The sequence below is a fragment of the Mauremys mutica genome, chromosome 3 (genome assembly GCF_020497125.1).
Source record: "Mauremys mutica isolate MM-2020 ecotype Southern chromosome 3, ASM2049712v1, whole genome shotgun sequence".
Classification (NCBI taxonomy): domain Eukaryota; kingdom Metazoa; phylum Chordata; order Testudines; family Geoemydidae; genus Mauremys; species Mauremys mutica.
The window spans coordinates 119,988,696-120,132,874 of record NC_059074.1 but is presented as its reverse complement, the minus strand read 5'-3'; the positions used below and the strand labels follow the sequence as shown (position 1 = coordinate 120,132,874).

At 43.0% G+C, this 144,179-nt stretch overlaps 1 protein-coding gene across 1 annotated transcript; it reads right to left on the bottom strand.

Annotated features, from left to right (window-relative positions):
• Positions 1-24,944: 24,944 nt before the first annotated feature.
• Positions 24,945-131,298, bottom strand: FNDC1 (fibronectin type III domain containing 1). The gene is made up of 20 exons (XM_045010310.1): positions 131,196-131,298; positions 100,779-100,985; positions 97,608-97,706; positions 94,147-94,264; positions 91,921-92,108; positions 91,599-91,706; positions 88,712-88,900; positions 83,657-86,932; positions 80,896-81,014; positions 78,277-78,388; positions 73,688-74,035; positions 63,383-63,448; positions 59,538-59,711; positions 54,949-55,179; positions 50,968-51,076; positions 36,807-36,886; positions 34,277-34,306; positions 31,214-31,375; positions 28,305-28,427; positions 24,945-26,852 (listed from the first exon to the last, which is right to left on the bottom strand). The coding sequence occupies exons 1-20, from the start codon at positions 131,296-131,298 to the stop codon at positions 26,737-26,739; spliced, it is 5,958 nt and encodes a 1,985-aa protein (XP_044866245.1). The 3' UTR covers positions 24,945-26,736.
• Positions 131,299-144,179: the final 12,881 nt, after the last annotated feature.

The window sequence follows — 144,179 nt, the reverse complement described above, 5'->3', positions numbered from 1 at the left end:
TGCACTTGGTTTGAAAGCACTTCATTTTCTCATCCTCTATAATATTTAAGGCCCAAGACTGCTCCCAGTGAAATCAGTGGGGGATATTGTCATGACATAAGTAGAAACAGGAGAAAGTCCTTGGATCCTGATCATGTAAACTGCTCCCTGTGAGCACAGAGGTCTGTCCATACCGTGTTACCAATTCTCACAATATTATCACAAGCCTTGCTATGTTTGGTGTTTTCCTTAGAGCCCCGACTCCTGGGATCAGCTGTTACCTGAAAATCCCAGCTTTCATTGAAGAAAAAATGAAGTTACTATCCCCTATAGTTGTGGAAAATATGAAAAGATGATCCCTAAATGCTCCAACCTCAGAAGAACCCCAGGTATATTCATTTTAAAACATCTCATGGTTTTTAAGCCAAGCTCGTGAGTTTTGAATACTTGGGGGGTGGCACTTGTTGTGCAGAGCAGGCTGTGGGACAGGAACCTTTGTTAGTAAACGTCCCTCATTGGAGCTGACTGCACAAGCTCTTGTATGAGTCCCTTACTTATGCAGGTCAATATCACTCTTCTGCTGGCTTCTTTTACAGGGATGAATTTTACTCCCAAGAGAGTTTATAAAATTCACCTGTAGTGAAAAATAAAACTGCTGCTGGGTCCTTATCCCTAGAGGCACAAGACCTGCCCCTACATGTGAGACAAGTTAACTTGAAAACAAATATTTCACGACCTGATCCTGCAAATGCTTATGTATATGAGTAACTTTACTCTGGTGAGTAATCCCATTAGTTACTCATGGTCATAAGTAATTGCAGGATTGGGTCTCTAGAACGGCCTCTTCAATAGTGATGGACCAATCTGATAAGGTTCACTTAACAGTGTGGAGGTTTGGATGCTTATTGGAACTTATACAACCCTATTGGAGCTGCAAAACAGGGCTTCAAATAACTCAGCAAATAGAAGTATTTTGGCACTTCCATGACTAGTCAGAACCCAGAAACGTAGAGTAGCTTGGAAATGAAAAACTCTGGGGCGGGATGGGGAATTAACTCACTTTTTCAAACTTCAATAAAGGTTTGCTTAGGGTGAAAGTTCAAGGCTCTTCTGATTTTATCTGAACTGATCTGCCCCTTCACATCCTTTCCTGCCACTTCTAGATCTCTTTCCTGAATCTTCTACTGACTGCTGGGTCTTAATCTAGGCTGAATGGCTGTATGACACGGCCCCTGGTCACAGAACACCACTGTTTAACTCTTGCTTTCTAAGTGTGGTAGTCCCACGGGCCTGCTCTTTAAGAAGTTATCAGGCTTGGATCTCATGCAAACCTTATACACAGTATGTTCTTACATGAGTGCAAGTTATGGAAACAGTGACTTTCAGTTTCTGGTCAGGAGGCCTGTGACTACATGTTATTCTTATGGTTGCATATGAACTACTATGGGTGAAACCCTGGCTTCATTGAAGTCAATGGCAAAATTCCCATTGACTTCAACGGGGGCCAGGATTTCACTGCCTGTCTTTGTATTTTTGTGTCTCTTTAGCATCATACACAGTCAGCATGGGTGCAGGAAGGTGGGGAAGGGGTTAAAGATTTAGGCCCAGAGCGCCATGGGCTTCAGTGGAGCGCTGCATGGGCCTGCCCCTGGGGCTCTCAGTGCAGGACTGGGGACTAAGAGGCTCTTCTTGGTTGAGTGGTTCAGATAAAACCAAGAATATCCTTCCACCATCACCTCCAAGCTTCGTCTATGCTGAATCCGTTGACAAAATAATTCGTCATTTATGGTTCAATTACTTTTGATCATTTTTTTTGTTTTCATTTTTTCAGATGTTCTTTTATATCTCGGTGCATGTCGGGCAAGAAAGCAGAAGTAGCAAAATCCTGTGAGAAAAGCTATTCTAACTGGGTCAAGTTCACTCTCAGCTATGTCGGGTAAATCCCCTGGAATCATTTAACTTGAAAGCAGAGTTTGGGCCATTGTATGTGTCATCTGTGCCAAAAGGAAGCATGAATTCCCAGAACAGTTGTGACATCTCAGCTTCATTTTGCCAATTGGAGAGGATTGATAGTGCAAGCAACAATCCAAGCCAAATCTGAGCTCTGAATCTCTTGTGGTTCATCCATCACTAGGTCCTTCCAAAACTGGGCAACATTTTTGTGGCGTTTTCTGACCACCAAAGGCACCTGACAGAGCGTATGATGGAGGAGGAGGAGACAGAGGGAGAGTACCAGGCATAGCAGACTTACATGGGAGTGCTACTCAGTACACTTGGCATAGCAGCTGATGCCACCTACACAGACCGGTGCTTCTGGTGCAGGGTCACAAGCACAGACTTGTGGGATCACATCATCATATGGCCCTGAAATGACCAGCAGTGGGGCCAGAATGTTCACATGAAGAAAGCTACATTTCTGGAGCTTTGTGAGCAGCTTATCTCAACCCTCCAGCACAGAGACACATGCATGAACCTCTGCCCATCCAAAAGCGGGTTGCTATAACAGTCTGGAAGCTGGCCTAGGAAAGGCAACTTGGGGTGGTGGTTTCTGAGGCAATCAGGTGTGTAGTTTGACCCAAGGCGGCAGGCAGGAAAGCTATTCCTGGGGCAACTGCTGGAATTGAGAGAAGGGGTTTCTAAACTGTGCCAGGGGCATTGATGGGACTCGTGTGCCCACAGATTGCCAGCCTCATGGAGCACATGAGTACAAAACCCAAAAAGGGTGCTACTTCATTGTTATGCAGGTCCGTGTGGACCATTCGCTTTATGAATGGCAACGTGGGCTGCACTGCTAAAGTGCATGACGTCAGGATTTTTCACCAGCTGTGAACATTGGTGCTGGAACTCCGGGTGCTAGGGGTGCTGCAGCACCCCCTGGCTTGAAGTGGTTTCCATCAGATACAGGGTTTACAGTTTGGTCAATGGCTCTCAGCACCACCACTATACAAATTGTCCCAGCACACTTGATCTTAATCTGCATTCACAGACAGGCTGGGACACTATTCCCACCAAATGACATGGTCATAAATGGAGTTTCTGTCCCCACCATTATTCTGGGGGACCCCATGTCCCTCTTTTTGCTTTGGCTTATGAAACCAGACCCTGATTTCAGAGGCCCTGTCGAGAGCTGGCTTAATTACACTCTAAGCTGGTGCAGAATGGTTGTTGAATGTGCTTTTGGCAGATTGAAATCCCCTTGGAGATGACTACAGACCCGTGTGGATGCCAGTGTCATCAATGCTGTTGGCATTACCATGGCTTGCGGTGCTCTTTGTGAAGCTATTTCCCCTGCATGGGCCTGTGACAGCGAGGGGCGGCTGAATCAATACGCTCAGCCTGCAAGTGCACCTACCACAGCTGGAGCTGGACGCACCCAAGCAACAGAAGTCAGGGGCTCTTTGTGCTCCCACATTGTGGCCTTGCATGGCCCAGTGGAAGAAAGGGAATAGTACTTCTATGAATGTGCTTGTGGGGGACATGGGGTAACTGATTTGGGGGGAGGTTTAGTGCTTGGGGAAGGTGGGGGCCTGATTGCCACATACTTGTGAATGACATGATGACATGACTGTGTGGTGGGGGGGGTGGAGGGGGGAGATGACTCACAGTACGGGTTCATATAAGGAAGTGACTGAAGTGTGGATTGCTGTACCTCGTTCCTGATCATGTGTTTACTGTTACTGTTTCAAATACAGATTGTATGATGAGATTCAGTGATAGCAATAAACTTTCTTGATGACATAAAAAGCTTTATTTATAAACGTGTATTACAGCAGTACAATGTTCACCTGCTGCCATTCCCACACCCAAACACCAGTTACAACAGAACCTTTCCAAAATAAAAAAAGTACATGAACAAGTGCAAACAGCGGAACCATACAACAGAAACTCCCACCAGGTCATGTCCCCTGGTCCCCCATTCTCCTTTCCCTATTTTCTGCACCCTTGGGATGGGTGGGGGGGGGCATGGGTGAGGCATCCATAGGAGAGGGGAGCAAGATGGAAGACTGAATGGGGATAAGTTGCCCTGCCCAGCTGCTCAATCATGGGGTCTGATTGCATGGGCCACTCAGCCATGGAACATTCAAGCTGTTTCTGGACTGAAAGTACATCGCAGGGGACTCAGGCCATGGTGTTGCAGAGGCAGCAGGAGCCAGTAATTTTGGAGCCATAATGAATATGAGCCACTCAAACAGATCTGCCTGCTGAGCTCTGTCCTTTTCCCTTAGTCACCATTCCTGTTCTAGGAACTGTGAAGCAAGTGCCTGTTCTCACACTGAAACCCTGTCGTCAAGCTGTGCAGCCAGCTCAGCCTTTTCTCTAGCCATAAGTCACTCCATTTCTGGTATTGGATCTGCTCGTTGGCTCTGTCCAGAACATCAACCATTAGTTCATCACGGAAACACTTCTGCTTGGAATGGTCCATGAAGGTACATTGGACTGGGCTTGTATCACACTGTGAGCGAGCTGTAAAGGTACTGCAGCCAGTAGAGGTCAAGGGGCCTGAAATAAGACAAGGGACAGATGGTTATAGTCTCAAATAGCTCAGTGCAGGAGCACAGGAATAATTCTGGTGGAATTTCAAGGGCATAAAATGTTACTTTACAAAAGTATTCAAATGTATAGAGACTGAACAGCACATCTATGACTGGAGTGGGTTGGTCAGTGACCAGGGGAGCCAGTAGAAAAATAAACTCTTCCCCACAATCTGACTACCCAGCTGGAGTTCCTGCCTCAGGAAAAGTGTGCAGTCATCAGCACTCAGGATTGGGTCAGAATTCATGAGGGAATCAACAGGCTGCCACGTTAGCTTCCACGTGACTTAGCCTGTTATGGCAGCCTTCCTCCTCCCCACCCCCAGCACATTTCTGGACAAAATTTCAAACCACAGTCATATTTGGGACAAATGATTTTGTCACCTATGGACTGCATGGACTACCTCTGACTGAAATGGACGAGATTTATGAAAGGAACACATTTTGACGTTCCTCCGCAGAGTTCACTGTTTCAAGGTGGCTCGATACACTGTTGAGTGGCTACAGAGCGGCAAACATAAAGGCGTGGCAATGTAAGGCTATCATTTTTAAGAAACAGGAATGGCCCTAGCAAAAATCTGCACTTTTCCAGTAAAAAGAGACTTTAAAAGTGCTCTTTACTATTTGCATTTCCCCGTCACCACTTTGAACTCCACCTGGTGGGGATGGGGAGGGAAAGGGGAAGGGTGGAGAGCCAAGGTGCTGGGACACAATCTGCCATTAGCAGATACGTGCTGCTAGTCAGGAACCCCTCCCATTGTTGTATTAACAAACTTGATAATAGATCCAGAAACTTACCAGCCTCAGGGGTGGCTTCTGTCCCTTTTGTGTCTGAGGCAGGCTCTGCAGCAGACTGTTCCTCAGGAGTGCATCAAACAGCTCCTCCAAGCATGGAGCCATAATCCGCTGCTGCTCCTATTCCAAAGCCAGCTGGGGGACCAGTTTCAGCAACAGAAGGACTTCATTGTCCTCACTCACTATCTGTTGCTGGCTTCCATCAGTCCCCATGATGGATTCTGGGCCAGAAGGGTACCAGCCTGGCTGACCAAGTCATCATGCACCATAGCTGGCTCTGTGCTAGGTGCAGCGCCCAGCACCAGGTCAAACTCCTCATAAAACAGGCACAATGTCAGCAAGTTGCCCAAAGGGCAGTGCTGGTCCCTGGTTTTCTGGTACTTGCTCTTGAGCCACTTAATCTGCTCCCTGATCTGTCACCAGTCCAGTAAATTTGCAAACCTGCCCATGGTATGCGTGGCGATTCCTGGTATTCTTAATAAAGTATACAGTTTTACTGGCCTCGCACCAGAGAGTCTCCAAAATCTGGCTGTGCTCCCATGGCCATGAAGCAGCAGGTTTTGCAAAAGGATTCTTCTGTTCAGGCACCATTTCAAACGCAGGAGGCTCTCTGCTGGTGTGTTTGCAGCTCAGTGGTCAGAAGATTCTGGAAGAGTCAGTGAGCCACTGCTGTACGCCAGGGAAGGTTGCTTCTGTTTTCACTTGAGTTGACTGGAAATTCTTGGGATAGAGAGGACAAAGGAAGTTGGCCTATGGGATTGTGGGATACTTTTGGCAGAATCCCAGGATCTGGAGTCAAGTGAGGCTGCATCCACACTGCTAAGAAATAGGGCTTGAACCCTGGGTCCCACTTTGACTTGGGCTTGGATCCTCCACCCCAGAAGGGTCCTCGGACTGTGGGTACAAGACCTAGATTAGCGCAATTTGTGTCTAGGCAGAAGAGGAGTTAGGCTTAAATCGGAGTCTGAGCCTGGGCTTTACTCTGCAATGTAGACACACCCAGAGGGACCAATGAACACATTACTTCAGACTGTAAGCTCTTTAGGGCTGGGACCATAGTTTTGCTTTGTCTTTGTACAGCCCCTAGCGCAATGGAGCTCCATTCCATTTCTGCCTCAGGCACTATTTCAACACAAATAATAATAATTCTAGGAATCCTTAGTTAACATTTCTGAAGATATACTTCAAATGAACATTTTGTTTTGAAAGGCATTAGAGAATCAGAGATGTTCTAGATGAAAAGAGACGTGTCGGTGGTCCAGCACTTGTTAATATTACAAATACAACATTAAATGTTTTTAACCCAGACAAATTCATTTGTTAGACTCCATGTGATTAATATAGCAACTCTGGTCTATTTTTGACACTCCTTGGTGCAGTGAATTAGATATGTTGGCAGAGTTTATGTACTGGAAGAAAAGGAAAACACTAATAGCACTTGATTATGCCTCTTTAATCTGGCTACTTTCCCTCTAGTTGAAATACTCTAAGTATCTCCTTTGATCATTTTCAAAAATTCTAATAATCCCTATCAGGCACATTGGGCTAACCTCCCAGTACTGCTGGCATGGCAAGGGAAGTAGGTACAACAATTAAGTGGAGTAAGATATAGAAATATGACAAAGAGCAATGGAATTGCACATATATTAAGAACAATTACAGTGGAGATTAACAGCTGGCAGAGATTTGATGGGAATCTTAAATTGTGGTTAGACACAGGGGTTTAAGACTGACATTTTTCAGCCAATTACAGGGAGCCAGCTCTTTTCTTGGGACAATTTTTGCCATGTGGATTATCATTCCAATGTATGCAAGAACATGCGGGCTGCTATTCTGTTAGCAATAGTGTGCCGTTTCCAGGATCTCGGGCACTTGAGACACAAAGTTGGAAACGCCACACAACAGAAGTCCAAAAAAAAAAAAAAAAAGCGTGCTCTCTGCCACAATGAGAGATCATACGCGGGGGACAAACCAAAAGAACAGCCTTCATTTCTGTGTAGGGAAAAAAAACAACACTAGATGCAGAAGTTTCCTACACAGTCCCTGTGCAATGCCAGTTGGTTGCGTCTTGCTGTATAAAGCATTTTAGGGTTGCCTTGGGTATGAACTGTGCTGTAGCTGAGCAAGTTGTGTTCTGTTCTGACCAGTGGAACCTATGGTTCATGGCAGTAGATACACTGCATTACTATGCTGGCAATCTGAGCTCAGTTCTCAGGCTCATTCCTTGATAGCTGTCGGGCGTGGTGCTACTATCACTTGGGAGAAGGAATGCCTCATTGGGGCTGGGTCAGAAGGGATCACTGCACAATTGGCTGAAAATCATGAGTCAGGCCTTAAAAAATCATGATGTCTAAAAAAATACAACTGGATTATTTTTATTTGCCTTCTGTTTTTTGAGTCTTTTTTTCAAGCTTTTCGCTGCAACCAGGAGGGCTAGAAACGTGCTAGGTTGTTTTTTTTTAACAAAAGCTGAGCTTTTCATGTAATGACATAGCTCGAAGAGCTGAGGCTTTAAGAGAAACAGCACTCGTCACAAGCATAGGTAACTGTGCTGATGTGCCCTGGAGGGAACCAGGTGCATCTATTTGGGCAGCCCGCCATACGATCTCATATGGAAGGCCAGGGGCATTCCAGAGAATTTCTCCCTACAGAAAATGAATGGCTCAAATGAGTCTTTTAAGACTTGTGCACACACAATCCATTCTATTGATATTGTTTTCCTGCTATTCCAGATGCAGCCTCTTCTGTGACCCCCTCCAGTATACATAGCTCCTCTTCCCCAAGGATTAGTGCAGTGTAATGGGAGCTTTGAGACTGACAACCTCTACAGAGCAGAGAAAACATTTGTCTTCCTCTGACCCCCCCCAAAAAAAGTTGTGACGAAGTGGGACTGTTCTTAATGTTTCCTCTGAATACTATGTGGGTGCCTCAGTTTCCCTTATGCATTTCTTAAGTCTCCAGCGTGCATAAATGGACGACACTTGGTCTCCTGGCAACAAATTGCTGAGGCCCTTCCCCCCTGCAAGGGGATGGCTAAAGGTGAACAAAGAGATCAGTGACTTCCTGGCCCAGGAAAGAGACAAAGACCAGAAAGGAGGGGCTGGAAGGGGTTTCAGTTGGGAGCTGGCTGGGGATGGGAAGTGAGGGCAGACAGGGTTGTCTGGCTTCCTGGGCCCCAGAATGGACCCAGCTGAGGGGTCCCATTCGCTGTACCTACAAGCTCTGTTTTAGACCGTGTTCCTGTCATCTAATAAACCTCTGTTTTACTGGCTGGCTGAGAGTCACGTCTGACTGTGAAGTGGGGGTGCAGGACCCTCTGGCTTCCCCAGGACTCCACCTAGGCAGACTCGCTGTGGGAAGTGCATGGAGGGGCAAAGGATGCTGAATGCTCCAAGGTCAGACCCAGGAAGGTGAAGCCATGTGAGCTTCTTGCCCTGAAGACAGTCTGCTCCAAGGGAGAGGAGGCTCCCCACAGTCCTGACTGGCTTTGTGGGGAGCAGTTCCAGAGCATCGCCCGGGGACTCCGTGACAGAAGTTTTAAAATGTTAGTATAATTCGGTATTGGAAACTAGTTTATAAAAAAGGTTTCAACAATACATCATAGAAAGAAGCAAAACTGCCACGAAACCACTAGGAGCATAATGTTATCTTATGATGCTTCTGGTGTCACACTACTACCGAAGAGACCTATATAAACACTTCAAAGGAAACATGTCGCTATTTAAATATATACCCGTATCCTGAGAGTTCAACACCTTCTAATGGAAAGAAACCATTTTAAAATGACTTCTTCTTTCAGATGACGAGTTCTGAGATAAGCTTTCCAGTAGATGCGGGTTCTCAACTCTGAGACTGAGCACTCACATGTAAAACTCAAAAGTACTTGGAATATACCACCTAGGTCATTTTAACCAGTGCGGTTTTATAATGGATTCTTTTTCTGATACTAAACGAGTTACTTTATCACACCTACTAAACAATAAGATGTTCCATATCAGCATCATCGTCTTCCAGAAAGATACTCCTGATTTACAGTATTGTGAGATCAAGCTCACAGGATCTAATCTGCAAAGGAAAGTGATTGCTCTCAAAAAGTACAGGAGGGCTAAATTCAGCAGGTATGCTCCAGCTTCTCTATGCCACTCTGCCAGTGCAAAGCAACTGTAAACCCATCCTAACTAGCCACCATCTGGATCACGTATCAGAGGGGTAGCCGTGTTAGTCTGGATCTGTAAAAGCAGCAAATCATGCATCCGACGAAGTGGGTATTCACCCACGAAAGCTCATGCTCCAAAACGTCTGTTAGTCTATAAGGTGCCACAGGACTCTTTGCTGCTTTAATCTGGATCACTGCGCCGGATGCAGGTGTGAAGGTTTTACTGGAAAATCCCCTCCACAGTCAAGTTACAGTCTAACCGTGTAGGGGTGCCCTGGGAAAACACTAGCATTTGATCCCTCTGAGGTCCTGGAGTGCTAATACTCAGATTCTATGCATCTTTTAGGCTTTGCATTCCTTTGCCCTACCATCTATTTTAATTTTATATTCTTAAGACCCTTTTTATAAAATATAGGAAAATGAATGGCATTTACTATTAGAGTTACTTAAAGTTGCGTGCTTAATTCCAAAATCATTGAAACATTGAACCAAGCACAGGACTTTTAATTTCCTGGGGGAACCCTGCCACTAGACTCTGCTGGCCTCAAATCCAGGTGAATTTGGAGGGTTCAGGAATTTAAATAAAAAATAAAACCATTTGAAATTCTGGAGACATGGCATTTTTCAATTTCTTTGCAGGAATAACGTGCCATTTACAACAGGAGTAAGTAGAAGTCTGATGAAATATTTTTACTCGTCTCCAGTTCCCTATAGTTTTGTTTTCCATCTAGCCCTGGAGGACTGTAGCCAGCTTAGCTAATTCCTGGGAGACCTATAAAAGGTGCTCTGCCTGGGGCACACGCCATAAAATAAGTAAAACCTCCCACTGAGAGGTTCCTCCCCGCCCCCAACAATTAACCCTTCTGCATTCCACTCCCATACACATACCAACCAGCTTCCCCCACACCAGAAGCCAGATTCTGATATTCCTTTCTTGCAGCAGGCTCAGGAAAAAGAAAGGGGATAGGGCAAAGGTTATTCCTGCCTCCAGAATCCTGGGGCCTGGCCACCCCTAAGGCTGTTCCAGGGCTGCTTTCTGCAGGCTGCTACAGCCTCCTATGGGTTGCTCTGTCACTGAAAATAACTGGAGTGCAACATGTTTGGGCCACACCCCCTCCTGCCCTCTCTGGCTCTCCCCGTCCCTAGCGCACCTTCTGTATCACTGAGGAGATCCCATTTGTGCTTGGGATATTTCCTGGGGATGGCGAAGAGAAAGAGATCCAGCCAGTTTGCAGCCCTTTTACATTCCTCCAGCGGAACCAAGAATCTGACCCCTAATATTTGCCCCTGGCATCCCCCCATGTGTCTCTCTGGCCTATCCTCTCTCCACCACAGGCCCTATGCTTGTCTCTCACTCTCAGTGAGCTGTAGCCCACGAAAGCTCATGCTCAAATAAATTTGTTAGTCTCTAAGGTGCCACAAGTACTCCTGTTCTATTTACTGTTTCAAGAATTCCCCTGGAATGCCCCCCGGGCATGACATTTTGCCTGGTGAGCACTCACATCACATAAGGGGACAGGCTGGGGAACACTTCCCTTGGACCGGGTAGGGGCTATTAAGTGCAAAATTCAGTGAGCAGAATAGGGTCCACAGAAAACATAGCCCAAGGCTGCATGTGGCCTATGGGCCCTGTAATGAACAGTGAAGTCATCTGCAACTTTTCACTGACTTCCTGCAAATGTCATACAGTCTGTCACTTTTCAGCAATAGAGCCATCAGCCGCAGAAGGCTCGGTGATCAAATGCCTATTCAAACCTAAACCCATCAGCTCAAATATAGCAGTGAGAGGTCGTAATTTGAGAGATGCGTCTTCCTGGGTTATGCAGCCCTTTTGCATGTCCAAGGAGCTACTCGTGGGAGTAAATGCTCACCAACATGCCTCAGGGCTGTACAATCTGGCTCTTTGTGAACACCCTGCAAAGGAATATGGGCAATGCATTATCACACTTGTGAGCCATTTCTGCTCACTCCCATGCTAGATACTGCTTTGATGAAGAGATTGGAGAAGAGACTGAGACAAAAACACATTCCTTCCCAGTTACATCATGGACCTAGATCCCCCAGATCCACCTTAAGCAAACCAATTGGCATAATTTAGCATGTTATATTGTTTACTATAAAGGAGGCGCAAAAATGCAGACATCTTCTGTGACCAAGGAGGACACATTTTTGAAGCATTCAGATATGCAACATTTGGAAAATACATAATAGTACGACCTAGGCCTGATGCAGTGTATTTCATCTGTTGTAAAGTGCTTTGAGATCTACTTTTTTTTAAACTTCTCACTCTTTTCTTCCATCATGAGACGCTAGCCTTCCCTGTAATTGCTCCCGTCACTGGAATCTGCATTCCTGAGCTCTGGCTCATTAGTTTTCCCTGATATAGCTGAGTTTCAGAGAAATATTATGACCTTTCACCTGATTTCTCTCAGAGTTTCACAGACATATTAATTAGATCTTTCACCCACTAAAACAGTCATTGCAAACCTAATAATTCACTTGTGAAGAGCTTGGTGGATGAATTCTTACAGTTAACCATGATTATCTACAAGCACAAAAGTGGTGCTCAAAAGCAGCAGGTCCATGAAAAAGAAGATCAGAGAAGTGTGAATGGTCTACAGAGCCTTTTAAAATGTGCAAAGTTCTACCATGGTCCTGGTCAACAATCTGTGGACAGTTCTGCTTCTTGTAATTCGGAGCCTTCCTGAGCTGGTGAGGATGTTGATTTGGGTGTATCAGTTTGTTGGGTGCTGGAGTCTCTGATTCCAGAACAAAAGGCTGCCTGTTGGTTGCTAGTGCAACTGTCATGGACACAGATGCTGAAAGTGGTTTGATTATTGAAAGTGTGAGGCCGAATTTTGTCTTTGACAAGGTAGTTCTGGCAACTTGGCCACTAGTGATGGATTCTGTTCACCATTTTTTGGTAGAAAATGGTCCCATTGGCTATTTAGAACAAGACTTTTTGCCTAGCAAACACAAAGGAAGGCAAGTATTAAAATTGTGGGAAGTTTTTTTTGCCAAAACTCCTAATGGGGTTATGCCGGCAATCTTGGTTGATGTAGAGTTTGACTCTTGCCTCTTTATTCTGTTTCACTTGTTTGCTCTTGCAGCTAAATTCCTCATCTTCCTTTGCGAACTGTAAAACTGGGTTCATGAACTTTTTCCACTTTAGGGAGCCAACATGAACGTTCAAGGAAACACGTGGAGGCAATCGCTGACTGGATAGAACTTGCAGAATGGTTGGAAAAGGGTTGTACAATTGATAAATAATAGTATTCAAACCTGTCATCAAATGCAGAAATTTGAGGCACAATATTTTCTGTTGTCTCTTTGCTGTACCTAGATGAGATGAGAGATGTTTAGCTTTAAGAGGTTCAGATGGAAAGTTAGCCAGTCCTCATAATGATCATTTTGGGGGTTTACTTGAATTGCTTGCAAGGTATGATAGTATGTTAGAAGATTATATGGAAGCTATTAAGGCAGGAACCACAACGAGGACATACTTATCAAACCAAATTCAAAATGAATTTATCATTAGCATCGCACGAAAAGTGCAGCCAACTATTTTTGATAAGCTTAGAAAAGTTAGATTCTTCTCTATTATGTTTGCACTCCAGACCTCTCCCAAATGGAACAAATGTCTGAGGTATGCTCAGGTTTCGAAAGATAGAATAAAGGTTGTGGAAAGCTTTGTAGACTTCACTGATATCCTCAGCAAAACAGGGGAGGGTATTATGGAGGTTATTTTAGAGAAGCTGAAAAAAGATGGTTTAGATATGGCTGACTGCAGGGGACAATGATAAAGAGCTATGATAATAGAGATAATAGAGCTAACATGGCTGCAGCCAATAAAGGTGTAAAAATGAAATTCAACAGCTAAAGCGGTTTGCTTTTTTCATCGCATGTGCGATCCACTCCCTGAATCCTGTGGGAGAAGCTGCTGCAATGATTGTTCCTCACGTTGTTCTATTTTCTGGAATTGTTCAAAATTGTATACCCTGTTTTCTGCTTCAACTAGTCATTGGGATGTGTTGAAAAAGTATATTAGCATTACATTAAAATGCCAAACCACAACAAGTTGGTCAGAAAGGGTAGAAGCAATCCATCCACCATTAAATCAGGGTCAGGATGCTCTTGCATTTCAGACAAGATCAAGGCTTCACACAATCTTTCACCCAAACTTACGTTGAAAGTGGATAGCTTTCAAACAAACATTTCAGAGTTTTCATTTCTTGTTTTGGCCAAGATATGGTATACTTGCTTATTAAAAATGAATGTTGTGAGCAAAAATTTGTGGAGTCCAGATCTTGATATTGAAATGGCTTGCAGTTTACACAGTGGCCTTTGAGATATTTTCTCACAATTAAGATTGTCTAGGTTGCTTGCATGTAAGGAAGCTGCTGTTTCACAGGCTGAAACATTAGGAATATGCACACAGTTCAAAGAGAAACAATCTCAGAGAAGGAAAGTAATGCCAGGTGAACTTGCAAAGGACCAAAGGTCATCAGATCCCGAAAATGTTTTTGAATGCAAGGTTTTCGATCCTATTTTACACACAATATTAACTCAATTGAACAATAGGATGCATAAATATGATGAGTCACAGGAAGGTTTTCTTTTCTGACAGTCAAGAAACTGAAAAACCTTAACACCGAGGACCTAAAGAGACACCCTCAAAACTTAGCAAATAGCTACCCTGACATTTAAACTCTGAGATTTTGAGGATGAGAATGAGTTCTTCACCAGTTTTTGCAAGTGAATCTTTAAGGATGACTTGGAAACAAAGGCACCCATTGATCTTCCTAGCTACGTTCACAAAAGGTCTTTAGATACAAGTTTTCCTAACACAGTAACAGCACTGCATGTTTTTCTGCTGTCTTCCTGTAACTGGGCTGATAATGAAAGGAGTTTCAGCAAGCTGAAATTAATCAAGAGTTGCCTAAGAATGTCCCTGGGGCAGGAAAGGGTAAGTGGTGTGGCCATTATTTCTATTGAGAACTCGGAAGCAAGGTGGGTAGACTGGGACGAGCTAAGAAATGAGATTGTTTCAGAGAACGCTAGGAAGGTCCTTTTGTAAAGTATTTTGTGGTGATGGAGGGTGGGGCTTGCAGCAGGGGGAAAGGAGACCCAGATTTGAGTCTTTGAACCGGGCCCAGAATACCATTGGTTGGCACTGTTTAAAAAGAAAACAATAGTAATGTATAGTTTGGTCAAACTACAAAGTGTGGTAATGATAAACAGCTACAAGTACCCAAAGTGTGTGGACTTATTGAGATCAGTGCAAACAGCTATAACCAAGAAAAATGGAATGAGACTGAGCAAAATGGTATTAGCTTGACTCAGTGTGAGCTGTATTAGGCTGTAGCATGGACATCCAAGGGAACTGGTGGCGGCCTCATCACCAATCTCGCTTTGACCTTTTTTATTTGGAAGATGCTTGTCACCACTGTTGAACGAGACTGGACAAAGCACTAGACAATATGCTTGGAGGAAGCATCCTACCCTAACAGGAGGAGGGACTAGATGAGGCAATAGTGGAGCTGCCTGAAAAATGAATGACTAAATAAACAAATGATGAACATAGTCAAACATTTCAAAAGCTTTGCATGTGAAGTTTTAGAAAAAGCTCATTATGAAAATGATCACAATTTTTTTTAACCATACTATTCAATTTTTGATGTTCCCTCTTTTTCCTCATTTCTCCCCTTTTATCACTAATAAAAGGGGGAAAAATGAAACTGAAAAATGTAAACCAAAAATTGTTTTTTGGTTTTCAATTTTAAAAAAAGAAAATTTTGAAAAATGAACTCCGTGAAGGCTAAGTTTTTCTAAAAATGGCCATTTTTTGACTAAATATGTTTTGCATTCAAAAAATTTTGATCATTTCTACCCAACAGATTGTTTCTTTTTCTTTCCTCCATGATTCTATGACATAATTCCATATTGACCTAATGTGTTTTGTCTAAATCCTTACAGCCATAAAGTACCCATCTTTAAAGGCAATTTGCATAGACAAAATACCAAAAGTTGGTAACTGTGGCAATATCTACTATACTGAATGACCATCTGTTTGAATTGCAACAGGGCTATTAGACAGTGCATGGCACTACTAAAGCAGGACTAGCTCCTTGGAAGTATTTGCCACTTGCTTTTTGATAGATCTTTTTCTGCACTCCTTTCTTCTCTCTTGGGACTAATTATGGGCAGAAAGCAAAATCTTTTGTTCTTGGAATTATCTGTCAGTTTGGGATCCAGGAGAACTGAAGTACCACTTGTTCTTGTGTACTGTCTTTGAAGGAATTGCCAGTATATTTGCAAACTGCAGCATTTCACAGGTGAGGCCAGCTAAGGTGTATCTGTGTCCAGCAGATATGTTTTACAATCATAGTGAGATGAGTGAGAAACTTAGGGAAAACCTGTGCATCATTTTAACTTTTGTTTTTCATTTGGAAAACACAATATCCATGCCTGACATACAGTCATTGCCACGAAAAATATCACATTTACAACAGAGAGGGTTCACACTCACAATAATAGAACTAAGGGAAAGGACAGTCTTGCTCACCCATAAAACCCCCAGCACCCTAGGATTGTCTGTGAGCAGGTGACCCAAATGAAGAGCCAGGATTAATTTACACTGCAATCATTTTTCTGGGCATGATCAAATGAGATTTTTAAAATATCATGTTATTTTCATCAGAGACAGACTCCAGCCAAATCTTTATATGGGCATTTCAGGAAAACACTTTGCACAAGACAGCATCTCCAGTGATGATGCTGTCATGGCCACTCTGGCTTTATGTTTGTGGATGACCCCTCAGATGTGCAGGTTTCTTCCAAAGATACAACAAAAACTGGATAATAATAGCAGAAAAAAAGGACTCTGCTTAGACACGGGAAATATCGGAACCCCACTCAACTTAGGGAAAGTTGAGATCTGGCTCTGGACTTTCCTGCCAATGCTAATCCAGCGAAGACCCCTTGGCCAAACATCCTTAAACATTTGTGTCCATCCTTCATTTTTCAGGAAAAGGACGGTGTCTCATGGGGACTGAGGTGATGTGAGGCAGGGGAGTGGGGGAAATCTCAATAGTCTGGATAAATTAAAGGAGTGTTGGAGAAAGATGTCACATTTTGGTTGGTTATCTGAACTGAACCCAAATTTCCAAGCTGTTCAGGATCACCTACAAGGGATATTGAATAACCTCTTGAGATTGCTGAGTCACATGAGTGAGTGAAAGATTTCCAAATGTTTTCAGATTTTCCAAGTGCTTGAAATTTGTGGATTGGTTTCTCAAAAGCAGCAGGTGTCTCTGTATGTGTAGTAACTCATTCTCTTATTGTTGGCACGTAGCACATCTTTCCATTGTCTAAACAGGTTTTTTTTTTCTGCTGTTGTCTTTTATAAGCTGTTCCAGTTTTTTGTAATGTCTTCAGAAACATTCTGTATACCCGAGAGGTCTTTCAGAAAACAGAAATCCAGAACAGCCATGGCAGCATTATCTCCTATGATACAACCATAGTCTTGTGCAAGATGCCCATGCAACATGATATCCCCAAAACATACGCTTAAAATCCACTACCTGTGATAAATATCACCAATATACCTCCTGTTTATTAAGACCGACTATAAATCCTTTATATAATGACATCTAGTATGCTTCTATAAAGGATTTTAAATGCATGCAGTTTACTCCCCAATTCTAGTTGTCTTTTCATAGCTATGAGTGGCATATCTTTTTCTCTAAACTAATACCCAAGATCTTTTCCATTATGAAGCTGACCGTCCAGACCTCAAGAGTCTAAAAATTATAGTCCAAGTCCTCAGCTGGTGTAAATTGGCTGAACTCTATAGGTTTTTAGTGGATTTGACCCTGTCACTTCTGATCCGACTATAATGACAGTGTGGTCAGTAGTAGTAAAGGCTAAAAATAATTGAATAAAATATTTTAAAACAACTTTTTAGGTTTAATCTCCCTTTGAAGATCAGTACATTATTCTTTCCTGTTGTAACTGCAGCCAGGATTGATGGGTCCGGGAGCCATGGATTCCTGGAAGTCCATTGTCATTCTAGGCCCTGTCCCTCAGACAGTTCACAGGCACCAGTCCCACAAAGCAGGGGTTAAGGATGCTAAGGTTGTGCTTTCAGGGGAGCCACAGAATTCTTGTGTTAATTTCTTCCTCTTTTTACTCAGCAAGGTAATACAGGGCAATGTATGGATGGGATGCACTGACAGGGTCTAATGGATTCTTTTCCTTTGATGCTGAAAAGGGGAGACCCCACCCATAATCTGTTTGAATGTCCCACTCAAACAGTTTCGGAGCAAATAGGAACATACATTCAGGAAACATTCTTTCACTGAGCCGCAAAAAGGAATTTCAGAGTGCAGATGGAAGAAGCTCAAGGGAAAAAAAAATTAGAGGGTGTGGTTTAATAACCCTGCCTTGAAGTTAATTATGAATAATCAGAGAAAGCTTTCTCAGATTTCGTTACCAGCTTGGATAAAAATGATCTGTGTTGTTGCCAGAGATGAAAACATTGCAGCTCTAAAAAAGGACCAAGAACTCAAAGAGGAGGAAACGTGGGAATCAATTAGACACACACAAACACCATTGCCAATGAGATTATGTTACTCCGTGGGTGAAATTACAGCTCTCATCGTGAATAGATTATCTAATATTGCTTTACAGCCAACTTCATTATAGGGTGAGTCTTGCAGTCCCTAGTGCTTAGTCAAGAAAAACTCACAATGACCCTGCACTAATAAGAAAAGTTTTGCCTGAGAAAGGACTGCAGGATTTTAGTCCTATATTTGCAATTTCTCATTTGTCTATTTTACTCATTACTCTCCTATGTCATATACACCAGCAAAGTTCAGTTTTACGTCGTGTTGAGATGCAACATATTTCCCAGAGTTTATTTGTAAGTTCTAAGAACAGATTCATTGATAAATGATGGAGCTGCTCTCATTAAAAGCAAACACTTTTAGGCATGCATCTGCACCACTGAACGCATATTCACTGCACTAGCATAACACATCTCTTGCTGTAGACTCTCTACAAGATTTGGCCAACTAGAACATCCTGCCATCTAGAGGCTAAATATATAAAAACTTGAGGTCATCTTCAGTGTTAATGCGTGATCCAGAATTGAGAGGCAGTAGAGAGTTTGCATAGTCCACATTTGGGAAGCATGTGTAGACACCATTCACAGCAAAGGCAAAGATCAGAAATTTGGGGAGGAGACTAGGAGCCCATCTCCTTTGCTTCCCTCTCCTCTCATCCACCCCCATACCCTCAAAAATGTTTTCTTTTTCATCTGTGAACCATGTTGCACCAAATTTCATTGAAAAAATTGCAACCAGCTCCTTTTTAATAATAGTTCTGGATTCAGAAATTGAATGCAGCGTAGAGAAGAGCCTCTGGAAGCTTAAAAGGTGCTGTCTATCTGAGTGCCAGTGAATGGTTTTCTACAAACATCTCAGAATGTTGTTATTCATCATTTGCCGTGATTGTGCTAAAAAAACTTGTCAAGTAGTAGTATTTTACATTCATTTTGCATAGGTGTAAATTGCACAAGGTGCAAGGAAGTGGAGAATCAGGAATAGTAAGGGGCCTCTGATGTAAAGGATCCCATTTTTTTTTATATCCAGGAATGTTCTCTCCAAATCTTTGACAGTTTTCAGTACAATTATCTGACACCTAATCACAGCTTGTCTAGAGATTAAGATCTACCGAATGCCAAGGGTAGAGCTGTGTGAGAAACATCAAATCAAGCAGGGTTATAGAGTTAAGAATGGTCAGCGTATTCCATCTGCTGCCAGGAGTTTCATAAATGTTTTTAAATGAAAATGTCCTGATCAGCCCAAATGGCAGCTCTGCTGTTAGGAGCTGGCACTGCTTCCTGCTGTCTCTAGGCATGTGACCTGTGTTCCCAGGCAGGATGCGCTTTCCTGAGATGAGAAGGGAAGAGGAGAAGTACAGTTCACCCTAATCCCATTGAGGCCGGAGAATAGAAAGAGAAGAATGGCTGACTCAAGAGAGGAAACAGTGATTAGCATTAGCCACAAGGATGTTGACTGCCATCCTAAGCAGGCCACTCCAAGAGACTGTGGCACTCAGCACTTTATTTGTGAAATCATTAGAGCTCAGGGAAGCCACACGAGGTCTCCCAGATGCAGCCTCAGCTAAATAGCAAGTTATACTTTATTTAAATGAGACTATAAAAAGTATATAGGGGCAGGGAGGCTATATTTCCTGGCTAGGGAGTTATGGAACATTTCAACCCAGGAAACAGATCGCTGAGAAAGTGGGAGAGGTGCAAAGTGATGAGGATTTCCCTGGATTCCTAATACAAATAAATCACCGGTGGCAACTAATTGGTATTTTTGCTTTGTCTGAGTGATATTTCCATTACGCTCTCTGTCATGGCTCATAGCTGTTCTTGTTCTGTTTTATGCTATGATACGTGGGCTGTTTGGGGAGGGCGGCAGCACCAATGGAACTGGAGGGGTTACGCTGGGAACTCAGAGCTGGAACGGAGGGCTTGGAGAGCAGACGCATACATCTTTGCATTGAGGGGGTATGACCTGCCTCTGCAGTGGAACAATGTAAGGAACACTCTGTGAGAAGGATAGCAGAGAGAGAAGGATGGTCCAACAGCTTAGGGCACTAACTTAGGACACAGTAGACCTGGGTCCAACTTGCTGCTCTACCACAGACATCTTGTAGGAGCTTGGCAAGTTACTTAGGCTTGTTTACGCAAACTTTTAGCTTGCAGCCAGCTGGAGTGTAAATCTGCCATGCGCTGTCTGTGTGGACTCCGCTGTCCTACACTAAAAGTTCCCTAGTGTGGTTTAATCTACTTCTGTTTCAAAGCTTCTCGTTTTACAGATGGGGAACAGAGGCACAGACTTTGGGCTTGTCTATATAAGCCCTTAGTTTCTGATAAACTGGGGTGTAAATCTACCTTACACTAGCCTGCTATGAACCATGTGTCCGTGTTGACCCTGCTGCTGCGCACTAAAAAGGCTTTGATCAACATTGCTTTGAAATGGGAGTCGATTAAAGTGCATTAGGGAACTTTTAGTACAGAACAGCGGGATTCACTTAGACACTTAGTGTACAGCAGATTACACCCCAGCTCACCGCAAACTAAGTTTTACGTAGACAAGCCTGAAGTCTGTGCCTCAGTTCCCCATCTGTAAAACTGGGATTTCCCTACGTCCCAGGGGTGCTATGAAGGAAAAATACATTAGAGTTTGTGAGATATTCAGATGCTATGGTAAGGTGAGAGCGGGTATGGGGGGCGGGGGAGGGGATAACAATACTATAGATAGATTAGAGGTTTCTTAGACCTTTCCCAGAGATTTTACTGTTGGATGGAAACTATCTGTCCTAATTTTGTGTGTGTCTGTCTGTCTGTCCATCTATCTTAGATGGAGGATTATCCCCACTCTTTGCATGTTAACACAGAGCACTATCCTCTTAAAAAAAACCCACCCTGGATTTAGAAAGAGTGTTGAGCCTCGTTGGCATTTCCTCAGTATTATAAAAGTAGCCCTCGCAAGGAGGGGCAGTTTAATTATACTGTGTAGCCAAGTGTCTGATTTAGTAGCAAATGCATCTACTAGGACACGGCTGCCCAAGACCTGAGTTTGAGTCTAGAAACAGCAACATGTTATTGAATCTGTGCATAAAAGTATATAAAAAGGCAGCTGGATTAAAAGCATTTGGTGAAACCTCAACCCAGACAAGACCCAGTGATGCCGGTAAATAGGAGTATCAGAGGGGTAGCCGTGTTAGTCTGGTTCTGTAGAAGCAGCAAAGAATCCTGTGGCACCTTATAGACTAACAGACGTTTTGCAGCATGAGCTTTCGTGGGTGAATACCCACTTCTTCGGATGCAAGTTCTTCACCCACGAAAGCTCATGCTGCAAAACGTCTGTTAGTCTATAAGGTGCCACAGGATTCTTCGGTAAATAGGAGGAAATGCTTTAAAGGACTAGCTGTAGCACACTTCCCCACCAACACTGAAGGCACACAACCTCTGTTTGTCAAAGTGGTTCAAAGCCTCAACGTTCTGTTAACTTCACTGAATTTGGAAGAGAATTCTCAGATACATAGATGAACATGATATGTTTGGGAAGAGTCAACATGGCTTTGGAAAAGGGAAATCATACCTCACCAATCTATTAGAATGATCCGAGGGAGTCAACAAGCATATGGACAAGGGTGATCCAGCGGATATAGCGTACTTGGACTTTCAGAAAGCCTTTGACAAGGTCACTCACCAAAAGCTGTTAAGCAAAGTAAGCAGTCATGGGATAATGCATCAATAACTGGTTAAAAGATAGGAAACAAAGGAAAGGAATAAATGGTCTGTTTTCACAATGAAGAGAGGTAACTAGCAGGGTCTCCCAAGAATCTGTACTGGGCCTTTGCTATTCAACATATTCATAAGTGGAAAAAGGGATAAACAGTGAAGTGGCAAAGTTTGCAGATGATACAAAATTACTCAAGATAGTTAACTCCAAAACTGAGTTACACAGACTGTCAGTTACAAATGGATCTCACTAAAATGGGTGACTGGGCAGGCAAATGGCAGACGAAATTCAGTGTTGATAAGTGTAAAGTAATGCACATTGGAAAAAACAATCCCAACTATACATACAAAATGATATGGTCTAAATTAGCTGTTACCACTCAAGAAAGATCTTGGAGTCATCATGGATCGTTCTCTGAAAATATCTGCTCAATGTGCAGTGGCAGTCAAAAAAGCTAACAGAATGTTAAGAACCATCAGGAAAGGGATAGATAATAAAATAGACAATATCACAATGCCACCTATAACTCCTTGGTATGCCCACACTTTGAATTCTGTGTGCAGTTCTGGTTGCCCATCTCCAAAAAGTTAATTAGAATTGGAAAAGGTATAGCAAAGAGCAACAAAAATTATTGGGGGTATGGAACAGAGATTAAGAAGACTTGGACTGTTCATCTTAGAAGAGAGACAACTAAGTGGTGGATATGATAGAGGTCTATACAATTATGAATGCTGTGGAGATAGTGTTATTTACCCCTTCACATAACACAAGAAATAGGGGTCACCCAATGAAATTAATAGGCATCAGGTTTAAAACAAACAAAAGGACGTATTTTTTCATGCAACACACGGTCAAGGGGATGTTGTGGATGCCAAAAGTACAATTGGGTTAAAAAAATAATTAGATAAGTTCATGGAGGATAGGTCCATCAATGGCTAAGATGGTCAGGGAGACAACCCCATACTCTGGGTGTCCCTACACCTCTGACTGCTAGAAGCTGGGACTGGACAATAGAGGATGGATCACTCGATAATTACCCTATTTTGTTCATTCCCTCTGAAACGTCTGGCACTGGCCACTATTGGAAGACAGGATACCAGGCTAGATAGATCATTGATCTGACCCAGTATGGCCATTCTTATGCTCTTATGGATGACCAGATAGTAACAATGTCTAAAAATGTCTTCTTTCACCTCCAACTCAGTAGGAAACTTTACCTTTTCCCCTTAGACCAGGCACTGGCCATAGTAATCCACACATTTGTCCTATGCATATATGTATGAGCTCCAGCTGGTACAGGATGAGGTCTGCCCACCTTCTCCATGGTTTGGGTGACTGTGAATCCATAAGCCTGTGCTCTGCTGGTTTCTAGTTTGCTCCTGCTGCCAGTTTAAGGCCTTGGTGCTAATCTTCAAAGTTATGGACAAAGTTCCAGCTCCGTTAGAGATTGCATCTACAACTACCATAGCATTTATGCTTCACTAGGACAATCCAGCTCTCAGAGCCCAGCTGAAGGACATGAAAACCAGGGACAAAGCATTGTTAATCAAGGGATACCAGCTTTGGATGAACTTCCAAAGGAGATCAGGCAAGTCCAGAGTCTACTCACCTTTAGGAAACATTGCAAAACCTTCCTATTTGATAAAGCTTTCCCAGCATAATGAGAACAACATGTACAGGATCAATTGCTTGCCACAAAAATAAAAGACCCTATACCCCAAGCAGGGCTTTCACAACTTGAATGGTGATGAGCCAGAGACTCCATGAGTCCACTAGGGTCCACTTCACGTTGCTAATGTATTTGGCATGGAAGGTGTTCCAACACTGCAATGATGGGCACAAGGATAAAACTGTTAGTAACTGTCACCGTAACTTTATGAATAGCGGATCTCGTTATTCAGAATGGAAGGATTGAGAGAAAGATTACGAACTACTCTACATTCAAAGAGTTACCTCCTTGAAATTTGGGCAGCTAAGCAAAGGTTTTGTGGATGGGGTGTCCAGATGAAGGCAACAGACTGGTGGAACAAACTCTCCAAGGACCTACCGAACCTAACAAAGTCACCATCTTCTGCTCCCCAAGCAGGTGCACTTCTTTGACCTGCCTTCTTTAACAAACACAGAACAACATGTACATTAAAAAACAAAACCAAAAACCCTTCCAAAACAAAACCCTACACTACACACCATTCACCCCTGGGGAGAGGATGAGAGAAAGAACTAACCACACATAACATTCACGTTGTATAATGCATGAGACAAAGGCACTCATACTATAGTGATGAGGGTGGTATAAGACCCTATATAAAATAGAACAGAACATACAACCTGCTATTGCATTTTATGGGGTGAACTCTCTGCTGTGGTCCAACTTCTGCTGAGTGCAGTAGAGCAGGGGAAGTGATAGGTGGCCAGTTATGACCCTCTAATTCTCTGCCCCAAGTTAGAGGAGAGTAGAAGCTGCTCTACCATGCCCCAAATGGCTTTGGTCCTCTAGGGGATCATTCATCAGCTGAGAATTGCTTGAGAGCAGGGCACTCTGGCCAGTCTTTCTCCCCATACTTCCAATACAACCCTGACTGCCCACTAAGCTAGGGGCTGCAGAGAGGCAATGATCGAGTTTTCTCTGCCTCCACTTGGGACTCTCTGACTCCAGGTGTATCTCCATCAGATGACTGAAGGGAGCAGATTGGGGCAGAAAGCCCGCCCCATGTGTTTGAATGATCTGAAATCACATTTCACAAGTGCTGCAGTCTATGAATATGCAAACTATAGCACCCTTTGGTTGCGGGGGTAGCGGACTACCCATCCACAGACAGGGGGCCAGATTCTCAGCTAGGGAAACTGAACATAGTTCCTTTGAATTCAATAGTGCTATGCCCTTTTACACCAGCTGGGGATATGGCCCATGATGTGGATGTACATCATACAGATTTAATACAAGAGAAAATCTATATTGTTATGGAACATCCCCCCCAAGTAACCCTATGTGAAATCCTGGGCAAGTTTGCACTCACATACACTTCCTGCCTTAATACAAACTGGCACCTTCTATTCTTCCAAGTGTGCGTTTGGGGCATCATGCAGCTTGATCTTGCATGTCAGACTACCTGGCGCAGACAACCAAAAGGGATGCAATTAAAAAAAATGGAACAATATATCATACGTTTATTAGGGAAAGAAGCTATATTTAAAGATCATATATTTGGCACTGCATTGAAGCAAAACAAAATGTGAAAACAATTCAGTGTTCAATCCCAGCACCACTGTGAAAATAAAAAGCTCTTTCAATAATCACTTTAGTTACTTTTCTCCCCATACATTTACAATAACTACAAAAGCGGCTTATAAGATATTAGTCCTATATGGTATGTAAACTGGAATGAGAGTGACAGATGATCAAGAAGTTGAATTTGTTCCCCAGGTATATTGCCATTTTCCCAGGCCGTCAGAATGCTGGAGTCTTTTTTGACGTGAGCAAAGGCTTATAAGATGTAACAGTGAAACAGTATGGCCACAAAGGCTAAATCCCTTGGGGTCAGAGTAAACTTATGTGCTACATTAAGAGAGAGAGTAATATGGCAGGAGAAATTGCTTCTGATGCATACTGAAATTGTATGTTACTGAGTACTTTCCAAATAAGGTTTGTATTCCTGGCTAAAAATCAGGAGTGCACCTCCCAGACACACCAGCTTTTGCTTCTCCGCCTTTGATGGAAGACATGCTGTGTGGTCTGCCCTTCTGATGTGCTTTAGAGAAAGAATGATGACTTTCACACCTCATTCACATGATGGATCGGAGTCAGAGGAGTTTTGTGCTGCTCAAGCATCCTAGAGGTGTCTGTTTTGTTTAGAAAATAAGTTAAAACTTGTCTGCAAGTCCTGTGTTATCTCACTGTGCCTCCATTCACACAGTGAGACTTAATAACCTCACAAAGAATAAATAATACACAAAGATGATGAAAATGAATCAAACAAAAACTGAACTCAGCCTTTTAAATAGTACTGGACAGAAAGTTTAACTTAAATGTTGACACTCTGATGGTACGGCACCTATGTTGGTTTATAATGCAATTTTAGTATAGGTAAAAAGATTTACTCTCATTAAATATCCAGTCCTTTGGTTTGCTAGGAAGCTGTCACAGACCTTTGCTCACTAATAAGAAGAACAAAGTTCTTTTCATGGTTAATATATTGTGCATAGTAAAATGTTTCATGGACTAAAAATCAGAAGACCTATTAATTAACAGCACCTTTTACATAAAAATCCCAGCCATATTTATCTAGTGAACAAGAAAAACTCAGCTTCTCTATGTAGTACTTTGGACATAGAGTACTGTATTTATATATATATATATAAAAAGTGAATTTACACTGTGACCTGGTGTTTAGTCCAGGAATGGGCAAACCCACCAGAGAAGTTTTAAGTAGAATATATTCCCTTTGGTGAATGTCTAGCAACTTGGCATGATTGTATAGTAAAACTCAGAAGCATGGAACTCCACAAGTTGTAAGTGATGGAGCATTCTATTAATAACAATGAAAAGTGTTTAACATTCCATTAAGCAAGCACAGCATGCTTAGGTCATTCCTGCAGGATATACACAACTTCCAAGTTTTTGTGAACAGTAAAGTTTTAGGTTTCACTGAGCACTGGTTGCGCCCATTACAACCACATCTCCATGCCTTTTAAGACCCAGAGAAGGAAAGTAGGGCACCAAATTCAAATCCTGTCCCAAGCAGAGTGATCAAACAGCACCACAGATTTCAGCTGAGAAAATGTGTACAGTATTTAGTTTGGTTGGGGTCTCTTGAGCAACTGGTCTTAGCTGGTTTCTTTCATGTTTTATTCTTTTCCTAAACAACTAGTCACAGTCTTCCAGTACAAGTCATTTGAAAGGCATGATTGGTGCACTCTCCATACGATCTGCAGGTGAACTGCTACATGGTTACCATTTCCCTGGAATTGGCACGCCACACTCATACCAGCTGACGTAGTAGTAAGGTGTTGTGTAACCAATGCGCCCAAATGACACGGGTTCCTGGCGATACTGGCGATAATACCCTGTTGGTGGAAAAACAGCAGCGGTTCAAGCCAAAGGCAAAGTAACTTGACAAATGACATCTTTGCAGTACAGAATATATGATATATAGTATATAGCACATATAGTAGTTTAGTAGTTACCACAACAAAAACTAAGGCATAGGAGCCACTTGTTAATCCCCAAACTTCATGAGAAGTAGGATTGTTAACCCCGATGCTCTAGCCTGCTTCAGTTTTGAATGATTGCATTCTCCCTACATACATTTCCTCTACAGTTTCAGTTGGATTTACTGTTCTAAATATCTAACTATTGTACTGTTAAGGAGCTTTTGCATTTCATTCCAAAAGGTGTCTGAATTTCAGTAACAGGTGAAGTTATGCCTCTATATAAAATTTGCATCTCAATTCAAGCTCATGAAGCACTTTGGGGTGAAAATGCCATAGAAATGTTAAGAGACTAGGTAGATGAGGTACTATCTTTTATTGGACTACCTTTTGTTTGGGAGGGGGTTCAAACTTTCAAGCTACACAGAGCTCGTCTTCAGAGTTCTGTATAGCTTGAAAGTTTGAACCACCCACCAACAGAAGTTGGTCCAATACAAGATATTACCTCACCACCTTGTGTCCTTCATACCCTGGGACCAACACAGCTACAATCAAACTGCAAATAAAAATAAAAGACATTATTGTATCTTAAAGGGTTCAAGATGGAATTCACAAATATTACTTTTTATAACAAAACAAGGAGGCAAAATTACATGCAGCAAATATAGAGTTAAACCCTACTCTTTTTTTTAAACCGATAGCCCCTTTCCCTCATCTGTATAAAGAATGTGACAGCTCAAAGCATTAAAGACTCTCAACATTCTTTCTGCATATTTTGTACAGTGGAACATCTGAAATGTTGATTCCTGTGCCAGTTGTATAATTTGTGTGTTCTACATCTCTGCTTCTTAGAGATAGTAATGTACAGCTGGATTAACAATCCTTATTTTAAATAGAGAAGTGCAGCATGATTCTATGACATCTACATGTAAGCAAATATTTCAGTTTCTTCATGGGACCCCAACCCTTAAAAAACAACAGCAAACAGGGTAAGATGAAAACCAGTAATGCTGAGTGAATGATTAACAGCAGTCTGTAGACCCAGGCTCTGAGACTCGCTGCTGCAAGTTGTTTTGGGTTTTTTGGCAGTGTAGACACACCCTAAGGGTTTTTTCTATTTTCTGTCTTATTCCAATCATTTATTTGCAGACTCATTCTCTTTGTTTGAACTTTCACAAACTGTTGTGGTTTGCAAATTATTATACCAGGACATCACACGATACAGTCTCTCAAACTGTGGTGTCAATCTGGTTCCTAATAAAAGTGATATAAATGTAGACAGGGAGGCAGAAAACCTCTTAATTTTATATACTGGGTGAAGTGCAATTCCTCAGCTTTCATTTCAGCTTGCCTTTTTTTTTTTTTTACCTTGAATGGTGGGCAAGGCTTCTACATATGACTGAGGCCCTGTTCTTCCATCCATGTGTGAATCCACAAACTGGCAGTGGTCCTCACCTCTCCCCCAGCTATCTCCAATGCCGTAGAATGTATCTGAAAGGTGACATACAAGATTAGAACCGACACATACTGTTGTTTCAAATGGCCTTATCTCAGCCAATGATGTTTTCCTGTTTTCAGGAAAATAAAGATGGGAGAAAATGAAATACTATAGTGATGAGCAGCAATACACCAGTAAATAAAAATATAAGAGGTGAAGAATGCTACATTTGCCAATAGGAATTAAGAGAGAGAGAAAACTTTGTAGTTTCATTAGGAACATTCCCTATGCTTGAATCATAGAATCGTAGAACTGGAAGGGATTTCAAGAAGTCATCTAGTCCAGTTGCCTGCACTCATTGCAGGACTAATTTTATCTATACCATCCCTTGCAGGTGTATGTCTAACCTGCTCTTAAAAATCTCCAATGATGGAGATTCCACAACCTCCCTAGGCAATTTATTCCAAGGCTTAACTACCCTGACAGTTAGGAAGTTTTTCCTAATGTCCAACCTAAACCGCCCTTGCTGCAATTTAAGCCCACTGTTTCTTTCCTTAACGAGAATAATTTTTCTCTTTCCTCCTTGTAACAACCTTTTATGTACTTGAAAATTGTTAGCATGTCCCCTCTCAGTCTTCTCTTCTGCAGACTGAACAAACCCATTTTTTTCAATCTTCCCTCATAGGTCATGTTTTCTAGACCTTTAATCATTTTTGTTGCTTTTCTCTGGACTTTTTCCAGTTTGTCCACATCTTTCCTGAAATGTGGTACCCAGAACTGGCCACAATACTCCAGCTGAGGCCTAATTAGTGTGGAGTAGAGCAGAAGAATTACCTCTCGTCTTGTTTACAACACTCCTGTTATTACGTCCCAGAATTATGTTTGCTTTTTTGCAGCAGTGTTACACTGTTCAATCATATTTAGCTAGTGATCCACTATGACCCCCAGATCCCTTTCCGAAGTACTCCTTCCAAAGCAGTCACTTCCCATTTTGTATGTGAGCAACTGATTGTTCCTTCCTAAATGGAGTACTTTGCATTTGTCCTTATTGAATTTCATCCTATTTACTTCAGTCCATTTCTCCAGTTTGTCCAGATCATTTTGAATTTTAATCCTATCCTCCAAAGCACTTGCAACCCCTCCCAGCTTGGTATCACTCACAAACTTTATAATTGTACTCTTGGTGCCATTATCTAAATCACTGATGAAGAAACTAAACAGAACTGGACCCAGAACTGATCCCCGCAGGATACACTCAATATGCCCTTTCAGTTTGACTGTGAACCACTGATAACTACTCTCTGGGAACAGTTTTCCAACCAGTTACGCACCCACCTTATAGTAGCTCCATCTAGGTTGTATTTCTCTAGTTTGTTTATGAGAAGGTCATGTGAGGCAGTATCAAAAGCCTTACTAAAGTCCCTGGAATAAGTAATTTATCAGAATTACAGTACAGATTATAGCAGAGGAAATTTCAACAAGACCCATTATTTTAATGTGTTATGAGAAAGTAAAAATAGCCCCAGACATCAGTATTGCTAGGTTGACAGCACTCTCAAATTTAAGCCAGAAACTGTGACGATAGGTCTCATATATACAGGAGCTTTACTGTTCTGGTTGTTTGCATATTACTGTCATGGACCAGGATGTAGCCCAGGGATCAGCAACCTTTGGCACGTGGCTGCGGTTTGCCACTCCAGGCCAATGGGGGCTGCGGGAAGCAGTGCCCAGCACATCCCTTGGCCTGTGCTGCTTCCAGCAGCTCCCATTGGCCTGGAGCGGCGAACCGCAGCCAGTGGAAGCCGCGATTGGCTGAACCTGCAGACGTGGCAGTAAACAAACCGGCCCGGCCCACCAGGGTGCTCACTCTGTGCCAAAGTTACCGATCCGTGATGTAGCCAGTCACATCTAGTGGTTAGAGCAGGAGTCAGGAACCAGAGCTAGAATCAGAGTCACGAGTCAAGCCAAGGGTCAGAGCTGGAGCCAGTAGCCAGAGGTGGGGTATAGAAGCAAGGATCTGGAACAAGGCAGGGTGCTATGTTGCAGCCAGGCTAGGATCCACTTAGTTCTCAGACAACTTCCTGTTCCTTCTTCTGGCTTACATAGCATGTCTGAGCCAATTGGAGAGGCTAGATGTCTCCTCCAAATCAGGAGCTTTGTGGGCGGTGTCTCTGGTGAGCTAAGGTCCATCGGCCTACACTCCCTGCTGGTACCAGCAAGCTGTCAGGTGGTGGCTGCAGTCTGCGGACTGCCTGGGACCCGCAGAGATGGGCATGAGACCACAAGTCCTCACAAATACTCATTTATACATGTTCTTTAAACAATACAAATATTTTGCTAAAAACCCCATTAAAACACTTTGAAAAGCCTCGGGGATAACCCCTCTCAACATTCCCTCTCAATACAACCTATTATTATGGCTACAATTATATGACAGCCCTTGTTGAACACCTACATCTTCTGGATTTGCTCAAACAATTGCTGCACTACCACGTATCTAACCTGTTCAGAGTATAAGTCCCCTCTTTTATCCATTCTGTGGTTCTCTATTGTGTAGTCTGCAATTAATCCATATGTGGACTTCCCATCATGATGTCAGAAGTTCTGCATGAGTAATGAGTACAGAACATTTCAGAGAGAGCTGTATTATGATTAGAGAGTACAACTTTGCTTTCACTGTGCAAACTGCTTTAGGTTCCCATTCTTAAGAGCTAAATGCTGCCATATGTATCCAAATTGTGCCATCAGTATAGCCATGTACTCTTTTGATAGGGTCAACAAGTGATGGATACAGTAAGTGAAGGGGTAACAGCACTGTAAGAATAATCCCCAAACATACCTTTCAGGTCATCACTGAGGTAAATCTTGTACCTCAAAGAGTTGCAAAGAACCACTCCCACAAATTTTCGGTACCAAGTGCGTTTCACATACTGCTTTCCACTGCAGTCTGAGTAGGTGGGATCATATTTAAAAGTGAAAGGGATCCAGATGGGCTCACCACCTTGAAAAAACAAAATAAAATAAAAGGAGAAGCCTAGAGGGTCAGTCTTATATTTCAGCATTTTATCAAGATGAATGTCCTGTTACCAGAAGATTCTGTGGCAGGTTAATAAACTACCCTTTTACTTTGAAACAGCTGAGTTCAAAAATCATATTTAAGTCTCGAATGAAATAAAATTGATGTCTTAGTCAAGTCCCTTCCGGACATTTGTCATTAATGTATTATTAAAATGGTGTAAAATACGCTTATATATAGCATATTTATGTGGATCATAGATTTCTAGGCCAGAAGGGACCATTGTGATTACCTAGTGTGATGTCCTATATAACACAGGCCATAGAACTTCCCCAAAATAATTCCTAGAGCAGATCTTCTAGAAAATACATCCAATCTTGATTTAAAAATTGCCAGTGATGGCAAATCCACTATGACTCTCGGTAAATTCCCCTCACTGTTAGGAACATGCACCTTATTTTCAGTTTCAATTTGTTTAGCTTCAACTTCCAGCTACAGATCACATTATACCTTTCTCTGCCAGATTGAAGAGCCCATTATTAAATATTTATTCCCCATGCAGATCATGTCAGAGATGGACAATTCCTATCCAATCATCAAATCCATCCTCTCTGCAAGGACCCCATCTGACAAGATGTATCACAAAAGGGACCATTCAGGTATCATGTTAGCTATCACAGACTTACAGGAGCACTCGCTCTCTGTCTGTTTTAATTCAAACCACAAATGTGAAAAGATAAAATTGAACCACAAAATGTATGTTGAACAGTAAGAGATTCTATTTAACCGTCCCATACCCAATTCATTTTAGTGCACCTAGAATTGGGGTGTGGAGGAGTGGGCATCTTTAAACAATGGATGGGCCTATATACACAATACCACTGACCACTGCTGCAATATTTAGATGCAGTGGGTGTGCCCCCAGTTGCATTCATGCAGCCCCACTGAAGTCAATGAGGTTGTATGGATGTGACTAAGGGCACAGTTGCCCTGGAATATCAGCCTTAGTTCTTATTTCCCTTGATTTTGTCCCCAATTCAGCAAGATACTTAAGCACAGATCTAATTTTAAACCATGAACAGTCTCATTGCCTTCAATTGGATGACTTCTAAACCTAAAATTAAGCATAAGCCTAAGTACCTTGCTGAAATGGAGGCTATATGAGTGTAGGTCAGATCCTAGCGCTATCTGAATGCAGTGTCTTGTGGTTTAACATTACACCCCTCCACCCCCCAAAAAAGTAAGTTTCATCACTAAAGAACAGATGTTGTGGAAAAAAATCTGCAATGGGTAACAGGCTTCAGCATGGAGTAAAATCTGTTGGTGTTGTGTTAAAAAGATGAGATATGAAACCTAGAGGGCGCTCTCTCGCTCTCTCTCGCTCTCTCGTGATGTGTGTGTGTGAGTTCTGGGTGGAAAATTTGGCTTTCACCACAGAAGCTCAAGTTAAATCAAAACAGATTTGACACCAGCAAAAAAATAAATAAAGATCTTTTGCTGAGTCTCAAATGAACTAGTTTCTTCTTCACTATGTTGCAGTGGTTATAAGCTACCACTTAATAATTATGTTGCACATGATCAATATTACAAATAATTGGTTGTTCCTTTTTATTAAATAATGGAATCGACCTTCCTTCTAGAATGTCTTTGTACCAATATGTATGCAAGATAAAATAAGATATAAGCTTACAATGTGAAAATGTTAATTTTCTTTCATGTTATTTCCTAGAGTCCTCTTTGGTTTTTTATTGTGTTATTGGAAACTGTTAAGAATGAGAAGTATGTTTTTTAAAATGTCAATTTGTCTTTCTTCCTTTTTACAAAGCACAAACATAGGGCCCAATCTTGCAAACACTTGCATGTGAGTAACTTTTACACACATGAGTAACCCATTGAACTCAACTGAAATGGACATGAATTCAACTGAATTGACCTTAATGACACTACTTAGGTATGTAAAGTTACTCAAATGTGTGTTTGCAGGATTGGGGCCATAAAACTTCTCTATACAAATAAAGCAGTGAAATGTTCATTTCAAGAACAAAATATCATGAAAAGAATGTGGTTAATGTTAATATTTTTATTCATCAACTTCCTGGCCACCATCAACAGTGCTCAAGAGAATCCTTGCAACAGCTGCTCTGAAGTAGGCCATTTGATTTTCAGAATATAATCAGAATGCCTCTGGAAAATTATCTTCATATTAAAACACCAGACCACTTTTGGAGAATTATCATTCAAGACACAATTATATCCTAGGTTCTTACCACCAGTCACCATAGCTCCACTCCAGATTTGGTTAATAAACTCAGACTTTATTACTTACGAGTAAACCCCTCCTAAGTGAAATCATTTACTGGTCACGTAGAGTTGTCCTCCAAACTTGGTCTCAGTACCAGTATGCTGTTCCCATACAGTCTCCAATGGACTGGTGTCTGGTGTCTTGGGAGTCCATTACTTCCACCTTCATCAAGATCCTGGAACAACCCACCTCTACCCAGCAAGTCTCAACTCAACATAGTAGTTAGAGATGGAAAGGAATGATTAAATAATTCAATCTAGCCTCATGAAAGTGCAGGATATAGTCTCCCAATAAAGGGCATAGCAGGTATAAAACAGATTCTACACTTGATTTTAGCCTAACATAATATACTTCATTTACAATACTTCTTTTAAGAGGTAATTGGCTTCAAAAGCCTGATGAGACTGGAACACAGATTCTTGAGGTGAATCAGGAGTTGGGAATTAACACATACATTTATATCACACTCCTCCCTCAAACTCTAATGGTAAGTAGTGTGTCACAGTGCCTAATTTTTACAATGCCCAGATATGTTTCACAGGTTTTATAGACAATATCAAGAAAATATCAGTAGTGAGACTTACCAGGTGGTCTGACAATAAGCAGTGGATTATCTGTAAGAATGAAACAAACAAAAGAAACAAATATTTTAGTGTTTTCTCTCAAAGACTAGTGTCTCCTAATGTTACAGTGTACTAGCTATCATGCAAGAAAGAAATATCAGCTTCAAAAAAATAATTGTCTCTAGCTGTTTTAAGAACGCTGAAGATATGGGTTTCTGTTTCTTTTCAAAACAAATGGTGTTTAAGTTACACCAGTGTTTTTCACATTTTATGGCATGCACCTGCATTTGGATTATATTTTTTATTCTGATGGATGTTTAAACTGCAACAGGTTTTTTTGTTAAAATTAGTAAAAAAAACAACCCTTTATTCTGTTAGCTTTTAAAAACAGACTTCTTTACTTCAGCCAATCAGAACCAGTTTAATCATGCAATCTTTTAAAGGTATACTGTGTTTTTCTTCTCAATATTCTACCTCATAGATCAGTCAGCACCAGCCATCTATATAGGCAGGTCATTTTGCTAAATCCCTCATTTAGGTGCCTAAGTACCAGTTTTGGGACCACTGTGATGCACATGCCTCCATCCTCCCAACATTTTTGGGAAGTTAAACCCCTCTAGACACCTAAGTTTTCACCCTCAAAGGTTCCTAGGCACCTACATTTCTGCCCCTGGGTATGTGCACTGCTGCCTCCCTCTAGGCATCCAGATGCCTATCTCCTGCCTAAGACTCAGAGTGATGCATGAATTGGGGGAAGATAGCAATCGGGAGCCTAACTTGCCTGCAGGGCCCAACCTGAGTACGCTTAGTGGATTGAGTCCTGCAGGCGAGCACATACAAAAAAAAAAAGCCAGGGGAGGAGAAGACATCCCTCATAACTTTTAGCCTGGTGGTTAGCGCACTCAGTTGGTATGTGGGAAACCCCTGATTCAAGTCCCTCCTCTGCCTGAGGGGGAGAAGGGATCCGCCACCTCTCAGATCCTTACTCTAACCATCGGGCTCCGGGACAGTCTCCTGTGGGGTTCCCTCAGTTTCTCCTGTTGAAACTGTTCCACTCTGGCTAATTAAAAGAGTAATGGGAGCAGAGAGTTGGATCCTGGGTCTCTCACATCCTGGGTGAATGCTCTCCTGGAGAGGGTACAGAGCTGAGAGCCACAAGCACTAATAGGCACCTTCCTGCAGCCCAGACTTAGGCACCTGTATCTCTGTGAGAGGAAGGCTTACCACACACCCCCTCTCACTGGCATTTCCCATTGGCTAGCAGAGGCAACTCCACACTTAGAGTGCTGGTTTTTGTGGATCACAGTCTAAGGTGCCTATCTCTCCCCATTCACTGCATAGAGAGCCTAGGCTCCCAACTCAGTGCTGGTCCTGCAGTTTTTCACGGTGCCTAAAAATTAGCTGTCACAATGCTGAGCATTACCATGCTTACGTCCCTTTGTGCATCTAGGCCTTAGTAGTTAGATAAAACAACAGGAGCAATTCTTTGTATCCATCACTGTGATTTATATTGTTTCTTGAATTGGCCTTTCTTCAGTGTAAGATGCTTGAAGCCAAGGTACATGGTTATCTATTGTTTGGCAAAATTCCAGAGAACTTTCATTATTTGATGAAATAGAAAGTAACCCACTGTTCTCAGTGCATTCTGCAAAGAACTTATGAAAAGTGTGGAGCTCTTTACTGTCCCATTGAAGTTAATGCTAAAAATTCTGCTTAATTTACAGCTGACCATGCAATATGCCTTTAAAATATCTGAATTCATTTCATAAGACCATTTACTTTATTGTGCAGTTTTAGTTTGTTTTGTTTCTATAAACAGAACTTCCATTGATTTTAATGGAAGCTCTGAGGCAGAGACTGGAGGATCAGGTTAAATGGGCACACACAGAAGCAATATATACCCATGTTGTTGTAGGGCCAAAACCGGTGACCCTTGAAGCCAATGGACATTTTGCTCAAATAAACTCTGCAGAGTTTGACCCCTTGTTAGTCAATAGTATGACTGGCCTGCAGCTCAGTAGAAGAAATAAAAGTGGATAAAAATAGCCCATTGAGTATACTATTTTTATAGAGTATCTTATCCTCCAACATTCTATTAGCACTAAGAAATTGGAGCAGACTTCATCAAAGAAAGAAAAGAGAACTGAAATTTGCCTGTCGGGTGGAACAATTGTTTCTTATATCCCTCCCAGAAATGAGTACTTCCAGCCCTTCAGCTGTTCACAATTAGAAAGCTAGTTTATTAAGTGTCTGGACAACCTATCAAAGATGTATTTAACTTCGTATTGCCTCCACACCACTGAGTATGAGCTATCTTTTCTATTTTAAATTTAACTTTCCATTCCTTCTAAAGTTTCATTAAAACTTCCCACTGCTTCAGTGACATGAAAGAGTAGATACGTTTTCTTGATTTTCTTGAAAACAAATGGTTTAATGAGACTCTTTAAGCAGAAAAGTTGAACATCATAGTCATCACCATGGCTTTGGCCCTGGCCCTATCATACCTGTTATTAAGATCTCAACTTTAAATAAAGAAATAAGCAACACGTACCAGATTCTGTGACAAATGAGACCGAAGAGCTAATAGGCCCATAACCATAGGGATTCTTTGCTTGGACTTTAAAATAGTATCTACAATAAAAAGAGGAACAGAGCAAACATTAAAAATAGTATTGATTCCCTGAACATAAGAACATAAGAACGGCCGTACCGGGTCAGACCAAAGGTCCATCTAGCCCAGTATCCTGTCTACTGACAGTGGCCAATGCCAAGTGCCCCAGAGGGAGTGAACCTAACAGGCAATGATCAAGTGATCTCTCTCCTGCCATCCATCTCCACCCTCTGACGAACAGAGGCTAGGGACACCATTCCTTACCCATCCTGGCTAATAGCCATTTATGGACTTAACCTCCATGAATTTATCCAGTTCCCTTTTAAACGCTGTTATAGTCCTAGCCTTCACAACTTCCTCAGGTAAAGAGTTCCACAAGCTGACTGTGCGCTGCGTGAAGAAGAACTTCCTTTTATTTGTTTTAAACCTGCTGCCTATTAATTTCATTTGGTGACCCCTAGTTCTTGTATTATGGGAATAAGTAAATAACTTTTCCTTATCCACTTTCTCCACATCACTCATGATTTTATATACCTCTATCATTTCCCCCCTTAGTCTCCTCTTTTCCAAGCTGAAGAGTCCTAGCCTCTTTAATCTTTCCTCATATGGGACCCTCTCCAAACCCCTAATCATTTTAGTTGCCCTTTTCTGAACTCAGTAACAACTCAGCTATAAAGACTATAAAGATGGGTCCAGAACTGCAGCTAATGTAAACTGGTGTAGCTCCATTGGGAAAAGGCACCAGTGAGTTTAATGGAGCTATAGCAATTTATACCAGTTGAGCAGCTGTCCCTTTGTTACATACATTTTCACAGTAGTGAAAATATCCATGTTTGTTGAAGAAAAATAAATAATCAAGGCTAATTATAGCCAGTTTGCATCAAACAGTGTGTTTGAAGGGAGCACTTGCCAACAGGAATGGAATAAAAGATAGAAAAGTCACAAGATATGTTGTGATCTCAGTTGCAGCAATGTAAATCCAGACTAACTCCAAAGATGTCAATAGCATTAAGTCTAGATTTAAAATAGCATATCTGAATAAAATTCTGAATGTTTACATTTCTTTAGAAATGGTAGCATTTCTCGACTAGAAGAATGTGAATAATCTTAGAAAAGTTACGTATGTTGAGTTATTAGTTTGTTATCGAAGCCCTGATTCAGCAAAGTACTTAAGTAAGTGCTTAACTTTAAGTGAGAAGTCCCAGTAAAACTCAAATGCTTTGCTGGATAGAAACTCGACTATTCAGTTGCTTAAAATTAAGCACATGCTTACGCATTTTTCATTCCATTTAAAAACTTTACAATGTTTCGGTTAAAAAACCCAACCAACTGCCCTTTTTGCTTTTCAGTTTTATGGGTCTTTGTTTTCTCCTCATTTTCTCTCCCTTTTTTCTTTTTATCCATTCCACCACTAGAAAAGGGAGAAGGAGTTTAAAAGAGACAGAAGGGGGGGGGAATCAAAAAACATTTTTTACATTAATAAGAAATTTTCAATTTTTTCATGAAAACCTTTGCAAAAACGAAAATGGTTCAAAAGTTTTCATGGAACACACTTACCATTGTCTGACTAGCTCTCCTTTTGGGCTGCTTTTTCTTTTCCGTGGAGTCCCCAACCTTGGAGCAGTGCAACTCCAATGCAAGCCAATGCCTCCACACTGCCACAAATCTGGGGGCACTCTGTGGGCCAGAGTCATTGCTGAGGCAAAAGTCATTGCTGAAGCATGTGGACCCATCACATTTTTGGCTGGGTCCCACCCGTGACCACCTATTCAGTGGAAGTGGGGAACCCCACATCCTCCACTCAGAGGTTGGGGTTTGTAATGACAATGCTGACAGGCACTTATACAGGATGCTAATCACAGGGCTGCTACTGCCAGAACTACAAGACCAGATGTTTGCAAATACTAAGGTTCTGTTGCTGAAATGAAAGTGAATGTCTGCTCTTCAGAAACAGTATTGCAAAAAGCAAGAGGCAATTTAAGTCAGTTACTAGGCAAAAATTCTAGCTTAAAATGCATGATTTTCATAAATGCTTATGTTAAGTTTCTTCTTTCCTTGCTGCTTGCTTGATTCCACTCTTGCAAAATAAATAAATAAATAAATAAATAAATAGATAATGATACCTGGCATCTTTAATGACCATAAATATTTGCATCTTGATTTTGCATCTCATTCAAAAGCAAGTATCTCCAGAAGCACAGTGCCTCCTAAAACCATTTATGACCAACATAACTGGGTCAGTACTTGCTCTGAGGGAAGAATGCCACCAACCCCCTGGATTATTTCCTTCGATAATCTCCCATCCAAGCAGTAGGCCAAATGCTCCTTAGCTTGTGAAATCTTACAAAATCACTGCGTCACATGCTCTGACTGCTGGCCACAGCCTTTTTCTTCTTGTATTAAGCCAACTCACTATGAAAACAGAATTCTACCCCTAATTTCCAAAGTGGTGACAGCAGTGCCAAGAGAGGTCAGCATGAGAGAAAATCCATAGGAACTTGTGAATCAATTATCTTCTGTGGAAATTGGCAGTCTATGTTCCTCTTCCCCGCTTCCCAACTTTGCTGAATCCCTTCCCTAGGCTCCCAGAGCCTGCTCCATCCTACCATGATCTCTACTTTCCAGTTCCCCGGCTCCTCTTCTCATCCTTGACAAACCCATGCTCACCTTCTGTACCCTTCTCTCCCATCCTCTTCCCTGAGAGACACTTCCCCTCTCCTCACCTCTAAACTTGTTCTTTAGTTTCCCTGGGGGGGATGTTGGGTTGTGGGGACTATATGTTACATCTCTCTATGATCACTTAGTGGGGCAGGCAAGAAGGGAGTTCCCCTTGCAGGAACTATGAGGCTCACAACAATAGTGGAAATATCCAGCATGGGCTGAACACTATAACAAATACAACTGGCCTTGGCCTTTGGGGGTGGGATGTTAACCCCCCACTCCTTGAAAATAACCAGTTTTGATGTTTATCACACATTGGGCCATCCAAAGGATTTTAGGGAGGGTAAATGAGAAGATTCTTTGGGATACACACCAAAGATAACTGCCTTGTTTTACCTCAAAACTCTCCCTTTCTCCCGCTCCCTCTGCCAGCCTTCTGCTGAGGAAGTGGATCCCATTTTCTTTCAGTCTGACCACAGTGATCAGTTTGCTTCAGTTTAGATGGGCTTACATTAAGGCCTGCCTTTGCAAGGAGCAGGGCAAGAGACTTAATGTTTTGAAAAAGTGAAGAGAGTTTCTCCTTTACCAGAGCCAAAGCCTGGTTCCCACAGGCCCCTCCAACTCATCAGTGATGACCATTTCATAACTGTTTAGCTAACTCTTCTGATCCAATTGGCTGCTGAGAGGAATTTCAACTTATGCCCTAACATATATAAAAGCCTTGGAGTAACAGATGCATCTTGTGGCACAGGAAAGTGCAGATGGTCAAAATGTAGTGACATTATAATAAAAGAGGCCATGCAGCTGGACCATGTTGATTTCCTTTGGAGTGTGTTGGCAGAGAAGGACAGGCGGTATGGGGCACTTACACAAAATTAACCCATGTTTTGCTCTTGATTCACAAGGTTTATTGTCCTATTTATGGACAGAAATGGAAAAAGGGGGCCAGATTCCTGCAGTCAAGATCCATTTTTGAATTATAATCTATGACATCTGACAACAGCTTTCAAGAGAACTCAATGCACTTTGGTTACACTCTTTCTTCACCCCAAACACAGCCCTTTACTGGGGCTGGTAAGGGATATGGTACAGGGACTGGCTATACCATTGCTACACCCGTTGGAGATGCCCCCACACTCAGGAATCCCCAGCAGAGGAGAGCTGGGTAGTTTCCCTACTTTTCCATTGCCTGCACAATACAAAGGGTCATACAGTAAACTCAGAATGCAGCCTGGGTGTGATTCCAAAGAACAACATTTGTTTCCTTGTCCTCTCTCCCACAGCACTTCTCTCATTTATGTACAGGAGCCCCCCTCTCATCTCCAAGTCCTGTCACACCTCTCTTGCAATAAACACCCTCTGACTGGACTTGTAAGGAAATAGAATCCCATCTAATCCCTACCCCCAAAGCCAAAGAAATAGCAGACTCATGAAGGTGGAGGAAGTGTGAGCATACCAATACCCTGTATCACTGTGCATCACCCATGTGATTTCTGGTTACATATTTTGAAATCTGTGAGCATTCCAACAAGCAGAAGGAGGAAGATAAATGGGGCTGAAACAAGAGAAATCATGACTTGATTAAAAAGCCATTCTTCAGCCTAACATTAGCCCTTTGTGATAATTTAAAGTGTATCAGATGCCAATTCTCCCCTCCACTAGTCATGCTTACGGTATGAAACATGTTTCTCTCCTTATAAGCAAGAAGGGAAGGTCTAAGTTTAACAAAAGTTGACACATTCTCAGTTATCCTCACACCAGCATGCTGCATCCATGTTGAAGACTTCAGGGGTTTCTCTACTCCATGGGGCAGATCCTCAGCTGGTATAAACTTTCACAGCTCCACTATCTATGACAGTTTGCTCCAGAGGAGGATCTGCCCTGTATCTCTGCTGCATCTGACTCTTTTCTTTCACTGTTGACAGAAACCAGCAATTTTTGGTCCACTCTTGTTTTCTGCAAACAGTTCTGAATGTAATTAACGGCTACATGATGTCCACAAATGAAATACACACTGTGGCAAAGAAAGCCACATGAAAGGCTGGAATTTAGGAAAGCTGTGCTTTCTCCTCATTCCTAACCCAAGACTTTTATTGTGGAAATATTTGCCAGTGATTTAAATATAAGCCTCACTTCCTGACTGTGGCCAAGGAGTGTTCAGCACAGCTGAGAGGGTGGGGGTGGGGGTACAAGGGCACCCAGGGGGCTTATATTTACTGCAAGAGTTAGCTCAAGTTAGTACATTCGAGTTACTCCACTCAGATGAGAGGGACTACAACGTGAAACAGCACTGGAGTTACACAGAGCGATTAGATTAACCGTTGATGAGTCATTAGAATTCAGCTGGTGCATCCCCACTGCATTACTAGTTCCAGCATCAGCAGTACTCAAGCGTCAATTCACATCCCCTGAGGAACCAGTTAGCTTGAGCTGAAAGCACCATTTAAAATTTGTATATGTGATGAGGGAATCAGGTTGAGGCAAAACATGAGTTAAAGCTCAGGCTATCACTACACTGAAAACAAGCTTGATATGTGTTCCTTAAATCCTGGGCTTCCAGCTTGGTTCCCAGGGTAAAGGAGAACTATGAGAATCTAGGAGTACTTGTGGCACCTTCGAGACTAACAGAAGTCACCTACTCCAGGACAGGCCCAACAAAGAAAGTAACAGAACACCACTAGCTGTCACCTTCAGCCTCCAACTAAAACCTCTCCAGCGCATTATCAAGGATCTACAACCTATCCTGAAGGAGGATCCCTCACTCTCACAGACCTGTCCTCACTTACAGACAGCCCCCCAACCTGAAGCAAATACTCACCAGCAACCACACACCACACAACAAAAACACTAACCCAGGAACCTATCCTTGCAACAAAGCCTGTTGCCAACTCTGTCCACATATCTATTCAGGGAACACCATCATAGGACTTCAGCACATCAGCCACACTATCAGAGGCTCATTCACCTGCACATCTACCAATGTGATATATGCCATCATGTGCCAGCAATGCCTTTCTGCCATGTACATTGGCCAAATCGGACAGACTCTGCGCAAAAGAATAAATGGACACAAATCAGACGTCAAGAATTATAACATTCAAAAACCAGTCGGAGAACACTTCACTCAATTACAGACCTAAAAGTCGCAATTATTCAACAAAAAAACTTCAAAAACAGACTCCAATGAGAAACTGCAGAACTAGAATTAATTTGTAAACTGGACACCATTAAATTAGGCTTGAATAAAGACTGTGAGGTGGGGTGTAGTAAATCTTCAACTCACAGATGGAAAACTGAGGCCACAGCAGCTAAGTGAACTGCCCCAAGTCACATAGCAACGGCCTGATCCAAACCCTGTTGGAATCAATGGAATGATTCTTATTTACTTCAGCAGGCTTTGGATCAGGGTCTATGTTGGCAGCAGAGCTGAGCACAAAACCCAGATTTCCTGACTCCCTGTCAACAAGACTACAGTCCCCCTCCCACAGGCACAGACTTTCCAATGTGCCAGGGGTGTTTGACACTGTCCCAGACTCCCCAAAGGGCCCTCCCTAGGGCTGAAGATCTGCAAGTGGGAAGGGAATAGAAGAGTTTTGGGGGGGTTGGAATCAAAGGAGGTGTGCACTCAACCATGGTCCCTGGCAGTGCTCTCCAGGTCCCACCACAGACGGTTGGCTGGGAGCAGCCTTACAGGGCCTCTTGCAATGTCAGTCTGCCTCCAAAACAGGGGAGGGGAGGGGAGGCGAGCCACTACCCCAGGCTGGTATCGCTTGCTACTGGTGCTCACTGACACTCCCTAGTCATCTCTCCTCCTGGGCAAACTTCCCCCCTTTCCTGTGGCAAGATTTATCTTTTTAAGCTCCCTTTCTCCAGGTGGAGCATGTGCTGCAGGTTCACCTGACTGGCAGGGGTGCTCATTAGCCTTTCTACCAGTAAGATGGGGGCATGTCCCACCACCCCCCAAACCTTGTGAAAAGTCAACAAAAACATGACTGTAGCTGGAGGCTGCATTATCTCCTCTGCAGCTTCCTGTGAAACCTTCCTTTTGATGGCAGCATGGCCTAGGGGAGCAGATCTGTTTCTGCTGGGGGACAGGAGGTGCAGGGGATCCCAGAACCAGTGTGGGGACACAGGACCTGCAGCTAGAGAGGCCTGGACTCCTGCAGATTTCAGGGGAGCACCAATAAATGCTGGCTCCACCCCTCTCCTCATCGATGGAATGATTTGGGGGAAATGCAGGGAGAGGACCCTCTCGGAGCACTGCCAGGGCTAGGCAAGATGGAAAGGCAAGGTCATGTTTGACTATGAATATACACATGGTAAAAAATTAATTTCCTTATGGAAATACGTCATCACAGAATAATGCAAAAAAGTGATGTGTTCAAGGGAAACTGCTGAAGTTACTCCCAAAGGAAATGCCTTACCATGACTCTCTGCAGGGTTATGAAACTAACACATCACCGGTGTTTCAGTTCTATTTTATACTTCTAGAGCACATGGAGTGATCTCAGACACATACACACAGCATATAAAAAGGAAGGCAGAGGGAGCCTTAAAGGCTTGGGGCCTGATCTGAATCCCACTGAAGCTAATGGATCCTTCATATGACTTCAGTGGGATTCTTTCACTAGTTATCCAGAATGCAACAGCTTCAACAGTGGGCCAGAGAGAGAGCAAGCAAGGGACTGACTCTGCAGCCTGGTGATCAGTGCACTAACGCGGGGGATACAGTCCCCCTGCTGCAATGACTTTTTTAATTAGTTAGCCACAGCTTCAGCAAGAGAGTCTGAGGGAGCCCCCCCTGCATCAGAATACCCCATAGCCTGCTGGCTAGAGCACTCATTTGAGAGGTGTTCAAATCTCTTCTCCCCCTTAGGCAGACAGGGGACTTGAACTGGGTGGGGGGAGGGTTCTCACATCTCCCAGGTGAGTACCCTAACCACTGGGCTAAAAGCTATGAGGTAAGTTTTCTTCATCTCTTCCCCTTCCTCCCACCCTGCCTCCTGTAAATAGAGTGTGGGTGCCAGTTCCCAAGGGAGCATTTGTTTCTGAGAATCCCAAGCAGAGGGAGCTGCCACCCTATCTCTGAGAGAGGCAGGGCTTAGCACATACCCTTGGCTTGGCAACTCCCATTAGCTAGTTTAGGCAATGAGTCTCCTAGTGTGCTGGCTTCTGTGAATCCCATTCTGAGGTGTCTCTCCCCCCCCACACCCCATTCATTGTACGGGGATTGGGAGCCTAGGTGCCGAACTCAGGCTTTGTGAATCCCAGGGATTTTCTAGGCCCCTAAAAATTAGATTCTTTGTGAATCTAAACCTCTGTGCCTAGGGTTACCCATCCATAAAATGGGGATAATATTTAGCTGCCTCATAGGTGCTGAGGCTTAACTTATGTTTGTAAAGTGCTTTGAGATCCTCCTACGAAAGACCAAGTATGAATAAGGGCTGGAATTAGTAGCAGAGGATCTGGGATCAGAAAGATGAGCCTTGAGGAAAAAGAGGAACAAGGGGAGGTGATAGAGGACCTGGAGGCTGTGACTCTGGGAGTCCCTCAATGCCAACTGGCAGAGGCATATCATAACTCAAATCAGCTCTGACATTGCTCCAACTCACGGTTGTCATAACCTGTATCTAAAAGGTGTCATATGCGAACTGGTAACATGCTGATCATTAACATTGTTCTGTGAGATATGTATGATCTCAAAAGGTGTTTGGCATGCAGTGATAAGCCCAGTCTGTCCTAGATAAAGGAATGTTGTTTCGCCAGCTTGCCTGTCTCCAACGTAAATTGAGCAAGGCGAGGCCAGAAACAATGGAAGTACATGTACATACAAGGTAAACAAAGCCATCAAACTAGCAAGTGGGAGACATCCACTTAATGATCACGCCATGGGGGATGGAAGCTGTACCCCCAGGAAGCCTCACTGGCTCTAGAAACAGAGACAATGGAACTTGGGGAAAAATAAGCAGAAACAAAACCATTTTGGCATCTATCACTCAAGGGACCCAAGAGGACAAAGCACTTGAAATCTGAGAAAGTTGGATCCTTTGACCCAGGGGACTGAAGTCTCTGGGAACTGCCTGTAGGTGAGAAACTTGCTCAAAGACTGTAACTTACTAAAGTTAAGTTGCAGTCACTAGAAAGTGAGTTTTGTTTGTACCCTTTCATATCTCTTTCACTCTCACTTGAAAGCACTTAAACTTATTTCTTGTTTTATTACAAAATCATCTCACTGCTGTTATATTGCAATAAGTGATAGTCTTCAGCTAAGCTAACAGGCTGCTGTGTGCTCTGTGTCTTTGGATGAAACAAACTTAACTTCTGTGAGTGTCCAGTAAGAGGGACTGGACACTGAGAAGGACACCTCTGGGGAACTCAGGAGTTGGGGTTCACTGATTGTTACCTGCCAGGCAAGGTTTGCACTGGCAGAGTCCTGAAGAGTATGCTGGCAAGGCAGACAAGCTGGTGTGTCGGGGAGCTGACACATAGTTTAGTTGCAACAAAGCTCACTCTTGCTGTGGCAGAGCGGTAACACAACTCACAGTTCTAGGTGCACTGAGCAAGACATCGCAGAGGCAGAGAAAAGTGCTTTAGTGCAGAAAGGGAGTTGGAGTGGAAAGCACTCTGCTAAAAACTGACTTGTCCCAGCATCTTTTGTGAAAGGCTGATGGGCAGTCGGAGGGAAGAGGAGCAGTCAAGACAGGTGAGCTATGCCTCTGAGATAGATTTAAGATTCATTTGTTCATGTCACATGGAGCCTGATCCTGCTCCCACTAAGATGATGGGAGAACAAGTTGAAAATTTCTAAGATACTATAGAATTTTGAGCTGTTTGAGGTTCTCCCAACCATGCTACCGAGAGTGACAATAGCTTTAAATCTTGGTCTGAAGTTGATCCCGGATTCATATGCTGTACATGCCCTAGTTTGCATAATGTGACAGCCTCTCATATGGAATTCTGAGTACTGATATCAACATTGGTGTACAGTATATATTACTTAATTAGAGATTTCTCATAAAATTCACACACTAATGTGAACACATAGGTTCCAGTCTAATTTCTTCCTCCAGTTCATGTTTTCTCAAATACGTACTTCCCACGCAGCAATTATGGAGATATTTTTAAGACAAAAATATGTAGTCAATTCAGTTTGTGAATTTGGAGTATGTAAATGATATTGGCTGAGGCAGACAACTTTTTTTATAGAAAAGGATCCCTTTGCCACACCTACAGGCGCTAGATGCATCTTTTAAAACAAAGTTCCTCGGCAAAGTGCATAATGGAGGCCATGTCTCCGAATAGTGTTATGGAAATATACACTGCAAGACACTTGAATTTTCCCTGGTGTCTAGGATGGGACTTTTATTGTTCTTGTGAAAAACTGTCCAAATTTGGCCACGGGATGAGCTTCTGAACATCTCAGTTCACACTTGCTCAATAACGATGTGTAAGAATGTGGAAGCTAACTTCACTGAAGATTCCATCTGTACAGAGCATGCTCCAACTCAGAGCTTCAGCATCTCAGCAAAATTCTCCTTGCAATGGATGCTCTTGACAGCCAGGAGCCACTCTGATGCTGGGCACTGGAACTGAGAGCAGGAAAATGGTATCTCTGATGCTTTCAGGGTTCACCCTGCTGGTGCCCAGGCAGTGTGGAGGAGGAGGAGGAGGAGAAGGAGAAGGAAGCAGCTTTACTTGAATGTAGAGGGGTGAGGAGGTAGGCCTGGAGGGTAGAGAGTGGGGAGACAAAGGGGCCAGGGTAAGGCCATAATGAAATGAGGAGCCAGAGGAAGATGGAGCACTAGGTCTGGGATGTGGAGCCAAGTGGGAAGAGGGGGACTGGGACAAAGAACTAGAAGGGGACTAGAATGTGGAGCTGAGGGTGGGGAGACTGAAGACTGGGAGCTGAGGGAAGATGGTAGTGGGAAAAGGACAGGCTTGAGGAGCTAGAAGCAGAAGGGATCTAGGTTGACAGGGGTCAGGGAAGAAGGGTCTGTAACCACTAGAGTACATGTCCCTCAGAACCTTGGACTAGAACCCAGGATCCTTAGTCTCAACATTCCACTTCTGTCTAACAAACAGCTGTGAAATCCACTGACATAATGTGTACCTCACCTCCCTCTAAAACCTTACAGTCACCTCAAAGACTTTTTATATCTATTCTCTCAACAGATTGGCACATCTGGCTGTCACATATGTCATGCATGTGGGAAGTTATGCTGCCTTATAACTGCTGAAGTCATTATTAATGTTTTGCATTAGAGCTCAGGTTTTTGAAGATGGGGTACATTCTGCTTTTTGGTGCCTGTTGGGAGATAGAAGTGAAAGCCTTACAGTGTGGGTCATCGACAACATTACAGGCAATACGAAGGTGGAAAGGAATGCATTAATCTTTCCCATTAATGTCTTATTTGTATTCTTGTAAGGGTTTGGGTGGATGGTGTGTGCTTCTGCAACCTTCATTGCTGCCAAGTGAAGTTTTTCTTTGCTAATTTCCTAGTGCTTTTATACAGGTTTGGGATACTTCAGTGGATAACTCCCTGAGTTGAACCGGCCTGAGAATCAGAGGGAGAAACTATGCTACTGAAGAGGCTCCTGACAACGCTGACCCCTCCGAAGAGCGTGGGAGGCTGGGATGTTCTTTATGTCTACAACAGTTTAGCTTTGTTTAAAAGTTACTGACAGTAAGTACACCAAGAGCAGCACTCCACGTTGAGCAGTGATGACATAAGCTGGCAGCCAGAGGGAACCTCCATGAAGAACATTCTGTAGCCTTTCATGGACTTCTGGCAATTAGATACAGCCAGGAGCAGCTGCAGCAGTGGGGTGTGCATATCTGTGTTACACCAGCAAGCCTGCCTATTGCACTCCCCTTTCCTCTGGGACTCCCATCCTTTCCCATATGAAGTGTACATCTTAACCTACAAAGATGCCAAACTAAGGAACCTACCTGTATAACCATCACCATCGTGACCAACACCAGAGACTGAATCATTGTCCTCAAGAACTAAAAATATCACTCTTTCCTGCTTGTGCTAAAGAGGCAGGCTTGCAAATTGCAAGCTGTCACGAATTTACATTGTCTATGGATGAGGCTCTGTGGGGGTTGCACAATGGAGACTGACTAATGGGGGTTACTCAAGTAAAGTGTGCGACAAGGGACTGAAATGTGTATTTTGGTGATTCAATTTACAGATGATCGTAGTATAAAATCTGTTTTAAAGAGGTCTTCTTGCTGCATGAATCACATACAACCATACCATGCCTCCAAAAGAGATTACGAGCAGAGTGTGAATCCCATGAATTTTAGATTACTAGTTTAGACACTTCCTAATTTAGCTAGAGGAATAACTGTTAGCCCTTTAGTAGAGCAGTAGCCGGAGTAGGACTTGACACACACTTTCCCAAGGGCGTTACACACTATTTCCTAATCAGCAGTAGAATACCAGTGATCAGAAATCCTGCCATCTATTCCTAGTGCTGGGAGAGGAGTGTGGTTTATAGTGGTTAAAAATAGGATAATCAAAACTGGTTTAATCACTCTGAAAGGCAGCATGATGCAGTCAATACAATCTGGAGCTGTTGGGTTAGAGACCTCCAGTGACCTCATATAAACTCATAATTAAGTCTGATAAATTATTTCAAATAATGGATGGGGATGGAGAGTGTTCAACAGCTCTTCATTAACCATCTCCTAGGTTGGGGTTCATGGTCTTAGTCATTAATAAAGGCAGTGAATTAAAACATCAGTTAGAAGAGGTGAGAATTGAATGCCTGGCCTCCTCTTTCACAGCTCAGAAAACTTTTCCTTGGACTACAAGGGCATTGATGAGAGAGTCATTCTATCTCTTTCTCTCCCCATCCTGTCTACTCAGCCCTGGAGAGAGTAATTATATTTGTGCCATTACAGATTTGTCACCAAATTCAGTGGGATTGCCTGGGAACACATATTTTCCATTATGGCTACAATGTTATAAAATGCATTATAGACCAACACTACTGATGTATAAGGCTCTGTCTATGCTACAAGCACTACAATTGCACAGTGCAGCGCTGCAGCTATGTTGCTGTAGCATTGTAGACACTTTCTATATCAACAGAAGAGGGTTTTTTTCCATTAGAAGCAGTTGATCCACCTCTCTGAGAGGTGGTAGCTAGGTCAATGGAAGAATTCTTCTGTCAACCTAGCTGCAGCTAAATCTGGGGTGTGGTTGACCCAACCATGGCATTCAGGGCATGAAATTTTAAACAGCACTGAGAAATGTACTTAGATCAACCTAATTTTTAAGTGTAGACTGGGCCTAACTGATACTCTAGAAATCAGCACACAGAGAGCAACAATATGGCCAAAGGACAAGTTCCAGGCTGCTTCAGGGATACAAAGTAAGTGAGATTAGCCACTGGGAAACTGTCAATGTAGATAATTCTGAACACTTATTATTTTCTCTGTATCAATTCCCTTTTTTTCAAACCACCATGAAATGTTCAAATAGTGCTCCATGTTTATAGGCTATGCTTTGGTTTTTGCCATTTCAATTAGATCTTTACAAAATACAGGTTTAACGTTCCTGTTAAAGTGAACTCTGTAACACAACCTTAAGTCTGGTGCCGCTACTGCTGCACCATTTCATCTCAAGTCACTCCTTTGAGAAAACACAGGGGCCTTGTACTGTGAACAGACAGGGAAAGTGAATTCTAGAGTTGAACACCCTGCCACAAGCCCCCAGTGGCTAAACGTAGGGCCTATGAGCTCAAGCCCCCCAAACAGAGAGATAGTCTTTCAGCTAATGAAATCCCAATCATGTAGGGTGAGATTTTCAAAACTTCCTAAGGGAGTTGGATGTTCAACTCCCAGTGAGCTTCAGTGGAAGTTGGGCGCCTAGCACCCTTAGGCATTTTTGAAAATCCCTCCCATAGAGCTTTATAGATTATCGCAAACCCTTGATCTACAACCAGGAGTGAATAAGGCAGCAATATACACTCACCCACAACCCTACCATATTTCACATGTATGTTCTGAAGCTTGTATCTGTGCCCTTGACTTTGTAATTCACTTCTCCCATTTGTCTGATAGAGCCAACGTGTAGCATGATGCAAGCAAGGCTCCTGTCTTTCATTCCCCGCCCCACCCCCCGAACAGGATGCTTGGATTATGCATATAACCTGCACGTTCATTTCTGGGCCAAGTCTTTTTATGCCAATATTGATGAACATATCAGTATAGTTAATATGTATTGCTCATCCACCCAAAGACAATGTGATGTCTTATGTACTTATAAGTAGATGCATGATTTCTAAAATTGGATTTGATTAGTTCTGTTTGGTCTAGATTTGCTGGCAGATTTGTGCAATTCTACTAAGACCACCAAAATGACTAACAACTAGGGAAAATTATTTTAAATTAACAACAGTATTCAAGAAGAATAGACCAAACTGTTACCTTGTATTTGGCTTCAGGTTCTCAATAGGTAAATGAGTAGCCCCTGCAGTCTTGGTTGACCACTTGTTCCTTATAAAGTCATCATAAGATGCACTGTAAACCAAGTAACCTGCAAATGGAAGAGAGAAAAGCAGATCAGCCAATGAGGGTTCTACGTTTCAATCAATGATACCTCGAAGCTTAGCTACTTTGACAAATTCTATACAAAACCTACCCTTTATTCTCTCAGTCCCTCTATGTATCTGCATTCTTTAGAAGGGCTATTTGAAATTATACAGTTGTTGACTTTTCCAAGGAAATTGGTTGTTTCTTTTCAGAGACATAGCTTGGACTAGGCCACTTTCATCTTTGGTGTAACTACATTGAAGTCAATGGAGTTAAACCAGGGATGAACTGGACCTTTGTATTTAAATAACACTTCAATTGTGACCCAAATTTACTAGTATAAAATAATGTAGAAGGTGAGGCTGAAACTTCTTCCTCCACTATTTTACTTTAAAATGTGTTGCATTTTAAAATGAGGAGGAAGATCCTCAGCTGGTGTACATTTGTATAGCTCCACTAACTTCAGTGGATGTAGCACATTTGCCCTGAGGTGTCAAACTCAGTCTTGGTATAGCTCCAACATCTTGCTGGTAATTACTCCAGTGAAAACATTTTATACAGAGGGAGACCAATCTGTTTCCCCACTATTATTTCCCGATGTCAATGGTAAAACTCCCATTAACTTTAATGGGAGCAAGAGCACACTTATTACTCACTCTACAAGGTAATACTGTTATATGTTTCATGCTCACTCATTCTGGAGCAAATGCTAATCTCAGCTCTGCACTGGGCAGACTGAACATTCCGCATTAGAACACTGCATGGAAATCCCATTGAGGTCAATGAGTTTTGCATGAGGATCAAGTACAAATATAAGCCATAGAGATCCAGAGTGCAGCTCAGACAGTAAGATTTTGCCCTATATTTGAATAAGAACAGTTTCCAACATTGGTAAAGATCCTGCATTGGTATTTAATATGCATCAGGCTTTTAAATAGAAAAAGAAAAAACTCTAAGAAAAACAGCAGAAATAGAATAATTCAACTCTATCAGCTGCTGGGCCTGATTCTCCTTGGCATGACTCCAGTTTCATGCTGGGTGTGACTCTTGAAATCAATGGAGTTACACTGTGTAAAAGTGCAGCAATACAATCAGGTCCATGATGTCCTCTTCAAGGTTGCCATTTTCAAAGGAGCCTCAGGGAGTCAGAGCCTTAACTCCCATTGAATTTCAATGGGAATCAGCCACCTAACTCCCCTGGGCTCCTGTGAAAACCCCAGGCTAAAGTCACTCACATTTCCGAACATCCCTATTAGCCAATACAGTATATTCCTGATTATCTGAACAGCATGGGAGATACGGACTTTGGATAAACAAGAGGACAGGGGCCATTCAGGCATTCAGCAGCTGGGTGGCCTCCCCAGTGGTTGAGGGCTCGTCCTCCTCTTCCTTGCAGTTCTGGTTGGGGGTCTCTGCTCTGCCCTTCTCGCTCACTCCAGTGACAGCAGGACTAAAGAGGGCTCCTTGCACTGCTGCAGGCTGACACCATCCTCCTCCTCCTCACAGTCTCTGCTCTATCATACTAACCTCCACATTATCTGAATCCCTTCTTTGTCTCCCAGCATGAAATACACGGGCGGCAAGGAAGGGGTTTAGCTAATAGGGTTTCAGATAAATGGGAGTATACTATACGTAGATATCACGCTGTACACATATGGAGAAGCAACATTCCTTAAAGTCGATCTGCAATTCATAGGTACTGTACCAGTCAACCTCTCACTCAAGTTCCAGGCTACCAGCACGTGCAAAGTGTCTGAGAAGTACTCAGCATATCCATTTCTGACTGACATTTTCAGTTTAAAAGTGACACAGCTCCGCTTTCTCTCTCCATTGACTCAAGCAACATTAATCAACCTTGAACACTGTTTACATTCTGCTCTGCATCGGTATTACATAGTTTTCTCACTGGCTTCAAGCCAGCACACCTGTGGGTTCTCTTGAAATTTTAATCAAGCTGGGGTGAGAGGGGGAAAAAAATCAATCCTCTACTAAACTAGCTCAGTCAATTCCCAGCTGAAGGAGAAAAAAAAAGGGAAAGCGAGAGCCTATGTGGACTTGTTAATTTGGTAACAAATTTAAAAATATGACTAGTAACTTTGGGGCCATGAACAAAGATTTTGAACATCTAGAATTTCTTTCCTCCCCCCTTGAGTAAATTTCCTTAGGCATAAAGAAAAATGTGTTTTTCATTCTATCCCAAATGAAAGAGGTTGGTTAAAAAGTATGCAGCAAAAATTCATGAGCAAAAGCCAGAAAAATCTTTCATGCCCTCTTTATTCATCAGAAAGAGGGGAAAGGGAGCATAAGCTTGATTATTTAGAAGTCCTTTGAAGTGTGCCTTTAACAATCTCAGAGTACCAGACCAAGACATTATGACAAAGCTATATTACAGAAATGAACAATATGAAGCATGGCTGCGAGAAGAGTGAAAAAGAAGACAGCGGGTCATTTCAGAAAAAAGGTGCCAAGATGCAAGGGCTTCATGAAACATGGGGAAGGCAAAAAGATGTATCGGACATGGTCAAACATTACTTATGTGACATATTGCTCTGAAATTAACATAATTAATGACATTGTGGGTGATTTTTTAAGTGAACAGTGTTCAGATAATACTGAAAAATGAAATCCTTTATTTATCCACTGACCGGGCACAGCACTGGCAGCGGAAGCTTACCTGCCTTCCCCCACCACTGCGCATCAGCGATATAAGGCTAGCATAGTTTTCATGATCACTCACTTCTTGGCCCCTCTGCAGAGGGGCTGCCAGCAAAAGAGTTGGTCGAGATTCAGCAACAACAGCAACAATGTGAAAACCAACACAACAGCGCAGTCAGTTTCTGACTCCAAATCATCTGACCTGCTGTCAAGTGGGTTTTGCATCATCTCAAATACTTTTGTTATTTACATATCTCATTAATTTTTTTAGCAAGGTTTGAGATTTGTATTTCAATTTACTTTTTTTTTTTTGGCTATAATGTGCTCTAAAGACAGTGGAAAAGATCCAGTTTAATGTATTTGTTTAACCACCAACCGCAGTATGTCAGACTGGCATTTGAACAAACTTTAACTATAATAAAGTCAACATAGTTTGGGTTATGTGTTCCACAGGAGTTAACCAGCTCCATTTCAGTTTAACTGTTTTTATTTATATAAAAAGCTTAAATTTCTCTTTTCACTCAGCTACTAAGCTCCACAATATTTCTTTGTGTACAGAATCAGTTTTATTCTGGCCTGGATCATTAATATTGCTATTGTGGCATGCAGTATCTGCAAACCACAAGAAAAACTGTTCTGTATTTTCCATAACTTTCCATCCTCCTTCCCCCCTCCACCCTGACCACCCATTTAGTTTTCTTGAGAGAGTGACTACTGATTTCAGAGATTTAGAAGAGGGAGGTGCTAGAAAATAAAGAGACTGATTTTGAAATGTGGCTTCCCATATTGCAGGGGCAGGAAATTTTATAGGCCTGAAACCTTCTAACTCCTTGAGAGCTTCTGCCAATCTGAGTGTTAGAGTCTACATGCTACAAAATAAACCCACAAGTATTTGCACTTCAAAACCGCAGGCACAAAAACAGAGGCAAGGCGAAGCCCTTTCAAAGACCACGACTAATATATGCTTATCAGTGGCATCGGCACAGTGTTGACAGATGACATAGAAGCTCTTTCTCACTGACTAGAAGGCAATTAATACCTCCTTCTGAGGGAGCTGTATGATAATGGAGAGTTAACATTGTTGAAAAGTTATCAATAATAATTAGCTCAGATTAAGGTAAAAACCTTCCCATTTGGCTTCTGCATAGGTTTCCTGAATCCCACCCAGGACAACAAAATCCCCAGAGTGACAGCCAGGGCTGGAAAGTTCTGTTACCGTACCTGTTATCAGGTCTCCTTGTCGGGGTTTGGCCCAGTCCACAATGACAAAGGAGTGGCAGCCTTCCACTGCCACCACTGTGATATTGTAAGGGACTGTCCGGGGATGCAGCTCTCCCTCTTTTAGATTATAGGGTATGATTTCATCCAGGCTTTCCACTTGGAAGTGCTCCAATGCCTCTGTCAAGGAGCAGGGAGCTGCAGGATCTTTGTTGAGATAACTCACATAAGGAGCTGGAAGAGACAGTGATAAGCAGTGATAAGTCTGTACAGACAGGCAGATTACTACAGCTAAGGACAATTTCCTGTAGAGAAAACACAAGGTTAATTTTTTTTTATATTCCTCACACTCGGCCAAAACGGGGGGCACTTGCAGAAATGGCTTTATTTTATTTTTTAAAATAAAATAAATTAGACATTCATTTCCTGACCTTCCAGCTTGTACATCTTGTATATTTTCCTGCCATTTCACTGACGCTTTCAAATCTGTAAACTGTCTGGAAACTTCTTGGAGTGCTATTACTCTTCATATAAATAGTGCACCATGGAAACTGTAAGCATGACAAATATTCACTGGGAATTACGTTACTGTAAGGATTTCAACTGATGGGGAATAACCATGTCTGGTGCATTTCAGTCTATGTTATAAAGGATCAGGAGGGCGGCTCTTGATTAACTCAGTGTTGTTGCTCTAAAATTAAGGCTTACAACCTGTCTTTGGGGTCAAAGTTTTGTGTGTGTGTGCACATGTAGACGTGTGGCGGAAGGGCCCACAGTGTAGAGGCAGGGTCTTTCCCATGTCACAACCTTCCCACTTTGGGTTTGGAGCACCTCTGGCTGCCCTAGATAATCCCTTTTCCCCGGTGGCAGATGTAGCCTTCTGATCCAGTGTGTGCACTCACGGCAGCAAGAGAGACCCCACCTGGGGGGCAGTGGCTCAGCATCTGGACCTGGCTGCTCAGAGCAAGGCAAGGCCCTGCCATGAGTCCAGCGCCACGCCCCCATCTCCTTGGTGCCTAGAGACAGAGACACACAGGGGTATTACCCCCTCAGTGTTCCCTCTGGCAGATTTTGCCTTTCGGGCTTCTGTAGCGGTGTGCAACTCTGACAACATCGTGCAGGGATGTGGCCGGGAGCAGCATTACTATGATGCCAGACCCAGGCTATGGAGCCACAGAGTTTCTTGTGCAAAGGAGTGAATGTATCTTCTCCCCCAGCAGTGTGTCTTTGCACCCTCAGTTTCATGATTTCTGTCAGTGCAGCTGAATGCTGGAACCCCTGCTAAAGCTGCCCCTACCTCCCCCTTGCATTTTGAGGGCCAGATCCTCAGCTGGTATAAATCAGCATAGCCCCATTGACTTCAATGGGACTACATCAATTTACAGCAGCTAGGGAGCTGGCCCTGGTGTTGCAGCCTGCCCCATTCTAGTTGTCTCCTGCATGGATCCCCTCTCTTTATCCTCTTCCCTCTCCTACATACCCATAACCAGGTTCTTGTCCTGAGAACCCCACTGAAGTTTTGCCTAAGGAATACAGAAAGTAAAATACTGGTACTTGTTCTTCTAGTGATAGGGTGACCAAATGTCCCTAAAGCAAAAAACGGGACACCGCGCAGGACTGGCCCAAGCTACCTGGTGTCACCGGGCACCCCACCCCCAAATGTTCCTCCGTACCCCACAGTTTGAAAACTGGGCAACTTGTCCCATTGCTCTTGCCAACTCATGATCAGCTGGTAAAAGCAAATGGAACAAATGCCCGGTTTTGCCAAAAAGGTTGGGATGTCAAGGACAGGGCTTAAAAAGGGGACTGTCCCAACCAAAACAGGATGTCTGGTCACCCTATCTAATGAATGTAGTTTAAGTAACAGAGTTGTGGCCCTTTTATCTCATGGCAGAGCCCTTGCTTTGGAAACTGGACACCTTCGTACTAGCGTAAGCAGTTACTTGTCTCTATGTGGTAGTGAGGTCCATTAGGGAGGGGTGCTAAAGATCATGGAAACAAATTACTGATATTTAGCACTGAAACCAATGTAGCATGGTTCTCTCCCACTATGGTTATTTAATACTGAGAACTGGTTGCTAATATTAAAATCAACCCCTAATTCCCAAGTTTCTTGGACTATGGAAATGTACAGGTATTGGTTTAGTAACTGGTAACTTTTACACTTACGCTTTATAGTGACAAGAACTGTACTTAATTCACAAAATGTCTAAATGGTAATTTTATTGCATTAAAGGTCATTGTCATGGGGCAATTGAACCGTTAAGGGGAATCAGGACCTAGCCTGCCCATGACAGCCCTCTGAAGACACACTTGGGATTAACTGGTTGCCCCCAGGTGGCTGTTTAATGGTCAATTAGTAGAAAAGCACCTGCAACCTTACCACAGGGCTGCCTGAGTTCAGAGAACCAGGGAGAGGACTCCCAAGAGGAAGCTCTGATGGGAGGGTCAGCCTTCCCAGGGAAGGAAAAAGTGTAGCCTAGGAGAAGGAACTGGGAGGACTCCAGAGAGACAGAGATAGTTCCTTGGGTGAAGGCTACCAGAGTAAGCTGGGAGAAGGAGCCAGAGACTGTTCTTGAGGTGAAGAGAACAGAGCCATCCTGAAAAAAGGAATCAGAGGCTGCTCTCCAAGGGAAGGGAGCAGCCGCAACTTAGAAGCCCTGGGTCCAGAGGACGGGCTTGGTCTAGAGTGCCCCGTGGCTAAAGGAGCAAAAAGTTAGTTGAACTCACTGTGAAACTGCAGATTTCCTGGGGGGCACCTGAACGAGGTCTTGCTTGTACTTATGCTAATCTTTGTTGTTAATAAATGAAATCCTCTGAAGCGGGTGTTCTTTCATGCACAGGTCTGTTTTGGACTTATCTATATCCAGATCGAGGGAAACTAAGGAAGGGCTCACCTGCAGTGTCACACCTGAAGCCTATAGGGGACATGGAGCCAGAGGCACAATGCCCACAGTTATTGTAACATTTAAAGAAACAGTTTGAGTTCTAATGCTCGCCTTTGGAAATGTTTATTTAGTTACAATAATACAGTTCCCTGAGAGGATAATATTTCCCCCCCCCCCCGTGTCCTGAATTGTTCATAAAAAAATGTTCTTAGTTTATCTTATTGGATTTCCCTCCTCACAGGGAGTCTGCCCAGAGCTTGTAATCTACTTCATTTTAGCCATCACAAGGCTTTCTAATCTAAACAGACTGAGACGCATGATCGCTAAAAGAACGGGAACATACCGTCAGGTTTTGTCAGGGAGGCGTTGAAGACTCATTTGAAAAAGTTTTGGTTTATGTGAAAAGTATTTTACTCCCCAAACCATGGTAAACAAGAGCTCAATCCTCAGCTGCTCCAGAGCTGAACTCCACACAGCTGGTGGGTATGTTGGGAGGACAACATGAATCAAAGGTGGCTCTAAGCCACCTTTCCTGCTCTCCCAGTCCTGCAGCTGAACTGACTCTCGGTCCAAGTTCTGTCAACCTTTATTGTGTACCCCCAAGACTTCAATGAGGTCTCAGAACAGCATCCTCCGCTGGTATAAATAACAATAGTTACAGTGAAGTCATTGAAGCCCTGCTGATTTACACCAGCTGAGGATCTGGCCTGTGTATGCAGATCCCAACTTTTTAGCTCAGCTCCATCTCTTATTGTTTCTTTCTACAATTACAAAATAAAGCAAGATGTTTATTAAGATGTAAAACATATTAGCACTCTTAGTTATCAAAGGGGTTTCAATTTAAGACTTTGTTCCATTTACTTATTCTCCCACACTATACATTCCGAATGAAATATCCTGGCAAGACAAATTCTCCTCTGAGATACATCAGTGTACAATGCCACTGATCTCAATGGGGTTCCACTGGTGTTACAGAAGAGAACGGTGCCCTGGTTTCCCATTGGAGGGCTTGTCTACAAGGAGAGCTGCACGAGTTTTACTTAAGCTTTGAATTTAAACTGATTTATCTTAAGTGGAGCAAATCCCAGAGTAGACACTCTTAGGGTATGTCTACACTTAAACCATTACAGCAGCACAGCTGCATTGCTGCAGTGTAGACAATCACTACAGTGACAGGAGGGGTTCTCCCCTCACTGTTGTTAATCCTCCTCCTCGAGAGGTGGTAGCTAGGTCAACAGAAGAATTCTTCCCACAACCTAGCACTGTCTATCCCAGGGCTTAGGTTAATTTAACTATGTCACTCAGGGGTGTGGATTTTTCACACCCCTGAGCGACATAGCTGGGTTGACTTTTAACTTTTTTTTAATGTAGACCTGGCCTTATTTTGGTTAAATCAGTTGGAAACAGATTTAAGCTATACTGAAGTACAGCCCTCTTAAACTGAAATAAAAAAAGTGTCTACAAGGGGTTTGCTCCAGTTTAACTAAACTGGCTTAATTTGTGTCTGAGATCAAGATACACCTTCAAGTGCTGCTACTTGTCTTTATCTTGTGATAATCTCTCAAAGCACTGTACAGTATCAAGAAGAGTTGTGACTTGTTAGCCAGATTTGTGCACAGTCTTCTCACCAGACGGGACAATGCAGCTAGAACATGGACTATTTATCTTATTATTTAGCAAAAATATAACAAGTACTGAGCTCACCTGTAAATCGTTTCTTCCCAGCTAAGTCAAATTCTGACATAGGATCGGAGCCGGCAACACTGATCTCTGGATAGTCTGTCTCAGGCACTGCTTCTGTAGTAGTAGTAGTAGCAGCAGTAGTAGTAGTGATCATGGTAGTGGTGGGAGGCAAAGTGCTCTCAAAAAACTCATAGTCTTCAGAAGACACAAAGAAGAGTTGACAACATTAGCTTGTTCCATGTTAAACTGGCTTAAACTTGAAAGGGAACTTGTAGTTTCCCTCATTACAAACTATGATGAGAAAACTAACGCAACATTCACCAGCAGACTTCACATCACAGGGTTCACACACTCCTTATTGATTTTTAAGTCAGAGGAGAGCATGCTTTGCTCTTCTTCCCAGGGCTTACAGCAAACTAAACAAAACAAAGACAGTCTTTGCACCAAAATAAGGATGAGGAAAGCCTCCATTTTCTTCAGTTCACTTTACTAACTATAAAAATAATAGTGCAAAAATGGATTTAAGTTTGATTTAAAAGGAACTAAGAGGGAAGAAGTGAGTCTGTTCTCTCAAGCAATTAACATGCATTTTTAAAAAATGTGTATATTGATAACTTATACAAGTCGTCCACCAAACTCAATCCGCTCCCATTAAAGTTAACAGCAAAACTGCCACTGACTTTAATGGAACATCTAATGATATTAAACTGAGTGGGACATGCAACAGGAGATACGCATACGTGTCAGATACAATAAACATATGCACCAGTTCATGGGGAAAATAATACTTTTGCAAGAGAGGAATAAAAGGACATCAGAAAATAAAGAATCAAGTAGATAGGAAAACAAAAAACTTTAATTTGAAATCCAAACTGACAGAAATTCAAAGAGAAGCCTGACTCACTGCACTTATTTGGCATCAAGTGTCTTATTCACAAGAGAACGGTGCTTGCTTTTCAGAAAGGTTTGATCTAGTCTATTCATTATGGTTCTTATATAACTGTTTTTGTCATGCTATCAGAATGCCCCCAAATTATAAATCTATACATTAATATCTCTCTCTCTCTGTATCTCCATACCCTCCAGTGAGCAGCCATTGGAATTGGTTATTTTTGTGCTTTTTTGGTGGTGTTATTATGTGAAGTCTAGGTCAAGGAAGTGGATTTTTTTTCCTTTTGCTCTAAAAGTCTTGAGGTCTATAGTCATCCTGCTGTCTCCTAGGGGTGAAGAGCAGGGAATAAGGAAACACAGAAGATCACCAGCTGAATTCATTGCAAACTCATCAGGTAACATTTACCATGATAAATGAACACATTTGTATGGCAAGATTCTGAGCTGACGCTCATTCCCTGCAAACCTGAGGATAAGCCAGCTCAGAAACTGAGGCCAGATCCTCAGCTGCAGAGGGTAGGGGCGGCAGGGGGGGGCTGTAAGCCACCTTTGCACTGGTCTGGTAACCTGGTGAAGGTTAGAGCTACCCAAAGGCTTAGACTGACTGCCAATGACCGCCAGGGGACACTGACAGCAAAAGAATCTGGCCCTGTGCCATTTCCCCCCCCCCCCAGCTATTCCCCACTATGCCAACTGCAGGAAGGAGGTGGCATGAAAATCACTACAGGAGCTCTCCACTGCTTGAGGAGCCTCCCTACACAGGGGGGATCATTCTGCAGCTGGGACAGGACCTTTAGTGTAGCTTGCACCACTGGAATGAAATGAAACGGCCCTGACACAGTGAAGGATCTGACCAGATGAATCTATCAGTTTCTCATGGTATAGTTTCTCTGTGCTCGGTGGGTGAAAGTCACCCCTGTGCAGAGGGCCAGAAAAAGTCCTGTTTACTCTGGAAGTCCCACTTAAACCCTAATTACATGGGATTGAGGTGGTGGCTAGGCCTCATGCTGGCCTTTCTTCTCCAGGGGGGATTTTATCCTACATGTCTTGGTCAATCTATGAGAACAAACATTCACCAGAGACATTTGTGCTCAGTTCCTAGTAAGTATTTCTCTCAAATGTTTCTCTCTTCTTTTCCTGAGTCTCTGAAATGTTTTTCTGGTATGGTTTAAAATCCCTGGGTTGCATTCACCAAGTACAATTTTATTAGCATACAGCTATAAATACTGCCGCAAAGTTATTACTAAAAAGCTTTGGGTTTAACTAAAGTCTGTCTTAGCTAGGTTAATGCATGGGGAGGGTAAGCAAAAATATGAGAACTGTAAGGGGCAGAGCAGCAGAAGACAAAGGCATTTCTAGCCATCTAGAATAGGATGTTCCTTGAGAATACTGATCATTTAAATATTGGCAGTGGATATTTCCTCTTCAGCTGAAGTTTTAGATTTATTAAATCAAAAGGCCTGAACAATGCACTGGGATAGCTCTATAAAAATCTCTCTCTCTGCCTCTTTTTATGCATCTTAGTCTGAATTCCTTGTGGGTTCTGCAGATTAATCTTTCAAGGTGTATTTGATCTCATTCACTGTGTGCACACTTAGATTCTAAATACAGAATAGGTGTAAAAAGGACGAATGCAGAACATATTTGCAACGCTGTAGAGAGCTGGAAAATCTGTAGCAGTACTGCAACTTCCTAGTGCGTGCAGAGCAGCTTTATTTTCTATTTTAGATTAATTCAGCAACTTTGCTGATTTTTGGTTCGGGCTGGATTCTGTAACAGAAAAGCTAAAGGACACTGCCTCAGTCCTGCTTTTATAAGTGTCCCTTTGAAAAATGCCTTTTTTGGTCGTGAGTTGAGTCATAAGCAGGCAGATTCTAAAATAACAGAAATTCAAGCTCTTTCTGGGCCACTTTCTTCCATCTGTTAAATTTACATTATGCTGCTTATATGCAATATTATGTGGCACAAAGTCAAAGGGGAATCTCCATTGGTAGGATGCTGAAGGAGGCAGCATTGCTACCCACTAAGCCACCTCCATCACTGATGTAAGGGGAAGTTGGGTGTGGGGTGGGGCAGGGGCAAAGGGGCAGGGTGGCATGGAGATCCACTACTTCTGATCCCCCACTGATGTACATTCATGTAATCCAGAGGTTGTCAAACTGGGGGTTGGGATCCCTCAGGGGGTCATGAGGTTATTACTTGGTGGGGGGGGGTCATGAGCTGTTACCTCCACCCCAAACCCCGTTTTGCCTCCAGCATTTATAATAATGTTAAATATAAAAAAAAAGTGTTTTTAATTTATAAGGGGTGGGTCATACTCAGAGGCTTGCTGGGTGAAAGGGATCACCAGCACAAAAATTTGAGAACCACTGATGTAATCCATCCAAGCACATTAATGGGGTAACAGAGAATCAGTTCTCAACCGGACCACTTGTGACACTCTATTTTGGAGATCACCTTTGTTCAAACATTCTGTAGGTCTACATTGCAATCAAAGGTGTGACTGTAGCTCGAATAACAGTGAAGCCAAGGCAGCAGAGGCTACCCAGTGCTGTGCTACTAGTCATCCTGCTGCAGCTCCACTCCTATTGTTATTTGAGCTAGCTAGATAAAAGTTAGCTTGCATATGTCTGCATGTGCTGCAATCACACCTTTCACTGCAGTGTAGACACACCCATTGTCGCATTTGCTGAAGATGCTTCAATGATTTGAGAATACTGGGCCTAAGTTTCCTTTACACTGCTCTGGCTGAGAGTTACTTCCACTTTAAATCCCTTGGAAGCTTCTATTCTTCACAGCCACCACAGGGCTGCTTTGAAACCAAGGGGCATGGCTCCAGCTCATGATCCTGGTGATAGCCTGCCTAAGTTCCCACCCAACATGATGCAGATTTATTCTTTACAGTGCAATGTTGAAGGGAGTGGGGGGGAGAGACCACACAGCACTTGCAAAGGACTTTCCTAATCAACCAGTACCTTCGTCATAGATCACATATGCCTCTGGAGTTGGTGTCACATCCATATCCAGCCCTGAGAATGTATCTATTGAAGGAGGAAGAAAAGATAGCACAATGATTACATGATATTTGCCTCCTGCAATTACTCTCTGAACACATTTTAAAATAAAAGCTGAAAGCTATTTAATCTGTATAATAATGAGACAACAGTAGCAATGGTTCCTGACCCTTGATCCCTGGTCAGATCCCATGATAACAGGTGCACTATGAATATCTAGAGTAGATGAATGGGTGGCAGCACAAGGTAGCCAGGAGGCTGTTGCTTGCAGAGCTGCTGTACAAAATACCCAGTAGTGCATCCTCCAGAAATTCTGCCCTGGGGGGCCCACAGGATTCTTGGAGCAAAGGATGCTTTGCTTAGCATTCCTGTAACAGCCAGATCAGGATTTAACCATTTCTTTGGTTTCATGGCAAGAACCCATGACATTTATAAGCAAGAAGGGGTGAAGCAGCTCAGATAAAATAAGAACAACAGGGAACTTCTGCTCAAAATATTTTAGATGCAAGACAACTGGGATGTTTACCCCTGTGTGTAATAGACTTCCTTCCTCCCCTATAAGTCACTTCAGCACCTCTGTAGTTCATGGATTCTCTCCTGGATTGATTGCTATCTTGTGAGTTTGGGGCTTTCCTTGCAGTCAGAGAAATGCATTTTGCGGTGCCTGTGGCTCAGGTAAGCCACAGAGCACACAAGACCGAGACTAGCCATCCACAACAGTACTGAGAAAATAGGAGCATCCTGATGGATTCCATTAAAGGTAGGGCCACGATAGAGGCCATCAAAAAAGAAGAGCTGGGCTTCAGGAGGAAGATGTGCTTGGGATGTAGGACAGTACATGAATAAGAGCAGGAGGAAGACTTCAGAAGGTTTAGATACATATCTGAATTCTGGGAGGCTTGCATCAACCTTTTGAAGTCTTTCTCTCACTTCTGCTCTATAGGCGGTAGGACCCAATCCCGAGGTATCTGGATTCTAATAGGCAGGGCCACCAATTATAATGGCCCCAATGATTACCATATATGGTTACTGATCTCAGCTACATTTTCCATAACATTTTAACAGCTCAGGCACAATATCTCTTTGATCATACTTTACCATGATGCTTGGTGACAATGAAAAAAGAAAATTATTTGCCTTTCCAAAGAAACCCAAAACCAAAAGACCTCATTCCAAGTAGAATTATGCAAAGCTGGTTTTTTATGTATATGTGCATGTGTTTTGTGTACATATATACACAATATCTTTAATATAGCTGCCTATAGTTTAATATATATATTAAACCCAAAACCAAAAGACCTCATTCCAAGTAGAATTATGCAAAGCTGGTTTTTTATATATATGTGCATGTGTTTTGTGTATATATGTACACAAAACACATGCACAGAGGCACATACATACTTGCATATACACAAACACATGAGCACACTCTATCTTTCATGTAATCTAGCTGCACACACCAGTATAAATTATATTAATGTATTCAACTATTTGACACATTTCATACTTTTAACATTATTCTGTACAAGATACTTTCTAAAGACAGGTAACCTTCCCTCTGTAGCTCTTAATAAGATAGAAAATGTTAGTTATATTAAAGGTATTAAGATGTGTGTTGAACAATTTCAATTTCCAGTATTAAAGAATTAAAAATAAAATCTGAATCATATCAGCATGTCTCATTTATTTTTTATTAGAGAACAACAAACATATAAACCTTCATTTTCTAGTTCTTGTTATTACATTCAAACAAACAAACAAAAAAACCTCAAACACTAGCTTGTATAATACGGCAATAATTTTAGTGCCCGAACAAATTTTGAAAATACAGGAAATTGGCTAATTCTTGTCAGACTTTAACAGAGCAAAAGACTGACATTTTCTCATGGTAAACTTGTGCAGCTAACCGACAGGCAATCATACAAAGCAGTGAATGTCTACTGGACATCTGCCAAGCTAGCATATGACACAGTGCATCTTTTGATGAAGTCAGTGAATTTTCCCCAACATAGACAGCTGGTATTGATCACTAGTTATAATGTACACCCTCCTTTTTGAATACTGCCAGATAAATTATTGAGTATCAGATATACAAGAAGCTTTAAAAGTGTTAATGGGCAGATTTCACTCCTTAATTCTTCCCAGCTTAATTACCTCTTGTCAAGACAATAGTCTGATTATATAGAGAAATTGTGTTTTCTTTTGTGTTTCGTCAAGTTCTCCAGTTTACAGGGCTGTATTTCCTCAGCAGAGCTGTGGCACCGAAATGGCGGAGTTGTTGCAAAACAAACAAAATCACCCCAAAACTTTCTATTTTGTGTGTTTTCATGTTCACGTTGACTGTAGTTCCTTAGTTAGCTCCTCCTACATTGGCTGTAGCTCCCTCGGCTCCCCAGTAGGGTTTACTTCGAGTTGCTACCTCGTGAGAACTACAAACTTCCTTGTCTTCACTAGAATTTTTCCACATTCACCACAAGTCAACCAACACACACAAAAAACGACTACCTTTTCTCTGAGTCTGGGCACATCCAGGGTTGAGTTGTCTGGGAAATATATGCTTGGGCTGCCAAACTCTTTTCTGTTAAATGTTGCTGAATCTAGTGAAATGTTGACAATAAATTGTGCTGGGACGAGCAAGTATTCTGCCAAATATTAACAGACTTTGCCAAAGAATTAGTATAACATGTGGTGGCATTTTTGGCACTTATAGTGCAAGTCTGTTGGGAAGCCAAGTACTAATGGTGACAAAATATCAGGCTCTGGAAGAATAATTGTTCTACTAAAGATCCAGACAGAGGAGATAGACAGTGAAAAAACTCCCTTTGGAAACATTCAGGACAGAGCAGCATCTAAAGTTTGGGGCATGTTGGTAGCCCTATATAGGAACTGGTTATCCTCCTTCAAACGTAACGTAGCAGTTAAATAGGCACCTTGGAGGAGCTTTCGTCTCAAGGATGTTCACCCAGACAGGGCAGGCTGTTTTATTGCATGTGTCAAACGTTGGACTAGGCAGCCAAGCTGAGGTTACCGAAATGTTATGGAGAGAGAAGCAAACATTTATTCCCCGTAGAAATCCTCATAACTCTGAAGTGGGGATTAATATTTCTCAACCTATGTCATGTGTATGTTGCAGGATCCAGGAAATGTCCTGTCCTTTCACACTTCCAATCTGATGCATTGGCAGAGACATTCTTGACATGCTGTACTTTTAAAGAGGAACAGCTGTTTTTTCTGCACCAGGCAATAAGGCTCTCTATAGATTTGGGTTGATCCGTGGATGATATAATGCCTCTTTTGCAAAGAACGAAACGTGGGCCAGAGCTTCTGGCAAACTGGACACTGGAAAGGAAAGAAATATTAGTATTTAAAAGGTTCTTTAAACTTCAGAGAAAAATCAGCCAATGCCTTTATTAAAAATAATCCTGTAAAATATTTTTAGGGCCAGATTTTGAAAGCCTTGATGAGATTCAAGGCAGATTTACTCCATGAACAGTCCCACTGAAGTCAATGTGTCTGCTTGTGGAATAAGATACTGCCTTATATAAAGGGGATTAGAATTTGGCCATCATCTATTTTCATGGAGATATTATTATGTGTCTTCAAGATATGGTCAATGATATGGTCAAAATGGATCAAAAAAAGCTGCCCTGTTATTTTTAAAGAGGTCCCTATATCGGAGATTCACACTAGAGGGGAAGAACAGGTCAGTGGTTAGAGCACTAATCTAGCACTTGGAAGACCTAAGTCACTACTGTGACACAGACGTCTTGTGTGACCTTGGGTAAGTTCCTTAGCTTCTCTGTGCCTCAGTTCCTCATCTTTACAACAGGGATAATTCCTACCTCACCTGGCTGATATGAGGATAAGCATATTAAAAGACTGTAAGACGCTGAGCTGCTCTGGTACTGGGGACTGTATAAACATAGACAGACACTATAAAACTCCCAGGCTGCCTAAGAAATTAGACTCATCTTGAATTTGCCAAAGGTGGAGAATAAGGAAAATAGACAAACGTAACAGGGAAGGTATAAAGGATTTCCATATTAAACTCAGAACTATAGGGGGAAAAAACACACCAAAAAGAGTGTCAATGGCTCTCACTTGATTTTTGGGTCTCTTCCAAAATCATCTGCTGCCATAATGAAAGTGATTTAAGCCCAGGAAAAATCTTAACAAAAATAAACTGGATCACAAAAAGGGAACTAAAAAATAATGAAAAAAGTGCCAAAAAGGGAGTTGGCCTCAGTTAGCAGTAATAATACTAAAAACAATAGAGATAATATCTGTCTCCGCCTCAGTCCCTTGTAAAGAACAGCTGTAAAAAAATAATTACAGTCAAAAATAGTTACCAATACTGGAAAACAAAGCATTTTGATGACAGCATGAAGCAAGTGTGGGCAAACTACGGCCTGCGGGCCGCATTCGGCCTGCCAGCCGTTTTAATCCAGCCCTCAAGCTCCCACTGGGAACAAATGGCCACGCAAAAATTCTTTTATAAAAATAGTGAACAGAAAAGAAAGATGGAGAGGGAATTCTTGATGCTACGGGTGAAGTATAGTGGTTTTCTCAGCATGAATTTGGTCTGGCTGCACTACTCACCAGTGATAAAGCCACAAAAGGGTTATGCTGGTCATCCCAAATGAATGCCAATAACAAATACCACATGATGGTCATGTACTTAGTATGTCACACATATGTTTTAGGCCCTATCAACAGGATTCCTTACAGGCACAGAGCCCTGCACTAATGCATCTGTTTGCAGGGTTGGGGCCTGAGAGAGTTTCTGAACGTTTTACTGGTATTATACACTATATCATAAACTTCCACCTGTGTTTCCATTATCAAGAGTCAAATTGCACAGACAAGAAGGGGTCCTAACTAATAAGAGTTTAGAAACCTCTAAAATGATCCCAAATAGCTTTTCCATATATTATAATGTCACGATTTTAAAGGTTTCATCTGATGACAGAGAAGAAGGATGTCCCAGTGGGCAGGGTGCTGGCCTGGTGCTTGGGAGATACACGTTCATTTCTCTGCTCTGCCACAGACTTTCTATGTGACCTTGGGCAAGCCTCTTAGGCTATGTCTACACTGTCTACATCTAGATGACTGTCACTTGGATAGCCTAGCCCAGATATGAGCATCCTCTCATCAAAGCCCTACCAGTTACTGTCCTCCGGATTCTTTCCTAGTCAACTGTGCAGAATTATCTGCCCTGGAGGAAAGGGGGAATTGTGGGAAGGGCACTGGAAGACTATCAGCACTTGAGTGATTTTGCCTGCTTCTTCACTGCAAAGTGGGTGGATTCCAGTCTGAGTTAAAGCAGATCTTGGACTCTTACCTATATCCAGACAGCCTGGGTTTAAATCACCTCCAAACCCAGGTCAGAGACTTTTGTGCATGGATGGTAGATGGATTAAGGCTAAAACACAGGTAACTGTGCAGGGTAGACATAGCCTAAGTCTCTCTACTGGAAAGCTGCAAATCTCACATTGCCAATGTTATAAAGGTCCTGTTTCTGACCCTTATGGTCCGTGAGATATCAAACCTCAAATCTGTCACTGGTCCCAGATTGAACCCTGTCCATCCTGGGTCTCAGGCAGTGTAATAAGGAGAATTCTTTTTGTTCAGTCTTGATTTAAAATTAACAGCCAGTAATTTTTAGAAGCTGCTAACAGTTTGGGATGTTAGAATGGGTGGCAGGGAGATGGACTGCTAGGCAGAGAGCAGGCGAGGAAGTCAAAGGTGCAAATCACATAGGTGCAGTAAATAAAAATAAATGCAGTCAGTGGCAAGACTTAAGGACACCCACAGCAAAGTCCTACTTGTGTTACTGTTATATTATAGTTAATATTTCTTTGGCTCTGTGTCTTTCTCTATATATACATAGTCAAAAGTAGTTACACAAGATTACCTTCTAACTAATGAATACTAAGAATATAAACAATAACAATTCTGCCTTTACAAGGCAATAAAATCTCGCAGACAGACTACTCACCCAGTACAGCTGATTGAGGAATCTCCAATCTTCTGCTCAGGGCAGTTTTTGTAGAAGACGTTTGTGTCCATCTCTCAGCTCATCGTCAGCTGCCCATGTCTCTTCTTTCCATCTCTTCTGTGCTTTCTAAACTGATAGTGCAGCTCCCCAGATACCATTTACATTGTCTGTTTCTAAATCCAGTTACAGACTTCTATAAATGGGGGGCTGTAGAACAATTCGGTAGGTGCATTCAGGTCCAGTTTTTAAATATAAGGAGCTGTTTTCTGATGCTGCCTTCAAATGATGAGTGGGTTGAATTTAGACCCGGCGTACGCAAGCTCAACAAAATTGACTTCAGTGAATTTGTTCTTGCTTACTTCAGATCTAAATTTGGCAATGTCATTAGTTTGTATTGCTGCAACAGAGATACAATGACAAGCAAGGTCATTGCTTTATATTTAATGTGGGGAAAGAAAGTTCTGTATGGCCCTCTACTTTATTCACTTAGAGCCAGGCCGATCTTTCCCCAGCTCCTAGGAGTGATGTGCTATTTTTCTTGCTTGACAATCTATATGTGCTCCTTGTGTGTCTTCCAGTTATATCTTCCTACTTTACTGACAAAAACAAAATTTTACTATGGTTAGAACACTGAGGAGGCCACAGAGCTATAACGAGTGAGACGGTTTCGATCTCTGTTTACAATCCACTCATATTCAAAAAAATGACAAAAGAGAGCAAGCGAGAACTAACAGCTATGAGAGGTAGTGTAGATTAGTGGATAGAGCACTAGACTGGGACCCAAAAGATCTGGGTTGTGTTTCTGGTTCTGCCACTGACCTGCTGGGTGATCTTGAGGAAATCATGTCAGCTCTCTGAGCCTTGATTTCCCCATCTGTAAAATGGTGATATTTATACCGATCTCCTTTGTAAAGCACTTTGAAACCTATGGCTGTAAAGCACTATATAAGAGCTAGGCATAATCATTAGAGATGGGCCAAGCTCCCAAACTCCACTCAGAGCTAGAAAAAAGTTGAGTCCAGATTTGCACTTTGCAGCTAAGATCCATCTTTGCTATTTACAGATGGACCCAGCAGCCTGCAATTGGTAAAGCAATGTGACCCAGTGACAGAAGTCAATGGAGTCACACTGATTCGCACGAGCTGGGAATCTGGCCCGCAGATTTTATAGTCTAGACTCCATAAAGCACTTGCTTCCCATGGACAGATGACGGTAATTGATAGATATACAAAATTAATGTGTAGTGTGGAAACGGTAAGCAACCCCAATATCTGTTGGCACAGTGCAGTGTTCATCGCAAATATCTGCATCCTTCCACCATAGCACTGAGAGACATGATTGAAGAGTTAGACTAGCTAATCATGTTAAAGAGGGAATTTATACAAATTATGTATAATCAACTGAAGAGGGGTCATCTACAGAACAGTTGCAACTCAGGTGATAGTGCATGTCATTGGGCAAATAGTCTAGGGAAACCTAGGGTAGGTCCATACTTACCTGCCGGGTCGACGCGGAGAGTTCGACTTCTCGGAGACGCGATAGTTCGAACTCTGAACGCGCTCCCGTCGACTCCGGAACTCCACCACCGCAAATGGCGGTGGCGGAGTCGACGGGGGAGCCGCGGAGTTCGATCCCGCGGCGTCTGGACAGGTAGGAAATTCAAACTAAGGTATCAGAGGGGTAGCCGTGTTAGTCTGGTTCTGTAGAAGCAGCAAAGAATCCTGTGGCACCTTATAGACTAACAGACGTTTTGCAGCATGAGCTTTCGTGGGTGAATACCTACTTCTTCGGATGCAAGCAGACCTACTGCTTGCATCCGAAGAAGTAGGTATTCACCCACGAAAGCTCATGCTGCAAAACGTCTGTTAGTCTATAAGGTGCCACAGGATTCTTTGCTGCTTCTACAAACTAAGGTAGTTCGACTTCAGCTACGCTATTCGCGTAGCTGAAGTCGCATACCTTAGTTCGACCCCCCCTCCCCCCCGTAGACCAGGCCCTAGATAATAGGTTCATCTGGATTAAAGTGTTGAAAATTATAGTAGGAACAGTGAGGATATAAAAAGGCCACCTATTTGCTCAATAGTTCTGCCCCCATTGTGGCTTTCAAGCACATCTGCCCACTTTAGTGAGAAAAACAAGTTTTTATTCCTACTGGCAGGACAATGCAGAGGCAATACAGTTACAGAAAGCCAGATGGTTTATATTCTGCTCCATGCACCAGCAACAAAACTGTCAGCTAAGTTCTAAAGACTCAGTGCTACTTCTACTGAGGTCAATGGCATTCTGTGTCATTTACTTGAGTGGAAGATGAAGCAGGCCATAAACACAGAACATTAGTTAATAGCTGCTTATGATGAGGCTAGGAGCAGAAAGAACCCAGACCGACTTTCGTATCCCAAGTTGAGGCCCCAACCAATTCAGCAGAGAAATGTCACATGTGCCTAACTTTTAGCACATAAGGAATTCCATTGAAAATCAAAGTTCTCACATGCCTAAGGCTAGTCATGAGCTTAGGTACTTTGCTGAATTGGGGCCTGAGCTTGCAGGGTTGGCCATTAGCTTGTAAACTGAGCACATGTGATATGGAAATGACAGAGAGAGAATAAAATTACAGCCCTGCAATCCCTTTTCTAGTGAGGACAGTACTTTAAAGCTCAGAGCACTACTCTTTCAGCCTTTAAAGATGCAGCTGTTTGTTCAGAAGCCAAAAACCTAAGATGTTGGTCAGAAGAGTGACCGTTTAGTTACTTTAACTTATACAGTGCCGCACAGCCATCTGGAAAGGGGGCAGCTACATGGAACTAAATCAAGGCTGTGAGTCAAAGCCCAAGGAAGTCAATGGGATCAGGCCCAGTAGCTAGCTGATAACAAGTATTCATTTTTATGAGAGTCTCAATAATGATTTGTGATGTGACAAGCCTTGGAGAGTCTTTACAAGTATGTGCTGTTTCAGATCACAGTGAAATACTGAAACATTCCTCTTGCCTTTGTCAGATGGCAAACACCTCAAGTTTTCTTTTCCACAATCACCTGTCATTGGCAAGCTCGGAAGATCACTTTTAAAAAACAAAGTTTTTGTTTTATATTTTTGTAACTGTGCTGTACAGCCACATATAGTGTGACTCAGGGACAGGGAGTAACAAAGATGCCAGCTGGCAGAGGGCCAGGGTTACATGGGACCCCTTGGGTCATATTTATCCATCACAGTTCATCAAAGGATGGCATGTGTTATCTCTACCAAGAGCCAGTAGCTCACTGGTCATCACAGTCATTGGAAAATGTATGTATGGACAATATTTAAGGAGTTATGTGTCTATATCTAAAATTATGTTCTTAAGGTCTTGGTGTTAAGGCAGGTCACCAGAAGGTGACATATCTCAGAAATGTTCCTTTCAGGCAGAAGATAGCAGACACCTATCTCCCTGTCTGGTCATACGTGTTCTGTGTATTGTATGCTTCACAATGTAGGTCTATTTGCATACTTAGCCAGGGGCTAAATAATAGATGGCAAAATCTACAAGAGAGGAAATTTACAAGATGAAACTAACAGCAGGGGCAGGGGGCATTATGTTTATGAACAACAAATAAAGAATTGTTCTGGCATATCTTGGGGTGCAAGGAAACACAAAATCCTTTGCATAGGAGGAAATCTAACAGCATGTGTCTCTCATGAAAGGAGGGCCAAAGCTAAGCCTGGCTGTAAAACACTGCAAGGATCTGGGTGAGCACTACTCTGCAAAGCAGGAGAGTATCTTGTGAATTACGGCTAGCCTGTAAAATACATATAAAATAAAATCATAACATGCAATCATTTGTTTCCAGTAATTCTACTTGCTACAACTTAAATCTCTGTCCTATGCCAAATAAATGTATATTTGATTTCACTATAAACATCTCAGTGCTGTGTGTTAAGCTGACTGATGATCTGGGGTAGAACTGGTAAGGTGCCCTCAACTGGTAAGCTTTGGAAGCAGCAAATCTGTGAACACGATGAGTGTCCAGCAGACCAGGGGCTGGACACTCCAGGGAGACTCTTGGAGGGCTCAAGAGTTGGAGCGTGCTTGTTGCTAAGCTGTAGAGAGACAGCAGGGTCTGTGATGCCTTGAAGGAAGTGTGTGTGTTGCCCATGGCTGGAGGAGTTGGGGAGATGACCCATGGCAGGCACACACAGGACTGTCACACTATGGGCAGGTGGTAGCAAGGTGTCTCACAATCTTGGTTACCCCAGGAAACATCATACCTACTATTTGTGCTTATATTATCATTACCTTCTGCATTGCATTCAGGCAGGCCATCAAGCCCTATTACCAACATGCCCTCCTCATCATACTTAGCATCAGTGCCTGGGGGACATGTAGGTAGTGGTTTCTCTGTTGGAAGTTCAGTAGTCGTTGGTTCAGGAGTGGTGGTTGTGATGGTAGTTGTGGTTGTTGTGGGAATTGTGGTCGTAGTTGTTGAAGAAGTTGTTGTCTTTTTAATCATTTCAAGACCAATCAGTGGTTTCCCTCCAAGGCTTACTACTGGTTTATCTTGTGCACTTGCTAGAGGTTTACTAAATCGCCCATGTCCAAACAAAGGTAATCCATCAGGACTCACTACTGGAGCACCACCAGCATCTACAAGAGAAGAACAAAACAAAAATATCTAATTGCAGATTCTCTGTGTTTTTAAATCATGGTATTTAGCATCAGCAGATTTCCATTTAGGAACCCAAAAGTCCCATACCTAAGGAAATAGAGAAATGATTCAGGAGGAACTCATACAAACCACAGTGTCATCTATTTTTATTAGCTGTTCTCTGAAGAGCTGGATTCCCAAGAGTGTATCAGAACTAGTGAAGGGAGGTAGAAAATCCTGACTTAAAATAGGTAAACCCTGCTGGCTGGAATGCTGAGGATACAGCCCTTTCCGTGACTGATTCAGCAGCACATAACAGCACACAGAAGGGGTTTCATATATCTATTTCACTCATGTGCAAAGATTACACCTACTTTTCATCTCACATAGGTAGGTGAAAACATACATGGACAATTGTAAAAGGATTCATACTCTGATCCCTAATGTTATACACCAGATGCAAGGTTAAAAAAAAAAGGATACTCTGATAGGATGCTGCAATGAGAGAGAAAAGGCCTGTCTTCAGTTATGGATACAACAGATGTTCTCCGTAACTGTGTTTCATCTGTGTGTACTACACATGAGTCCATGAGACTTATTTAGATGGATTCATATGTAATCACCAGTGATTTCACATATATCCCACAGTTATTTTTTATTATTTCCTATTAGTTTTAAAAAGAAAGCCACAAACTATGCTGTGGATAAATTGAGGGAAAATAGTTATTTATATCTATGTACATAAACAGCAAGATATCCACATATACCATTCATTGTACTGGCTCATTCACACAGTCCACATAGACGTGACTGAACTGACTTCATGCACATTTGGACTGCATAGGAAAGCAGGATTAGTTTCTAAGGGCCAGATCCTCAAAGGTTGCTTTCAATGGGAGTTAGGTCCTAAATACCTTTAAGAATCTGGGCCTAAGTGCATATGGGCCTGATTTCATGAGATGTTAAATGCTTCTTGGTGGTGCCAGATGCCCTCAACTTCTAATTACTTCATGGTCATTGAGGATCCAGAAGCATTCAGCGTCTCAAAGAACTGGACTCCATGTAAGAAGTATGCCTTGTCTTTCTGTAAATACATGTGTTGGTACAGATGCTGTGGATACCCCCTTCAAAGATCTGGGTACTTCCACACATGTCACCTCATGAGGAGGGCATGTTTTTTTTCTACTCACCCTCCTGATTTCCCTAAGGAGATGCCATGTCCCTCTATCTGTTCTGATTGCCATTTCCAGCAATACCACCTGCTCAGATGCCATATTAACAGAAATGACATTTCAGCATGGAGGATCTGTGAGTAAAAGGGGAGAATACCTGCTGACACACAGATTTGGATCCAGCCTCTCATTTCAAACTATAATCCAAAAGCAAATCCAAATCCAAGATAGGATCCTACTGCTAAGATTTTCTTCCCCCCGATTTCTAACAACAAACCATACCATGGAATCCTTCTCAAGTGTGAAAATCAACCATGTGAGCAAACTGGAGAGTAGAGGAGGGAGAATACTGCAGAATAGTATTCAAAGTGATTCATGCAGATTCCAAGTAGCTTGCTTAGTTTGAAGATATATAGCCATATGCTAGAGATTTACTGATGAAAAGTGCAAGATGAGGGTTACGTATTATTATTAGATTTTGCTGCTCCATGAACATTTGAGCAATGGAGTTTCTGGTCACCTGAACATTTTGGGAAAGTTGTTCACCAAGGATGATAGCCACCCCTGTACAGAGAGGTCAGCACAATGCCTTGCATTACTTAAGGCCTCCTTGTGAACTTCACCCCATGTGAACCCCAGTATTCATATTCATATACTGGAAGGCTCACCCTTCATGTAGAAAGTCCTCACATCCGTCATAATACAATGTGACTTAAAGGACCAATCACTCATCACGAATATCAAATAGTAAACAACCAAGAGCCAAAGACATAGACAAAGCAACGCATGGGATGGAATATACACCTCTACCCCGATATAACGCTGTCCTCGGGAGCCAAAAAAATCTTACCATGTTATAGGTGAAACCGCGTTATATCGAACTTGCTTTGATCTGCCGGAGCGTGCAGCCCTGCCCCCCCGGAGCGCTGCTTTACTGCATTATATCGGAATTCGTGTTATATCGGATGGTGTTATATTGGGGTAGAGGTGTATTTGCAAAAAGTCTTCATCAAACAGTTAGGAATAATAACTACATTAGCTAAAATCAAAATCTATTCATGGATAATTCCCAAACAAATAAGGGCTAAACTCCCTGGATAAACTGTTCACTACAAATAGTTTGTCCAGCTCTACTGAAGAGAACTACAAAAACTGAAGAGACCCACATTTTTACAGAGCTTCTAGTTCTGAGCAAAAGTTAAAACAATATTTTTAAAAATTACACAAAAATGACAAGTTGAAGCCTTTTAAGGAAACACCCTTAAAATAGTGAACATCCCAGTGAACAGGTTTTTGGTTTTAAAAAGAACCACTATGGCCACAGGGGAGTATATTTGAGGAGTCTGAACTGTGGAACTCATTGCCACATGAAGTTGTTGAGACCAAAAATCTTAATAAGATGCAAAAAAGGATTGGACATTTGTATGTATAACAAGAACATCCAGAGTTGTCATAGTTAATGGGATCAAAAATTAAATATATTAAACCTTGTGTTTCAGGGTTTAAACTGATCTCCAACTATTAGAGATCAGGATGAGAGCTAATTGGGGGTGGAGCAGATTATCCCACATCTATCTTTGAAGTGTCTGGTGCTGATTGCTGTCAAAGACAGGATACTGGACTAGATGCACCTTTGGGTCTTATCCAATATTGCAAACCTCTACATTTCTTTGTTTTATTCTCAACTCTGTTCAAAGGGGATGCTGTCATGACTGATGTATTTTTAAGAATCCACACATTATTACTGGCAGAAAGCTGGGATTTTTCTTCCCCCAGTAAATCTCAGCCACAGGAAGACTAAGTGTCCCTTTAGCAAATGACCTACCACTTTAAAATAGCCACTTCATGGAAAAAGTCAGCAGTCATTTCAAATTTCCATCTCGGAGTTAGTTTTGTGGCTAGATCATAAGCTGATGCATTTCATGGGCCAAATTTTGTCTGGCAACGTGAAGCCAGAGGGCTAAATCCTCTGCTGCTGTGGCTGGCAACCAATCAGGGAAGCAGAAGGGATGGGTTTAGGGTGATTGGATGTCCCGATATTTGGGGCTTTTTCTTATATAGGCTCCTATTACCCCCCACCCCCTTCCCGATTTTTCACACTTGCTGTCTGGTCACCCTAGATGGGTTGTCTAGTACTGAGTCATGGCTCTCTGATTCTCTGCCTCAGGCCCAGGAGCAGAGATGCAGATTCCACTCATTTTGTATCCAATTTTGCCTCCTCCGGGATGTCACCGAACCCCATTCTGTTGCATATTTACAGGTGCAATTACAAAGAGATAAAGGGGGATGTGGTCACAGGGAAAGCAGCCTTGGTTTGCTGTACAGTCATGAGTGACAGCCGCCAACGAGCAATTGTTCCTATACAAAACCACCCATGCAAATTATCCCTGTTCCCAGCAGGAACAGCTGTGCGGGAGGTTGCTCTCCGGCTGAATAGAGGAGCAGGTTAACACTGTTTGTACAGTATATTTCATACCCATCCCTATTTATAGATTGACAAGGATATAATTGTAAGCTCTTCAGGGCAAGGACTGCACCTACCTTTGTGTTTGTCCAGCATCTGTTAAAACAGGGCCCTAATCCTGGTCAAAGTCCCTGGGAATGATTATAATATAAATATTAAGGACCCCATTGAATCTTTGTTCAATGCCCTGTATAAGGAAGGGGTGGTGTGTAGCTGAGCTCCTCCTGGAAGAGTCTGAACTAGGAATTATCATCTTCCTTGCTTGCTCCATGTAGGAATTAACTTAATGCAGCCCTTTTCTGGGCTCAGGTTACTACCTCTCATACTGGCTCACCTCTGATCAGGTTGAGAGTCAAACTCTCCCTGCCCACCTACTTGGGGGAGGAAGACACCACTGGGTGTAATACCACGGCCATGCAGGATGTATCCCTTCACACTCATGCAGTGAAGAGGATATTCCCCTTATTGCCTTGTGCTGCCATATTAAACTGGGCTACAATCCGTCCCCAAATAAAATCAATATGCCACTTCTGCCATATTTGCTAGAATTTTGCACCATGGATATGAAAACTATCTTTTCTTTAGGAAGAAAGTCTGTCCTTACCAACAATAGTGCGTCCATCTCCTCCTAGTTTCACTCGGAGGGGGTTTCCTTGGGAATCTTGGAGGTATCTTCCTTCAGCATTCAACACTACCCCTCGTTCGAGATCTACAATCTAAAAAGGAGCGATAGAAATACTGAAACTCACCTGACATAAAAGAATGTAAAATTCAATTATAACGTATTAGTAAAAGCAGGAAAGAGAGAAGTTTGGAGTTACATTTTCAGAAGTGCCTGAATCACTTAGGGAGAGATTTTCAAAAGAACAAATGGCAGTTAAGTCCCTAACTATTAATTGTGCCTTTGAAAATCACCTCGTTAGGAGCCAAAGTCCATAGGACTTCAAAATTACTTAAGGACTTTTGAAAATGGTATTTAGGCTTGTAAGTGACTTAGGCCCAAGTTTATAAAGGTATTTAGGTGTTGCTTAGCTCAGCATTGTAATGCCTAAATAATTTAGGAGCCTAAATTGCATTTTCAAAGGAACTTTAGGCCCTTTGAAGCCAAAAACCCATTGACAATCAATGGTAGTTAGGCTCCTAAGTGCCTAAATCACCTTTGGAAACAAGTGTTAGGCTTCTAAATCAGTTAGACATTGAAACGCTGAGTGCAGCAATGCCCTAAAGACCTTTAAAAACCCAGGCTGTAGGCACTTTTGAAAATTTTACTCATCCTTTAATTTTGTTTCCAAAAATGATTTCATATGTTTACAAAAGGAAACCAAAAGGTTTAGATGCGACAAGCCAGACATTATGGAAGACAGGTGCTAAGTGTCAGATCAAAATAGTTTAAATTTTTTAAATGCCCGTGTGCATGTTTTTCACACTATCTTGAAAACATCTTCCTCAACAGGCATTTGAATATGTTCATCTAATACACACTAAGAATGCTAAAATGCCATATGATATTTATCTATTCTATGCTGTTATTCAGGTTGCAGGGTACCTTACTCTGTGAGTACCCCCATTGATTGCAATCGGACTATTTGAGGAGTGAGGCACAAATCAGTGAGCGCCAGAAATAAAAATTCCTTCCATACACAGGCTGGTTATCAACATGGTAGGTGAGATTTGCCCTGACTGGCAGATTTTAGAAGGCATTTAGGCACCTAAAGATGACTAACAGTATATTGGGAACTATGAGGAAAGGGATCGAAAGCAAGACAGAAAATATTATAATGTCCACCCTTTCAATACTGTGTCCAGTTCTGGTTGCCCCCATCTCAAAAAGGATATAGAGGAACTGGAAATGGTTCAGAGAAGGGCAACAAAGATGATCAAGGCTATGGAATGGCTTCCATATGAGGAGAGACTAAAGGGTTAGGGCTATTCAGCTTGGGAAAGAGATGACTGGGGGAGTGGGGAGGGAAGGGGAATATAATAGAGGTTATAAAATCATGAATGGTGTGGAAGTAGTGACTAGAGAAGTGTTATTTACCTTTTCACACAGTACAAAAACCAGGGGCCACCTGATGAAATTAACAGGCAGCATGCTTAATACAAATAAGTACTTTTTCGTAAAATACGTAACTAACCGGTGGAGCTTATTTTCATGGGATGGTGTGAAGACCAAAACTATAACTGGGTTCAAAAAAGAACTGGATAAGTTCCTGGAGGATAGGTCCATCAATTATCAGAGGAGTAGCCGTGTTAGTCTGGATCTGTAAAAAGCGACAGAGAGTCCTGTGGCACCTTATAGACTAACAGAAGTATTGGAGCATGCTATAGGGTGCTACAGGACTCTGTCACTTTTTACAGGTCCATCAACGGCTATTGGCCAAGATGGTATGGAAGGCAACCCCAAGCTTGGGGCGATCCTAAACCTCCTACTACCGGAAGCTGGGAATGGAAGACGGGATGGATCACTCGATAATTGCTCTGTATTGTACACTCCTCTTGAAGCTCTAGTTCAGGCCACAGTTGGAGACAGAATACTGAGCAAGATGGACCATGGTCTGACCCAGTATGGCAGCTCTTATGTTCTTACATTGAAAGAGACACCTAGTGGAATTTTCAAAAATGCCTAGGCACTTAACTCCCATTGAAATCAATGGAAATTAAACACCTAAGTGCTTCTTAAAAAGCTACAAGATGTCTATCTTTATGTGCCTAAACACCTTTAAAAATCTGGTGCTGAGGGCTTGTCTGCGTAGGGATGCTATTCCACAATAAGATAGGGTTTGAGTTTAAAGCACTATAGCAGCTATTCTGGAGTAACTGCCTGTGTGGATACTCTTATTCTGGAATAAGAATGTCCATATAGGCAGCTATAATGGAATAGCTGTTATGGAACAGTTATTTCAGAATAGCTGTGCTGGTCAATTTCCCCATGTAAAGAAGAGCTAAGTTTGACATAACTGAAAAGCACTTAATTGAAGTCAGTGGGGTTTATGCTGCTAAACTACGTAAGTGCTTTTGAAAATCCAACTCCTTAAGCCCTAAATCAGCTATTTAAATCACACTACAATAAATACATTATTTTTTTTCATAGAGTCATCCATTTTAAGGCCAGAAGGGACCCTCAGTCTGATCTCATTTTATATTCTTTTTGGTGAAGAGCACCATCCCTTTTTTAAAAAAAATAAGTCAAAGCATCTTGAATTTGCAAAGAAGGTCACCCTACCCACTTTGTTCCTTGAGGACCATTGATTATTCTTTGTCCACTTTGTTTTCCATTATTACCAGGTAGTATTTTCCCATTTATATTTGTTTTTGTTGTAAGATTGGGCCTACCATTACTACCTGAAATAAAGAAAACAATATATTCAGTATTCTTAACAAGCATGTGCACAGAACCAAACCACACTTTACAACATGAACAAATACAATGGTCATTACAAATTGTGCTTAATTATTTACACATAAAGGGATATGTCCAGTACATAATCAATCATCATCATCATGTTCCTATTATGCCTCTGGCGATTATGGCAGTGACGAAGCTCCTCCACTCCTGTCTGTTTCGGGCAAGTCTTTCAATGGTTCCCCAGCTGTGCCCCAGGTTTTTCAGCTCGGCTTCCACAACTCTTTGCCATGTTATTTTCGGTCACCCTCGTTTTCACTTGCCTTCAGGTGTCCATCTTATTGCTATGCTGGTGATTGAATCAATTTATGTACTGATTCCAGTAAAAAAAGCTGGGTTTAAAATAAACTAAATATAAAGGGTTTGATTCACCACTACACTCTGGCTACTGTGCGTTGCTCTGTTGATGCAAAGAAGATGTAAACCTGGCCTAATTGGCTGCTTAAACTGGATTTATGGCTGCTTTGTGTCACTGAAATGGTACAAAGCAGCCATAACATATCAATAATCCAGGCCCAGAACCGATTAAAACTAAGAAATTCAAAATTAAAGCTGAAACTCAAACCATTATAACAATTACAGACATTTATAAGGCACCCATCACCATAGTGCTTGCATGCCTTTTCCATAATTTACAGTAGATCAAGAAATTACATAGCACCCAAATTAGAGAGCATATATCCTGAGTGAGCCTACAGCACCCAGACCAATTTACCTGAAATGTTCAGAACAAAGGGATTACCAGCCATGGAACTATCTGCTGAAGGATTCCAGTATCTATTGTTAGGGGATCTCATTTTGCATCACACTGTAAGAAAGGTCTAGCTTGGCTCTTGATGATTTTCCGGTGGGAGCAAATTCAAAAACCCCGAGAACACCTTGGCACCACACTTGCAATTTCTACCCTATGGACTGATAGCTGAAGCACTCCTGCCAAAAGCAAATGCTGTAATGGGGAAAGTGTCTCTGAAATAAATGGCAGCCGCATGCACGCAAACAGGAGCAGAATTTGGCCTTTTGTGAAGGCCCTGCTAAAGAAAGGACCAAATATGTTGCAATGTGTCAGCTCAGCGGGTTTCACATTAAGAATGTACAGTATTTTCATTCTGGAGTTTTTAGCCTTCATCTGGTTCAGACTAGAAAATTAGGGGTTTATTTTAGATATACATAGCAGACCTAGTCTTGCTCCCATGGAAGTTAATGGGAGGTTTGCTATTGACTCAAGAAGCCTGGATCAAAACTTTAGTTTTCATATAAGTATAAGAAGTGGAAAGAACAAAGAACAATATATATAGTGTCTGGGCCTGATTCTCCTCTCAGTTATATCATAGTATATCAGGACACAATCCACTGGAGAGTGACTTTTGATGTACAATCTGGCCCGTTATTTTTAAAAGTAGGCATTTACATTTCTGTTGGGATGCACTATTGGAACACTTTCATATCTGTGCAGCTGAAAACAGCATTCCACACTGATTTGTTCGGAAGAGGACAAGCACTTGTTTTCTTTCTAACATGTTTGGCCTGTCTGCTCTGATCCCTGTTGGATTTTAAACAAAACAGATGCAGAATTTCCAAATAGCTCTTTAGTCACTAAAAACATTCTTGAACTTCATAAGCATTTTTTAAAACTCCATCACCATGTGGAATCTTTTTTTTTAATCCAACCCTATACTGACCTTTTGCAAAGAACCCAAAAGGGGGGCGGGGGTGGAAATGCCTCTATAACAGTTCTCCTCACCTCTAGAAAAAAACACTGAAAGAACAAACCTCATCTCACACAGCTTTGTATAATATAATTTAGCTCAGAGCTAGAACAGCATTAGCTTCATCTACAGGCACTCAACCATGGGATGGAGAGCAATTTTAGAATCGTGCCCCCACCAAACATATGTGATGCTCAGTCAGCATACACTCCCTTTGCTGGTAGCTTTGTGTTCTGTTCTTGCTGAGGAGGTGGTATTCCAGCTCCACACAGACAGAGGTAACTGGCAGATCTAAAAATCTGAAGGGCTTGATTTTTAGATCACCCACAGGTACCATTTCAGTCTACTGGAGTTGTGGGTGCCCAGCACCTCTGAAAAATCAGACTCTAAACTTAATCTCTCATCCAGGATTGTCCTGGAGTCTCCAGGAATTAAAGATTAATCTTTAATTAAAGATTATGTCGTGTGATGAAACCTCCGGGAATATATCCAACCAAAACTGGCAACCCTAGCATTGCCCAGTTTCCATACATAGTTCCTGACTCTGTCATCTGATCCCCTTGAGAAGACCCTGAGCCTCACCGATTTTGCAGGACACCCCAGAGGCATATGCATCAGGTCAGATTGTAGGATCAAGTCTTCTGACTGTGATCTCTTCCCATATCACCCTCTGTGTTTGTACCGTGCTCAGGACAATGGGGACCCAATTCTGTTGGGGCTTTCTGGATACTACCAAAATATGAATAATACTGTACACTGAATTATATACTTTAACTTGTATCCTGATGAAACAATGTAGCTTTCATGTAACAACTGATAAGTGGGGAGGAACATTCAAGACAGTAAAATTAATAAAGTAATTTAAAACACATTACCTTGTCTATATGGAGGTCTGACAAATTGCCGTTGAGAAAGGTTTCGTTGCCTTTGTAGTCGTTGATGGGGCACGAGAGGGGATGAAGATGAAGTAAGAGTTGGAGAAGCAGAGCGTGTGGGATACAGCTGAGAAGGCACAGATAAGGATGCAGAGAAGCGTGGCCAGGCCAATCTTGGCTTAGAAGATGTATGTGGTTTGTTAGGGGTCTGAGAAATTCTTGAGACTACAGAAGACGATGACCTGCCTTGTGAGGCAGGAAGAGATTGTTTTAAAGTGGGAGGCTCTTCCTCCTCTTTTTCTTCTGCAGAGCTTACTTTGTGTATTAGACGAGAGCCCATGGGTTTCCTTTTATCCCTGGCACCATTGCCATTCATATTTGTACTGCCTCTAGAATTGGAGGAAGATGACCATTTTGCAGCTGAAGATAATGTGGGTTTCTCCTCCACTTCTCCCTCCTCCTCCTCATCATCTTTTGAACCTGACTGGCGAGATTTAGATATAGAGGAGAGAGGAGCTTTTGGAGAAGGTTCCACTTTTGATGGTGGCGACTGGAATGGTCCATATTTCTTCTCACTTTTGAATGCTATTCTAGTAGGGACTCTGGAACCTGAATGGTAATTAGGAACTGAAGGATGAGTTCGTCTCAAAGAAGTGGAGGATGACTTTGAAGATAAAGAAGTATCCCTGCTATTCTGATTGTCCTTTGCTGTGTCAGTGATGGAGCTAGAGCTTGGCTGAGAGGGTTTTGATTGATAGGAAGATGAAGATTGTTTATACGAATCTGACACCTGTTCATTTGAAGTGGCTACCCTGGATCCAACATGTCTGCCTGCTGGCAAAGATGAACTTGATCCTCTGGAAGAAGTTGGAGAGTCATGACTACTTTTGTGTTTTTCATCAACTTTACTAATTTGAGAAACTGACTGCTGGAGCTTTGAAAGAGATGAGCTAGAACTTCCCTGAGACAAAGAGGTAGATATTCTCCTAGAAGAAGAGACATCTTTAGGGAATGCAGAATGGGTATTTATTTTGTCATCTGCTTCCTCCTCCTCAGCCACATCCTCATCCTCCTGTAATTTTTCATTACTTTTGTGGGAGATCTGAGCAGGAAGCCAGCCTCTAGAATTTAATAAGGAGAATGGAAGTTGAGACTGACCCGCATGTGCCTTTTGAGAAGGGCTTGGTTCTGAATGGAGAGGTTTTTTAGATGAAAAATGAGAGCCTCCAGTTAATGTTTTTTTAGACAAAGGTATACTTTGTTTTGATTTCGCAAAGGTTTCCTTCACCTCCTTACTGTCCTGATCATCAGGCTGTTGTTTGGAAGTAAAAGACTGTACAAGAGAATACTTTTCTGCAGTAGCCACTGATGAAGACCCAGTAGAAGATGATGAGCCTGATAAAGCTCTTGACCTTGAATCCTGACCATTTGTTACCTGGTGAGAAACACTAGGACTAGAGTGGTGGTTAGTTTTGGTAGATGAGGGAGATCTCCCAGATATTGAGGGCAATGAAGAAGATCGGCGGACTGTAAGCAAAGAGCCTGATTTTGTGGGAGTTTCCTCTATTTCTGTACTAAGAAGTTCATCTTCTGAACCAGGGAGCTGTGATTTTTCTTTGACTGGCTCTCTGCGGTGAACACTAGACTCTACTGAAGGACTTCTTCTTCTAGAATAGATTGCTGCTGAAGATGACAGTCTAGAAGAGGAAGGTGAATGGTCATGTGCAATAGTTGAGGGTAATGGTTTCTCATCTTCACCCTCCAGTTCTCTAGTATCTCTCTCGATATTGGAACTAGACCTAGTGGCACTAGTTGAGGTTAGGCGTGCATTAGTCTGAGGATGAACCTTTGAGGAGACAGCAGAATACGGGGGTTTAGATGGTGGTAGCTTAGATTCTTGACTACTACTGATCTTATTTGGAAACTTATTGATTGTATGAGATGACTTGTGCTTGGGCAAATTAAAACGTTCAGAGGCAGTCTGTCCTAAAAAAGACCTAGAATTAAACCTAGACAAGGAAGAGTCTTGTCTTTTCTCTTCCCCTTCTGTTTCTGTGTCCTTACTATAATTACCATCATCAGCATCCCTTCCCTCAGACTTGCGTTTAGCAGAAGATGGAATGCGTGAGTTAGTCAAAGTATGATTACCAGAAGCAGAAACAGCAGACTGTGATGATGCAGCGGCGGTGGCTAATTTTGGATCCTTCAACATGTGAGGATTAGAACCTGAGTGAAGTTTTGTTTGCAGTGATGGAAGTGAATCTCCATCATGAGAAGAACTGGAACTTGACCTATCATTTCTACTCTCTGCCTCTTTGCCATCATAATTGTCATAACTATCCAGGGTATCAGAGTGAACTAATTTAGAAGAGGGATAGCGTGAATGACTTTGAGAGTTTGTAACTGTTAATGATGTAGGTAATTTAACTGGCACAGAAGAGGTGTGTGGCTTAGTCTGATGGCTCTGGACCACCTTGCGAGACACAGAAGACTGCCGATTCAATGGTAAAGCCAAGTGAGTGTGTTCTGGAGTTTTAGGAGATACTTGACTGGACCCTGTTTTTTTTAATGGCACAGAATCTAGTCTTACTTGCTTTTCCTCCACACTATCTGCAATATCATGAGGTACATTTTCAGCAGGCATATTATCTAAAGGGATTTTAGGGGAAGAAGGAATATTAGAGTTGCCTTGTCTCTGATGCTTTGTTTCATTATCTGTGTACTTAGAAATGGGAGAAGATGCAGAGGATGAGGAGCGTTGGGACAAGGAAGATGAAGAGGAGCCATGTTTGTCTGTGCTCATTTGTCTTGTCCTTACTGGAGTGCGTGGCCTAACTGGTGTTCTACCTGAAGAAAGGACAGAAGGAAATGGCCGGCTAGGAGAGTAGGGTCCAATGTGTCTTCTCTGATCTTGGGTTTTAGGCAATGGTGTTGGCATTTCAATGGAGGAATCTTGATCATCTGTGACTTCAGTGACTTGGGGATCAGGTTCTCGCTCTGATGTCTTTTTAGAGAATAGCTGTGATTTATTCAGCACCCCACTACCAGCCAACAGTTTATTCTTAAACTCAGAAAGAGGACTTTTTGTATCTCCACCACTAGGAGAACTAGATGAATGAACAGCAGTATGCTTAGAGGAAGCTGATGGTTGGATTTTCCGAGAAGGAACAGGAAAGGTTCGAGATGGAGATGAAGGCACATCATCACCAGGTTTTTTAGACTCCATATTATCTTGAATGTTTGTTTGTTGATGAACATTTGAATCATCCCTACTGGCTGCAAAAGAAAAAAAATATATTTTTTAAAAAATTCACAATGATATGTAAAAACAGCATAAAAACTTGCTAAGAAAAATGAATCAGCCAACAAGATCCAGATCATGCTTTAGAACATTGGACAATACTTAATTCAGTGTTAGTCAACCTACTGGGAAATACAAATATCACTACATTATCAATTGGGGAAAACTTAAAATAATAAAAATAAATAATAAGTCAGTTAAGAGTAGGCAATGCGATACAAATAATTGGAGCCAGATCTTCAGCATAGCTTTATTGATTTAACAGATTAATATATTCTAAGGCCAGAAGGGACCATTTTGATCTAGTCCAGCGTTTTTCAAAGTTTGGTATGTTAGATACTGGGTCGCTCTAGTCAGCATCACTGACCAGGACGTTAAAAGTCCCATCGGCAGTGCTGCCCAGCTAAGGCAGGCTAATGCTTACCTGTTTCAACACCGCACTGCACCCCGGAAGCGGCCAGCAACGGGTCCGGCCTCTAGGCAGGGGGGCCCTGGGGCTCTATACGCTGCCCCAAGCACCGTCTCTGCACTCCCATTGGCCAGGAACCAGCCAATGGGAACTGGGGTGGGGGGCGGTGACTGCAGGTGAAAGTCACGCAAAGCCATTTGTGCGCCTCCGCCTAGGAACCAGACCTGCTGCTGGATGCTTCGGGGGCGCAGTGCAGCCCGCAGTGCCAGGACAGGTGGGAAGCCTGCTTCTGCACTCCGGCTGCACCAGCTGACCCAACCTCGCACTCCAACCCCTGCCCCAGCCCTGATCCCTCCACAAACCCAGAACCCCTTCCTGCACCCCAAACTCCTCATCCCCAGCCCCAGTCCAGAGCCTGCATCCCCAGCCCAGAGCCCTGACCCACTCCTGCACCCCAACCCCCTGTCCCAGCCCAGAGCCCCCTCCAACATCCCAAACCCCTCATCCCCAGCTCCACTGGGTCATGGGCATCAACAATTTTCTTCCCCCAGAAAAAAAACACTGATCTAGCGTGATCGCCTGTATAGCACAGGCCATAGAACTTCCCCAAAATAATTCCTAGAGCAGATCTTTTAGAAAACAACCCTGTCTTGGTTTAAAAATTGTCAGTGCTGGAGAAGAAATCCATCATGACTCTTGGTAAATTGTTCCACTGGTTAATTACTTTCACCATTAAAAACATAAGCCTTATTTCCAGTCTGAATTTGTCTAGCTTCAGCTTTCAATGCAGCTATGCTGAAGTATACCAGCTGAGGATCTGACCCTTAATGCTACATTAATAATAGACAACAGATCATGTTTTTGTCTATATAACAATACACTCAAAGTAAAAAGCAAATATTTTTGAGTTTTGCCTAAGTAAGTTTTGCAGAACTTGGTGGATTAACATTTAAAATTTAGTTTTTATATGTTGCATATATTGTAAGGAAGAGTACAAGCAAACAAAATACAGTATAGATTTCACCGAAAATTGTAAAGCAAAAGGAATATATATTTTCATGCAGCAGGTCATGAAACAGCCAGATATATATGTTTACTTAAAATATTTGTTTCTCTTTATACTGTATGTGCTATGAAGGTGATAACTGACTGAATCAGTATTGCCATGACAGATCTAAGTTTTAAAGCTTATAACAAGCTGGCTATTAAAGAACCTCTGAAATGAAACAGTGTTATGAAACTCTGCAGTTTAGTGGAATAAAAAGCCAATGACTGCAATAAAAAGTTACACAAACAAGTCAATGGCAAGAATGTATAGACTGAGTCATAGGCACACAATACTTACCTGTTGGCATAATGACACTGAAGGCTTTAGACTGAGGACCTTGTCCCCTCCTGTTTGCTGCACGAATTTTGAAAATATAGCGTTCCCCAGGCTGCAGACCATCTATTATGGCAGAAGTAGTACCTCCACGGTAGGTGATGGACTTTGCTCCGAATGGTTTGAGAGCCGGGGCGTATGAAAGAATGTATTCTGAAATGATTTGGCAGACGGTTGGAAGGAGGAAACTGAAAACAGTCCTGTTTCCAGTGGACAGACTGTATGGGTAGGATGAATTAGAACGTGCATTACTAAAATTAATACATTAGCAATGCACGTCGAGTCAACAGCTGGAGTATAAAGACATGATATACAGTAAACTAAATAAACATTCTTTCAACGTATTGGACAAGAATATATGTTTATATAGTAAATTAGCTGATTAAGCATACAGAATACAGGAGATAAATCCTACAGAATATTTAAGCAACAACCTTCATTATTGATGGTTATACCAACCAATAATTGTGGTGGGAGCTATGCATCCCAAATGGAAAGCAACTGGAAAAAAATAATGGTTACAAAGTCAAATACTGGGTGGTTTAGCTATTGCTATCACAATTTTTGCTTATGAACACTGAAGAGTCAAAACATTCTACACTCAGCATTTATTCTAATACAAATGTAATGAATTGAATCTAATGATAGTTAGAAAAATTGTTGAACATAATGAAACACTAACATTCTAACCAGTTTTTAATTGCCTTATAGCTACTGGCAATAAAGTCTGATGCAACCAATAACTGTTCTGTTTTGCTATTACAGAGTTATTTATGTTAGTAAAATAGTGGTGGTACTGATTGTAAATACTCTGATAGTTAGTCAGCAGGTTCAAACCTTTTAATTCAAGTAGAAATTATAAAAATGTTTGATACAAAACAGTGTATGTACCCAACTAACCTTTAAGACATGCAATATTAAAAACAGGTAAAATATTTTGATTAGTGCTGCTTATTCTTTTATCGTTTATTTGCTATAGAGTCCAACATCAGGACTCTATAATCACTCTGTAATCACTTTGCACTTTAAGGCCCCAATCCTGCAGAAGGATCCCCACTATCACATAGAGTCCAGTTAGCTTTTGTGGGACTCCACCAGATGCAGAGATCCTTGGCAATACTGGGACCTTAGGTTCCCTACTAACACAGCATTTAAGCAGGAGCTTAATTTGAAGCCCATGAGTAGTCCCATTGCAGCCAGTGAGTCTACTCACGTGTTTAAAAGTTAAGCACATGCTTAAATGCTTTTGTGGATTAGGGCCTTAATTAGTATAGTTGTCCATATAGAGCAACTATATAGTATATTAAATGCTTGCCTTGATAAGTTGAGATCTTATCTAAAAGAAATACCTTAACCTAATGATGGACAGATGGTAGTAACAACACACATGCTCCATCCAACACAGTTAAATACATATTTCCCCCTCACTGACATACAACATTCATTAACTGTAATGGGAGATGTTCACCCTGTGCAGGGGACCAGCACAAGATCTAGGCACTATTTAAGTCCCTCTGAAAACAGCACCTCTCAAAATAAGACTGAAGTGGTGCTGAGGCCTGACACTGGCCATCTGCACTTGGGTGAATTTCTCCCTAATGGGAATAATTTATGCATGAAGGGGAACATATAACCTATAGTTTTCCCCTTTACACTCTCACAAGGCCTTGATTCAGAGAGTAGCATTTTTCGTGTAGTAACCTGCAAGATGCCTTTTTCATCCCTCTATAATTTTTAAAATCTTATTATTAGTCACAAAACAGAACTTTGGAAACTCTTTTCTAGGACTACGGAGAAGTGCTCCAGTGGACCTCCCGCAGGCATGACTGCGGACGGTTCGCTGGTCCCGCGGCTCGGCTGGACCTCCCTCAGGCACGCCTGCGGCAGCTCAAGCAGAGCCGCCGGACCTGCGAACCGTCCGCAGCTGCGGGAGGTCCAGCCAAGCCGCGCGACCAGCGGACCCTCCGCAGTCATGCCCGCGGGAGGTCTGCTGCTCCCGCGGCTCGGGGGCGCCTCCCGGGCATGACTGCTTGGGGCGGCCAAATTTGTAGAGCCGCCCCTGCTAATAAAACAGCTGTATAATGTTCCAAAGGGATGGAGAGAAAAGCTAGCGGTTCCTTCAGTCATGGGTGAACGGAAGTAGCCTGATTACCTGTATATGGAGTTTTGAGGGGAGATGGGGAGGGGGGAATACTGGAAGTTTGTTCAAATCCCATCCAATTAAATTACTACTGATTGGCATACACTCCTTCTGTGGTAACTGTTGCTTCTGTATGAAATATCCAGCCATCAATGTTTTATGCTTGTTTCTTCAAGAGGGACTTTCACATTACGGTAAACTTTAAAAAATCATGAAACATAATTCCACCCATTCTGATGATTATCCTACTACCCATGCTCCTTTTTTTTAATCATCAAAAGGTCACTGTACTGCCTCCATAAACAACTTTCCCCCCTTCTTGGTACAGGAGTTAAATCATATGATTGTATTTGTGACATCACAATCATTTTGATGGCAAAGGCTTTGTGACATCCAGGCAAAGCACAATGGCTTCACTGAAGCACATGGCAAAAGCTGAAGCAGAGCTGGAAAGGAGAAAACTCTCCCGCATATGCAAGAACTGTTAATAAGAGAAGATTACTGGTATGGTCAGCTGCTCTTTGCATGAAATTTCCTTTATTTCAGCTCACCACAGAGTGGAAGTCCCTTCTTGAAGAACTTGAGCTCCCTACAGTTGTACATTACATACAGCAGCAGTGTCAGTTTACCTTTATTACTATAGTGTGATTTCTGCAGGTCACTTTGTCTTTATTTTCTCTCTCAATCTATTAAGTGGCAGAAATTACCTACCTTTTACTTTTCCTTCACTCTCTGCAAGAGGGTCCCAAGATGCAGTGACAGAGGTTGTTTTGCCTTTTATTGGCCAAACATCTAAATTTTCAGGTGCACTTGCAGGAGCTGTGAAATAATACACAAGAATGGAAATTAAGGTCAGAAGTCATGGTTATACACAATGGCATATTTTTTGCCCATGTTTGCATCCCAACACCTTCTGTGCAACTATTTCAAAGACAAAACATGAAAAGCATTGCTAAAATATAGATCCACCTGTAGCTGCAGTAGATCTAATTTTCAAAAGGTATGTCAAGTTGTAGATAATTTTGATACATACCAGCTTCTGGGGTTCGTTGGTAAACGGAAACACTCCATTTGCCTTCCCTTTCTCCCTCTGAAATTCGCACTGCAAACTCATACATGGTGTCTGGTATCAGCTTGTCCACTAACACCCGTCTGTTAGGCACTTGTTTGTAATCCCACCTTGCTGATTCCCCTTTCTCTCGATAACGAACAGCGTATCGCCTGGGAATGGAAATGTGAGAGCCAAAAATTCAGCAACTGAAGTCATTAGAATCAAAGACAGTTCAAGCCTTTTTCTACTAATGTGCTTGGCTAAAAAAAAAAGTCAGTGATAGGGGAAGAGTGAGCAACCATGAGCTAAACAATCTCTTTTAGAACATGTCTACATGAGGAGCATGTCACCAGGATAGGTATAGAGGTAAATTATACCAGCAAAGCACTCCTCAAATGGACGCAGCTTACACTGGCAAAACTACTCTTTTATCAGTATAGCTTATTCCACTACCCTGGAATGAAACAAGCAACATGAATAAAAGTGCAGTTTTGCTGGTATAACTGCATCTACGCAACAGATTTCTGCCAGCACAGCTCTTCACATGCCTGACCAATGTAGCTGTGCTGGCAGAACTCTGTGGCGCAGACATTGTGTCACCGTACTGATCACTGTAGTATCTAGGTTCCCCCCAATGCTAAGGTGAATGAGATGGAAGCTGATTGCGCCTTGGGAGGAACTCACTCTAGGGGAAATCAGGTAGCGTTTGCATGGCTGTCCTCCAACAGGGGCTGTGACAGAGAGGAGAGCCTTACTTTGGAGGCTGGGGTTACTGGGAGCTCTGCCACTGGAGTCTGCCTGTGGGATGAGCTATATCAGCATATCTCAGGGTTGCACTCTCCTGAGCCAGGATCTTTTGGCTGTAGGTTCCCCCAGTGGATCAAGGATTCCAGGCACCATCCACCACCACAATCCCCATCCAAGTGGGATTTTACCTCACTAGGGGCCAAGCACCCTGAAGTTAATATATCCCGTTGTCATATACTTAGATTGCAAGCCTTTGAGGCAAGGGCCTTCTTTTCGTGACACATGTGTACAGCACAGAATGGTGCCTGATCCTGATCGGGGCCACTAGAAGCTACTGAAATACAAATGAAGAGTAATACTAAAAATGTTCCTTAGCATCTTTTAAGCACACATTTTTCTGTTTCTTTAGTTGAGTCAATCACATTAAGCCAGGTGCCTTTTTAGTCTTTATGGCTCCTTTCTTATAACAGGGTGGCTTGTCCTTGGGCTGGAGAGCCTGGGGCTAAGCCAACCCTGATTCCAAAATGAGCCTCACCTGAAGCGAATCAGGTTCTCTAATTTAAAGGCAGTAGGAAGCTGCAGAGGGGTGACTGGTTGAGAAATAGAGGGAAGATTGAGTTCCAGCCAGAAAGGGCTGAGAGCTGGTGGCTTCAGGTAGAGTTTATGATTTTCGATTTATCTGTGAGGTTGGACTCAATCAGTCATGATATTCTTGCTCAATAACTTTCTTCAGTCTTTTTAAACCCTGAAATGGGTCCTAAGCCCCAAAATTTGGATCTGAACTGTCCCCAAATTTAGATGTTTCTAGATATGAGATTTTGTCTTTCTATCAACTACTTTGGTTAAGAGGAGAAACTCTTATAAATCTTGGATTGAAAATTGACCAGCAGAGGTTTACAACCCTTCTAGTTTGAGGCCTTGTATCTCCCTGTCAGACGCTCTATCAGGCCAGGGAGAGCTTTCCCCATAAACTAAAAACTCCAGTTTATCTAGTATATCACACACATAGTGGAGCAAATTAAGGCTGCCAGTACTGTTAAGATAGAGGGGAAAGAGAGTGCAATGAGACCTTTATACGGTTAACAAGAATATCCCAAGTTATAATAGCTAATGCTAACAAAATTTTGGAAGGGATATTAAATCTTCATACTTCAGAATTTAAGCCAATCTCTAAGTATTAGAGAACTAGATGAGCCCTGATGTGGGAACACATTTTCCTACATCTACCTACTTCAGGGTTCTTACTCTGTCCTCTGAAGCATCTGGTGCTGGCCACTGTCAGAGACAGGATATTGATGTATATAGACCCTTGATCCAATATGGCAATTCCTATGTTCATATTTTGCCTTCAATCAAGCTATGCCTGTAACTATACTTTATTATTTAAATGGCAAACAAAGCTGTAAACAATGAAATCTTTAGTATACATCTTGAAAACAACATCACCACAAAGTAAAGTACCTGGTTGGGTCAACCTTCTTCGGTTTTTCATATATGGGATCCGTCCATGCAACAAGCACAGATTGAGAGGACATAACACGAACACTTATGTCTTTTGCCTCCTCTAGCTCATCCTCCTCTGAAATGACAAGGTAACACAGTGAGTCAGTAATGAGAACTTTGGAGATCTCAATGCAGCAGTAATTCTGCCGCAAGAACATTACCGTAAATATACTGTACTGATAAATGACTAACACAGATGATGGCACAGGATACACTGAGAACAGGGAGAACCCCACAGCAATATGATTCTCCCTGCTACATGTCTTTGTACAAGAATAAGGTGCGGTTCTGTTGTGCAGAATTCTATAAGCGTTTAGCCAATCATAACCAGTTATTTATAGCAGACAAATTATTAAAATACTCCCATTCCTTGCCCACAGCAAACCCACCACGAGGGCTGTGCAGAGGATAGAAATTCCAATTCATGAATGATTTTGAAATTTGGTTTCATTGTGAATTGTAGGGAAACCAGAAAATTTAGAAATTATCTGTGAAGGAAATTTTTTTTAAAAAATTGCTTTGGATCAATCAAAAGGGTTTTTTCCTATAAAAATGAAATGTTTCATTTCAATTTCAACTTTTTTATTTTTAAATATAGAATATAAAATATTTTAAGAGTCACTTCAAAATGATAAATCAAAATGTTTCATTCCAAAAACGTCATGGGGGGGGGGGGAGTGGGAGAATAAAATTTCAGCTAAATCAACATAATTCCTCAAAGTATTCTGATTTGGGTGGATCTGCACATTTTCTGACAGGAAATGGTTCCATCAAAGTATTTCTGACCAGCTCTGCTCACCACCTTGTGAACAGGACAGTGTATGCCAGTGGTTCTCAAACTTTTGTACTGGTGATCCCTTTCACATAGCTAGCCTCTGAGTGAGACTCCCCTTATAAATTAAAAACACAATTTTATATATTTAACACGATTATAAATGCCAGAGGCAAAGCAGGGTTTGGGGTGGAGACTGACAGCTTGTGACCCCCCATGTAGTAACCTCATGACCCCTTGAGGGGTCCCGACCCCCAGTTTGAGAACCCCTGATCTATGCTTACTGTTATTACAATAACAATCATTCTCCAGATATTCCCAGGGCACAGAACAAATGAAGCACAAGGTTCACGCCCCCAGGGCTCTGCAGAATGTAAAATTTGGAAATTGTTCAGGTCTGAGGAGGGCTGGGACCAGTAAATCTTTGACCATGCAGAGCCACAGTCACTCTGCAAAGGGGAAAGTGATCCAGCTCCAGGGCTTAGTGCAGTCCTGAGGTTGTAGTATTTGCCACAGAGGAGCTCTACTGCTGCTTCAGTCAAGGAGTGATGGAAAAGGATTCCTCTCCAGGCCAGGCCCCACAGAAATCTCAAGTGCACATTCCAGTGACTTTGGCTGTGAACTGGGACCAGGATTTAGTCCTTTATTAATATCAGCGTGAATACAAACATTAATGCGGTAAAATTGGATTTCTCCCCCCCCCCCTTCATATTTTACGGTGTACTTTTTCAATAACACTTCACTGCTACGCTGGTATTTCTGAATAGCTAGGCTGGTTGTGTGTTTGTTTGTTTAAATATCTTATCCAAGGACCAGCTAGATCTCAAATTTGGTTATCCAAAATGAAAATATGATTATCCCAATATGATAGTATCTAGCTTTTATATAGCACTTTTCATCGCTAGATCTCTAAGTGTTTTTACAAAGGAGAGCAGTATCATCACCCACCATTATATAGATCGGGAAATTGAGGCATATGCAGGAGAAATAATTTGCCCAATGTCACCCAGCAGGGCAGCAACAGAGTAGGAACTGAACCCAGGTTTCCTGGTCCAGTGTGCTATCCACTAGAGCACATTGCCTCACTCTGTATAGCTTTGCAGCTAAAATGAGTTTTATTTTTTTTAAATTCAACTGATCAACAGTTTCCTCCCTTATGGACAGGAAGGCCAATCTGTTCAGAACTGCCTTTATAATATCAGCCATCCTGAGGTCAGAACTGAAAAATGGCCATCAGCTTCAATTTCCTTGTAAATGCCACTGAGTAGCAGTTGTACTGCCCACTGCATTTCAGAGACTGGGCCTACTCATTTGCACTGTGCACTCTCCCTTAAGTTCAATATAGGATACATCTGGCTGTCTTGTGTGTTCAGTTTCATTAACAACAAACCTGAAACAGGGAACCACTTTTCAGTCTCAGCTTGATGCGCCAATCAGTCAGTAACAAATCATGGCTACATCTATACACACACACACCCCACTTTCCATGGGGATTGAACCTAGGCCCTTCAACACCAAAAGTACAAGCTCCTGCTTCTGAGCAGAAGGAGAACTCTTTGTACTGTGAGTAGAAGGGTATTACAGTTATTGAGGCTAGCCTCAGGGAGGAACGTGCACCAAGGGCCTGAGTCAAAGCCCATTGAAATCCACTGAAAAACTTCCAATACCTTCAACAGGCTTTGGATGAAACTCGAACACTGTGTGTTATGGTTAACATGCTTAGTGCCAGTGTAAGACAATGGCTTGTCTGTAGACAATATGTAATTATATTTTACTTGTCAAGAGCAAAATTTTGGTTGCCCAGGAAAACAGGGTTTTTCCAAGCCTAACAACCACTATTTAAAAGAAGTAAGAATTTTTTTCCCCATTAGAAAGTGGATTTTCAGCCATCTCTGTTTAACGGAAGCATCATCTTGAAACAAGATACAGAATGACAAATGAAAACCATGTAATTTCTCTACAAGGTGTGATTTTAAAATGGAAAAAATTAGCATGACAGATTGATGATGTGACCTTCCAAGGAGAAGTCTGAGCCATGACACCAATATAACATAGTGCCCAGATCAGTAATAGTTAATTTCATCACCCTGTTAAAACATCTAAAATGGTCCTCTATCCCCAGCATACGCTAACTGTACTATGATGTGGTGAGAAAAATGCCCGGCCATGTTGATGACTTAAAGCCACGAGTTCATTTCTAACCTCAGTTACAGTACACAGATGTGCACTACCTCATTTCTGGGAAAGACGGGGAAGCTGCTGATACCTACCCCCTCTGAAAATCAGGGAACTAGCACAGATGTTTACATTCAGGCACTCAAGCCTGAAAATGTGGGCCTGGATCCTCAATGGGCCCACCCCTCTTTCTCTTATAGTCACTAGGAGCTTTGCCACTGGCTGCAGTCCTTTAGGCACAAATCTATTGAGTCCATTATGAACAAATCTATTCTATTGTTATTTTTTACTAATTGAATTACAGGAGCAACCAGAGACATCAGCCAGGGTCAGTGCCCCAGTGTGTTAGGTACTGTACAAAAAATCTAGTAAGAGACAGCTCCTGTCCCAGTCTATAGTCACAAAGCAGCATATATTTCACTTTTTATACACATGGCTCCACAACTTGCCTGCAAAAATGAAAACAACATACCTGAGACCTTTCTCTTGGTTAAAGCTGCACTATAGACTGGCTGACTCTGTCTTTGGGAATTCCTTGACTGCAGTGAAACCACATAAACCGATTCAGATGCTACATGTAAGAAAAAGCACAGAGACTTTTCTATAATCTTTCCCACAGCAATGGTAAACAATGTTTCAATATTGTCAAGCAGACATCTTGTCACATTTTTATTAGGGAAATTCTATCTCTAGAGGAGGGGAAATCAGTTTCCTTGAGAGGTAACTTAGAAATCATTAGCATTTACAACTAGAGGTTTTCATATGCATAGGTGTATATGACGGCATTTTAGAGGCAGGTACACTATCTATAACATGAAATAGTGTAGCATAAATCTCATAATCTGAAGTTTGTTTGTTTGTTTTTTACTTTCTTCTGAAAATTTTCCAATTACTTTTAAAACATTATTTGCTCATTTTCTCTCTCTCTCTTTTTCTCTCAATGGCAGCTGACTTGTAAAATAAAGGCAGTGAAAGACAAATGCTGCAGTTTAAAACACTGCACAGTATTTTTCATCATTATTTACTGCCTGATCCAGTGCTCACTGAGTTAATGAAAAGAATCCCAACGACTTCAGCTGATATTGCCCCTGAACAACGCAGGATGATATTTACCCTTAGTTATATTGATGTGTGATAGAGACAGAGAGCACAGAGAGCTTCTCCCACACACATATCTCATCCCAGCAGCAGCGCCACAGGGTTCCAAACCAGCTTGCTGGGCTGCAGGAGTGACTTGCACAGAACTTGGAGGGAGGAGCACAGGTTGCAGGAGGGAAGAGTTTGGAGGAAGCATAAGGAAGTCAGTGTGTGTGCACATGGCTAGAATGCTAGCTAGAATCGCAACAGCCCTGCAAAGAGTTCTCTTCATAAAGAGACAGTTTAGTTTAGTGTTAGCAACTTGGAGTCCTCTGATGCAGTAAGCAGTAAAGTTTACTGCGGCGTGTACTCCTTACCTCTCTGAATTATTTGGCCTATGACAGGAGGATGACTCAGGAAACTTCCACACAGCCAGCCCTGCTCAGTATAGTAAGAAGGATGACTTGTTGACTCAGTATAGTAAGAAGGATCTTGCCTTCCATGATAAATATTACCTGCTAATTAATGTCTTGATTCAGCAAGGTACTTGAGGCCATGCCTAACTTTAAGTCTGATTTCAGTGGGGTTACTCACAGGCTTAAAGTTAGACACATTCTTAAGAATCTTGTTGAATCTGGACCTAAAACTCATCCCTGGATGTTTAAGCAGTTCTGTGCTACGATGTGGATCACTTGCCCCATGTTGAAAGTCAATAAGCGTGTCTTAGGGTTGCCAACTTTCTAACTGCACAAAACAGAATACCCTAGCCCCGCCCCTTCCCCAAGGCCCTGCCCACTGACCCGCACATTCCCCAAGGCCCCGCCCCCCACTCACTACATTCCCCCTTCCTAGGTGGCTTGCTCTCCCCCACCTTGACTCACTCTCACTGGGCTGGCTCTGGAGTGGGGCTGAGGATGAGGGGTTTGGGGTGTGGGAGGGGGCTCCAGGCAGGGGGGTGGGGCCAAGGGATTTGGAGTGCGGGAGGGGGCTGTGGGTTGAGGCAGGGGGTTGGGATATGGGAGGGAGTGAGGGTCTGGGCTGGGGGTGCTGGCTCTGGGGTGGGGCTGGGAATGGGGGGTTCAGGGTGTGGAAGGGGTTTCTGGCTGAGACAGGGGGTTGGGGTGCAGGAAGAGGTGAGGGTTCTGGGCTGGGGGTGCAGGCCCTGGGGTGGGGCCAGGGATGGGGGGTTTGGAGTGTGGGAGGGGGCTTCAGGTTTGGGGGGGCTCAGGGCTAGGACAGGGGGTTGGGGCTCAGGGTTGGGGTATGGGCTTATCTCATGATGCTCCTGGTCAGTGGCACAGCGGGCTAAGGCAAGCTGCCTGCCTGTCCTGGCACACCACATTGCATGCACCCCGGAAGCAGCCAGCAGGTCCGGTGCCTAGGTGTGGGGGGAGCAGGAGGGCTCCACTCTCTGCTCTCACCCGCAGGCACCGCCCCCAGCTCCCATTGGCTGGGAGTGAAGAGCTGATGCTGGGGGCAGGGGCAGCGCACGGAGCCCCATGGTCCTCCTGCGTAGGAGCCAGACCTGCTGGCCACTTCCGGGGTGCAGCGCAGTGCCAGGACAGGTAGGGACTAGCCTGCCTTAGCCTTGCAGCACCGCCGACCGGACTTTTAAAGGCCCGGTCAGGGGTGCTTACCGGAGCCACCAGGGTCCCTTTTCGACCGGGTGTTCCGGTCAAAAACCGGACACCTTGTCACCCCTAGCGTGTCTTAATAATTCATTTGTTGTTATATTAAATACAGAAGCTCTGAAATTAACAGACTCCTCCTACTCCATTAATTCAAATGTTGTGCTCTAGTGCTGCCAGAAGTGAAGGCCATATGCGGGCTCAGCAACATTAGGCACTTGTCATAGTCACCTGCAATGGGGGGAAATATGTCTCATCCCCATTGAGCACCCACCCAGTTCCTCTGATGAGTATAGGGGTGTGAGCAGAGAATGAAGAGGTATGGGTTTAAGTGGGACCCTCAAAATGCAAAGGAGAGACTTATCTATGCACTCCCTTCTTTGGCCTTACTTTTACTAGGCAGGAATAACTTGGTGGCTACCTGCATGCACTGCTCTCTTTAATGCAGCATCGGGTTCTGCTGCATTTTCTGTCCTGGCCATCATCTTTTACCTTGTGCTTACATGTGCACATTCCACATTGTGCAGCGTCAATCCCTAATAGTGTGCATCAGCATGTTTGGCATTGTCATTTAAACTACGAAGATATGGCCTCTGATCCTTGAGCACTGTTAAAAAGATATACATTTCCAGTCTGAATTTGTCTAGCTTCATCTTCCAGCCACTGGATCTCAATATACCTTTGCCTGCTAGATTGCAGAGCCCATTATCACCTTGTAGGTACTTATAGACTGTGATCAAGTGGCCCCTTAACCTTCTCTTTGTTAGCTAAATAGATTGATCTCCTTGAGTCTATCACTGTAAGGTACATCTGAACAGAACAGCACAGTGCAGTACTGTATATGCAACAAAAGGAACAGAAACCAAACTGAGGGGCTGATGCCCCAGGCTAGCCTTGCACCAACTAAGCTAGACCTGTAGCACAGAAATTCAGCTCACCTAGTTTCTTAGCTTCCTGGCTTCGTTCATGTTTTTGCAGAGGAACATAACTCATCTTCCGGCTGCTTTCCCCATAACCCAAGAGGTAGCCATGAGGTCTGCGCAGACTCCTGAGGCCTGAGGCCTGGGGTAGCTTCCATCGGCCAGATAACTTGTTGCCTGGAGATCGGACACGCACTCTCAAAGGTTTGTTTGGCCCTTCCTTCTCTTCAAAAAACAAGCAAGAAAACACACAAAAACACCATATTACTATTGTGCATTTGTTGTATATGGCAGTAGTTGTTGTCTGTCCGCACGTATAGCCATAAAATAACATCAAAATCTGTTTATAGCTCTTTTTAATTTTGTGATAAATCCAACCCCAATAAAAACATGTTTTCCAAGAGTGGAGTACAACACAATACATTTTTCCCAGACACTTCAGACAAAATGGTGTAAGACATCCAAAATGAAAATATATCATATTGCAAGTATTCCTGCCAGAAATCTTGGATGTCTTACAAATCTCGTTCCATCTTTTCTCTTCCCCTCCCGCCCCACTACGGCTTCAGGCCCATAAGTACATTATTTTCTGGCAAGTATTTCAGGTCAGTATAAAATATAGTACAGAAATATTACACTATTTATAACTTTCCTATAGAAAACTATGTACACTGAAAGCAGTTTCTGCTCTCCAGTACAATCAGTTGTAGTTCTGGTCACCTACAGCTTCTAAACCGTGCTTTCTTACATGTGCCTTAACTCTTGACTTCTAAAGTTCAAAATTACAAACTTACTTTATATGATCACTCATGCAGACAACACCACAACTGGTACTTTATAAAAATCATTTGTAGTTGATATTTCTAATAAGTTAGAAACTTTCCTCTTAAGAAATCATATTTATAAGACTACTGCTTGAGCAACTATGTCACTCATTCCAATGGCATTACCTTCTTTTTTTGTGCCAGTTCCCATTTTAAATAGACCTGGTATCATGCTAACAAGTACGCAATGGTTAAAGTCGATAGCTCCCCCTACTGTTTCTCTCACTGCACTGGCCAGGAAGGAGTGTTGCTTACCCAAACCAGGGAGACAAGCTGGATCTGTGTTCCCTCCCATTTCCCTTCATTTTAATCCCTGCTAGCACCATTCAGACAGCAGGCACACTCATTAGATGGCACATTTCCTCTGTGAGATCAAGTTGCTCTAAAGGAAGTGCCACTGTCTACACAAAGTTTCAGAAAAGGATTAGATTGTCTTTTCTGGGCTCTGGGTCATCATGCGCCTGTGCTTTCAGCATTTTGCTAAAAGTTAGAAAGTTGCAGAGTAAAAAAAATATCAGAAGAAGAAAGAAGTGTAAAACTTTAGCTGATGCGATTGCACCAGCACCATGGGGCTCCAGTTCTGATTCGGATGCTGATTGGGACTCCTTGATGCTACTGCAATGCAAAAACTAAATTTGAAAAATATCAATCAATCAATAAAGACTAGAGAGTATGTAAAGACACTCTGCAGATAAAGCAAGTTCTCTCCTTAATTTTGCTTTCACTCTAGGCCATAGGCGCAATTCTCCTTTCAGTTACACCTGCAAAACTTCACTGAGCTCAGGGTTGAGGCAACAGCAAAGAGAATTTGTCCTTCTGGATCCAAATGTCCCCAGTTGGAGGGACTGAGTGTGCCTACTTTTGGCACCACTTCAAGAAAATATCCCTATGCAGGGATGCATGTAAGCACATACTTAACTTTAAGCATGTACCTAAGTCACATTGGAACTAATAGGACTTAAATACTGCTTAAAGTTAAGTGCATGCTTAAATGCTTTCCTGAATCAGGGCCTCAGAGGAGCTACTCACATATCCAAGGGTCAACTATGAATGATTACTAACTGTAGTCTGTAACCTATCATTTAAATCAGCTTCTGTACCAAATGACTGGAGGATAGCTAATATGACGCCATTTTTTTAAAAGGGCTCCAGAGGTGAGCCCAGCAATTACAGGCTAGTAAGCCTGACTTCAGTACCTGACAAACTGGTTGAAACTATAGTAAAGAACAAAATTGTCAGACACATAGATTAGCATAATTTGTTGGGAAAGAGTCAACATGGTTTTTGTAAAGGGAAATCATGCCTCACCAAGCTACTAGAATTCTATGAGGGGGTCAACAAGCATGTGGACAAGGGGGATCCAGTGGATATAATGTACTTATATTTTCGGAAAGCCTTTGACAAGATCCCTCACCAAAGCCTCTTAAGCAAAGTAAGCTGTCATGGGGTAAGAGGGAAGGTTCTCTCATGGATTGGTAACTGGTTAAAAGATAGGAAACAAAGGTTAGGAATAAAGGTCAGTTTTCAGAATGGAGAGAGATAAATAGTAGTGTCCCCCAGGGGTCTGTACTGGGACCTGTCCAATTCAACATATTCATAAATGATCTGGAAAAAGGTTTAAACAGAGAGGTGGTAAAATTTACAATTGATACAAAACTACTCAACATAGTTAAGTCCCAAGCAGACTGCGAAGAGCTACAAAAGGATCTCTCAAAATTGGGTGACGGGGCAACAAAATGGCAGATGAAATTCAGTGTTGATAAATGCAAAGTAATACACATTGGAAAACATAATCCCAACTATACATATAAAATGATGGGGTTTAAATTAGCTGTTACCACTCAGGAAAGAGATCTTGGAGTCATTGTGAATAGTTCTCTGAAAACATCCACTCAATGTGCAGTGGCAGTCAAAAAAGTGAACAGAATGTCGGGAATCATTAAGAAAGGGATAGATAATAAGACAGAAAACATCATATTGCCTCTATATAAATCCATGGTACACCCAAATCTTGAATACTGCATGCAGATATGGTTGTCCTATCTCAAAAAAGATATATTGGAATTGGAAAAGGTTCAGAAAAGGGCAACAAAAATGATTAGGGGGATGGAACGACTTCCGTATGAAGAGAGATTAATAAGACTGGGACTTTTCAGCTTGGAAAAGAGACGACTAACGGAGGATATGATAGAGGTCTATAAAATCATGACTGGTGTGGAGAAAGTAAATAAGGAAGTGTTATTTATTCCTTCTCATAACACAAGAACTAGGGGTCACCAAATGAAATTAATAGGCAGCAGGTTTAAAATAAACAAAAGGAAGTATTTTTTCGCACAACACACAGTCAGCCTGTGGAATTCTTTGCCAGAGGATGTTGTGAAGGCCAAGATTATAACAGGGTTCAAAAAAAGAACTAGATAAATTCATGGAGGATAGAGCCATCAATGGCTATTAGTCAAGATGGGCAGGGATGGCATCCCCAGGCTGTTTGCTAGAAGCTGGGAATGGGTGACAGGGGATGGATCACTTGATGATTACCTGTTCTGTTCATTCCCTCTGGGGCACCTGGCATTGGACACTGCTGGAAGACATGATACTGGGCTAGATGGACCTTTGGTCTGAGCCAGTATCACCGTTCATATGTTCTTATGATAAGGTACTGCCAATAGTGCTGAAAATGTAAGTACTGTGACAATCTTTATTAAGCAATCATCTGCCCTAAGCAACCACCTAAGGTATCTCAATCATTTCCCAAAGTTAAATTATCACTTGCAAGGGATCACTTTTCCAGTGCGACCAGAGACTGCCTAGACCTGGTCACAGAGCTCTCCTAGCAGACCATCTGAAAAGGTTTGGATTTCAGTGCTCCTAAAGCACATGCTCCATGACAGACATGGCTTTAGGGTACAGGGCATTGTGCACTTTGCAGAGTTCTGTGTATTGCTTTTAGTTTTTATGCTGAAACACCTTTTGATTTGACTTAACTATTATATAACTGACCAACAGTTCAACAGTTCAGCCATATATGTACAAATGACATTTTAAACCTGTTTTCATTAAGTATTTATACTTCAATTATTTTATAAAGTTCAAGTTTTAACTTTTGTTAACTACTTGTGTGGCCAGATTCACCTCTACATTCTGGCTTTTTTGCACCAGTCGTTCAACACAAAGCAGATATAAACCCAGATTAACCAGCAAATTAAGCTAGCTTTACAGCTGCTTTGAGAAGCTGGCACAATGCAAATCAGTCAGAGCATAGCAGTGGATCTGGTCCTAAGTGTTCTATAAAAAAAATAACAATTTTTATATTAAATAAGTATTTCATTTATGGGATTCCCTTTCACTTGTCAAATAACATTTTCAGTCACCCTCATTAAAAGGCTACCTGCTCAAGCAACCACTTTTTCTTGTTCCTTTGTCATTTAATACAGGTTTTACCATATAACCCATTTTCAATGATCAATTATTTACAGACCGCATATGCTACCCTGTGCTAATTTACAGTCCTGTCATACAGAACTATAAATCTAGCAAATTCAAGTCCTGAATCTCCTCTTCCCCTTTGTTTTGTAATAAATGTACGTTATTGCTGAAGCTTTTCTTCACTGAATCAACTAAGAAGAGCTTACACTAGCTAAATAATGTAATTAAACCTTTGAGAAGCTTGTTGGCTGAGTGTGGCAGGAAGGGAATCTACAGTGGATAATTTTTTTCTTCACCAGTTAGTGTCATAGCTTTCCAACTGGAATTACTATAAGGAGTTCCAGGGGACAAAGGGTATAAAAGAAACCAAGCCAGCCAGAAAGCCATATGGAAAGTATTCTATTTAAAACAAATGTTGCTTTAGGCAAAAAGAAGTGTATCTGCTCTAATGTTAAATGAAGGACATTCATTGAGATTTTAAAAACAGGACATTGCAGGTTTTAAAAGATATTCCTCATGCTAGTTCTAGGGATTTCTGCCTGTCTGCCCCATTTTACTAAGAACCTATTTCTTGTTGCCACAGTTCAACCCCAATTATCTGAAGGTGTCAAGGGCACTGAACACTTTTGAGCAGACAGGGGTTCAGATAATTGTGGATGCCAGCCCAGCTGGCTTTTGTATCTGCACTCAAGGCTAGGAACTCTGAGCACCAATCCTGCTAAACCTGCTTATTTATAGAGAGCAGGCTGGATTCTCCTAGGCTAGCTGGCTCTGCAGCTCCATAGGGCCAGAATGCCTCAGGACTGGGCTGCACATGCAGGGCCGGCTCCAGACCCCAGCGCGCCAAGCGCGCGCTTGGGGCGGCATTTTAACGGGAGGGCGGCAGGCGGGTCCGGCGGAGCTTCCGCAGTCATGCCTGCGGGAGGTCCAATGGAGCCGCTGGACGACCGGACCTCCCGCAGGCATGACTGTGGCGGGTGCGCTGGTCCCGCGGCTCGTGTGGACCTCCCGCAGGCATGACTGCGGAAGCTCCACCGTAGGCGCGGGACCGGCGCCCGGCAGCGCGAGCGACGCAGCGCGCCGCCCTGCTTGGGGCGGCGGAATTCGTAGAGCCGCCCCTGTGCACATGAGTCCTGGTCACGAGAAGCTAAACTCCCTAGGACAGGACTAAAGCTGGAGTCTTGTGGGGATCTGTAACTCCCCAGGACCAAAGCCATTGCACAGCTCACTATTAGAGCGAGATCCTGAATTCACCTCAGCTATTCAGTTGTATCTGGGGATAGGAGAGAAGAGGAATTCAATATTTTAAAAATCACCCAAGCCTCCAAAACCAACAAGCCATCCCACCACAGCTATTGATTCAGTTACAGATTTCAAAGTGAACACATTCCAAGAACTTCCCGACCCCAAAATACATTGTGTGCCCCTGATGCCAACGAAACCCTGGAGCTAGCAAGATCTGAAAGCCAGCCTAGCACAACAGTGACTGCTGGAGCTGCTAATGAGACCACAGGTTAGATTTTTTGGAATACTGGTGTAGGCAGCGTTCCACAAAAGCATCTTTAGAGCTCAGCAGAATTTGGGTTCTGAAGAGAGAAGGGCGGGTCAGGGAAGGAAAAAATTCTCTGTTTGGCAGAGGGAGGGTGACAGGCTGAAATAGAGGAAGGGGAAGTTTACCAGAAAATGTTTACACTACGGTGAGATGAAAATGGGAGAGCAGGTGGAGAATCTGGTTCAGAGGAAGGGTGAAGGAAGTGGTGGAGATGGGAAAAAGCAAAGAGAAGAACAGGAGCAGGGCAGGAAATGAAGGATGGAAAAAGACAAAACAAAGCTGGAATAATTTTTTGTACACCCAACAAAATGGAGCATTTTGAGGATCATCCATTACAAATTGGGGCTTGCAAAAATCCACCCTGCTCCTGAGAGCAGATTAATAAGAGAAGATAATAAAAGACAGCCTGGTGTTCGCTGAAATACACATTAGGAGCCAGATTCAGTACAGGTGATGCAAAGAGATGCAAACAACACCTCCCTTCTCAGGACTGGATTCTCCATAAGGAAGGGCAGGAGATTTAAGTCACAGTTAGGCCTTCCTAACTGTGCGCCCCACCACCCTGGCTGGCCTGAAATGAACCATGACACTGCACACTTTTGGGGCATTGCTGACCTCAGTGGGGCTCTGGAATGGAGGGGTGTTGCCAATGCTTTCTGCTATTAGTCTCCCTCTCCCAGATGACTTCCCCCTATGACACTGGAACTGCCAAAGACAAAATATTTCAGATCAATGTGAAAACTGCAGAGCCCACCGTTTTTATTGCACCTGAAATGTTTCCGTGTTCACTACTCTTCCACAGAAATCTAATCTTACATTTTAGAGGTGCATGGGGTTTCAGCTGCTTGGCTCCCACTGGGCTTTGAATCAGGCCTTCAACAAAGCAATGGAAAGAGTCATTGACTTCAGTCTGCTTTGGATCAGGTCCTAAATCAGAAGGAGTCATAATTACGAACCCCCTCTCATGCCCAATACTTTTTTTTTTTTCAACATTTTTGAGATAGTGGCTACCGTAGGTGAGCTGCTTGGTAGAGTTGGGGATTGAGTCTCTCTCCCCCCTTTTTCCTTTCCTTTGTGCCTTTTAAATACTGCTACCATTTTCTGGACATGTAGTTAGGCACTACTGATGTGGCAAAGCAGAAGTAGCTGCACACATCCAGAAATCTGATATCTTCTGAGAAGCTGCCCATTAAAAAAATGTAAGTATTTATTAAAGTTAAGTCACGAGTAGCACTACAGATTATTTCCCTCGCAAGCTCTTTTAGAAGGAAACCCCACATTATCTGCCAGTACAGGAAGCTGTATCTTGGCCCCAAGAATTCAGGCCTGACTTAGGCCCTGGTCTTATCCATTCACAGTCAAAATGCCTATTGATTTTTCCAGAGTTTTTGTCTGGGATAAAGCTTTATTTAATGAGCTTCCTCCAGAGCACAAGGTCTAAGGCAGCCTACAAGGTCTTCCAATGGCCACACAAGGAGGCATGTCTTATTTGCCAAATCACACAAATTCTTTAGAGAAGCTCATCAGTTTTCTAGTAAAGTAAAATGATCAGCTACAGAAAAAAGCACTGACTCTAGCTGTGTGGGGGGGTGGGGGAAACCCTACAAATCAAAACATTCTATTAAATTAACAAGCCATCATAGTCAGATACCACAAAAATATCAGGAGTTGTCAATTTAGCACCACAACAGGAGATAATTACTATTCAGTGTTTGCTTTTCCCTTCCTTAGTCAGCAAGAACGTTTCTGTGTTTTCACGCCATGTGGTATTACTGTGGAGCTGGAAAACTGGATATTCTGCTGCAAAAGTTTCAGGTAGTTAGCAAGAGTTCTGTGGCAAATATTCCTATAATTGAATGCAATCCACATGAAACAGATAGAGAGCTCTCGGAATATCTCTCCTTCTACACATGTTTTAAATCAGTGCATCTAAGTACACTGCCATGTGCGGAAGGGCAAAATAACAAAACCAGTAGAGATCAATTGCTGTCATTTAATAATAATGAGCACATAATAACACACTGATTGAAAACACTCATCAGAAAGGACTGTAAACATCAGCTGACAACTGAAATATTATCGAGGTTATTTTTATGCTTGCAAAATAAAACAAATACATTGCAGTCTATATTGGACAGATAATGGATGATTTGTTCATTAAAAGAGAAGGTTTCAGCTATCAAATAAGATCTGTTGATTGATTGATTATCTGCTCATCACATGGGATCAGGGCACTTGTGCAAAAGTTAATAACTAATATGAAAGACCAAATAAAATGGGTATTAATACCAAACCGCTTGATTCACTCACCACCCTCCAACAGTAAATCCCCTTTTGGTTTAACCAGCCACTCTCTGCTTCCTAACTGCAATCAATTGCCCTCTGGTTTAATAGCTAGACAGGACAAGTGCAGCTTGTACCACAACTCAAAAGCTGCCAAATTCATGCATTGGCAGCATGCAAGAAGGATCAAAATCCAGAGCTGAGGAGAATCCCACCAAGAATGTTCTGCAACCCGCCCAACTAAGTTCACCACTAGAGACAAGGGAATAAGGGCATTCCAGCCAATTGCAACTACCATGACAGGGCACAGGGCATGAGGGGATCTCAAACAGTCGAGATATTTCTGTTGAATCGGATACTAATGCAACAAGTGCTAGCTGGATTCCAACCTCTCTTAAATATAAACTCTACCGCTATAATAGTGGAGTCATAGGTGTACTCAGCTGTACTGTACAACAAAAAACACTCCTTATGTGAATTTACTTTAAAAAAAAAAAAGTACCTGGGTCAGCCTGCTTGCTAGGTGGCAATGTTCTGCACTACTAGTCACGAGACCTATTTCCCTACTGGTCCCAGTCTCTTGTTACCTATGCTGCAGAGGCTCAGAGGACTCAGTGCCAGAGTAGGGAATTGTGTTTCCACACTGCAAAAGTTCCTCCCCCAAACTTGTAAAGAGTGGCATGACTGACCTGCTTCTGCTGGAAAGGAGGTAGATGCAAGGCCAGGCCTCTAGAACAAGGCTTAAAGTGGATTAGATCTTCAGAACTACCAGAAGGATACAGAAATGCAGTAGTTCTAACTCAGCAAAATGAATCAGTAAATGAAGGAAGAGTCCCACCAAGTTTTCTCTCTCATTCTTCTATGGATAGTTTTAAAGATAATTCCAATTGCAAGATAAAACCCTTTTAAAAGTATCCACAATCTTAATACCTACTGGCTTGGCCTCCTCTCACCATTGAAAACGTTTACTTTAAAACACTTAGCATTTGGAGAGTCCATTACAACATTAACCGATCAGTCTTTACAACAACCCTGTAGATAATCCCATTTTATGTCTTGGGGAACAGGGTTAAAGAGGTTAAGTAACTTACCCACCGTCACAAAGAGTCAGGGAGAGATGCTGGCTCCACAGAAGTCAATGGTAAAACTCTCATTGATGTCAATAGGACCAGGATTTCAACCTCAAAGTCATAACCAGGATTAAAACGCCAGGAGCTACTGACGCCCCACTCCTGTGTTCTGACAGCAGCTCTCTATTGCTGTCTCTAGTAATGGTGGGGGAAAGTGTCCCAGTGTTTTCTATTAAGTGAGTTCCTAAATAATAAATGTTAATAACAAATACAGTATGGCAACTCATCATTAGCATGTGTCTTGCAGTGTTTATTATTTTTCACTTGGTTCTCTACCATTCTCAAGAGGCAATTCATTTCATACATCTGTTTTAAGTACTAGTATAATTCTGATATGCCATTTTAAAATTGCATTCAATGTGAAATGTACATATTATGAAGCAGAGTATATTTGAAAGAGGAGAAAGTAGACCAGCCAAGTCAAGCACATAAAAACTTTTCATTAATCTGTATAACTCAAAGTTTGCCATCAAGCTGCTATTCCAGAGAAAAGGGGGATGGAGGCTACCACTATTCCAAGAAATGAAAAGAAAACAGCGCCTTAATGACCCACCAGACCATGGAAATGGATCAGATTAGACCACAACTCTCCTGGTGCGTACCCGCTCTGTCATCCTCAGCCTTTGTAATGAGCCCGGTGCCACATCAGCATACGGGAAATAAAATACCAAGAAAAGTTGTTTTCAGACCAAAGCTTAATTCACTGTATCACCTTGGTGAAATATTTATGGAACGGAAATTAAAATATATATATATATATAGCAGCTTAAGGCCTGCACAATCCAAGTCCTATTGAGTTAATGGAAGCATTTCCATTGACTTCAGTGAGAGCTGGATCAGGGCCATAGTTGCAAGAGCAGAGCCATCTCCTGCCAAAGGTGTGCCAGTTCAAACAATGGTGATGTGGCCCTCTGAGATTTATCCTCACCACTGCTTATTTTTATCCCCTTTGTTCTGCTGCTGCAGCAGCACTGAAGACATATTCCTGCAGAGACAGACAGACAGACCACTAATTTGGTAGCTTATTTCTACGATTGCCCTACTGACAGTACTGTACCTTGACTAAGCCTTCACTGGACCCGATTCTTCTCTCGCTCCCACAAGTTTTGTGCCATTGAGTGATGCAAAGGAAATGAATACCAGGCCTAAGATGTGCTATTTACACCCACAAATAAGGGCAAGAGCCTGAAGCCTTACTTAAGTTAGGTACTAGCTTACTGCAATCAGTGGGACTGCTCATGGTGTAAGGTACTACTGAACATGAGTAAAGGCATGAGAATCTGCCATAACAAAGAAAGCTTTAATCCTGCTCCCATTGAAATCAATGGCAAAATTCAATTTGACTTCAAAGAGAGCAAGGTCTGGTGCTTGACCAAACAGGTAGGTAGCTTCTCCTTGCTATTCAAAGAGCAATGTTCTAAGACTTGCTTACATGGATTCTGGGACAGGTCTTGCACTTAAAGCCAATGGAAGTTTTCTGATGGATTTATATGGCTTCTGTATCAGTGCCTCTCTTGGGACATGATCAATCATTAAGAAGGTTGAGGGAAGTTCCCTATAAACCCTTTGTCTGTTGTGTGCAAGCATGTCTGAAGAAGTAGTTTGTCTGCACTTCTGCTTGTCTGTAGCAAATAGAGAATGTAATTCTTTAGTTGTCTGCATAACACAATGGAAAGTGTGCCATAATTCACCGGGCCCAGGCCAAGAATTTTCGGCAGTTTACCAGTAGCCAACAGTAATGTCTGTTTTATGTGAAACCATTCATTATAAATCTTTAGAGGAGGTTACCTGGCATCCAGAATACATTTTTTAAATTAACAGGATTTGCAGACATGTTAAAAAATGGTGCAAAACTCTCTTTTAAGAGCCCAGTGAGTGCTTAGTACAGTAGCACAGGGATATTTTCAAACTCAAGGAAGAAATATGGTCAATGCATGCATTATTACTTAGGAACAACAGAGTGAATTGCTGATAGGTTAATAACATTCCAACCCCACCCTCAGGGCCAGATCCAAAGTCCACTTAAGTCAATGGAAAGACTCCCACTGATTTCAATGGGGTTTGGCTTGAGCCCTACAAATCTAGATTGCTATTCCATTTTGTGTTTGTTGCCTTCTTCTATTAATGTTGTTCTTTCTCCCTTTGGGTATCTCCCGTAGCTATCTAATGTCACGTGTACTCTCAGAAAAACATGAAAAGAGCTGTCTCAGTTCATGACAATGACAAACTTCATCCTGCAATGGGTGCAAGAGTCCGACTCCACATGGATCAGCTTGCAGGATCGAGGCCTGAATCCTCATCTGCCAAAGGTGAGCTCTCCCTCAGGTGCTTTGTACTGTCACACTCTACAAAGGTTGGGAGTGGAAGCTAATATTTCCTTTAGTCTCAGTTGTAAAGGTGTCCATCCAGAGCACTGAGCAATCATTATAAAATACACTTATGCTCAGAACAATGAGCCAGTTTGGGCTTATTAGGGGCTGAGGGGCTTGCTAAAGCTGATGAACCTCTTAAGGCTCAGAGGGTAGGAGGCTGGCAGGCTGCTAACCATTGTCTCCAATGGCTTGTGGGGTGGATTCCAGAGGTCTCCCTAGAGTCTCCTAAGGATTATAAAAGGGGCATGAACCTCCTAGGGCTCATGGCAAGGCCACACAAGACTTCTAAGGTTTTCAAGAAGGGGGCTAGAAACCCTGATGAGCCTTTTAAAGCTTACAGGTGATGGTATTTGTCACCCCGACCACACACAGTGAGCCTCACAGGTGTCACAGGGACAGAGGCAGTCGGGGGCTGAAGAGCCCTATAAGGCTTGTGGGGAGCCCAGGGTGAGTGCCACTTCACTCTGCAGGACTCCTGCGTGGCGCCAGGGGAGCAGCAGGGAAAACAATCTTCACTTCCCCATAAGTGCAAGTCAAGGGGCTATAATGCTACACTGGGAATAGGTCTCCCTAAAGAGTAGCTGTAACAAATTTACTTCCACATGCACTCCATCTCAGAGTGCCTTTCCATGCCCATTTCTAAAGTACCAGCTTTACTCATTGTGGCGCTCTGCACAGAGGGAGAGCCACATTCAAATTCAAAGCAGTCCTGTGTTCTGCTCCTTTTTCCTGAGTTAGATGTTTAATAGGTGATGCTCCCTCATTTCAGAATCAGTTAAGTTAGTAAATTACTAAAATAGCATATTGTACTAAAGTGTCTTACATTATTAAATCCAGTTTAAAATACATAAGAAACCTAGCTAAGTCATAAATCAAGAGACCAGTGGAAATGGATTATGGTGCCTTTCCTCCTCTTCCAACATATTCTAAATTACAAACATGGATAATTTTGTTATATTAGTATTTACCAACAGAAACAATTCCAAGTAGTCTCCCAGCCCAGATGTTCTTGAAAAAGAATTGGACAGTTGGTCCATAAATCAAGTTAGCAATTTCCCCATCACTTTCTTAAGCGACTTTGCTTACTTCACCAATCAGCCAACTGAACACACATATCCTTAAGCAGAACTGTAAAAATAGCATTAGACTTTTCTTTGTAGTGCAATCTGAGAACATAACAGAGTCACCACTGCTTTTCTGGGGCAGAGTTAAAGCTATGTTCTGCAAAAGAGGAAAGCGGATTTGGTCCTTAACCGTATTGTAGCTGTTATATACTTCCCAACAGTCCGAGGTTTTGTGGGAACATCTGCCTTCAACCAGGACATAGGGCTTCGGGGTCAAGGGCAGTTTGGCACAGGCTCCATGTTTGAGAGGGCCCCAAAACTGTGTGGTGCTGCAAACTGGTGCATGAGTCATAGCGCCACTCAGGTTTGGCCCGACTGTCCCTCCATTTCAATCTATGGAGGAAGCAGATGAGTCAAACCTGAGTGGCATTGAGCCCGTGTGTGCTAGGTCACAATGCTAGTCAAATTTGGCTCTATCTCCATCTATGGAGGGCCGGATAGGCCAAACCTGAATGATGCCTGCTCCACTTTGATAACTTGGAATGTTGGGAGATACACTATTATTACCCATCTGTAAAATGGCTACAATAATACTTACCTATCTCAGAGAAATTGTGAGGCTTTACTAATTTATTAACACTTATGCAGTAGTGTGATGCGGCTTTGCCGCGGTTCGTCTCTCAGCGGGGCCGTGGGGTATCCCACCGCCTCGCTCTAGTCCACTGGCCGTCGGCTCTGCGGCAGTGTGGGATGGCCAGCACACGGTCAGGGGCTCAGACCTTTAAGCAGGGGGCTGAGCCAATAGTTCAGATAGCCACCCAGGCCCTGGGGCAGGGCGGGGCAGCAAACAAGCCGTCAGGGACTCAGGCCTTTCAGCGGGGGCTGAGTCACTAGTCAATATCAGCCCAGGCCCTGGGTCAGGGCAGGGCAGCAAACAAAGAGTCAAAGACTCAGGCCTTTAGGCAGGGCTGAGTCAGTAGTTTATAACCGGAGGTCCTAGCCTCTCCAGGCCAGGGAAAGGACAAGGGGGAGCCTGTCACCCAGGAGTGGATGGCAGGGGGGGATGCAGGCCCTCCCTCTCCACTGCGTCCCAGCCTGGGGCCCTAGCAGCGGCAGAAACTCGCTGCTGTCAGTGGGGATCCTGGCCGCAACACACTGACATAGGTTCAGGCAATGCTGCAGCCAGACTGGGGTCGGCTGCCCCCGGGCCACTTCCACACTCCCCCTCATAGGGTACCTGAGTCGTCGTAGCGTCACTGGCGGTCTCAAACACCATCGGTTCCTCTGGGTAAGTAGCGAATGGTAGGCTCAGCTGCTCCTCGGGGTAGCTGGCGAGAGGCAGGCTCGGCTCCTCCTTGGGGTAGCTGGCAAGAGGCCAGCTCGGCTCCTCCTCGGGGTAGCGGGCAAGCGACAGGCTCGGCCAGTCCTCGGGGTAGCTGGAGTGGGGTAGGCTCGGCCAGTCCTCCTCTGGGTAACAAGTGAGGGGTAGGCTTGGCCGGCCCGGGGCAAGCTCAGGCCGGCCGCGGCCTTCTGCTGTCTCCCCCGAGGGAGCTCGGCCACAGACGTCCAGTCTCTGCGGCGGCTGGCTCTCAACTGAGCTCTGCAGGTGAGCTTTTATACTTCCGGGTCTGCGCCGTGACCTCTGAGGGGCGGGCGCAGGACCCAGTGGCTCCGCCCACATTGGTGTTAGGGGAGGCTCGTCTCTCAGCGGGGCCATGGGGTATCCCACTGCCTCGCTACAAGTAGTTTGAGAGTCTCAGAGGAAAATTGCTACTTACTGTGGTGTTTTGAAAACTGTGTTAAAATTATAAGGTATCACTTCAAATTCTCAGCGGTTCTCCTGGTTCTGCTTGCAAGCTAAGGGGCATCATAGGGAAGAATGTGATATGGATCTAGCAGCACTTAGTCTGCAAAGAGCCAGCCTAGAGCAAGGTGGGGTGAGTTGTGCCACTCTGCCTTACAAAACATTCTGCTTTCCCTCTCTTTTTAGGGTTCTTGTCTGTTACAGTTCTGAATTTTAAGAACTATGCTATGTTGCAACCTTCCAGAAGAGTATTGTATGGTTTTAATCTAACTTCTCCATTTGCCGTGAACATACCACATATGCTCAAAATATTATTACTTGATAGAAATGCATCTGGATGTATTTTAAATTCTAGATATCACATGCCCTTTTCATCACCTAAAATGGGGACTGTTCTGCTCGCAGCTTGTCAGCCATATCCATAAAACTGAATTTGACTAGAAACAAAAATCCTACATTTAGTTGCCCAGTTGAGTTATGTTGTACTTACCTCTCCCCCAGTATGCCCCCATCTTTCCCAAAAAAACCCACACTAATTCTGCTAGTATGTTTGTACATTCAAAAGTTTTAAGCATAAAAAAGCAGTTGTACAAGGTGTTTAGTAGGATGCACAACCTTTAAGGCTGACAGGGACCACCATGTGAAGGGTTCTTCTCCAGATCCCACCAATTGAGCACTTACCATCGGGTGCAGACCAGCCCTGGACTATGTGGTGTCGCCTTAATAGGCTCTGCGTTGGAATTGGCTGGTCTAGCAACATGATGATCAAGGGGGCTACATCAATGGCCCCAATACTTGTGGCTACAGAAGAGCACCTCAAAATATGAAGCATCTCCTGAGATGCCAGCTGCTTGAGTGCAAATGTTCTTCCAGTGACCCAATGGAGTGCAGAGATCAGGCAATCGCATGTGAACGGATGTGGTGGGAAGCAATTTGAGGACACAACAAGACGAAGCATAAAAAAAGAAACCACTAAACATTTTTCTCATCATCAACAAAATAACACTGCTGGCTGACATGAGCACTGCACCAGATCCCAACATAAATAAGTACACTCATATGGATTCAAATACGTAGCAGAGATGGACAATGTCTATTTTGTACATTATGTTACACAGCCTCCTGTTCTAGTAAGTCTTCATTAGAACGTTTCCCTTTTAAAGTTATTGCTTTGTGGGTCGTATGAGTTTGTCTTATCTGTTGTTGCTACAAGAAGGTAGGCTTTAATTAATTAATTTGATTAATTTAATTGGTACAGACATCTGGACCACTATCTTTGAGTAGAATACATCAATACCACCACCAGGACAATAACAAATACACAGCCTGAGACAACTCCATTCCAAGCACACAGTAACAGTGACTGATTGATGCTCACAATTATGGGGCATACTGCAGTGTTCTATACAGCACAGCAGCTGCAAAAGACATGGATCAAATGGAAAAAAAAGTACTGTATGTTGCACATGGGATTAGTTTGACAATGAGATATAAATGAAATTGATTGTCAAGAAATGCATGTGTGATAGAAGCACAAAGCACTTGGCAGCTTGCACTTTGTTGGATACATGAACCAAGTGAGAAAAAATACTTGTCGTGGTTCCATTAAATGGTCCTGGATCCATAAAGGCAAAGCCATCAGCCTTAATTCATTCACCTCCTAAATTAGGGAAATGCACCTTTATAGGTAGAAAAAAAGGAAGCTTGGCTTCTCATCTTTCATTGTTACACTTTGTTATCTTCTGAGAAGCAGTCTGCTAAGTGTCCTGGACTTACAGAATATGCAGTGCTAACAGTCAAAAACACTTTTTTGCTGGATTTTTACAGAACTGCTCATGTATGTATTTTTAATTAATGTTCAGCAGTTGAGGGATAAGTTATCTTCTGCATTCAGTTTATCTTGAAAGCACTCAAAGTGTCTATTGCAACATCAATTTTCAGTCTTTTCATTCAGGGTCTCATCCAAAGTCCACTGAAGTCCCTCCATTTTCTTCAGTGGGCTATGGAGCTGGTCTCTAGAGCCTAACCACATAATACAGCCATCTGTACGGTACATATGGTTTACTTTGAAACCCACATACATTCTGGTGTGAGATAAGACAGCAAGGCGTAATCACTAGCATTACCCCTTCAAGTCCAATTAGAATGCAAAAAGCCACCCTTTTATTCCAGCTAAACTTACCAGGTGGGCCCTCAGCTCTGTAAACTAGATGGTTCACTCTGCTGTGGCTCTCTGCTGTACATTACCCCAGCTCTAAAACATATGGTTTACATCAAGCCACTGTTTCAAGTCTCCAGGAGCTATAGTAGGCCATTTGATTTACCAACAGTTTAACTTAGAATGAAATATGAAATCAGATACAATCCATAGCCTGCTGACTGTTTTCCAGCGGAGAGAAAGATGAGCCGATAGTATAAAAAATTAGGAAAGTCCTTTACAACTTTAACTTTTCCACACAGAAATATACTTTAGCTAGAGACAATGGAGTAAAATGTAGTGAAGAATGTATGGTGTGTGACATGCATACTTTAATTATTCTCCACTCTCAAACTGAAGTGCTAAACCTGGGGTCGGCAACCTTTCAGCAGTGGTGTGCCGCGTCTTCATTTATTCACTCAGATTTAAGGTTTCGCGTGCCAGTAATACATTTTAACATTTCTAGAAGGTCTCTTTCTATAAGTTTGTAATATATAACTAAATTATTGTTGCATGTAAAGTAAATAAAGTTTTTAAAATGTTTAAGAACCTTCATTTAAAATTAAATTAAAATGCAGAGCCCCCTGGACCAGTGGCCAGGACCCGGGCAGTGTAAGTGCCACTGAAAATCAGCTCGCGTGCCACCTTCGTGTGCCATAGGTTGCCTACCCCTGTGCTAAACAATAATTGGAAAAATATGAACATTTTGCAAGACCAAAGTTTGAAAATAATTTAAAAAACCCAACTACTTAAAATAATATTATTGCAAATGTACTTTTAAATCTGTGTGCAAGCCCTCACCGAAACCTTCCCTTGCCTAGATGCATCCCCTCCAATTGGCTCTCTAATTAATGTTCTTTTGCTTCCAGCTGTTTTGCTTCAGGGCAATTCTCTCATTTCTACTGCCATGGCCCTAGGATTCTGGCACTTCTGTCCCAGAGACCTCTCACTGTCTGTTCTCAGCTCATCTGGTCCCCAGGGTTCTCTTGGTCTAGGTTCTTTTCCTCTTTGACTGATCCCATTGACACCTACTTAGCCTTCTCTCAACATCTCTTTTCTTGTCCCCTCCTCCCTGTCTGTTAGATCCCTTCCCTCCATATCTCTCTTCCAAAAGAAAATCTTTGCACTTCTATAGTGTCCTTCATCCCTTTTATAAAATTAATTACTTAGGTTGGGATTTTCAAAGGAACAGAGAGTTAGGCACCCAAATCCCATTCAATGGGATTTCAGTTCAAAAGGAGCTTCATAATACCCCCAAGAGATAAGTGGATACCCATTTTTTCATACGTTAACCAAGGCATAGAAAGATTAACAATGACATGCCCAAGGTTGTACAATACTTGCCCAAGTGAATCAGTGGCAGAGCCAGAAATAGAACCCAAGAGTCTTTACTTCCAGATGGCCCCTTTAATCACTAGAGAACACTCTTTCTTCCTGTGGCCCTTTTCTTCTCCTAGACTCCCCTGCCCCACCTGCTCGCAGTCAGAACTTGTTGACTATTTCAACCACAACTTTGTTGCTTGTTCCTAAAGCAGGTCTCTTCAGCTGTAATTGTTTAAGATGACATTTCTGGATGAAAGGGGTATTATTTCTGGTACACTATTAAGGGGATTTTCTGTGACACAGCTCAACCATAGTAATTGGAAGTACTACGGACATTACTGAAAATGTAAGGACTCCTCATTCACAGAATACAAAAGGCCAAATTCTGCCTTTATCTATACCCCAGCAACCTAACGAAGAATTCAGGGTGAACAGTGCAGATGCAGAAGCAGAATTAGGCCCAAAGCTTTTAAACTGGTTCTGGGAACAGATACATGTCAAATCTGCAACACCTGAGTAAGTTTAAATTGTAGACAGACCTATTCTCCCAATCATTGTTTTCTGATTAAACCTTCCTGGAGGTTTAAACATGGGGAAGGGTTTCTCTGCTCTAAGGCATTTACGGCCCAATTCAAAACACACTAATGACAATGGAAGTCTTTCCATTGACTTCAGTGTGCTTTGCGTCAGGATGCTCAAAGGGTGTTACAAACAGGTGAACAAACAGATGAGTTCATTAATTATCAAAGAAAACACTTAATATCAAGAAAGAGGGTGAATAAAAATGTTTTCCTGCTACACTGTTATAATGATGGACATGAATAATTTGATCAGATCAACAGGGCCACCCAGAGGATTCAGGGGGCCTGGGAACCCCCCGCCGCCGAATTGCCGCCAAAGATCCGGCACTTCGGCGGCAGGTCCCGGGGCGGAAGGACCCCCCGCCGTGGGTCTTCGGGGCACTTCGGCGGTGGGTCCCGGAGTGGAAGGACCCTCTGCAGCTGAATTGCCGCCAAAGAACCGGAGCGGAAGGAGCTCTGGGGGCCCGGGCCCCGCGAGAGCTTTCCGGGGCCCCCGGAGCGAGTGAAGGACCAGAAAAACTCTCGTGGGGGGCCCCTGCAAGGCCCAGGGCCTGGGGCAAATTGCCCCACTTGCCCCCACTCTGGGCGGCCCTGCAGATCAATGAATCAGATGAGGTCACTGAGTCTGACTGGAAAATGACCATTGCTTCATGTGCCCACATCCTCAATAATGAGAGAATGTTTATCCTCAATCACTGTGATGTTGTGACTCTAAGCACCCCTGTATTCACATCCTACACATTATTGTAATAATCTTTGTGCAAAATATGCCTTGCGAGATATCATTAGAAAACTACCACTGATAATTAATATTCTTGTGTAATGTAGGCATGAAATGCATATTACAAGTTATGAAAATAAGGTGAAATTATGATAAAAATGCATTTATCAGACAAGTCTGGTGAGGGAGTAAACCAGTTTCTCAAAAACATAGGACAAGGAGATGCCTCTAGCCAGGTGTCAAAGTTGAGGAGCAATCACCTGTCAAGTGGGCATTATTTGGCAAAGAAGTTGGGCAGCAACAGATAGATCAGCATTTTAGCAAACAACAGCATGGAACCTCTTTCATCACCAGACTCCAAGTCTCCTTCCTCCCAGCTGGAATTAACTTTATCTAAGGAAAATGCATTCAAAGGGTGACTGGACTATAAAAGTGAGGGGCAAAAACACCCCAATTCTTCTCTCTGTCACCTAAGGAAACAAAGAAACCATCTCTTTGACTTTGGGTGGAGATCCTGACCTGAGAATTTGGTCAGCCATGTTGCTGGGAATATTGGTAAGGATTTTACCTTGAACAAAATCCAGTTTGTTAAGTTTTAGCTATTAGGAAAAATTTTATCTTTATTTCTCTTTAACCATTTCTGACTTTAATACCTTATACTTGTACTGACTTAAAATCTCTCTCTTTGTAGTTACATAAACTTGTTTTATTTTTAATATAAACTAATCCACTGCTGTGTTTAAACTGAACTGTTTTGTAACTCCAGTTAAAGTAGTTAATATCAGAACTGCCCAGGAGAGGGCTGGACAGTGCAGAACACATGTTTTTGGGAAAAGTTAGGAGTATGTCGGGGTCACCCTGCAAGTCATAACCCAGGCTGGTGGAAGCTAGCGTATGACTAGAGTGTTGCTGACAGGCTGCTGAGATCAGAGCTGCTGGCCCAGGGCAATAGCTATAAACAGACACTCAGGGGGTGACCGGCATGGTGGTAGGGTGTTTGTGAATGGCCCAGGCTGGGAACTATAACAGAAAAGCATTGTGAGGCACACAGGATTATGGAGCAGATGGTGACACAACCTCTCACTTATCTGCATTGCAATTCAGAATGTGACAGATGTACCTACACTTTTTCAATGATTCCCCATAGACCAGGTTGTACTGTTCCACAGGTCTACCGGCTGTTTTGTTTGGTGTGTCCCACATGACTTTCAGACCCTTCTTAGTGGGCAACAATTGCACATTCCTTGGCTTCAGTGGATGTTCAAGTATATAAAGAGTGCAAATGTCAACTCACAACAACTTTAGAAACCTAATTAGCACATTTGAGGTAACACATGTAAAGCAGAGACTGAGGCCACAATAAGCCATGAATTTAGTCTTAGCATCTCAGAATTGTTCTTTTCATAGTCACAGCCCTCCCACTAGTTGTCAGTAGAAAAATGGGTAAAGGCATATGTTTCTGACAGTTTAAAATTAAGTAGCATCCGAAACCATGCCATTATAAGAGAAAATCCTCCCATCTTTAAGTCATCAACCTACAAGAATTGTAGCTCAATTGATTAAGGACATCATTTTCAAAAGCAAGCTCTACTGCCTCTCATAATTTTTTTTTGATCTGTCTCTGTTGTACGCAAACTTAACAGTACCCTATGCTCTTCGGTAGCCCTTGCCTGTGTGATGAATCATATAAACAATGAGGGAAAAAAGATGAACTTGTTTGAAAAGCACTATTATTATTCATACATGTGTAAATCAGCATTCACAGCATTATATCAGTACAACAGGAGAGTTTAGCTGAACAAACAGGTTCCTTGCCCCAAAACTGTTACTTCTAAGAACACAAGCAGAACAATACAGAAAAACAAGAATGTTAGAGGTATACGGCTACTGAAAGCTATCCCTGGATCCTACACATTCTCCTGGCTGTGGAAGAAATGGTGACAACAGTACTATGAAGTATAACAAATGGCAGTTTTGTCCAATACAATGAGAAGCAAAAGAATACATAAAAACACTGCAGTAGAAAACGTGCCACATGATGCTTTTTATCCCCTGGTAAAATATATCAACGCACATGCAGACAGCTGATATATTGGTGCTAAAGTTGACCAAACTATTTCTATGGGAAAGAAGGCTAGGTACTGTAGGTGCAGATGCACAGGATAAGATACATCATGACAGAAAATATGCTTTCAAGGCCAGGACACCTTCTGCTATTACTGTTCCTTTCTGTTGAAAACTCATGACCTCACTCTTAAAATACGAAGTAAGAAAAAGATGTACAGATAGACCTCATTTTTAATGACCATAAGAAGGGCCATACTGGGTCCATCTAGCCCGGTATCCTGTCTTCTGACAGTGGCCAATGCCAGGTGCCCCAGAGGGGATGAACAAAACACGTAATTATCAAGTGATCCATCCTCTGTATGTTGTCCTTTGTGATCCTGTCACTAAGGGAGAAGTTCCCATACAGTGTCTCTCTCTCTCTCTCTCTCTCTCTCACACACACACACACACACACACACCTTTTCTAAAAATCTGGTACAGTTGAAAATTCAGTCCCCCCCATTTTTCCCCACACAAATTATTCCCACCCATGGTATTAGAGACTTCCCTGCTGTCAACTCTCTGAGTTACCTATGCGTTCTTCAGTTACGGGGGGAGGGGGCGGGGGGGGGGAAGAGTTTACCTAACTTTAACCTCTCCCCACCATAGAAAAGGCTGGGAGTGTAGCCCCCTAAATCCATGGATATCCCTCCCTCAGGACAGATCTTGAGAAATCCTCCATTGGCAATCTAGTTCAAAATACAGGAAACTTGCTTCCAGATTGCCAGCTGACTACTCCACCACCCTGCCCTCCCGCCACCTCTTGTACAGAAATCATGCTGCCAATAGTTCCTCTAACCATGGCTGCTCAAGCTGGGCTTTGTGGGCTGTAAGTCAGAGCAGAATTTAGGCCACACTGTATAGGGACAGTAGCCTGTCACCTTCCTCCCAGTGTTATGATCTGCCTGCATCCATTTATTGCCTCTTTTGTTTTACTTAGCTTGTAAGCTTTTTGGAGAAGGGACTGACTTTCTGTTCTGTTTGTCCAGCGTCTAGGGCTGGTAATGAGCTGCTAATCCATGACTAGGGCTTCTAGGTATTAAAGTAATACAAATAAATAAATAATAATAATAATAAATAAATAATAAGTAATAATACACCTATTAAGATTGCAGGGCTCTTTATAAGGCTAACTAAACAGAAACACTATCTTTATGCTGAACTTCTGGATTGTAATACAGAGGCCTAATTATCTACTCCATTACACTCTTTTCACACTGTTATAACGCCATTAAAATCAATGAAGCATTAAGAATGTAAAACTGTGCACTGAATAGAGGAGGCCCTGTATGTTCAAAACTTTATATATGATTAATCTGATGGGACACGCTGAATGGGTTTCAGGAAGTTTATGGTACTCAGCACAGCTCTCTACTTGTACCAAGTTTCTTTCTAACCCTTGACAATTAGTGGTTAGGTTATGCCCTAAAGCAGGGGTTTTCAACCTTTTTTCATATGCAGATCCTAAAACTTTTCAAATGGAGCTGTGGACCCGTTTGGAAATCTTAGTCATAGTCTGTGAACCCCCAGGAGTCCATGGACCACAGGTTGAAAACTGCTGCCCTAAAGTATGATGATTTATATGCCTATTTTTATCCTACTTCATGTACCTGTGGCTGTTTTTAATAGCCATAGAAATGGTTAGGCCTTTTTCGAATCTTGCCAAACTCTTGGCCTCTTGATTTCTTGTAGCACAGTTTCACAGGTTAAAACAAGAGCTCATTCCTCTGGATGCTGGTTTTAGGTCAGGGGAGTAACATTTTTTTACATTCCTGTAGTCTCTCTGTCAGGGCTGTAATGAACAACTCAGGTGTAGGACTTTAGCAACCATCAAATTCCTGTGAATGGTTTACAGCCATTTTGTCTTGCTAACTAGTTAGCAACTAGTTAAAAAGCTAGTTAGTAAGCTAATACATTAGAAAGCAGGGTAATAACAAGTTAAGAGAATAAAAGTAACAGTTGAAGGAATGTGAGAAACTTTTGAAGTTAAGTATAGGTCTGGATTCAAACTCCCTCACTATTAGGGACGTTGTGGCCTGGGGGTTTGTCAGCCAAATATACAGCTAGGAATACTCCCAAAGTTAATGTCCCTGAACTTTCACATGTTTGGATCTGAGAGTTTGGAGTCCAAAAATATGCAAAAGTGACTACTGTAATGTAGCAAATATTTTTTTAATCCAACAAAGATTCACATGTTTATGTCTTTCCATTTCTTCTGTACTTCAAATGCATGTTTAACTTTCCATAGAAACTGCCAAAAACTTCTCAGATCTATAAAGTCAGAAAGCATGAATTCAAGCTTCATCTTGAACTCAAGAAAGAAAATCAACTATCTCTGTTTTCCTTTCATACTGGGGACCCTCTCATAGATCAAAAAAGATTGTGATGTCCCAAAAGTCCACCCTTGCTAAGAACAAAAATATTAGATATGTCAGCTCAGTATTATTTCCCCTTCTCTATCAGCAGCTGTCAAAGATGAAGCTTAGTCACTGGAATATCAAAAAGTACATCTTAAAATAACAAAGACAAATCCACTTCTCTGTTTCTATAAAATGCAAACTGAAAGCATTGCATGTTATTGTCCTTTATAGCTGTAATGCTATTACTGTTCATAATTCAAATCCTGTGATAGAACCACCCTTCTTTTAAATTGCTTTATTCTAAGTTATCTGTTGTATATATTAGTTCTGTGGGAAGGAAAGCCATTTACTGAAAGTTTTAAGGTTCCAAAAAGTTAATAATAGAACTTCTTAAAGACATCATATAAAACCAAACTCAAGGAAATATTCAGACCACTATCATCACTGGTCCAAGTAACTTCACACTCTGTCAGATCCTGATGCAGGTCAGTAATGGACAATATTCCGAAATAATTTTCTCACCCATAAGAAAGGAAACTCTCTGCAGTTAGGTTCCAAGCCATTTCTTCATTAAAAGTGAAGTGGACATACTGTATGTGCACAAGCGCACGCCTCTGCAGTTATCTGAATCATGGCTTTGCTAAGCTCATCTCAGTCAGAAGTTACACTTTGAGTAGCTACCCAAGTCTTTATAGTCTAAAAATGCCACTTTATCTAGACATGAGTCAGGGTGAAATACTAGATTTCTACATCAACATATCTGTGGGTTATCCAACCTACCTAGAATCTGATCAACTAAGGTCAGACATTTGTACTGTGATATAAAAGGTCACTGTCAACTTTAAAAAAACCCACACCTCCTTCTGTGCATTTATGCTTATTATTTGTACAAGTAACATCTAAGATTATTGTAACTTAAAGAGCTGTACTAGCACTAATGCTAAGCCATCATCTGGGCTAACACACTGGAGAACTGATCCAGAGATCAGTAATGCATAGCCATCATCCGGGCTGATATACCTGGGAATAGATCCAGGGATCTCTAGAACTGAAGGCATAGACTAATACACTGTGAGCTAATAATCCAAGCTCTGTAACAAACTCTCATCATCTGTGGATTGGGCATGGGGGTGGAGGGACACATAACACACACTGACCAGCAAGTTGTACAAGGGGGGGTGATTTAAAAAAAAACCTCAGTATGAACAAGGCCTTTGTGAAGATCAGAAGAAATCACAGGAAGGAAGGAGGATGCAAGCTTTAGCTGAAATGTTGAGAGTGTCTCATGTGCTGCACTGAAGGTCCTGTCCACACCACAAGTGAATTATGTGCTAGAACGGTTATCTGTTGTGGCTAGAGGCATCCATGTTGTAACACAAATTTGTTTTTATGACTAATGTGAAGAAAACATGATTCCGTGTGTGTAAAGGAACTGTGGTAGAGACTAGAGGGCAGATTCTAATTTACAATAAGGCCCTTTTAGACCACTTTCTCTATGTAAAGAGGTTTAATAGTGGAAGGAAATTACATTTCCATCCATTTTAAGGCTCCTTTACACTGTCAGAGTGGGACCCTAATAAGAGTCTGGCCCATTATCTTTGAATCCAAGGCTGGAGCTGTGAGATTTGCAGGTCCTGAACAAAGGCCCATGGGCCACTGCCACATCCACAGTTTCACCCAATGGCTCTACTAGTGACTGGAGAATTAAGAGCCCGAAAGGTACCGCCCACAGGGACCTGACTGGGCTGAGTACAGTATTTGAGCCAGAAAGAGGCACAGAAAGTTGTCTGTGCAACAAGGTGGATCCTGGCTTGCTTCTGCTACAGACCGTGTCATCCGCTACCCAACTCCCAGCCTCGTTCCCGGTTCCTGACTTCAACCCTGCCCTGTTCCTGGCCCCAGCTTTGTTCCGGTCTCTGAACCCTGTCACCCTGGTTTCTGACTGCTCCAAACCTAGGCTACAGCTCTTTGACTTCTGACAGAGTGCTGACCCTCGGCTTCAGTTCCCATTTCCTGTCTGAGCCTGGCTCTGACTTTTAGCTCAGATACCTAGCTCCTGACTCTGGATTTGCCCATTGGCCTTTGGTTCCTGAATACCATGCTAACCACCAGGCCAGACCACCCATGTGCAGGTCACTGATACTAGTCTTCCACAGTCTTTGACACTAACCATTAATCAGTTAACATTTGCCAACAGATCTCAGTTCTTTTCTATTTTAGGAACAGGAAAATACTAGTGTGCCTCCGTGCTAAATGATGGCAAATTATGACTTTCTAATAGTGACCACTGTATCTAGTGAAGTAATCTACAGTATGATTTGCCTACCGTGGGCCTCAGAAAACCAATTACTGTCCACACTGATCAGGGAGGCAGAACAGACATTGCCTGTTAGTGTGATTTTTTATATGTATAATTACCGAGTTTGGGTTAGTGGCCCCATGTGCTAGGCACTTTCCAAACACACAGGCTGCTCTGTGTTGCATGATTGCCTTTACATGTCTGTTTTGCCTACCAGCCTTCAATGCCATAGTTCAGATAGGACCTCTGTGCCTCACAGGCTGCAGCATTCACATTCATTCATTCTCACTGTGCAGTTAAGAAACATTGGTCTTTAGGTTGCAGTTATTTGGACATACAGCTGGGTGCATTTTGAAATGACCATTCACTCAGCCTGATTTTCTACTGCCCTGCATTTGTGTGAATGACTGCACGACCAGTCATGTACATTGGTGTAAAGTGGGTACCAAATCACAATGGCAGCATTTTGCACATCCTTTGCTACACAAGGTGCACAGCAATGGAGAACTGGGCCCTCTCTGAACAGTGAAGCGTTTCAATTAGTAACCCATATCAGCAGCCATCATCATCTAGAGAAAAAACTATAAATTATTCAGGACAGGTCAATAATAAAGCTGCTTAACTCATTTGAGGATTTCCCAGACAGCTGTGTGCAATTAACTGGATAAGAGAAAACACAGTTATTCAGGGCCAGATTCTGCCACCCTTATTCATGCTATGTTGTTCCTTACTTTGTAAATGGAGCCATTAGTTTCAATGGACACGCTCCTAGACTGAGGTGCTAATCAGCATGAGTGAGTGTGTGGCAGACTTAATGTTTGCTTTTAGGGCTCACTGATACAAATTATTATTCTTTTCTTACAGATCACTACAGACATTTATGGATCTTTATGGATAAATAAAATTCTAAGAAACTTGCAATATACCTAAGATGGAACAAGCTAAGTGTGACATTGGGACAGATGACTTCAAATGAAAAGGGGCAAGAAAGGAAAAAATTGGAAAGGGAGACAAGTCCCAGTATATCTTACAATTAATATCTGTTCTTGTTCTGCCACCAAACAGAAAGGAAATCTCAACCAATTATCCAGCTGAGGATTCACAAGTTTTCTGGCGTATAGAAAGGAAAGTGCATTTTGGTTTGATTTTCCAAGTACAAAGAAGCGGTAGAATTGCTGACCAAGCATTCTGACCAGGGTTGGATCAGTCACAGGCACAAAGAGAACATAGGATAAAATGCCAGGAATTGCAAACAGAAAAAGCCAACCTCAAAACAACAAATGAAAACTAAATCGCTCTTTCTGGGGAACTAATGGCTCCGGGGACTAGTAATGGGATATATGGATTTATATGATTGGAGATTTTTAAGAGCAGGTTGGAGATTTTTAAGAGCAGGTTAGACAAACACCTGTCAGGGATGAGCTAGATAATACTTAGTCCTGCCATGAGTGCAGGGGACTGGACTAGATGGCCTCTCGAGGTCCCTTCCAGTCCTACGATTCTGATTATTTGTATTACGATAGCTCCTATAGGCCCCATGTAAAACTGGGGACAATATTGTGCTAGCCATTGTATAACCACGATAAAAGACAGTTCCTGACTCAAAGAGTTCACAATTTAAACAGACCTTTAGGTCACCAGTTCAAATCCAGCTCAGGTTAGTAGAGAGCCTATATTCCAAGAGGACTCTAAAGGAACTTGTCCTGTTTAGCCAACCAAAACAAAGGCTGAGAAGGGATATGATTGCTCTCAATAAATACACCAGGGGTAAACCCCACGGAGGGAGAACAGCTAGCCCCAAAGTTGCATTGGTCCCTTCAGCACCATTGCAAACTCAGCTCTAGGGTCTTCTCAGTTGCCACAGGATTTTCCACAGAAGGGGACAAGCAGGCTCCAAGTTAATCTCAATTCATCCTATTGCAAAGCAACTGACAATACGTCAGGAAGTCCTGTGAGAGCTCAAAACTAAGATGGTTTTTCTAAAGCTATCAAGATACAAAAATTAGTCACGCTTTTTCTTTAATAAAAAATAATTCAGCTGTTTTTGATGTGTTAAAGAGTAAATGGACTGTGGCAGGCCTGGCACCGCAGCGCCCCTTTGTGGCAGGGGTAGGATGGGGTGTCGGCACCTCACCACTCTCCAGTCCTTGCATCCGCCCCTCTACGGGCGGGCGGTTACGGCCTCTTGGCCTTCTTCCCCACTATCACCGCTGTCTGGCGGGATAGCGCGGCCTAGCGGCCTGGGTCCATACAATCCCCCTTCACAAGCGGGGTAGCGCAGTCTAGCGGCCTGAGTCCATACAATCCGCCTTCATGAACGGGGTAGTGAGGCCTAGTGGCCAAAATCTATACAATCCCCCCTCACGAGTGGAGTAGCGCAGCCTAGCAGCCAGAGTCCATACAAGCCCCCTTCGCGAGAGGGTAGCGCAGCCTAGCGGCCAGAGTCCATATCACCCCCCTTCACAAGCGGGGTAGCACGGCCAATCAGCCAGAATCTCTATCACCCCCTTCACAAGTGGGGTAGCATGGCCTAGCGGCCAGAGTCTCTAGGATCCCTCATGGTGAGGGGGTGAGGGAGTAGGGGGACTCAGGCCTGCCCTCTCCACCGAGCCCCAACCCATGGCCCTGGTAGTGGCAAGTTCTCCTTGTCACTCACTCGGCGGGGATCCACCCGCAACACACCGAGCAGCAATACAGCCCTAACGCTGTTTGTCTCTAAAATTCCCCTGGGTCACCTCCTACCATGAAAGCCAGGTCATCTGCTGTGGGGGTTCCTCCAGTCTGTTCCCCTCCTGGGACGTCCACCATTGGGGTCTCAGGGAATGTCTCGGCTTGGCTGACTCCCGGATCCTGGCGCGCCTGCTCTCCCTCCTCAGGAGCTACCAGCATACATCCTTCTCCTCCAGTGGTCAGCCCCGACTGAGCTGATCTGCAGGCTTTTATACCTGTTCTCCAGTTGGAGCATGCCCAGCAGAGCTTCCAGGGCATGGCTTCCTCTGCTAGGAAGGAAGGGTTAACTCCTGCGGTACCAGTGTGGGGCCCCTCTGCCCCGTCACACACCCTCCCCCTTAAGACAGCTGCCTGGGCCAGCTGACCCTTGACCTTTTCCTCCCCCTCCTCTTCCCCAACTCGGGAAAAGAAGTCCGCATTCCCATGAGCCTTTCCCGGTCAGTGTAATATGTGGAAGGAGTAGGGTTGGAGGGACAAGTACCACTGCATGATCCGTGTGTTTGTGTCCTTCATGCTGTTAATCCATCTGAGGGGTGCGTGGTCTGTTACCAAGGTGAAGGGGTTCCCCTAATAGGTAGTACCTCAGTGCCTCGATCATTCATGTAACCACCAGGGCCTCCCGCTCTAAGGTGGAATACTGGGTTTCTCAGGGGAACAGCTTGCAGCTTAGGTACAAGAAGCGGTGTTCTTCTCCCCCCACCTCTTGCGACAGTACGGCCCCTAGCCCTACTTCTGAGGCTTCGGTCTGGAGGATAAAGGGCCTTGAGAAGTCAGGCTGTATTAGTATTGGCTCCCGTGTCAATCATTCCCGCAGAGCGCAAAAGGCCTTCTCGCAGTCTTCCGACCATTGGACCTTCCGTGGTTGGGAGCTTCTCGTCAAGTCTGTCAGGGGGCCGGCGAGCGTTGCAAAGTTAGGCACGAATTGATGATAATACCCAGCCAGCCCTAAGAACTGTTGTACTTGCCTTTTTGTTGTGGGAGTCGGATAGTTCTTCAAGGCTTCCACCTTATCTACCAAAGGGCGGAGTTTCCCTCAACCCACCGTATAACCCAGGTAGGTCACCTTCCTTTGGCCCAGGTGACACTTGACTGGGTTTGCAGTGAGACCTGCTTTGCCCAGTGCTCTTAGCACTGTTCCTTCCAGTCGGCACTGTAAACGACGATGTCGTCAATGTATGCTGCGGCATACGTGCTGTGGTGGCTCAGCACTTGATTCATGAGCCCTGGAACGTAGCCCCGGCTCCATGTAACCCAAAAGGCATCATTGTAAACTGATAGAGACCGAATGGTGTTGGGATGCTGTCTTTTCTCGGGAGGCTGGTGTCAAGGGGATCTGCCAATATCCCTTGGTCAGGTCTAGGGTGGAGATTAATTCTGCCTTATTATAAATATAATATAATAATTGGAGATATACCTATCTCCTAGAACTGGAAGGGACCTTGAAAGGTCATCAAGTCCAGCCCCATGCCTTCACTAGCAAGACTAAGTACTGATTTTTGCCCCAAATCCCTAAGTGGCCCCCTCAAGGATTGAACTCATAACCCTGGGTTTAGCAGGCCAATACTCAAACCACTGAGCTATCCCTCCCCCACTTACCTAGTTGCTCCCGCAGTTTGTCTACCCGGGGCATGGGGTAGGCATCGAAACACGAGATCGCATTCACCTTGCGGAAGTCGATACAGAACCTGACTGTTCCATCTGGCTTGGGAACTAGTACTATGGGGCTCCGCCATTCGCTTCGCGACCACCCCGAGGGCCAACGTCATTTCGAGCTCTCTCCTTACCGTCTCCCACATCTTCCTGGGGAGTGGGCGGTGGTTCTCCCTCACTTTGTGGCCAGGGATGGTGGCGATATGGTGGCTGATCAGCGTGATCTTCCTGGGCTGTGTCGACAGGACTGTGGGGAAAGCTGAAATCAGTTGCTGTACCTGCCCCTGCTGGACTGGGTCAAGCTCCGGGCTTATGGCCACTGCCCCTGGTTCCTCTGGTTCCCCCACCAACGGCCCTAACTCAGGTTCTGGAGGGTACGGGGCAATCATCAGGCCCTCCCAGTCTCTCCAGGCCTTGAGGAGGTTTACATGGTAGACCTGAGTTTCCTTCCTTCACCCCAACATACGTACTTTGTAGTCAACAGGCCCTATGCATCTGGTCACCTCGAAGGGGCCTTGCCACTTGGCTAACAGCTTAGACTCAGAGGAGGGTAGCAACAAGAGGACACGGTCCCTGGGCTCAAAACTTCTCATTTTGTCCCCTCTATTATATTGAGCCTCTTGGTTACTTTGGGCTTTCCCCAGGTTCTCTCGTGCCAAGGCTCCCAACTCTCGGAGCCATTTCCCGCAGGTGGAGGATATACTGGATGGATCCTCGGATGTGGGTCTCGTGCTCTTCCCAGGTTTCTTTTAGAAGATCTAGAATTCCCCTGGGTTTCATAGAGGAGTTCAAAAGGGGAGAACCCTGTGGAAGTCTGTGGCACCTCTCGCACGGCAAAGAGGAGTGCTGGAAGCAATTTATCCCATTGCTGAGGATCATCATCTACGAACTTCCTTAGCATGGCTTTCAAGGTGCCATTAAATCTCTCTACTAACCCATCCATCTGAGGGTGGTAAACTGAGGTCTTAAGCGCATGGATATTCAGCAGACAGCACAACTCTGCCATTAGTCTAGAAGTTACATTAGTCCCTTGGTCTGTTAGTATGTCCCGTGGCAGGCCGACCCGAGCAAAGATCTGCAAGAGCTTGTTGGCAATGAACGGTGCCGGGGCGGTCCATAGTGGTACCGCCTCTGGATACCGTGTTGCATAGTCACAGATGTACTCATGGCCAGAGCTACTCTTCTCCAAAAGTCCCACCAAGTCCAAGCCTATACACTCAAAGAGTGTCCCAATCACTGGCAAGGGCACAAGGGGGGCTTTTGGTATGCCTTTTGGGCCGGCCTTCCGGCATTTCGGGCAGGAGGCGCAGTAATCCCACACCTCCCTATGGATGCCTGGCCAGAAGACCCTCTGGGCCACCTGTTGCAGCATTTTCTCCCTCCCCAGGTGCCCAGCCCACGGTACTGAGTGCGCCAAGTAGAGCAAGTTCTTCCAGAACCGCTGCAGAACCAATAATTGGCACAGGTCTTCTTTTGTTTGAGCGGGTAGAGCGGCCTAGCGGCCAGAATCCATATCACCCCCCCTTCACAAGCGGGGTAGCGCGGCCTAGCGGCCAAAGTCCATACAATCCCCCCCTCATGAGCGGGGTAGCGTGGCCTAGCGGCCAGAGTCTCTAGGATCCCTCACGGTTCGGGGGTGAGGGGGTAGGGGGACTCGGGCCCGCCCTCTCCACTGTCAATGGACATTGCAGAATAAAAATAGAGAGCCCCATTCTCCTCTGAGAGGGTTAGCACTGCTCAGTTTCCACCCCCCATAAGTTTCATCTTATGGAGTTTCCCTGGAGTTGTCATTCCAGTGGGGATGGGGGTCTGCACTCTGTGGAAGAAGCCCTGGGTTCCACCCTCTGAAAACAAGGTTACTCTAAGATCCATGCAGATCTAACAGAGGCAATGGGCATCCATGCAAAGGCTCTTGCCTCTGCACTGCTGCCTGCCCTGCCCCTCTACTCTCTCTGGCCACTGGGCAACATGACACCTTCAACAGCTGTGCCCAGAACCTCCCTTGAGGCAGAGGGATCCATGCCATGGAGGGTGAAACCAAGCAGGTTACTACTGCTTCTGGATTTGCTTCATTTGCTGAGTTTCCCTTTCTTCACATGACCCCACCCTGGGTCTGCCTCCTATGGATCTGGATCACCTACCACCACAGAGTTGGGAATGGAAAGGATGAGGCAGCTATTCCCCCTTCCATTCATCTCACACGCCTACACAGATTTTGCTGCCATCCACTCACATGGTTAGTTTAAACTCTTACAAATGGTTAGATTACTGGAAACAAAAGAATGTTAAAAACTGGATTTCCCCACCACCACCGTCACCCCCATTTATGCTCTTTCTGGTTCTGGCATGTTTAGTTTTCCAGCTCTGCCAGAAAATGTTTAAATAACTAAACCTCCCTTTTCACTGAACTTTTTAAAATAAGCAATCTGAAATCCATTTCTGTCCATATTAGATTCCCATTAATTATGGGTTCCCAGGCCTGCTCATGAAATGTGTTTCAAAACACAAGTAAAATAATATGCGGTTCAGAGAAATCATAGAAATTCAGGTCTGGAAGGGACCTCAAGATATCATCTAATCCAGTGGTTCTCAAACTTTTTTTTTCATGAACCACTTGAAAATTGTTGAGGGTCTCGGCGGACCACTTAATGATCTTTCCAAATGTTATTTGTACCATTAGCTAACTATTGTAAACTTTTATGAAAACGCTAAGTAAAAAAACTTTATAATAATTAACTTTTTTGGTTCTACAAATAAAAGCACACAACTCAGATTTTAATATCAGTAGTCTTACCTTTCTAATGCGATGGACACGCCCTTTCTCCCCTACCGCAGCAGCCCCCGAGCTGGGGCTGGAAAGGAGTGGGGCTCTCTCCTCCACTGCAGCAGCCACAGAGCTGAGGCTGAGAAGGAGTGGGGTCTCTCCCTCCCTTCCACATCACAGCGGCCCCCGAGCTGGGGCTGGGAAGGAGGGCCATCTATCCTCGGCAGCCGCAATCTTGGAGCTGGGGAAAGTCGCCTCTTTCTCTGGCGTTGCAGCCCTACACGTCCTAAATTCCCCCCACCCCGTCTTCTCACCCCACTGCCCCCTCCCACCTGTCCCCTATTCCCCCCAGGCCATTACCTCACCTTACATGTTCATCTTCTCCAGGGTCCAGGCACCTACTTAGTGGAGCCATGCCTGCGCGGCACCACTAATTAGGTGGATGGCCCTTCATTCTCTTGTGTGCAGCCGCCCAAGCACGCACCTTAGAGGGAACTATCCACAAACCACCTGAATGGAGCTTGCGGACCACTGGTGGTCCATGGACCACAGTTTGAGAACTTCTGATCTTATCCATCCTCTCACCTGAGGCAGAATTAAGTATACCTTGACAATCCCTGATCATTTTACTTTTATTACATGTACTCCTTTTATCTGTTTCAACAGCTGCTGTGGTGCCCGAGTGCTAATACATCTAGGGAGGCATTTGGAACTCTAGGAGTAGCGCTTGTTGGGCCATGCCACTTCTTTGATGTTTGATATTTGGGTAGCAACTCCTGTTAGAGCAGCTGGTTTGACAGGAGTTCTAGAGCCATAGGATGATGTATTATTTGAGACATCTAGTGGCAGTAGAGATGAATTACTATTGTTTCAAATTACTCAAATGGATCAAATTAAATGTAAAACCAACAAACCTATGACCCCAATCCTGCAAAGACTTACATACTTTATGCATTGTGAGTGGTCTCTCTGACTTCAAGATAAGCACTTTCTTAAGTCTTTGCAGAATCAGGGCCTCAGCTAATTCAGCAGTAAGATTGCATAGTTTAAAAAAAATCACAAAATGTCAGAAAATACAAAAGTTAAGGTTCTGACAACAGCATATCCTATATATTTTATGCTGAACATTTTACAACGTAAGCAGTGATATATTAAGCTACATATTTAACCAGAAAAAAATATAAAAATCCTCTATATGTGCAATGCAGCCATATTAATAGTGCTCTTTGAACCATAAATTTTACCTTTCCTAACTTTCTGTTATTTTAGCTGTGCAGTCTCCAAGGTGCATTAATTTAGTGCTTTGCATTTAGTTACCTAAAAGGGGGGAGGGGGTTATATGTATGTACAGCACCCAGCATAATGGGGCTGTAAACTGGCTGATGCCCCTTTGGGCTACTGCAATGTAATAAATAAATAAATAAACCATCATCAATTATATCGATCATAAAATAAATAAGTTAAATAAATAGTAAACATAAATGACTTGTGCTTAATGATGTTTACACTTATATGGTCCAAATTAGGCTTTGAAATTCACACTGGATTGGGGTGAAAGGAAAGCAGGAGGGGTGAGTTACTTATATATTGACACCCTCCAGATCTATCTATGTAACTATGATCTCTATCATCATAGCATCTGGAACTACTCACTACCATTAATTTATCCTCACAACACCTCAGCATGGCAGAGAAAATTTATTATTTCTTTATGACAGGTACAGAAATTAAGGCACAGGAGTTTGCAGGCTTAATCTGTTGAGGCTGCATATATACTTGAATTTGCTACCATGAGTAGTCCCCACTGATTTCAGTGTTTGTCAAATCATGACCTTAGTGACTTGTCCTAGGTATAGTCAATGGAAGAGTCAGGATAGGACCTCACATTTCCTGAGCTGCAGCTTAGTACATAAAGTCCAAGCCCATTCTTCTCCTCCAATGCAAGTGAGCTGACAGCTTTGCACCAAGCAGGAACAAATGTGTATTATGATGTCACAAAGAGAGAAGGCCTTGTTATGTTCTGTGATCTTTCAACCACATAACTTTGTTTTGGAACGTTTCAAATATGAGAAAACTGGATTATGACAAACAGCTTAGTGAATTTAAGTATATTTGAAAAAAAGAAAAAGTAGAAATTAAAATTATTAGGTTAAGTAAAACTCACTTTTTTAAAAACACAAGGGGATTTAGATGCCTAACTGCCACCTTAAGTGCCAAAGTCTAAAGCTTAGATACTCAAAACCTCACTCAGCTGCAGCCTAACCCTGTAGATGCTTAAATTCCTTAGGCACTGAAATTTTCACCAGCAAAGTCCCCAAGCCACCTAAATTTCTGCTAGCAGGCATGCATGCAGACACCTAAGTCCTCACGCTGCTGAGTTGCTTGGTGCCTAACTCTTGACTGAGTCCTGATAAAAATTGGGTTTGTTTAGTCTGGAGAAGAGAAGACTGAGAGGGGACAAGATAACAGTTTTCAAGTACATAAAAGGTTGTTACAACAAGGGGGGAGAAAAATTGTTCTCGGACAGGACAAGAAGCAATGGGCTTATATTGCAGCAAGTGAGGTTTAAGTTGGACATTAAGAAAATCTTCCTAATTGTCAGGGTGGTTAAGCACTGGAATTAATTGCCTAGGGAGGTTGTATAATCTCCATCACTGGAGATTTTTAAGAGCAGGTTAGACAAACACCCGTCAGGGATGGTCTAGATAATACTTAGTCCTGCCATGAGTGCAGGGGACTGGACTAGATGACCTCTCAAGGTCCCTTTCAGTCCTATGACTCTATGATTTTATGATAGGATTCACAAACTAGGCATTCCCTCAGTTATCGCAATCCAGCAAGCATTTTCAGCGACTACCTATGAGAACAAGCTCTGCACAAAACACAGCTGCTGGAGGAGTCAGTGTCTCTCAATGACCCAGTGGCTAGGACAATCCCCTGATGTAGGGTTGCCAACTTTCTACTCGCACAAAACCGAACACCCTTGCCCTGCATCCTGCCCCGCCCCTTCCCCAAGGCCCTGCACCCCCTCACTCCATCCTCCCTTCCCCGTCGCTCACTCTCCCCACCCTCACTCACTCACTCATTTTCACCGGGCTGAGGGCTCTGGCTGCAGGGGGGCGCAGACTCCAGGGTGGGGCCAGAAATGGGGAGTTCAGGGTGCAAGAGGGGGCTCTGGGCTGGAGCAGGGGGTTGGGGTGCGCCGGGGCTCCATCTGGGGATGCGGGCTCTGGTGTGGGGCTAGGGATGAGGGGTTTGGGGTGTAGGAGGGAGCTCTGGGCTGGGGCTGAGAGGTTCAGAGGACAGGAGGGGGACCAGGGCTGGAGCGGGAGTTGGGGTCTGGGAGCGGGGTGAGGGCTCCAGCTGGGGATGCAGGCTCTAGCATATGTAGGATTTTTATATTCTGAGGAGCTTGGGGTGCAGGAGAGTGCTCTGGGCTGGGACCCAGGGGTTCGGAGGGTGGGAGGGGGATCAGGGCTGGGGCAGGGGGTTAGGGCATGGAAGGAGGTCAGGGCATGGAAGGGGGTCAAGGATGCAGGCTCTGGGTGGTGCTTACCTCAGGCGGCTCCCAGAAGCAGCAACATGTCCCCCCTCCAGCTCCTACACGGAGGCGCAACCAGGCAGCTCTGCTCACTGCCCCCGTAGCTCCTATTGGCCACAGTTCCTGGCCAATGGGAGCTGCAAAGCCAGTGCTTGGGGCTGGAGCAGCATGCAGAGCCCCCTGGCTGCCCCATGTGTAGGAGCCAGAGGGAGACATGCTGCTGCTTCCGGGAGCCGCACGGAGCCACAGCAGGCAGGGAGCCTGCCATAGCCCTGCTGCACCGCCAACCTGACTTTTAACGGCCTGGTTGGTGCTGACCGGAGCTGCAGGGTCCCTTTTTGACCGGGTGTTCCGGTCGAAAACCAGACACCTGGCAACCATATCCTGGTGTAAGGGAGACCCAGCTTCCAGTCCCTACTCTCATTCTTCAGCAACCTATAACCCAGTGGTTAGGGCATTCATATGGGAGCTAGGAGACCTGGTTTCAAGTCCTTACTCCATGTCAGGCAGAGTGTGGATTTAAACCTCTTTCCAGAGTGAGGGCTCTAACCGCTGGGCTAGAGGACATGGGAGGGAGGGCATGATCATCACTATTTTTCTTGAGAAAGGGCTGACCTGGCTTAGGCACTTAACTCCAGGAGAGGCTTCATTGCTGTGAATCCAAAGTGAAGGGAGGTATCTAACTCCCTCTGAGTGCTGGGGCTCAGACCACACCATTCTGTTCAACATTTCCTACTGGCTAGCTTAGGCAGCTCCCTGCTCCAGCACACTGGCTTGTGTGGATCTCCATTCTTAGGCCACTAACTCTCCCCATGCACTCGATAGGGAGGCTGGGCACCTAACTCAGGGCTGCCGATTCCAGCAAGCAACAGGACACCTAACGTTAGGTGTTGCAATGCAGCATCTAAGTGCCCTTTGTGGATCTAGCCCAGGGGTTCTCAACCCACGGGCCACTTGTGGCCCCACCAGCAAACAGCTGCGGCCCATGCATCATGTGAAAGCCATACAGGTAGTACATATATTGTGTGGATGCAGCCCACATAACACAAAGAGAGATGCATATGCAGCAGACATGCCAAACCTGTGAAAAAAATGCAGAAATTGGGCTTGGTTTTGACTTAACTGGCTTATGAGCTGCTTGTTGGCAAGTTTTTGGCTTGTAGCTTGTTGCGTGTTGTAGCTTGTTGCTTCTTTTTTTTTTTTATCAGCTCCAGGCAAGCAGGGGCAAGTCAGGGGAGAGAGTCAGAGGTGCACAGTGGGCCCACCACAGTCCCAGACTGCACGCCAGGGCAATCTAGTCACATAGAATGTTGGGGTTCTTAGGGATTGGCTTGTTTTGGCCTTGTTTTGACATGAGATTAGCTTGATTTTTGGCTTATTGTGAAAGTCGGGGTGCTTATTTACCGTGTCAAAGTTGGCAACTGTGATATGCAACCCAAAATAGTAAATAGGCTGAGAACCACTGATCTAGCCCAATATCTACATTGTGACCCTAAATAACTTGGTAGCATCCCTTTAAAGCCCAATTCTATCACTGACTATTTTGGAACTAATATAAGTGCAACATCCAATTCCATAAAGGGAACTGAGTTTTTTATTTTTTACTCTATTTCGCTGAATTACCTTTTAGGGGCATTTTATGAAAACAAGGTGGAGGAAGTTCATAACAGGATAAATGATCAGGATGTTAAAATGCCAAATATAAAGTGGAATTAGACAATTAGACAGGAGCTTATTGTTTATGGTTACAATATGCAAGCTATTTAAAAGTTTAATGCACCAAGTTTTAAATCAACATACACTAATTGCATATTTTTGGTGGGAATCCTTGATCATTCCTCACATTCATTTTGCCACTGAGAAAGGCGTTCTTAAAACACTATTACGGTTGACCTCCTCAAAAGCAGGGCCTCATCCAAAACCCATAGAAGCCAAATGGAAAGAGTCCCATGGACTTTGGGTCAAACCCACAATAAGTAGCTCAATAAATTCATTGTAGGCTTTTCTAGGGTGCTTGTCATTGTACTAGCTTACTGACTCACATACATCACTGCATTCATCCTCACAGCACTCCAGTGAGGAGGGAAATATTACTCATTCCATGTTAAAAATTGGGGAGCTGAAACACAGAAAGATTGATTAGATGGTTTGCCCAACATCACTCCAGAAGTTTGTAATCAAGCCAGAGATTGAAGCAGATCTTCTGAGTCCTAGTCCAGTGCCTTAACCACAAGTGGGCCCTTGATACTACTCAAATATGTACATTAAAAAAAAACAAAGCACATTTAAAACTATGTTAAAGTCTCAGTCAAATGAAGCCAGACACGGGGTTATTTCTTGTCACAGACATTAGCACTTGCTTTATTCATGCAGTAACTTTAGAGAGGTCAAACATGATGAAACCGTGAGAAGAAGCAAATCAAAAACCCAACAGGAAGGCTCACAGCAAAGAGAGTTTAATGCTGATCATGAAAGACACAATGGCCCTGATCTTGCAAAGAGCTGAGTGGCTTCAGTTAGTCCTGCGAGCTCTCTGCTTTTCATTCCCACAGCTTCTCAGTGCCTAGTCTTATGTGCTGTCTGCAAAGAATTCACCAGTAAAAAAACCCACAGATATGCAACTGAAGTTGGCATCGCTTCCATATATGATTCAAGGGAACATAGAACAACCACACTGAGTGAGACCAGTGGTCCATCTAGCCCTGTATCCTGTCTTCTAACAGTTGCCAAGGCAATGAACAGAACAGGGCAATGAACAGAACAGAGGGAATGAACACAACAGGGCAATTTTGAGTGATCCATCCCCTGTCGTCCACTCCCAGCTTCTGCCACTTGGAGGTGTAGGACACCTGGGGCATGGGCTGTGTCACTGACCATCTTGGCCAATAGTCATTGATGGACCGACCCTCCATGAACATATACAATTCTTTTTTGAACCCAGTTAATAGTTCTGACCTTCACAACATCCCTTGGCAACAAGTTCCACAGGCTGACTATGAATTGTGTGAAGAAGTACTTCCATTTGGCTGTTTTAAACCTGCTGCCTATTAATTTAATTCGGTGACCCCTAGTTCTTCTGCTAGTGAAGGTGTGATGGGCTGCCCTCCCACCCACGTCCGGTGTGTCTGTTATACTGGGGTCCCACTGAACCCACCCGATCCACCAGCCTCGGCTTCCTCACCCTGCCCTTAGTGTGCCAGGCCCTCAAGCCTTCTCTAGCACACACGCAGGTAAGGCCACACCCAGATGCAGACACAGACTGAAATCAGCTCTGTGTAGGAGGATTCAGTTCAGGGATTTACACAGAACTCACTGGACTGTAAACCCAAAATAATATTGTTTTGCGCTGTATATAGAAATCTGTACAGCACAAGGACATAAAAACTGCCACCTAACTCAATGTGGAGGGAGATATGCACAGCTCCCCCCCCCCCAAAAAAAATATATGAATTGCACAAACTGTGTTTTGAAATAAACAAAAAATAAGTTTATTAACTACAAAAGGTATATTTTAAGTGATTATAAGAGAGAGCAAACAGAACAAAGCAGATTACTGAGCAAATAAAACAAAACACGCAAACTAAGCTTAATACACTAAAGAAACAGATTACAAATAGTAATTTCTCATCCTAAATGTTGTTTTAGGCAGGTTGCAGTCTTTCTGCAGTTCACAGTTCCAGTTATTTCTCTTCACAGGCCAGACCCCTGTCTCAGGCTGGACTCAGCCCTTGCCTTTCCCCAGCTTAGTTATTTTTTGTTTCTTCAGGTGTTTTCAGCAGTCTTCCTTCTTGGGTGGGAGAAGAGCCCTGATTGACTCACTTTCCAGCCTTAAATAGGATTTACATAAGGTGGGAATCCTTTGTTTCCAATGGAAAAATACCAGCAGTGTCCAAGGTGGTACTCCATACCAAGTGACATTATCACATGACCTTGCAGTGTTAAAGCAACCATGAGACAGAGGGTTTTTTTGGAACGTCCACAGGAAGCAACTCCAGGAAGACGAGAGATCAGCATCTTCAAAGACCCATTGTTCTTTTCTCCTGGCTCATCCAGGCTGATTGCATACTGTCTGGTGGGCAGTGTAATCACAGTTGTAATTGTTACATAGTCAATATTCCTAACTTCAGATACAGAAATGATACATGTATACAAATAGGATAATCATATTCAGTAAAACATAACCTTTCCAATGATACCATATATGACCCATCTTGCATGAAACATCTTAGTTATGCCATATTCATATCATAACAATATATCTATGAAGAATATGGGGTGTAGCATCACAGAAGGGGTAAATAATACTCCCTATTCACTTTCTCCACACAATTCCTGATTGTATAGACTTCTATCACATCCCCTCTTAGTTATCTATTTTCTAAACTGAACAGTCCCAATCTTTTTAATCTCTCCGTGTGTGGAAGCTATTCCAAACCTATAATCGTTTTTGTTTCCCTTCTCTGTACCTTTTCAAATTCTAATATGTATTTTTGAGATGGGTGACCAGAACTGCACGCAATATTCAAGGTGTGGACATACCAGGAATTTATATAGTAGCAGTTTGATATTTATGGTCTTATTATCTACCCTTTCCTATTGGTTCCTAACATTGTTAACTTTTTTGACTGCTGCTGCACATTGAGCAAATGTATTCAGGAAACTATTCACAATGACTCCAAGATCTCTTTCTTGAGTGCTAACAGCTAATTTAGACCCCATCATTCTGTATGTATAGCTGGGATTATGTTTTCCAATGTGCATTACTTCGCACTTATCAACATTGAATTTCATCTGGCATTTGCTTGCCCAGTGACCCAGTTTTGTGAGATCCCTTTGTAATGCTTCACAGTCAGCTTTGGACTTATCTTCAGTACTTTCGTATCTTCTACAAATTTTGACACCTAACTGTTCACCCCCTTTTCCAGATAATTTATGAGTATGTTGAACAGCACAGGTCCCAGAACAGATCCTTGGAGGACCCCACTATTTACCTCTCTCCCAGTGAAAACTGACCACTTATTCTTACACTTTGTTTCCTATCATCGAATCATAGAATCATAGAATCTCAGGGTTGGAAGGGACCTCAGGAGGTCATCTAGTCCAACCCCCTGCTCAAAGCAGGACCAAACCCAACTAAATCATCCTAGCCAGGGCTTTGTCAAGCCTGACCTTAAAAACCTCTAAGGAAGGAGATTCCACTACCTCCCTAGGTAACCCATTCCAGTTCTTCACCACCCTACTAGTGAAAAAGTTTTTCCTAATATCCAGCCTAAACCTCCCCCTCTGCAACTTGAGACCATTACTCCTTGTTCTGTCATCTTCTTTTAACCTTTTAACCAGTTACTGATCCATGAGAAGACTTTCCCTCTTATCCCATAACTGCTTACTTTGCTTAAGAGACTTTGGTGAGGGACCTTGTCAAAGGCTTTCTGAAAGTCCAAGTACACTATATCCACTGGATCACCTTTGTCCACATGCTTTGTGACCCTCAAAGAATCCCAATAGATTGGTGAGGCATGATTTTCCTTTACAAAAGCCATGTTGACTCTTCCCCAACATATTGTGTTTAGCTATGTTTCTGATAATTCTGCTATTTGCTATGGTTTCAACCAATTTGCCTGGAATTAAAGTTAGGCTTACCAGCCTGTAATTGCCAGGATTTCCTCTGGAGCCTTTTTTTAAAAATAGGTGTTAGCTATCCTCCAGTCATCTGGTACAGAGGCTGATTTAATCGATAGTTTACATACCACATTTAGTAGTTCTGCAATTTCATATTTGAGTTCCTTCAGAACTCTTGGGTAAATACCATCTGGTCCTGGTGACTTATTACTTTTTAATTTATCAATTTGTTTCAAAATCTTCTCTATCAACATCTCACTCTGGGACAGTTCCTCAGAGTTCCTAAAAAGAATGGGTTGGGTGTGGGGATCTCCCCCACATCCTCTGCAGTGAAGACCAATGCAAAGAATTTAATTAGCTTCTCCGCAAGGGCCTTGTCTTCCCTGAGTGCTCTTTTAGCAGCTTGGTTGTCCAGTGACCCACACTGACTGTTTGGCAGGTTTCCTGCTTCTGATGTACTTTACAAAAATTGCTCTTTTTGTGCCTTTAACTAGTTGCTCTTCAAAGTGTTTCTTGGCATGCCTAATCATACTTTTACACTTGACTTGCCAGAGTTTATGCTCCTTTCTATTTTCCTCATTAGGAATTGACTTCCATTTCTTACAGAATTTTTGCCTCTAACTGCCTCTTTTTCTCTGCTGTTTAGCCAAGGTGGCTCTTTTTTGTTGTTGTTTTTTGAATTGGGGTATATATTTAGTTTGAACCTCTATTAGGGTGTTTTTAAATAGTCTCCATGTAGTTTGCAAGCATTTCAACATTGTGACTGTTCCTTTTAATTTCCATTGAACTAGCTTCCTCATTTTTGTGTTGTCCTCCATTTTAAAGTTAAAAGCTGCTGTAATGGGTTTCTTTGGCATTTTTCCTCCACAAAGATGTTAATTACGTTATGGTTGCTATTACTGAACCATTCTGCTATATTCACCTCTTGGACCAGATCCTATATGCCACTTAGGACTAAATCAACCCTTGTGGATTCCAGGACTAGCTGCTCCAAGAAGCAGTCATTAATGCTATCTAGAAATTTTATCTCTGCATCCTGTTCTGAGGGGACATGTACCTTGTCAATATGGGGA

What these genes read in the sequence shown, in the direction of transcription:
- FNDC1 (XM_045010310.1), bottom strand. Translation starts at nt 131,298, where the DNA reads ATGACGTTGGCCCTCGGGGTGGTCGCGAAGCGAATGGCGGAGCCCCAT. An exon ending in GTCCTCAAGGAACAAAGTGG is followed by an intron (nt 78,389 to 80,895) that starts GTAGGGTGACCT and finishes GCTCCTTTTTAG; the next exon opens with ATTGTAGATCTCGAACGAGG. An exon ending in GCTTATTGTCAGACCACCTG is followed by an intron (nt 31,376 to 34,276) that starts GTAAGTCTCACT and finishes TGTTTTTTCAAG; the next exon opens with GTGGTGAGCCCATCTGGATC.